The following is a 115,377-nucleotide window of genomic DNA, read 5'->3' as shown; positions in this document are numbered from 1 at the left end:
CCTATTAAATCAGTCCAAAAGCTTCTTGTGACTTCAGCAAACCACTGACTCTTTTTCTTTCTACATATTACAGATAGAGGCCCAAAATAGCAGAGAAGGGACTTCTCTTAACTACCATTTTAGTCCCTTTTGTTTCATCACTTTAGCTGATGCCTGCCTATGCCCCCATATCAGGTCTCTTTATACAACACTGTCAATGCTACATACAGGACCAGGCAAAGATACCTATGAAGCTGCAAGCTCAACCTCAAACTGAGTGTGAACTGTGTTTGAGCTAGTTTGCTGTGTCTACTGCCCTCTACAGTTTCAAAGCACTAATTATTTATCTCAGGCAACATGCATTGCACCTGGCAGTAAAATTAACACTATTCATTTACCAGTGTATTCTGTTCCAATGTTCATTATAACATTAAGGGACTTGGATGGGTGGACGCATGAACAATTATGTTATGTATTCAACAAGGTAAACCATCCCCTCTAACTTTGAACCCAATTATGTGCCATAATCATTTTAACAAGAGCCAACGAACATGGAAAGTAATGCACTTGGGGGATATTACCATGCTTTAGAATAGCATTGTCAGTGTGGAAGTCAATAAGCACTGCTAGCAGTCATGTCTGGGTGTATTATGGGGGAGATAGGGCTCAAACCAGTGAGAAGTACAAGTACATTCATACAGTTTGATGCATTATTGCTTTTATAAAGTAACTTTTCACCTGCATGTAACTGTTGGCTAACACATGCTGACTCGCAATGGCAACCCATGGGAGGGGCAAGGGTCACATGACCTGCCCCAAAATGCTGGGGGGCGGGGGCAAGGCCGGCAGCCGGGGCGATGAAGGAGCAGGGCCATGGCCAGAGCCAGAAGGGAAGAGGCGGGGCCAGAGCCTCTCCTCTTCCAACCTCCTCTTCTGGCCACACTGCCTGGTGCAGCACGCAGCGGCTGCACTCTCACAGGCAGCCTCTGGCCACACTGCTTGCCTGGGACACTCCAGGCAGGCAGTGTGGCCGGAGGCTGCTCAGCAGAGAGCAGTCGCTGAGTACCTGTGATAAATTAAGGGGGAGGGAGGTGACGGTGCACTCCATATGATATTATGAAAATATGCTAATGAGTGTGAATATAATGTAACTGGAATATGCTTCATGCAAAAGTAAGGTATCATTACAAAGCTTATAATCTACTGAGTGTGTTTATCCTATTTGTATAAATGTATTGTTCTTGTATCTGAAACTAGAAATATGAAATATAACTCTGAGGTCCTATTGTAATTATGCAAAGTGTGGGCCATTAATGGTGGCTTGGAATCCTGATGGTTCCCATTAACCAGGACAATTGGTTGTAAATGGCTCTGTTTACTTGTAAGTCTTCCTGTATATGTGGGTGCTGGCAAGTGGGTAATGAAGTCTTACAGTGACATGTGATCATGTCACCTGAACTGGAATCCATCTTTAACCTGGTGATTTTCCATTTAGAAGGAGGGGTGGGAACCCAGAGAGTGACAAAGGCTCCCTTTTATGGACCCAGCTGGCCAGTTGGCTATAAAATCCCTCTTAGTAGTTGTTCTCTGGTTGTTCTACCTGCAAATGGTTAAAAGAATTGAGTGGGCACCTGCCCAAGGGAGAGAATGGGAAGGCTGGAACTTTAAAAAATTGAAACAAGACTCCTTTTGTCTGTCTGTGATTGTTCTCCGGGAGTGAGGGGATAGGGCAGAACTATGCCTTAAGAAGCTTGGGGCCAGGTATGAAAAAATCATCAGGATCATACCTAGAAGCTACTCATTTAAAACCCCAGATATGTAAGTAGATCAGGAAATGTCTAGGAAGATGCAATTAGATTTATTTTATTTCTTTATGGCTTGTGGATTTCTCTGTGCTAACCCCAGGTGTTTTTGTTTTGCTTGTAACCTTTAATCTGGACCTCAAGAAACTATCCTTGATGCTTAATCTTTGTAGTTGCTCTTTTTAAATCTAGCAATAGCCTAAGTTCCCAGATATATTTTCTTCCTTTTGTTTTTTTAATAAAATTTACCTTTTTAAAGAACAAAATTGGATTTTTGTGTCCTAAGAGGTTTGTGCACATGTTGTTTAATTAGCTGATGGCAACAGCTGATTTCCTTTGTTTTCTTTCGCAGCTCTTCCCCGGAGGGGGGGTGAAAGAGCATGAGGGTACCCCACCAGAAGGAATTCCCATGTGTGCCTTCCTGGGTTCCCAAAGGGGCTTTGCACTTGGGTTGTGGCAGCATTTACCACTCCAAGGACAGAGAAAAGCTGTAACCTTGGGAGTTTAATACAAGCCTGGAGTGGCAAGTATTAATTTTTAGAGTCCTTGCAGGCCCCCACTGCACTTGAAGTGCCAGAGTGGGGAATCAGCCTTGACAGTACTGCACCGGACAGTGTCCGAGGCAGGCAGCGTGGCCGGAGGGTGCCTGGGAGAGGGCATTAGAGCATGGCTCCACACATGCCAAGGGGACTGGAGCAGAGCCCCCCCCCACCAGGTAACATGGGATGGGGAGGGGGCGGGGATGAGTCACATGTGGGGGTTGTGTGGGGGGCAGGGACAAGTCACGTGGGGAGGTCATGTGCCCCCTTTAGCTGATGCCCCCTTTGTGTCCCTGACTCATGATAATATATTGATTATCCCCACAGCTGTAAGCTTTGCCAGCTGGTGAGGACATTGGATAGCACCTATTTTAAAGTGTCCTCAGTAATGCATCGTATGGTGTCCCTTTAAGTTTTGATGTCGCTAAGGACAGTGTAAACAAGAGAATGTTGTGTTTAAGGTAGGAGGCTGTGATGTTAGGACATAGCCTGGGAGGAATTGTCACAGAAAGGGAAAGTGGCCAATAGTAGACTGAGGCCTGCAGGCGTGAGACAGGTTATAGAAGAGGGGAGAACACAGGAGACAGAAAAGAGATCTGGAGGAGACACACAGCTTGGAGAGTAGAGCAAGACGGGACTTGACACCTGATGAAGTGGGACACTAATGGTTGTTAAGTCAGAAAGACAGATGACTGGAGCCAAAGCTCCTGTAGTCAATGGAAAAACTCCCATTGTCATCAGTGGGTTTTGAACTATAATGTAAGTCAGTGTTTCTCAAACTGGGGCCACCGCTTGTGTAGGAAAAGTCCCTGGCAGGCCGGGCCAGTTTGTTTACCTGCCCCGTCCACAGGTCCGGCCGATCACGGCTCCCACTGGCCGCGGTTAGCCACTCCAGGCCAATGGGAGCTTCTGGAAGCAGCCCGGGTTGAGGGACGTACTGGCCGCCACTTCCAGCAGCTCCCATTGGTCTGGAGCAGCGAACCGCGGCCAGTGAGAGCCGTGATCGGCCGGACCTGCGGACGCGGCAGGTAAACAAACCGGCCCGGCCCGCCAGGGTCTTTCCCTATACAAGTGGCGGCCCCAGTTTGAGAAACACTGATGTAAGTGAACCATATAATCAGACCATAATAGTTACATCTGGTAAGTGATTCACAGGCATTTAAAAGATCATCTGAAGTTTCATAGTCTTGTAGGTACTTGCAGGACAAAAATGTTTTCTACTTTCTAAAGTAATTAAAAGGTTCAAGTTTCTGTATTTAGTCTGTTTCACAGTAATATTGGGGTTCTGGCTTATTTGCAAAACCATGCAGGACTTACTGTACTTTTCTGCAACCACATTATCTTAGAGCAAGATCCTGTGCTGCAATGGAATCTGATTTGCAACAGGTATGTACTGCAAGAGAGTGATTGGTTTGCACTTAATATTATATCTGATTAACGTAGCCACTTTTTGTGGATTAACCATGAGCAGATGGCAACTCCCTAGAATTTATTCATTACATAAATGGATTCAACAAATTTGTTGGCAAACTGTGCGTGAGCTCTGTGGGTTTATGGTGAACAGTTCTCTGTATTTGATTTTCAGTCACTGAGCTGAGCTAATTAGTTGTGATTGGTTAGGTAAGCAACATGGTTTTGTCTCTGCTCCTTGACTGAACATGCAAACACTTCCTGTGAAAATACTCATGCATATGAACTTAAAATTCAGTTTCTGCAATTTTTGCACATCTGACTGTGAAGTTTGCACTTCATGAACTTTCATGCTAGTAAAACTTGATTGCTTGATCCAGCAAACAGGAAAGTGGCACAAGAATGGCCAAATGAATTCATTTAAATATTTATAGAGATTTGTTTATAGTATTTGTTGATCTCTAATAAGTACCACAAGTTTTGTTCCCTTTGAAACTAGAAAATGGACTCAGCTGTATTCTACTTAACATCTACAAAAATGTAGATATGTGGCAACTGATTTTGCCTTTCCCCTCTCCCTATTCTTCCTACGTAGGTGTAACCCTTCTGCCAGGTGGAGCCAGCAGGAACCAGGACTGGGTTCAATATCTAGGGGGTCCTTTCCATCGATTCAATACAGAACCGGCTTGAGCCCCAACCTGGTAACCTGGGAAAATTACACACCAACGCTGGCTGCCTCTGAGAGGCAATACTTCCCCACTCGCAAGCATATAGTCTGAGTGTGGAAAAGAAACTTTTAATAAAAGGAGGGAAATAATTCGGAGCTAATTTGGGAAAACACTGCAAACAGGGTTCATAAACATAAACCATGAGTAAAAGACCAACTGCCAAGTAGGTTGGGCAGTGCCCTTTTCCTCTCAGGTTCTTAAGTCCAGCAACCCAAAAGACCCTTTCACATGCCCGACCCTTCTCTGCATCCCACTCACAGTTGTTGTCCTTGGTCAGTGGAGACCCAGAATTCACAGGTGCATCTGCAGAGTTCATCTCCCATCCTGGGGGGGGTGGGGGGGTTAAAGAGGTATCTTACTCGCTCCACTGGCCGCTCACTGGCCACCTGCTCACCGCTGTCACCGTGCCCCTCCACCAGCCGCCCTGCTGGTCACTCGTCATGCCTCTCCACCACCGCCCTGCTGGCTGTCAGTCACCTTCTGCCTCTCTGCTGTGACCTCTGCACATCTGTCTCTCACTGATTTTCAGCTCTTTTGCAGGCAGGGCATAAACACAGTCTTACCACAACTGGTTTCAGCTCTGATTAAGCAATTAAAATAACAAAAGAGGCTCCTAATGAAGCCTACTTAGCTCTATTCTTTGAACACTGGGGAAGAACAGGATACGCCAGTTTAGAGAGGACCTGGGAAGGTTGTGCAGCCTCCTGACCAGGGCACCAGGACTTCTGTCCCCACCCTTCTTACTTTCACAGGCCTCTGACATTCAAGCCCCTGCTTAACGATGTTATTTCAACTGAGGGTGCCCCATCTCATTTGGGACAGGTTAAGCACAGTCCTGCTTTCCTGTATTGCTACAATAATTACAACACTGGTAACCATATTTCACTACCCCTGCAATCAATACTAAGGTCATTTGTACCCAACACCAGCCAAAGTTGATCCTTTGACACAGCTGTAAATGATGAATATGTAAACAGAGCAGGAGCAAACTGTATTTACTAGAGTGGTTGATTAATCGCAGTTAACTCACGCGATTAGCACAAAAAAATTAACTTTGATTAAAAAAATTAATCGCGATTAATCGCACTGTTAAACAATAGAATACCAATTGAAATTTATTAAATATTTTTGGATGTTTTTCTACATTTTCAAATATATTGATTTCTATTACAACACAGAATACAAAGTGTTCAGTGCTCATTTTATATTATTATTTTTATTACAAATATTTGCACAGTAAAAATGATAAACAAAATAAATAGTATTTTTCAATTCACCTCATACAAGTACTGTAATGCAATCTCTTTATCACGAAAGTGTAACTTACAAATGTAGATTTTTTTTTGTTTACATAACTGCACTCAAAAACGAAACAATGTAAAACTTTAGAGCAGGCCTGCACAACATGCGGCCCACATGGGCTCACTGTGCGGCCTGCGGGGATTGAGTAGATGGGCTCACTGTGTGGCCCATGGGGGGTGAGTAGGCAAGCAGCGGGTATGGGGGGGGGGCTGAGGAGGCGAGTGGGCGGGCAGTGGCGGGGGAGCAGGTGAGCCAGCAAGCTGGAGGGGTAGGGGGCTGAGGAGGTGAGCGAGCAGGCAGTGGCAGGGGGTGAGTAGGTGAGCCGGGGGGGCGGGCTGAGGAGGCGAGTGGTGAGTCGGTGGCTGGTCTGGCTCCCATCCCCTCTCCCAGGGCCAGCTCCAGGCACCAGCAAAACAAGCAGGTGCTTGGGGCGGCACATTTCTAGGGGCGGCATTCTGGTGCCGGCCATCATAGGTGCTGACTGCGGGGCGTGGGAAAAAAGTGCCCTCACCACCCCAGCTTAACTCCGTCTGCTCCCCTGAGCGTGCCGCCGCCGCTCCGCTTCTCCCCCTCCCACCCAGGCTTGCTGCGCGCGAAACAGCTGTTTCGCACAGCAAGGCTGGGAGGGAGGAAAAGCCAAGCAGCGGGGCGCTCGGGGGGGGCGGCGGAGGTGAGCTGGAGCGGGGAGTGGTTCCTCTACCCCCCCGTTACTTCCTGTGCCCCCCCAGGCTCACCTCCGCTCTGCCTGCTCCCCTGAATGGGTCGCCACTCCGCTTCTCCCCCCTCCCTCCCAGGCTTGCCACATGCAAAACCACTATTTCACGCAGCAAGGCTAGGAGGGAGGAGAAGCCGAGCGGCAGGCGCTTGTGGGAGGCGGTGGTGGTGGTGGAGCGGAGGTGAGCTGGAGGGGGGAGCGGTTCCCCTACCCCCCTACTTCCTGCGCCCTCCCCCACCCTAGCTCACCTCTGCTCCGCCTGCTCCCCTGAACACACCGCTTCTCCGCCCTCCCTCGCTTGAGAGGGAGCGGGGAGAAGCGGAGCGGCGGCACGCCCGGGGGAGCAGGCGAAGCGGAGGCGAGCTAGGGCGGGAGGTCACGGGGGGGGCACGCAGGAAGCAATGGGGATGAGAAATGCGGCGCTGGGGATTTGGGAAAGGGATTCAGAAGTGGTGGAGTTGGGGCGGGGCCGGGGGCACGAAAAAGAAAGGGGAAGTGGCCAAACATTTTTTTGCTTGGGGCGGCAAAAATCCTAGAGCTGGCCCTGCCCTCTCCAAGGGTTGCACCTGTCTGGAAGTGCCTGCCTTCCACGCTTTCCTCATTCACACCTCATTCATTCAACAGGGCAATTGATTACAAAGTGGGGGGAAGATCTTATTCTACTTCTAGCAAAAAGACATTTTTCTTTTACCTTAATTATACTACCTTAGAGGCCCACTATAACATATTACTGAGGTTCAATACTGCCATTTCAGTGGGGCGGCGCTGGGGAAGGAGGGTTTTGTTCCGCAGGGCAGGTGGTGCAGTGAGGGGGGGTGTTTCGGCAGCGCTGGGGGGGGGTGTGTTTCCGTGGGGTGGGCAGCGCAGGGGTGTGTGTGTGTGTTGTGTTTCGGGGGTGGGGGCTGGGTGGCGCTGGGGCGGGGGGTTGTCGGCGCTCGGAGGGTTTCGGCCCTCAGCTGTTTTCTTTGGAGTAATATGGCCCTCGCTGCTTTACGAGTTGTGCAGGCCTGCTTTAGAGCCTACAAGTCCACCCAGTCCTACTTCTTGTTCAGCCAATTGCTAAGACAAACAAGTTTGTTTACTTTTACAGGAGACACTGCTGACTGCTTCTTATTTACAATGTCACCTGAAAGTGAGAACAGGCATTCACATGGCACTTTGTAGCCAGCATTGTAAGGTATTTACGTACCAGATATGCTAAACAGTCATATGTCCCTTCATGCTTTGGCCACCATTCCAGAGGACATGCTTCCATGCTGATGATGCTCGTTAAAAAAATAATGCGTTAATTAAATTTGTGACTGAACTCCTTCGGGGAGACTAGTATGTCTCCTGTTCTGTTTTACACACATTTTGCCATATAATATATTTCATGTTATAGTAGTCTCGGATGATGACCCAGTTAATGTTTGTTTTAACAATGCTTTCACAGCAGATTTGACAAAACGCAAAGAAGGTACCATTGTGAGATTTCAAAGGATAGATACTACACTCGACCCAAGGTTTAAGAATCTGAAGTGCCTTCCAAAATCTGAGAGGGGTGAGGTGTGGAGAATGCTTTCAGGTGTCTTAAAAGAGCAACACTCCGATGTGGAAACTACAGAACCTGAACCACCAAAAAAGAAAATCAACCTTCTGCTGGTGGCATCTGACTCAGATGCTGAAAATGAACATGCGTTGGTCTGCTCTGCTTTGGATCGTTATTGACCAGAACCCATCATCGGCATGGACGCATGTCTTTTGGGATGGTGGTTGAAACATGAAGGGACATATGAATCTTTAGCGCATCTGGCATGTAAATATTTTGCGATGCCGGCTACAACAGTGCCATGCGAACGCCTGTTTTACTTTCAGGAGACATTGTAAACAAGATGTGGGCAGCATTATCTCCTGCAAATTGTAACCAAACTTGTTTGTCTGAGTGATTGGCTGAAGTAGGACTGAGCGGACTTGTAGGTTCTAAAGTTTTACATTGTTTTATTTTTGAATGCAGTTATTTTTTGTACATAATTCTACATTTGTAAGTTCAACTTTCATTATGTCGGGGACTCGAACCCAAACGGCATGGTTCGTTGTCTGACCGCAGAGAGACAGGCAACACCAGCAAGGTCCAAACACAAGCTCTTTATTGAGGAGTGCACACAACAATAGAGAGCGGCCCGTCTCCAAAGAGAACCAGCCCCAATTACAATAACTAGTAAGGTTATATAGACAGTTCCGTCGCGTCATAGTTAAAACAACCCAAGCCCCCTTTATTAGTTAGAAAGCTTCTAATATTCATGCATATCTATCTTCTTTGACACTACAAACAATTCGTGATGCCTCAGCAACTTCTTATGAGCTTTGTTGTCATGCACCAGAAACTAGGAGAAAGGAGGGAGTTAAGAACAGATGAAGAACAGAAACAGGGAGTGGAGACTGCAAGTTTCCATATGTCCAAACAAACTGTTCCTAGCACTTCTGGTACAAGAATGTGGCCCCCACCTCTTATCTCATTCTCTGCAGCTCAAGCAAGCATGACCTCAGGTTTCACAGAGAGACAGGAATTGGCCAGCAACTACTGTTAGCCTCACTTTGGCTAAGCTGGCCAAACAATGTTCTATACTCCATATTTTTGGGCCTAGCAATTATAAAGAGATTGCTCTACAGTACTTATATTAGGTGAATTGAAATATACTATTTGTTTTTTACAGTGCAAATATCTGTAATAAAAAATAAATCTAAAGTGAGCACTGTACACTTTGTATTATGTGTTGTAATTGAAATTAATATATTTGAAAATGTAGAAAACATCCAAAAATATTTGCATAAATGGTATTCTATTGTTTAACAGTGTCATTAATCAATTAATTTTTTTTAATCGCATGATTAATCGCGATCAATTTTTTTAATCGCTTGATAGCCCTAGTATTTACATAAAGACACCCATAGTCTCTTCCCCTCCCAGCCAGCTGTCAGGGAAGCATTCATTTAGACCCTGCTTACATAGGAAAGAACTCGGGGCTTGTTTACACAGGAAAGTTATATCAGGATAAGCTAAGGTGTTTAATTTAAACTAATTTAATTTAAGCTAATTTAAACTGGTGTGTTATACCAATATAACTTCCATGTGGATACTCATATTCCAGTATCAGAATGGCTTTTTTTTTTTAGCTTATGACACTTAGGAAGAGGTTTAAGCTAAAGAAAAAAAAAAAGCTCCCTTATACCTGAATAAACCATAACTATACTGTTATAACCAGTAAAACTTTACCAGAGAAAGAAGATGGCATGAAAAGGAGAAACAGAGGTTTTTGAATCACAATTGCCCAACATCTAGGTCTGGTCTACACTATAGGCTTACATCAGTATAACAGCATTGCTCAGGGGTGTGAAAAATCCATACCCCTGAGCTACATAGTTATACTCACCTAACCCCTGCTGTAGACAGTGCTATGTCAGTGGGAGAGTGTCTCTCAGGGAGATGGATTAACTGCACTGACAGGAGACGATCTCTCCTGTCGACACAGAGTGTCTTCATTAAAGCACTACAGCAGGTGCAGCCGCGCCGATGCAGATAAGTGTAGACCTGAGTGTGTCATTTACACCATTGCAATTGAGTGCAAGGTAGGTGTAAAACTCTCTCATTCTAATCTGTAGCATTTTACGCCCACTCTGCAACTGCTGTGAAAAAGGGCTGGTCTACACGGGGGGGGGGGGGAGGGGTCGATGTAAGATACGCAGCTTCAGCTGGGGAATAGCATAGCTGAAGTCGACGTATCTTATTTCGACTTACCTCAGGTCCTCACAGCGTGGGATCGATGGCCGCGGCTTCCCCGCCGACTCCGCTACCGCCGCTTGCCCTGGTGGAGTTCCAGAGTCAACGGGAGCGCGTTCGGGGATCGATATATCGCGTCTAGACAAGATGCGATATATCAATCCCCGATAGATTGATTACTTGGACGTACCCACAAAAGGGCAATACAATAGTGACTTGGGCCTAGAGAAATAAAGACGATGGTTTGGCGGGCTCAGAAAAAGAGATGTAGAAGGAAACACAGAAAGAGTGAGTGGTCATTCAGAAAGCCAGAGGCACCTCACCCCCTTTGCTACTACTTTAGGGACTACTCTTAGCACCATAACTTTGCCCATGATCAAGCTCTTGCCTGAGGGAAGCTAACCCCATCACAGTAACAATTATATGGCACCTGAAAGGCGGTCATGGCTCTCTCCCCATCCGTCAGGGAGGAGACCACGCCCCCTCGCTACAACGCCTCTGGAGCGACTCAGTTAGTAGGCCCAAGCCTGCAGTCCAGGCCAGGCAGCAATTGGGTCTGTGAGCCCCAGCCCTCGACCAGGGCGGGGCAGCCAACAATTAAGGGCTCTGGCCTGCAGTCAGGCTGAGCAACAATGAGTCTATAGGCCCAGGGCCCTCAATCAGGACAGGGCAGCAAATAGTTAATGGCTCTGGCCCGCAGTCAGGCAGAGCAACACAGCAGTCTAGGGGGATGAGCTTTCTGGTGGGGCAGACAGCAAAACCGTCTGTTGTGGACCACAGACCAATGCAGGCCTCTTGGCCTAAAGGTGGAGAGGCTGCCACCCCCAGGGGTGGGGAGGTAGGCGGATGCAGGCCCACCTGATTCCACTGCGTCCCAGCCCAGGGCCCTAATAGCGGCGGAGTGGTCCGCCACTGGGTCAGCAGGGAATCCGGCCACAACACGCTGCACGGCTTGCAGTCAGTAACACAGCCGAACCGTATTCAGCTTCCCTGGGCTCCTTCCTACACTCCCAGTCAGGGGGTACCTGCGTTCCGGGGTCATTGTTCGTCTCGCTGGGGTAAATGGCTAGTGGCAGCCCAACAGCTCCTTGGTGTCCCCAGTGCCTGGCAGCTCCAGCAGTCCCTCTAGTCTCTGGCACTGTAGTGGCCTCCATCAAGTCTGAGCTCCAGCAACAGAGGGGAGAGATCCTGTTCCTCTGGCAACTCTGCCCCAACTGAGCTGGAGGGCCTGACTTTTATATTTCCAGTTCCTGTCCCACCCCTCTGCTTCCGGCAGGGTGGTCATGGGTGTCCCGGCTCTGCTCACCAGAGGGCGATCACGGCTCTCTCCCCCTCCATCAGGGAGGGAGACCACACACCCTCATTACACACCTTTTACCTGAGGTTTTCAAAGTGCACCTCCAGTACTACTAAGTCTCTCCAAACCACTGAGAGGCAGGTAATTTTAGATCCATTGTATAGGAGGCTATAAACTGAGGTGCAAAGAGGTTAAATAAATAAACTGTCCAGGGTTGTAGAGTGTCATTTGCAAATTTGGCAATGAAAAGCAGAAATGCTAGATTCCAGTCCTCTGCTCTAACCACTAGACAATAATAGCACAGGATATTAGGTAATCATACTGTTGCACAAAATAAAAAAGTTTTCAAAGTGGGATTTCAAGGTTCTTTGCAGAGAAAGTCAAAGATTGCATTAGCCCAGCTTGCATTAGTAGCAGCTTTACATAATGAGTGAACTTCCACATTCCAGAGGAAACACTGGTAAATCCCCTAAAGCAAAACAGGACAAGCAGAAAGAATTGCCATACTTCTGTAACCAGTGTTAGGATCTCACCATCCACCCTCTGAGAACAGTGAACTAACACATCTTCCGAGCACTCACACTCAAACTAGTTTAATTGTTAATAATTTTCCAGGGATCAATACAATAATTTATAAAGCAGATACAATAGATAAAAACAAAGCACCGAATGAATACCGATCAAGGAATTCCAATTGCATACAGCGACTTGAAGCTTACAAAATCTATTCAGAACATGTAACATTATGGAAACAATAGGACATGAAGATCTTTTGGACACAGGCCCTTGTTGGTGTTGGAACCAGAGCAGCCACTATGGGCCTGATTTTTAAGGGTATGTAGGTGCTGAAAGCTGCAGATAGGCACTGCGTGGGATTTCCGAAAGTGCCTTAGCACCTAACATCCTCCACGGTTCAAGTCACAGTGTCCTAGAAGTGTTTCTGGATGGGCTTTGGCATGAGGACTGGACGACAAGTGGAAAAATTCTCTCCTGCATTTCCCATTGGGTTTCAGATTTTCTGGCCTGTGCATAATTGCCAGTCAGGAAATACTATGCTTTCCCCCACTAAAAATATTCTGCTGTGAGGATACACTTCCTAAGCACGGAGGTGAGTTTTCAGTTGAAAATTTGGATTAAATGTAGTTTAATGCATAGTGGGGAAAAAACAGTACAGAAAATGCTTTGCCACATGTCAAAATGCATAGAATCAAAGTGGAACATGTGACGGGTTAGATCACAGAAACCCCCTTGGGAGCTGCCACCTGATGTTCCAAGACTACTTCTGCCCCTGCTTTCCTGCCCTGGCAGCTTAGGACTTCAGTGCCCTGCCTGGTTTGAGCCAGACTCGCTAGCCTGCTGCAAACCCAGACCCCAGGTCTGAACCACATCCCCTAACAGCTATAGGCTTGACTGAAAGCAGCTTACAGACATGTTCTTATCTTTAACACTCAGGTGCCCAACTCCCAGTGGAGTCTAAACCCAAATAAATCCGTTTTACCCTGTATAAAGCTTATACAGTGTAAACTCATAAATTGTTTGCCCTCCATAAAACTGGTAGAGAGATATGCACAGCTGTTTGCCCCTCCTCCCCCAGGTATTAATACATACTCTGAGTTAATTAACAAGTAAAAAGTTATTTTATTAAATACAGAAAGTAGGATTTAAGTGATTCCAAATAGTAACAGACAGACCAAAGAGAATTACCAAGTAAAATAAAATAAAACATGCAAATTTAAGTCTAATACAGTAATACAACTGAGTACAGATAAAAACCTCACCAGTAAGCTTCCTTTTACAGACTAGTCTCCTTCTAGTCTGGGTCCAGCAATCACTCACACCCCCTGTGGTTATTGTCCTTTGTTCCAGTTTCTTTCAGATATCCTTGGGGTGGAGAGGCTCTCTCTTTAGCCAGCTCAAGACCACTTGGAGGGATCTCCCACGGGCTTAAATAGACTTTCTCTTCTGGGTGGAGACCCCCTCCTCTCTTCTATGCAAAGTCCAGCTCCAAGATGGAGTTTTGGAGTCACCTGGGCAAGTCACATGTCCATGCATGACTCACAGTCTTTACAGGCAGAAGCCATTGGCCACATGGTATCTTGTATGTCTCCAGGAAGACTTCTTATCTGGATTGGAGCATTCCAAGATGCATTGTTCTTTAAGTGCTTCTTGATTGGGTACTAAACTTTGCAAATTCCTTTCTAAAGAAGCTGATCAAATGCCTCACAAAGTTTACTTAGAAATCAAGCAAGCATACAGCCAATATTCTTAACTTCAAGTTCAAAAATGATATATGTGTACAAATAGGATGAATAGATATAGTAGACCATAACCTTTACAGAGATATGTTATATGGCACAGGTATCATAAAACATATTCCAGTTATGTCATATTCCCATAAAGCATTATGGGGTACAGCATCACAGAATATACACTCCACAGTCATAAGAAGTAAGAATATGCATTTATACAGCCCCTTGCTTACATTACTAAAATATGCAGTGTGAAAAGAAGCAAAATAGATTAGCAGAAAAAAATATTTTCCTCTTGAGTATAGTAACTCCCAGATTAGCTACTCTTCTTCTACCTGATTCCTTGAATAATTATCAGAGTAGGCAGGCATATGCAGATTTCTGAGTCTGTTACAGCTCAATGCATTTAGTGGATGCTTCTGCTCCCATTAACATCAGTGTTAAAATTCCTATCGATTTCAGTGCGCAGAAGCAGGACCACAGAGCTTTATTTATCCTTTAGGGTGGGTTTCTCCATAGGTTTCTCCCTTTGTATTTCTGAAGGTCAAATTCTAATTTCATTTGTGCTTGAAGTCAATGAGCTTGTTCTGAATTTATAAAGATGTAAAAGATCAGAATCTGGCCCCTAGTCTTCATATTCCCAGTGTCCCTGAGCTAGAACTGTATCCAATTAATTTCTTTTAAGTCCTTGGTTTGAACTATAACTACACAGGTAAAAGGCTAGATCATGGCTGCACAAATGGCACGGGACAGCCCTTCATAAGGTTGACTGCAGACGTGGATGACTTTCCCACTACTCCTATCTCTGCATCTGTTCCTAACAATTTCCCAGAATACATTTGGACTTTGCAAGAATTTAATTATACCTCTCACTCTCACCAGACCCCTGATGTGATTTAACTATTCATGTTGAGAAAGTGATTGTGAGGGTATGTGAATTTAGGGACAATGTACAGGAAGAACAATGTTAGAATGATATGAAAGCAATGTACAGGAAGAGCAATGTCCTCTTCTGTTAGGCGCTAAGAAGCTAGGGGCCTGATCCTACATTCCTTGTGTTCCCTGAACTCCAAATAGAGTCAGTGGGAGTTTTGAGTAGGCAAGGAGTGCTTGACTAGGCCCTTGATGTGTATGAGTCTACTTGTTGATTTTATATATATATATATATATATATATATATATATATATATATATATATATATATTAGATAGATAGATATGATTCCATATATAATATAATTCCAGGAGATATTAATTTGCTAGATTCTATCAGTTGTCTTCGCTGTCAGTTTCTTCATAGAAGATAGAAGGTTTCTTGCTTTTTAGTCACAGCCCACTCACTATCTTTCCTCGGTAAGAACTGAATTCTGTACATACAGTCAGTCACTTACCATACTGCTGTGACTTTACTGCTAAACGTCTACCCTCTTTCAGGGCCCCATAACACCCCCCTGTAATAGGGTCCTTGTGTGTTAAGATGGCCTAGTGGCTAGCACACCTACTACCCTATCCCAGTGGGTCGCTCTTACAGTGCTGGCTCACTTCTACTCAGAAGTACAGTGAGCAGTACAGGTGGTTCAAGTCCCTCCTGTAGTAAGGGCAGTGGTAGGGGAGCCTGAGCCTACCCACTCCACTAGGCTCCGACCCAGGGCCCTAAGAGGGTCAACAGTGCCTGGCCCCCAAAGGTGCCCTCTGAGTTACCTCCCCTGGGTCACTTCTTGCTGCTGCTTTCTTCTCTCAGTGGTCAGGTCCAGATACAGTGAAAAGAAAAGGAAAAGGTAACCAAACCATTACCCCAAACGGACTCAGCATACAGTCATACTCCCTCAGGGAGGCTTCTCCAGCACCCTTCTCAGGAGCCTTCAGGATAGGTCTGACCTGTTCCTCAGCCTCCCCTTTCTGAATGGGGTTGCTCCCTTTTCAACCTCTTCTCCAGTTCGAGCATGATCTGCAGGGATGGAGGGGTGGGGCTACCTGGGCCCAGTACTGTCCTTTAACCTCTTTCAGCCCAGTGTGGGGTTTGGATACCCCATTACACCACATTGATGAGTTCAGCTGAGATTCAGTATTACCAGCAAGACTAATATATATATTGTCACAGTTTCAGACTAACTGCACAAGTCTTCCCTCTACATGGTCACTCAAAGGCACCCACATAAGATTTCTGGTTCCCAGATGTCACCTCTCTTGGGCAGAGACCCAGGTCTGCCTCCTTTCTGAGTAGGTTTTAAGGCTGCACATCTCCCAGCCTTACACTGTGAGATCCCAAGCAAACCAGTCTGCCAAAAGGCCAGGCCTGTGCTGTGCTTTCTCTCTGAGGTTATTGCCAGTAGTCACAAATTACCACACAGCTCTTTCTAAGCAAGCCCATTTATTCTTAAGGCAAAAGTATTATAGAGAAAACATGTAAAAAAACAGAAGTTCCTATATGCTTGCAAGCAGCTTACCATAGGTCACCCATCAATCTTATGGGGCCCTAATAGGCCAAAGTCTTTCCAATCCTTCTGCAAGGGTTGTGACCCCGCTTAGACAGAAGGTCCTGTCTGTTTTCTGGATCAGAAAGAAGGTCCTGAGTCAATTTGAATGAAGCCTTTTTATGCCAAAGCCCTTTCTTTTTCTGTTGGTCTCTGGAAAACCCAGTTTGAACAAATATATGCAATACTTTCTGGGGGTGGTACTTCTCTGGAGGGGTTTAAAACCTAAGTGATTCACCTTGAGCATCCCCTACTGTTTTTGATTCCTGAAGGAGTTGTGATAACCGTCCCCCATGGAACAGAACACAACCATACGTACAATCCCTGGCCCACTGTGATACATAAACTTCATACAATATGTTCCCCAAAAAATACTGCAGGCGGTTTTAATATCTGTCACACACGTCTACCCACATGGCAATCACACCTTTAATTTCAATGTAGACATACCTAAGACAGAAAGTATGGTATTAAGGTGAGGAACATAAACAGCAGGACTGAGGTTTTCAAGACACCTAAAGGAAACAGGTGCCCAACTCTCACTGGAATTCAGTGGAAGTTGAGTATCTAACTGCCTTAGGTTTCTGGCTGGGATATCAAAACCAGGATGTACTTTGAAAGAAGAAATGGCTCAGGATGAGGCAGGGTATAAAAACTAGAATGAAAGAAGGGCATGTAACAGCAGTTCACTTTATCACATATCTAAGTGATATGGAAGATGGAATGCCCACCAAGGGGATAACATTTGTTGAATTAGAAGGATAGCCAATATACAGAAGAGAACTTAAGAATGCCTTGGTTATTCTGGGAGTACAGACAAATCACTAATTGATTTTCATTAAGAAGAGAAGGAATCTTAATGACAGGCAAGGTCCTGTGGAAAAAATAATATTTGATCATGTGCTTAAAGACTGTATTGTAATGTATATGCATAAGCAACCTTAATTCTGCCATTTCCTAACTTTTTAGTGCTTGACTTTGCAACCTTAATATTCTTTAAATGTTATATTTTGTGTGTAATTTTCTAGGTTTAGAAAAGCAAACTGAAAAAAAAAACCTATTATGTAGAACTGTACACATTCTCACACATTTCATCAGCAAGTTTAAAACCTTTGGATCCACCACACAGACCTTTGTCACTTGAGGTAGTGGAGTAACTGACATCAGTAGTAGGTTGCCATCCTGTGTATGGGCCAACCACTAGAGGAAAATGAAGCACCAACTTGCCAGTTGGTTTCACAGCTGTTTGCTGACAACAGATGAATGTTGAGGCCCCAGGAATACTTGGTTTTATTACAGGTTCTGAGGGGAGATGCTCTACTGGTTACAGATCCTTCTACCCCTATACCCTCAATGCCTGACCTCTTCTGCCCCTGGCTTGTCCTGCGTCTCCATGACCAAATCCCAATCTACAACCCCCTCAGCGCCTTGACACAATTTCCCAGCTCCTTGTCTCAGATACCCTACCTCCCAGTTCCTCATCCCAGTCTCCCCCTGTGGCACTCTGTACCTCAAAGCTGTACCCTGGAACCCCCATATTGACTCTTCATATAATTATGATATATTTTATACAAAGCATGCCATGTAAGATATCAAATGAAAAGTCATGATCTGCTGAAACCCATTGTTCTGTCAAAATATGTATATCATTAGTGTGTAGGAAGTTATCAGATTTTGCTGTATGGTTGTTACTGAAATATGTTGTAGTTTGAGAGTCTCCACTGCTAGTTCTCCAGTGACAACAAAGGAAGTAACCCACTCTCAGGAGGGTGTTAAATGATCATTAATCAGCAGGGAAGTTGTAATCAAGGGATTTACAATGCTGTAAAAGAGTTGTGCAAGCATCACACAATGGGGGATTGCTCAACCCTGTGACTCAGCAGAGCACACCTCCAGCGGAGGGCAACAAAAATTATTAAGGGGCTGGAGCACATGACTTATGAGGATTGGCTGAGGGAACTGGGCTTATTTAGTCTGCAGAAGAGAAGAATGAGGGGAGATTTGATAGCTGCTTTCAACTACCTGAAAGGGGGATCCAAAGAGGCTGGATCTAGATTGTTCTCAGTGGTAGCAGATGACAGAACAAGGAGTAATGGTCTCAAGTTGCAGTGGGGAAGGTTTAGGTTGGATATTAGGAAAAACTTTTTCACTAGGAGGGTGGTGAAGCACTGCAATGGGTTACCTAGGGAGGTGGTGGAATCTCCTTCCTTGGAGGTTTTTAAGGTCAGGCTTGACAAAGCCCTGGCTGGGATGATTTAGTTGGGGATTGGTCCTGCTTTGAGCAGGGGATTGGACTAGATGGCCTCCTGAGGTCCCTTCTAACTCTGATATTCTATGATTCTATGTCTGGGCTAGTGTTTTCCAGGCACATGGACTGAGGATATAAAATAAGGTACAGCAGCATCAGGTTTTTACCTTTCTCCTCCTCCCCTACACTGGAAGCAACAAGAATGCTGGAAAACAGAGACTTGAACTGAGGAGACTGGTCCCAGGCTTAAAGGGGAAGCCTGTGTATTAGGAACTGTAACTACCTGAAACATCCAGTGGGGTGAGAAAAACTGCTTGGCCCAAATACTGCCTAGACTAATAAAGTTTAAGATTTAGACTGCACACTTACCTTTTTATTTTCTTTGTTACCTATCTCTGACCTTTTATGCCTACCACTTATAACCACTTAAAATCTATCTTTCTGTAGTTAATAAATCTGTTATATATTTAACCTAAAACAGTGGGTTTTGGTTGAAGTGCTTAGGAAATCTCTGCTCGGTTTACAAGGCTAGCATGTGTCCTCTCCACATCAAGGGAGGGGCAGACTGGGTAATGAACTCACACTGGCCAGGCTTCTGGGGTACAGGGCTGGGGAGATTTACTGGTACCTTTCTCCGTGTGATTCATGAGTGGCTCAGGGAGCATTCATGCAATTTAGCTGGGCGTGGGGCTCCACATGAGTGATAACAGCACCTAGAGGGATTTGCTGTTTGTCACTAGCAAAAGATTGAGAGAGACAGCCCAGGCTGGAGAGTTAAGAGGGCAGAGCAGTACCCCAGTTCCAGGTTGTACCCCGGGATCCTGTCACATCCCCTTTGCAGTCCCCCCGTCCTGGCTGCTCCCCATTCTCTATTCCAGTCAAGCCGTTTCCTCCTTCTCCCCACTGCCTGGGCACCACCAGCAGAAGCAGTGAGAGCACAAGAGAGAGAATCTTCCTGCACTCAGCTCCTGTGCCCAGTGCCACAGCAGGGAAAATCCTGCTCAGCCCCCACAACCTTCAAAGGAGCAGTCTCAGTTCAGACAGAATCTTCAGAGAATTTAGCTGCCAAACTAGAAAGTTTCTTCTGAGCATGTGCAAACTGAGATTTTCAGAAGCTCAGACCTTGACCAAACTTCATCAGATTTTCATGGAGACAGCAGAAGGTCATCCCTAACATCAGAGCAATCCCCCTGCCAAAGGTCACCTTCCTATTCCAATGTCTGGGGCATGCATAGATCTTCTCAATTAAAAGGATATAAGAATTTTTTTAACATTGGCAAAAAGAATGTATTTTTCCCTAGCCTCATTCTGAGAAATGCCTAAATTGTTTTTGCAGAAGTTTTCTAGAAGTCAGCTGGAAACATACACCTAGCATGTCAAATTTAAGCCCCAATGGATAACGTCTGGCAATATTAGAAGTAATTGAAAACCGGGTTTTATAATGGAAGTTGTCGGACATCCTTAACTATAAGTATTGCTATAGGCAAAATCTATAATGGCCCAATGCTGCAAGATATTGAGCACCTTCATAAGGTGCTGACCACCGTGAGATTCAGCTGAAGTTAATGGGAATCAAGGCTGTTTATCACTTGACAGGAGGAACTCAGGCAACCAGGCCAAAACACTTTAAAAATATATATTTTACAAATTCTTGGTGGAATACTTTATCTGCCCCTGCCCACCCCTGTTTTTTCCCCCAAAGAAATTATCTTTCCTGGTGTGTTTTCACATATAGGGAGAGATACTCAGCCGGTGTAAATCATTAAAGCTCTGTTGATGTCAGTGGAGCTGGACTAATATGTCTGTTGCCCTTAGACCTCCCTTGAACAGTGCATTTAGAAATGTGGATTGTACAAGAAATACTATTGTTCTCATTTAGGAATATACACATGATCTCAACATGTAGGAAGCTACATATACATCCTTGTGTATCTAGAGGGAAATAGATCTCTTCATCTTAGACTTGCATTTTACCTTTAAAAATATACCTAATTAATTGTACACTTGCCAAGCTTTTTCTGTACATGTACATTGAATGAGAAAATAACAATAAAATTTAGACGATAGATGGTAAAATAGGCAATATTTATGTACAGAAAGGTTCAATTAATAGACATGCATATCTCCAGTTAGCCATTGTTGTTCTACTATCAGACTGTATTTGTATTTATTTAAGATGACCTAGAGGAGGAGGATGATCTTGTGGTTAAAGCACAGTACTAGAAGCCTGAAGACCAGAATGCTACTCCTGGCTGAAGCTACAGACTTCCTGTATGACCTTGATAGGAGAGAGGTCCTGGAGGCAAAATGTAGGCTGCTAGGTAAGAGATTGAAGTCCAGGACCTCCATGGTAGCATTCTCTGAAATGCTTCCAGTTCCATGCGCAGGGCCAGTTAGACAGGCAGAACTGCAGGGTCTCAATGCATGGATGAGACAATGATGTAGGGAGGAGGGGGTTAGATTTAGTAGGAACTGGGGAAATTTTGGGGAAAGGGGGAGCCTATACAGCAGGGGTGGCCAACCTGTGGCTCCGGAGCCTCATGTGGCTCTTCAGAAGTTAATATGCGGCTCCTTGTATTGGCACCGACTCTGGGGCTGGAGCTACAGGTGCCAACTTTCCAATGTGCCGGGGGATGCTCACTGCTTAACCCCTGGCTCTGCCACAGACCCCACTCCACCCCTTCCCATCCCCTCCCCTGAGTTTGCCATGCCCTCAATTCCCCCCTCCCCCAAGTCTCCTGCACGCCACGAAACAGCTGATCAGGAGGGAGAAGGAGGCTCTGATCGGTGGGGCTGCTGGTGGGTGGGAGGTGCTGGGAGGGGGCGGGGGGAGCTGATAGGGGGCTGCTGACATATTACTGTGGCTCTTTGGCAATGTACATTGGTAAATTCTGGCTCCTTCTCAGGCTCAGGTTGGCCACCCCGGTATACAGGAAGGATGGACTCCACCTAAACCAAAATGGAACCAGATTGCTGGCACTTAAAATAAAAAAGGTCATAGAACAGTTTTTAAACTAAGGGCTGGGGGAAAGCCGATAGGTGCGGAGGAGCACAGTGGTTTGGACAGAGGCATCCCTTAGGGGAGGATTTATTAATAGAGATTCTTTATGTCCTAGTAAATAGGAGAGAATGGAAGATGATAAAATACAGGTAGGATCTGATGAGAAACAGTCAAATGAAAAAGAATCCCATTCAATTAAATCATGTAATGGCAGACTGCTAAAAAGTGACAAGTTTTTAAAGTGCTTGTATACAAATGCTAGAAGTCTAAATAATAAAATGGGTGAACTAGAGTGCCTCGTATTAAATGAGGATATTGATATAATAGGCATCACAGAAACTTGGTGGAATGAGGATAATCAATGGGACAAGTAATACCAGGGTACAAAATATATCGGAAGGACAGAACAGGTCATACTGGTGGGTGAATGGCACTATATGTGAAAGAAAGCTTAGAATCAAATGAAGTAAAAGTTTTAAATGAACCAAACTGTACCATAGACTCTCTATGGATAGTAATTCCATGCTCTAATAATAAGAATGTAGCAGTAGGGATATATTACCAACCACCTAACCAGGATGGTGATAGTGACTGTGAAATGCTCAGGGAGATTATAAAAATAAAAAACTCAATAATAATGGGGAATTTCAACTCTCCCCATATTGACTGGGTACATGTCATCTCAGGACGGGATGCAGAAATAAAGTTTCTTGACACCTTAAATGACTGCTTCTTGGAGCAGCTAGACCTGGAACCCACAAGAGGAGAGGCAATTCTTGATTTAGTCCTAAGTGCAGCACAGGATCTGGTCCAAGAGGTGAATAGAGCTGGACCACTTTGTAATAGTGACCATAATATAATTAAATTTAACATCCCTGTGGTGGGGAAAACACCACAGCAGCCCAACACAGTAGCATTTAATTTCAGACAGGGGGATTACACAAAAATGAGGAAGTTAGTTAAACAGAAATTAAAAGTTACAGTGCCAAAAGTGAAATCCCTGCAAGCTGCATGGAAACAGAGGCTCAATTTAAATGTATACCCCCAAATTAAAAAAAAATAGTAAGAGAACCAAAAAAGTGCCACTGTGGCTAAACAACAAAGTAAAAGAAGCAATGAGAGGCAAAAAGGCATCCTTTAAAAAGGTGGAAATTAAATCATATTGAGGAAAATAGAAAGGAGCATAAACTCTGGCAAATGAAGTGTAAAAATATAATTAGGAAGGCCAAAAAATTTTTTGAAGAACAGTTAGCCAAAGACTCAAAAAGTAACAGCAAAATTTTTTTTAAGTATATCAGAAGCAGGAAGCCTGCTAAACAACCACTGGGGCCACTGGACAATCGAGATGCTAAAGGAGCACTCAAGAATGATAAGGCCATTGCAGAGAAACTAAATGAATTCTTTGCATCGGTCTTCATGGCTGAGGATGTGAGGGAAATTCCCAAACCTAAGCCATTCTTTTTAGGTGACAATCTGAGCAACTCTCATAGATTGAGGTTCGATTTTGGAACAAATTGATAAACTAAACAGTAATAAGTCACCAGGACCAGATGGAATTCACCCGAAAGTTCTGAAGGAACTCAAATGTGAAATTGCAGAACTACTAACTGTAGTTTGTAATAGGGTGACCAGATCACTGACATGAAATATTGGGACGTGGGGGGGTGGAGGGGCGAAGGAGGCGGAGCAAAAAAAAAAAAAACCACCAAAAAACCCCCCACCATTTTGCAGGTGCCTGGGGAATTAGCAGGCCCTGGCCATGCTGCGGCCACGTACACTGCCCCCCCCCCGGGGCCCCGTGCACATGCGGTGCGTCCTGCCGCCCCGTGGGGAAGGAGCCGCTGGAGCGCAGCCGAGCAGGAGAGGGAGGGCAAAATTGCTTGTTTGTCCAGTGTCCCGACTGCACGTCAGTCAGGACGTGGGACAAACAAGCAAATATCGGGACAGTCCCAATAAAATCAGGACATCTGGTCACCCTAGTTTGTAACCTATCATTTAAATCAGCTTCTGTACCAAATGACTGGAGGATAGCTAACGTGATGCCAATTTTTAAAAGGGCTCCAGAGGTGATCCCGGCAATTACAGGCTGGTAAGCCTGACTTCAGTACCAGGCAAACTGATAGAAACTATAGTAAAGAACAAAATTGTCAGGCACATAGATGAACATAATTTTTTGGGGAAGAGTCAACATGGTATTTGCAAAAAGAACAGGAGTACTTGTGGCACCTTAGAGACGAACAAATTTATTTGAGCATAAGCTTTCACAAATAAATTTGTTAGTCTCTAAGGTGCCACAAGTACTCCTGTTCTTTTTGCAGATACAGACTAACATGGCTGCTACTCTGAAACCTGTCAACATGGTATTTGTAAAGGGAAATCATGCCTCACCAATCTACTAGATTCTGTGAGGGGGTCAACAAGCATGTGGACAAGGGGATACAGTGTACTTTGATTTTCAGAAAGCCTTTGACAAGGTTCCTCACCAAAGGCTCTTAAGCAAAGTAAGCTGTCATGGGATAAGAGGGAAGGTCCTTTCATGGACTGGTAACTGGTTAAAAGAAAGGAAACAAAGGGTAGGAATAAATAGTTTTCAGAATGGAGAGCGGTAAATAGTGGTGTCCCCGGGGGGTCTGTATTGGGATCAGTCCTATTCAATATATTCATAAATGATCTGGAAAAAGGGGTAAACAGTGAGGTGACAAAATTTGCAGATGATACAAAACTACTCAAGATAATTACATCCCAGGCAGACTGTGAAGAGTTACAAAAGGATCTCACCAAATGAAATTAATAGGCAGGTTTAAAACAAACAAAAGGAAGTCGTTTTTCACACAATGCACAGTCAACCTGTGGAACTCCTTGCCAGATGATGTTGTGAAGGCCAAGACTATAGCAGGGTTCAAAAAGAACTAGATAAGTTAATGGAGGATAGGTCCATCAATGGCTATTAGCCAGGATGGGCAGGGAGGGTGTCCCTAGCCTCTGTTTGCCAGAAGCTGGGAATGGATGACAATGGATGGATCACTTGATGATCACCTGTTCTGTTCATTCCCTCTGGGGCACCTGGCATTGGCCACTGTTGGAAGACAGGATACTGGGCTAGATGGACCTTTGGTCTGACCCAGTATGGCCATTCTTATATTCTTATTTGGATATCTTCATTTCCCCAAATTGATTTTGCTGTGCAAGAAACTGGTTAACTTCCCTTTCAGGAAATAAGAAGACAGAACCCAGCCACAATTCTGTCAAGATCAGATGCTTATCTTAGTTATAAATAGAAAAGAGGTAGGTGGAACATTTGAAAAAAACAGCACTGGTATACAAGGAATTATTTACTAGGGAAAGCTGCTAGGTTAATATTTTCCTAGCTTAATCATGCAGTTTTTACAGATGTTTTTTTCACCATCATATCAAATTTAATGGGGTATTTCTTAAAAGAGGATTCTGTCATACCATTTAGCAATAAGGCCATTATTTAGTTTTGTAATAAGGCAACAAATTGCTCAATGTGATTGGCTAAGAGATGTCTCAAGCCTTTCATATCATATTTTAAGTGAGTGCTCAGATCTACTTCAACCTATAAAAGTGAGAGCTCAGATCTACTTCAGCCTATAAACATTTGGGTCATATTTTCAAAAACAGCCTCTACAATGGCACCTGCTGTTTTGTGCCTGCAATTTTAAGTGCAATCACTTACAAACACAAATAGTAAAATGCAGACACCTGAATACCTGAATTGATCAGACTATCAGGCATCTAGGTTCTATTACTACTCCAGGAAGTCCACTACGGAATTTAATATTGCTACTAATCACATGTGGAAGGTGCTCAGATACTACAGTGATGGGTGACAGTATAAAAGGGATCAGTAGATTATTTTTTACATTCATAAAATTGTGGGGCAATTCATTAGGCTTGGATGAACTCTTGTGAAAATTTGCCCCTAAGCTGTAGAGCTTCATTTTTAAAAAAATTAAATCAGTATAATTAAGAAATTAAAAAAGAAAACACCAAAATTGAATAAACGGAGTGACAGAAAGATGAGTGGGCCAAATCCTCAGCTGAGGTAAATTAGCATAGCTCCTTTGACTTCAAATCCAATGACTTGGGCGTTATGATCTCACCCACAAATTTTAATATCTTCAGTGAAAAAAAGTGTTCAAAAACATCATCAGATGTAAAATGAAACCAAAAACTACACCTAATGTTAACCTGGCCTTTCTCCTAAGATTCTCAAACACGAGACTTCCAAACTGAGCATGGAGGAAATTGCAACCCTAATTGTTTTGAATAATCTCACCATACACATAGTTAATTTAATAATGTGGCTGTTGTTATATTTTTATATGCCTCTCTCTTTATTGTCACCTGCCCCAGTTTCACCTGGTCAAACAGTAGTTCCTAAACACAAAATTGAGTGAATTGTAGCTTTTCTTTTCTTTTTTTGCTTCACAAACCCTTTATAAATCAATCCCATAACATGGGAATCTATTAAATTAACAAATAATAGCTCTGAAGTTTCTGCACAGTTCCTGATGTAGTCAGTGTTTGAGGTTTGAAATTTGATCTCAAAGTGAGTAGTTTGAATATAAATATTGGATGTCAAATACATGTATTTGCAACTGAATACGAGCATTAAACATCAAATACATGCATTCAGCTGAATCATCCAGACTAGTTTTGATGACTTGAAGAGACTCAGTGAAATGAAATCTTTATAAATACATCAGAGCATAGGCGCCGACTCTTTGGGTGCTCTGGGGCTGGAGCACCCACAGGGAAAAATTAGCTGGTGCTCTGCACCCACTGGCAGCCAAGCTCCCCCACCCCCTCCGCTTCCTGCCGCCCTGCCGCCTAACAGCTGTTTGGCAGCGCTTTGGACTTTCCGGGAGGGAGGGGGAGGAGCAGGGACATGGCACGCTCAGGGGATGAGGCGGAGAAGAGGCAGGGCAGGGGCGGGGACTTGGGGGATGGGGGTGGAATGGGGGCAGGGACTTTGGGGCAGGGGTGGAATGGGGGCGGGACAAGGGTGGTGCAGGGGCGGAAAGAGGCGGTGGAGGGGTGGGGCCGGGGCAGGGAGGTGTCGAGCACCCACCAGGCAAAGGGGAAATCGGCGCCTATGCATCAGAGGGGGTGGGGGAGAGGACTTCTTTAAATTAAGGGCCAATGCTGGCATATGAACAAATTGATATAAAATGGCCATCAATAACTTTAGGCTTGAAGTTAGATGAAGGTTTCTAACCATCAGGGGAGTGAAGTTCTGGAACAGCCTTCCAAGGGGAGTAGTGGAGGTAAAAAACCTCACTTGTTTCAAGAATGAGCTTGATAAAGTTTATGGAATGAATGGTGTGATAAGATTGCCTACAATGACATATGGCCCATCCATAACTGCTATTAGCAAATATGTCTGACAGCCAGAGATGGGGGCCCTGAGTTACTACAGAAAATTCTTTCCCAGGTCTCTGGCTGGTGGATTTTACTCAGAGTCTAACTGATCATTTCCCCACAAGTCAGGCTGGCAGAGACCCTGGGGATTTTCACCAATCTCTGCAGCATGGGACACACGTCACTTGCTGGTTTGAACTAGGGTAAATGGTGGAGTCTCTTTAACTTCAAGTCTTTAAATCAAGATTTGAGGACTTTAGTAACTCGGCCAGAATCACAGAATATCAGGGACCTCTAGTCCAACCCCCTGCTCAAAGCAGGACAAATCCCCAGAAAGATTTTTGCCCCCGATCCCTAAATGGGCCCCCTCAAGGATTGAACTCACAACCCTGAGTTTAGCAGACTAATGCTCAAACCACTCAGCTATCCCTCCTCCAGAAGTTAAGGGGTACTCTAGGAGTGGGTGGGTGGGTGATGTTCTGTGGCCTGTGATGTGCAGGAGGTCAGACTAGATGATCCCTTAAAATCTGGCCTTAAAATCTATGACATATTCATGCTTTCTGTCCCACTATTTGACCAGCTATATAGTTAGCAGATTATTTGAAACCATGTCCTATAAGAGAAAGTTGGTGCAGAATCCTCCAATTGTACCATCTAGAACTGGACAAATACTGACTGAACCAATTTTTTTAAAAATAAAATTGTTTTGGGTTGATTCAAAATGGAATTTTTTTAGGTTTCTCAGCAAAACAAACATTTAGTTTCACTTTGGGGGTTTTAGCCCCTTTTTAAAGTCTTTTAAAAAATTGGCAATTTTCAAAACAAAAACTTATTTTAGAAAGAAAAGTCAAAATGCTTCATTCCAGAAATGCCAAAATGAAATGGTTAGACTTTTTTAAAAAATCGTTTTTTTCAACCAAAGTTATTTGCTGAATACAATATGAACTTGCCCCAAAACCGCACTTTTCAGCCAGCTAATTCCATCTCTAGTACCATCATGCCATGCTGTGCCATGAATCAGTTTTAAAAAGAGATACTTAAGAAGATATGGCTCTCATTCTGCTCCACTGAAACTCAACTACGCTATTTCTGCAAGTTACCTGATTCCTACAGGCCAAGGGATTGACAATCTCAAATTATAGCCCAGTCCTGAAGCCTGAACTAATGTGAATAGTACCAATGAAGATAACTCACTTGAGTAAGTGACTGGACCCTTTATGAATTCAAGTGTCTCTCTTCTGATATTGTTCTTTCAAGCCTGCTGATATTTTCATTGTGACTTGCAACAAAATCACAAATGATTTTTTTTAAATAAATAAAGATGCTAGGTAAGAAACACTTTGCTCTTTGCAAAGTACCAATCAGATGGAAAGGATCTTGATTTATAAACACAAAGATATTAGCATTTAATATATTATTACTTAAATGTCACAAGATCCTTCACATTCCCTTTGAGGATTGACAGATTTAGAATCTGTGTGTTACACTGTTTAGCAAATGTTTCAGAAGAAAAAAATACTTTTACATTGACTACTACATATTAAATTTCACTGAGAAGCACTAATTTATAAAACAGTGTCCCATACCTGGGTGTTGCTTGACATCAGTAACTCTGAATAATATTATTTAACTACCAGTACAGCATGCATTCTGAAAGTTTATCATTAGGCAGAAAGGTTAAATACATTTTTCTGCTAGCATTTACACTGGTAAATCCACTGAGTTCAGGATTGGAGGCACAGAACTGCAGGTGCCTCAAATTACCTCATTGGTTTTGGTGTGAGTCAGAGCAGTAGCTTACCCATTGAGAGAAAACTTGCTTGTACAATTGAGATATCAAACTTCCGTTCATTCATCACAGTATAATATCAACATAGTGATAATTTACAACAAAAGACATTTCCAGCAGGGAGGAAATGATGGCTGCAGGCAAAGTGAACACATTTTCGTAATGAAATCTGCATGTAACATTTAGGGCAGGGGTTCTCAAACTGGGGGTCAGGATCCCTCAAGAGGTCACGAAGTTATTACATGGGGGGTCATGAACTGTCAGCCTCCATTCCAAATCCCACTTTGCCTCCAGTATTTTAATGGTGTTAAATATATAAAAAAATATATAATTTATAAGGCGGAGGGTCGCACTCAGAGGCTTGCTGGGTGAAAGGGGTCATCAGTATAAAACTTTGAGAACTACTGATTTAGGGTAATAGGAACAAAACTTGCAATATCTTTGCCTTTCAGTAACATTGCAACACACTCTTAACTTGCTGAGGTCATAAGGGTGTATTTTTCAGAAAAACACAACAAGGAGTCCTATTTTTAAAATGCAAATGGTAGGCAGAAGTAATCATGTTATATATTTTGGGAATCTGAGTGGATTTTGTTGTCTAATATATGGAAACTTTTATTTAAGTAAATGACATTTTAAATGAATAGAAATGTCACCTTTACAGTAACTGAAATATTTTTAACATTTTATAAACTTGACCTATTTAAATTTTTAGAAGCTAATGTATCTGTAGTTTTCCATTGTAATGTACTCTACCTGTATAATACAAAACATGTTTTAACCTCATATAAATGCACATTTCATCCTTCTATAGAGTATTGTCATTGATTTTCCTCTCCGATAAACATTTTTATATGCATTTGATATATGTAAGATGCTATGCAAAATAAACCAAATTGTTAAACAGGATTTTCAAAACAGAAGGCCATTTTCTCAGACATAATGGGTGAAATCTGCAATAGCAACCTCTAAATTTAAATGCACAAAATTATTGGTTCAAATGTATGGCCTGATCCAAAGACCACTGAAATCAATGTGAGTCATCAATTTCATTGGGTTCTGGATTAATTTCTTAGGGCAAAATCATACCAACATTTATGCACGTGACTAACTTTGACTGCATAAGTACTAGCCCTATGTATAATTAGTCACACACTAGGTGTTGGCAGGGCTGGACTCTTAGAAGCTGGTCTTAGGCCACTTTGAAAATTTAGCTCAATAGGATTTTGTATAAAAATTTCATTTGGATTACATTCAACCACACAAAGACACATGATCTTTATTTTAGTCCGGTAACAAGCAATGGAGTGGCACCACAGACAAAGTGTGGTTTAAATGTCAAAATTTATTTTAAGAAGTCAGTAGTGTCTAATTTGGTACATTTCACAAAGTAATCCTGAAAGAAAAGAGACGGCAGCTGAAAAATAGGCTGTATCCCAGGGGTTCTCAAACTGAGGGTCAGTACCCCACAGGGGGTCCCGAGGTTATTACATGGGGGGTTACGAGCTGTGAGCCTCCACTTCAAACCCTGCTTTCCCTCCAGCATTGATAATGGTGTTAAATATATTAAAAATGTTTTTAATTTATAACGGGATGGCACTCAGAGGCTTGTGTGTGAAAGGGGTCACCAGTACAAAAGTTTGAGAACCACTGCTGTAACCAAACAGTTCAATCATGATGTAAACTGTACCCGGGAGCTCTTTCGCTTGCTTAGTGAGTTTGAGAACTGTAAATTTGGAGTGCTAAATTCAGAGCTGTTTCCACTGGCAGCATTGCGGAAACTAAACAAAGCTAGAGAATGTAAAAGCACTTCTCTAGCTTTACATGTTTCTATAGTCTGTTCTTGGGAGATCTGAAGGTTTATCTGTTTTAGGTTATTCATGATCAAACTGGAAGTCAGGAGGTTTGTTACAGAACCACACCTGGTCAGGTTCTCTTCAAAAAACTGTTTATAGAGCTCTTCCACCTTTGTATCCATGTAGTTATTCAGCACAGAATTCGAAAGAGGCTGCTTGTGGAGTGTCATACTCCTTTCTCCACCTTCATCACCATTCAAGGACTTTGTAGCTGTTTTTTCAAGAGGCTCATTTTGAGGGGAATGACCCAATAGAATATCTCCTGACAATAAAACCGGGCCATCAACAAGTTCATCACTTATGTGGTCCATAATGCAACCTGAATCCCGCATATAACCTCCTACATGGTCTCCTCCAATATGTAAGTCAGGATAGTTTTGATAAATACTGTGGCATGACCAGGATCTATACAAATCCACCTGGTTTTCATGAATTTGTTCTCTTCCTGGTATATGTAAAGCTTCAGATATTGTTCCTTTAATGTGTGCACTATGTTCTTTTGCAGGTAGCTCTTCTTTAGATTTCCATTGAAGCTCTTTATTATTTTCAATTTTGCTACCTTTTGCAATGATCTCATTCTGCTTCTCAGATTCTGAAGCAAAATCTTTAATTGCTGGTGTATCTATAAGGTGATCTTTCCAGGTTTCCCTTTCATCTTTTCTGTGACATTTGTGGGGTTTATCTATGTTCTGTTTTCTTTCTTTGTATATGATTCCAGTTAGGATGCCTTCTGCCAACATGTTGATCAGTGCTAGAGACTCACTAACCAGCAGAGTTCACTATATTCCTGCAAATACAAAGAAGCCATGTAAGGTAATGCAAAATAAGCATAACAGTAAGGGCTATTTTATCCTTAATTGATAAAAAGTTTTTTAAAAAATGTATGCTTCATGCAGACTGCAATGTGTGGGGCATTTTTTATTTTAACAAACAGTAACTTAATTGCTTTTTCACCAATTTCATTTTTATAGCCAGATAAAGTAAAGCCATCATGTCAATAAAAATCATTCTGAAAAAGAAAAAGAAAAGAGTTAGGCCAATAATTTGATCCTTCATTTTCCATATCAGCTCAGTCTTGGACCCTTCTTCTGAATTGTGACAATTGTGCTACATTATGCACATGACTTGTTCTTAGAAAGATTTAATCAATGAAGTCTTTTTCATTTGGTGACTGTGCCAGATCCTCAGCTGGTGTAAAATCGACATAGTGCTACTGAAAGAAACAGCGCAACAACTGATTTCACCAGCTGAAGTTCTGACTGATGATAATCCTCTACACACTTTTTTTTAGTAAACTAAGGGGCTAATCATGCAAGGTGTTGAGCTCGCCAGTGAGATACCGAATGGCCGCAACTTCCACTGCCTTCAGTGTGAGCTGAGGGTGTTCATCACTTCCCAAGAATGCTCAGCACCTTGCAGGACTGAGCCCCCATTGCAGCAATATCTTGCTTATTTACATAAAAATGTTGGGTATATTGCCGAACTATTCGCCAAAATTTAAGCAGATACTGTAATGAGCTCTTGTATTACTAAGAGTCCAGAATTTTACTAAATTCACTGCATTCGTTCACTAATACATTATGAAATATTATCATGAATAATTAAAAACTAAACTACACATCTCAAAATAGTTAGCTACTACATTTTGTGATTCCTTGGCTTTGCCTTTTAATTGTATTTGCTCACACAGGGCTTGATCCTGCACCCTTTGGAGTCAGTGGTAAAACTCCAATTGACTTAGATGGAGCAAGCCTTTAGGATTCAATCCATCTCCTATTGAAATGAATGAGAGTCTTTCCATTGACTTCAGTGGGAGTTGGCTCTGACCCACACTCACTGAGGACCACATTGTGGCTGACCCTTATGTGGGAGAACGAAGCAGGAGAACACCAAAAGTCTCCTCTTCACTTTGAATGCCTTTGCAATGTTGTCCCAGCACAGGGGGACTGCTCCCTTTGGGCATCTCTGGAGCACTCAGGATATGTCTACACACAGAATTGACAGCCCAGAATTGACAGACTTGGGCAAGCAGGGCTCACATCAGCACTTTAAAATCTGTTTAAATAAGGGGATAGTTGTTTAATATAAAGTGACACCTCTGTAGAGCAGGTGTGATACCAGAACCAACCCTTAAAATAACTCTTTCCAAAGCAGAATTGATTTTAAGTACCCCACATATTAATAAGCACACTCTAATTCAAATGTCATAAGAATGACACCTATGCTCAGAAAAAGCACAAAACACAGATCCTTCAGCAGCTAAAATAATTTAACCATTTTACTTTATTTTTAATACCTCTCACACAAGCAAAGATGCAAGATAAAAATTTTAAAAGTGCCCAGGTGCCATATTCAAAAGAGACACAGGCACTTATGAGCCTGAATCTCATTGAAAGTCAATGAGACTTAGGCAACGACGTGCCTGACTCACTTTTGAAAATGGGAGTTAAGCCCAGATGTGCAAAGGTATTTAGGTGCCTAACTCCTATTGAAATCAATTGGAGATATGTGCCGAAATAGTTTTGAGGAGCTGGGCCTTAGTTACTTATGAAAAGTTTGCCTCTAACACTTGGTTCAAAGTATTAGAGCAAGTTGTCAAAAATATGGGAACCTTAGCAAGTATACTTTAAAAATACATATACTTTCAGTTATTTTAAGCAAAATAAGTGGGACTCTAAATTCCGTAACAAAAGATAAGCTGAGACAAACTAAAGTAAACCAGACTTACCCTTTCAGAATCAGTATAAGATGTGGATAGTCACATAACCTAACATTCCATGACTACAGCTGCAGCAACCTTAGAATAAATTCTCTTTATTCACTTCAGACAGTGTGAGCAATAACTGGAGCACACACAATTTTGTTCCTCTTTTTGTGCAATTTTTAAAACAGAAGTGCCGTCACCAGTGGAAAACTGTGTGGTCTGTAAACAAGCAGTGACACCAAATCCAAAAGAGGATGTAAAAAATGAGTCTGGATGGGCCTGATTCTGGTGTAATGTTCACAACTAGTATGACTGCTTTTTAATTTTGCAATATGTCAACTAAAAATAACTAAGATTACTAAAAGATTAATGTGTCTAGTAGATTTCCGTTTGATACCTTTGGCCATGCTCGTAGTACATTTCAAAATGCAAGGACGCAATCAAGCATTCTATTGCTCATTTCCATCTACAAACGACTGAATTTAGTTATTAAATTAGATGTCTCTCTGATTTGCAGAGGCAAATGTTTGTAGGTACAAGTTTCTTCATTTGCAGGTACAGAACATGCATAAGTGAGGGTAAAAGTATAAAGATTGTTTTTTAAAATGTAATGCTCAGAACAGAGCCAGTAGATCACGCTGTTATGTCCCTCCTTGTAGCCAGAGTGCACACAGCTGGCAGTTTGCAGTGTCCTAGTCCTATCAACTGTAACCTGGGCACCACTGACTACCTCAGCTGTGACATGATCTGGGATCATTGCAATAATCAAACAACCCATGGTTACGGCTTCTCCAGACCCTAAAGGACAACCATGGGTGACTGGAAGCCAAGGCACTGTGGATAACATACCATCTTTAGAAAAAAATCAGTGACAACCTTTCAAAACTCATGATTGGTTTGCTTAGGTTTTCTTTACAAGGAAAAAGGTTAGAAACTTATTTTGTTTTAAAATTAAAACTAACTCTCACCTTCTCATTTCTCTTTCCTCCAAATTGGGGGGAGGGGGAGCGGTAATTGTAAGCTTCATTGGTTAGTAACAGCAGCTCAAATTAAAGGTTGAGTTTCAAAACTAGCCTCCAAATTTGCAGACTAATTCTGCATTCCGATGAATTGCCATGAGATATTATAGCATTTAGACATCTAAATATCTGATCTGTACTACAAGCATATAGTTAAATGTTTAAATACTCTCATTTCTGTGGGATGACTTGCGGATTGGGTTGAAGGCTGTTTAAAAATGTGTCTTTGTCTATCAGACTTCAAGAGCCACACACCAATGAACTTACACCAATTTACACTAGCTGAGGATTCTGGTGCCAAAGAAATATCTAACAAAGGATAAGATTGTTCATCTTTTTTTCTTTCACTATTGCTGATGTTTCTCTGAGGTGGACCCTTTCCTTCTTACTCATCACTTTGTACCACTTGGTAGAAGCTTTTTGTCACAGGATGTGTCCCTTTAAGGGAACAGGACCAGTCCCCTGGGACTACGTAGCTGCTTCTCAGTGTGGTGCTGATCTAGCCTATTTGAGTACTCCTGGACTAACTCAATTGGAGCTATTAGTCTCAGCTGGGAAAGGGCTAAGAACACATTATATAAAGAGGAAGCTGCAACAAGAGAGGGTCTGTTTACAGGGCCTGTCTGGGGTTAAAGAGGCAGAGGAAGCTGTGGCTGAAAAGGGTTCCCAGAATCTCCTGGAGGAGACAAAAATTCAGGCAAAGTGGTTTATAATTGTTTGGGACTAGGGTTTAACCTCAGGATGGTAAGGACCGTGTAAGCCCTTCATTAGTCAGGGGACACTGGGAAGGGGGAGAATCTGGTGGTCTAGCACCAAGAATGAGAGTTGCATGAGGCTTAGGAAAAATCTGGACAAACAGACAGTGATGAGAAGTCATGTGAGATCGATTTAAGTTGAATCTGTAGGACTTTACGTTAAGACGTGCAGTGGGGTCAGACTGGAATCTTCTAAACCAATAACAGAGCCCCAACAAGGTTTTCCCATTGAAAAAGGGTTTTCTTTCTAGTGATTTGAGAGACCTTCAAGGGTGAATATCTGTCACATGGGGGCAGCAGGAGGCATTGACCCCTTACATTGTTTCTTTGTTATTTTAATAAATGTACTTTCTTTAAGAAAAATAAAAATTCTATGATAATAGAAGGCCTAATCTGTGCATGTGGATTTACAATGAAGAGCAGTAAAGCTGAGAACGTTCAGAAGTTTGCCTGCACTTGCTGATGGCAAGAGCATATTGCTTCACGGATGGATTTTCAGAGGTGTTGAGATCTTGCAGTTCCTAGTGACTTCAGTTCAAGCAGAGGTTATTCAGCATTACTGAAGGTCAGTCCCTCATGACTCTGTGAATATGCAAAGGATGAAAGGATATGAGGCAGATCAAATGGACAATCAAATAATCATAATGGATTGCACATTAAGTGGATTAAAATATACTAACTAGAATATTCTATGAAGAATTAATGTTTTAAAAAATCAGTGTTTTTTCTTCACTATTGGCTTCTTTAGAATGTAAAGTTCCAAGAGCCTAATTATTAAACTATTTCACCCCATCTCCTAAAGAATAAAATTAAGGCCACAGTTAAATATATATGGATATTCGTCTGATCCTTTGACAGATCCACTAGCACTAAAGATACATTGCATATGTTTTCTCTTTTTCACATAAGGACTTGGTTAACTAATTTCTTAAAATACAGGGTTCTTCTAAGGATACAAGGGCCTAAATAGGTTAGATGCTTTTGAAAATCCCACTAGGCACTTATCTGCATCTTCAGGCACCTAAATATCTTTGACAATCTTTCCGAAGTCCTTACAATCTACTCAGACTACAAATTCTTTTGGTTAAGAAAGTTTCTTTTTGCTCTGCATTTGCACAGGGCCTAGCAAAATGGAGTCTTGCTTCATGACTGGGGCACCAATGTGCTACCATAATACAATTAATATATTCTAATAGTAAGAATGTCAATTTCTGAAACTCTTACCCAATGAATAGTCCCATTGGGACTATTTGTTGAGTATAGTACTAAAATTGAATGCGAGTAAAATTATCAGAATCTTGCCCACAGTAAAAACTCCCAGAAACCTCTGAGATATCTGCCCCTCAGAAGCCTGCAGGATTATGTTGTAATATACTATACACAGACAAGGCAATCAATATTGTTTTCTACCATTTTATATTGCTTGTGCAGTTAATATTTTCAGTAGATAAAATGAAAATATAAAATCAGGGGATTAGTTTACAATTCTCCATTAGGTTTGATTCAGCAGGGGCAGAGACTAATTTGCTGTATGAGAAACTGAATAGCCAAGTGTTAAATTGATAACTTCAAATTTTCTTGGAAATGAAGTTCCTTTTGTGGAAAATCGAAGGCTTCTTCTTCCTGCAGCATTTCCATTTGTAACTGGATTATTGGACATATGAAGCTAATTTACAGCTTCAGACAAGTGCCCTATCACTGAATGGACTGTGTAGTATGTTGTGTATCTTAAAGTACACAAAAGATTCATTTGGCATAATCAGGATAGCAAACTCTCCAAAACTAAAATTTTAATAAATTCATGGGTGCCTCAGCTCCTCACATCTTTTTCCATTGACATACATTACAAGGAGTCTCCAGATATAGAAAAATGAGACCGCAAATTGGGAAATGTCTATCCTTCACTATCTTAGTTACTTCCCTTTTCTTTAAATTAAAGTGCTGTTTTACAAGAACACAGTGGTACTTTCTTTAGTTGCAGAACTAAGATTATATTGTGACATCTGTTTAATCAGGTTTAACGCCAACAGACGCCGGTTGTCGGCAGACGGGATTGAACCAGGGACCTCTAGAGCTTAGTGCATGAGCCTCTACCGCATGAACACTAAGCCAACTGGCTGTTAGCAGTCTCTCTCTCTCTCCTTCTCTCTCTGATGTTGGTGCCACTAGATGGGACAGAACACCATACCCAGAAGGTGTGTGGGTTACACAGGTAAATGGGGAAAAAAACTAACAAAACATAATCCTTTCAATGAGATAGTACAGAACAAAATATAAAGTGCCACTAGTCCCAAGTTGTAGAACAAACAAGAACTCATGAACTGCAGAAGACAAATGTGGTTTTGGTTTTCAGATCAGTCAGTGACCAGCTGATATGACTGACAAGTCATGTGGATTTCCAAGTAGGAAAGCAGTTTGTTAACATTGTACAATCCTCTCAAGCACTAGTTAATAGATAAACAGGCACCGAAAGAATTTTCGGTTAGTTCCCTTATCAAGTTTCCTACTCTTTGGCAGATAATAAGAATTTAATTGTCTTGCAAGTACTAGAATACTACCCATATGCTGATGGAGGGAAAATGTAGAAATGAAACACACAAATGATGTGTAATACATGGGACATCGTGAATGTGGTACCCTCTTTTTACATTTCAATAATAACCACCAATTTATTGATTCCTCAGTAGTAAAGTACTACAGACAATGTATCCTAACTATGAATTAAAATAAACTAGAAGCAAGGTCCTATATAACTTTGGCCCTCCCTCTTTGTCCAATCTAATCTTGTTAGAATGACTGTTGTCCCCTCTTCAGCAAAGACATTATCCTTTATGTAAACTCTTCTAGGAAAAGACCGTGTCTTTTTGTGTATTTGATAAAGCAACTAGCACACTTTGAGGTGATACAAAATAATAATGCGCTTATATGCAAACATTTATTTGAATGAAATTAGAGACAGCTAAACCAAACACATTCCAGCTCTCGTCTTGTGCAAAGTGAAGTTGGTTATGTGAGAAACTGGACTATGATGTGGATTTTTAACACAGATGGGATTATGCATTACAAATATTAAAATCCAAATTAATCCCGTCTCCAAAAATCAGAGCATGTAAACTACATGGCAACTACAATATCTCATAGGCCCTTATCATGAAAAAGTGCTTTGGGAGGAAATGATCTTCAAAATAGCACAGCTAACGTAAAGAATTCTCCAACATATGTTCCAGAATCCTGGCATCCTTGTATCTGTCCACTACCAGCTACTGCTGGATATAGGGGAAGAAACCGACATAGTCCAGTTTTGGCTATGTGAATCTGCATTTGCATGACCCAAATAATCAACCATGTTCCTTTGTCAGTGACTTGTCCATTTCCTCTTTCTAAATTCCTCTGAAGAGTTTCACTACCTGTCATGTGCACTGCTTACATGCGGATTTGAAACCGTTCTGTGTAGATCCTCCACTGCTTTACCCCCAACTAGCAGAAATGCATACTCTCTGCTGTATTATTTATTCTCTTATATACCCATACTGTGTTCTAAGTGAATAGATTCATAGACTCTAGTACTGGAAGGGACCTTGAGAGGTCATCGAGTCCAGTCCCCTGCCCTCATGGCAGGACCAAATATATAAGAAACAGATTTAATATAGAGCTGAGTCCAACTGAACTCATAAAAATAATCTAATATTTAAAGGTTATTTGAAATAACTATTTCCTCCACTACATCATCGTGAGTGAAATTCTCTTTCTACACAACAGATTCAGTGCTGATAATAATTAAGCATTTCTCCATCTTCATTAACATGCCTCAACCCTGACCTGGAGGAATCAACTTTGAGAGCAGATGGGATAGTTCAAATTCCATACAACTCACTCCAGGGCTCCTCTACTGAGACTACTAAATTAGTGTCAATTGCAGTACTGTTGTTTATGAATTAGAGCCATGCAATTCAGGAATAACACACAACCAGATTAAGTAAAATAATAATTTGGAGGATAACAACAATTAAACTTTCTATTAAAGTGTTGCAAGGAGTCAGCAGCACAAAGAGGGAGGAAGAAGATCTTTCCACCGGAATGTGTCAGCCTCCACAAATACCCAATATTTAAACTAACAAAATGTAGTAAAGGAGACACTAAAGGTAGCTGAGAAGGTGAATGCAGATTACAAGTGGAAGTGTAAACAGTGATAAAGTCACATAAATGTGTTAGTGTAGGTCTTTGAATTACAAGTCTAAAATGTTAAACAGAATTTATAAGGAAAGAGGTATCTGAAGATATCGGACTCTAGAAACTCAAGTAAGAAAAATGCAAACACAGAATGAAGCCTTCCTTCTGGTCCCATGCCAAGATGATGAACAGGTAAAAACAGGCATATCTTATGATCTTCCTCTGTTGCGACTCATTCTCCCATATCTCTGTCTTCACCCATTGTTTATTGTCATCACCTGCAGTATTGACTTTTTCAGATTGTAAGAAACTTGAGGCAGAGACCTCTCATTTTTATTTACTTGTAAAGTGCCATGCACACCTATGGTGCTGCCTTAAAAATAAATTATAATTAGTAGCAGCTCAGGGTGAGATTTAACATAATCTTTTCCAAAAAAACAAAATATATCCCATATTTCAGCTAAGACTATATCTTTTATACACACACGAATATGAAATAGAAAATGATTACACTGATTGATTTTTTCAAACTTAGCTGGTGTAGGTCTATCTGTCTCTTTAACCCACTCCAGCAACACTGCATTTTTCGCAGCCCTAATCTCTTTCAACTCCTCAAATACATCTCAGTTCCTGAAGCAACTGCCTGCTCACCTGACCATGTGTTCCAATTTCTCAGTGAGGCCTTTTCTGTTTACCTGTTTATTGTGAAAGTGTATACGTTATTAACAAACACACACATTTCTATAAAAATCACTAAGGGCCCGATCCTTTCCCCCACTGAAACAGGATTGAGCCCTAAATCATACCAGGCTTGTGGCTTGACATGCCCCTGCATAAAAGGCAGAAAGGTGCAAGAAGCCTTCCACCTTTCTTTTGTCAGGTTGGAACAATCAGAATCCTTGTGTTTATTATGGGCCCCCAAAAGGGAGTTCCTCTGCATAGTCTTGGGTCCAGAGGGTGCTAGGGGGAAGGGTGGTGTTTTTCCCCCCCCCCATCTCCCCAGCTGCAATATCTTCTTGATGCTGCTCATGCCTGTGGCTTCAGTTTCTTTGGCCCCTGGGCTGGTTCCTCACTGAAATTTCTTTTTCTTTCTCAAGCCCACCGGACTATGGGGAGGAGGCTACCATATGGGACCTAGTGCCCCAATGTAGTGATCTGTCAACGCCCCGGTGCTCTCCACACAAGCCAGCTGAGCTGGCCACATGCAGAACAGGAGCGTGTCCTACAGCCTGTTGAAGGATTGTGCTTTGGTGAAACTTCTTTTACACTCCTGGAGGCATCACGCCTAGCTGAGGCACAACTGTTCCAGGATTTCCACTGGAGGCTATATGCCTCTGCACTATCCCCCAATATGGAGCTGTGTTTTAAAAGAACAACTGAGTCCATTACTTCTACAAGGATAGTAATATGACTACTACAACTCAGTGGTTTGAGCATTGGCCTACTAAACCCAGGGTTGTGACCTCAATCTTTGAGGGGGCCAGTTAGGGAACTGGGGTAAAAATCTGTCTGGGGATTGGTCCTGCTTTGAGCAGGGGGTTAGACTAGATGACCGCCTGAGGTCCCTTCTAACCCTGATATTCTATGAACTATCACTTTCATAAAATAAATCTATGCAGATGCCCCCTCTTGTTCCAGTAGTGTAAACATAACTATACTTTCCTCATGAGAGTTTTAGTTGTGCTACAGTCATGTCTCTCTTGCACCACCTGCTTGACTGTATTGTTTCAACTCCTACAATTGCTCATCACCTTTGAGGCCTAGTTGCATTTTTCATAGACAAAAATGACAAATTTCTTTAGTGCTTACTCTTATACTTCTTCAAAACCCACTTGTCTCTTCCCTTTTTATAAGTTGTAGCAAATCAGAAAGATATAGTAGGCACAAATTAATCTGGATTTATACAGTAGTACCATTTTGAATTATAATAGCCCTCTTCCATTTGAAATCTCAAATCACATTACCAAATTAAGCTTCACAATACTCCTTGTGAGGCAGGCATTGTTACTCCATTTCAGAGATGGGGGAAACGTCACACAAATTGCCCAAAGTCAGAGATGAAGCAATTACAGCCACTGGCGTTACGTCAGCAGATATTTTGCTCTGAAGTCCACAGTGCACAGCTGGGAAAGAAAACCAGATCTCTTTGGCACCTAACCTCTTTTGCTGGAGTGACATTCCCATATGTCTTAAAAAAAAAAAAAAAACAAAGACACACAAATAGGGCCTCACAAATCACCAGGCTGGCTTTGCTGGGACACTGAGCGTTTGTGGGATGTCACAGATCTTCAGGCTCAATGTTGTATCTGTGAGACATGGGCCCAGACCGGGGCTGCTGAAATCTGAGCCCCAAGAGGAGCCCCACTCTGGCTTAGTAGCCCTGTGAATTGTAGGGTCACATCTGGGGCTGCCCTCTTCTTGCTTGGGAATGGGGACATGAGGGGGGGCTGAAGGGGTTCAGCTCCTCCCTGGGGCCCTGGTGTGCACAGGAGGACTTGGGGGGGCGCCACACTTGCTGGTGTGGTGGGGCCCACAAATGACAGGGCTGGCAATGGGGGCAGCCCTTTTCTTCCTTGAAGCTCGCAATTCTCAGGGGCGGGTGCCCCACAGACATGGAGACGTGGCGGGTCGGGCAGGAAAGGCAGCTGCTGGGAGCCCAGAAGACACCGGGCAGGGCTGGAGGCCGCCTGGCCGGGGTTAGGCGCTCCCCAAACCAGGCCGCTGCGAGGGGAGGTGAGTAGCTGCCGGCTTTGCCATCGCGGGCGGGCGGGCGGGCGGGCAGCAATAGCTGCTCCTCCCCACTTCGGCCCAGCCAGGCTTAGCAAAACAGAGCTCTCTCCTGTACACGCGCCCGCCCGCCCAGAATTCTTCCGCGATCCTACCGCCAGCCCGCAGCTCTGAGCAGCAGGCCAGAAGCTGAGGGGCGGGGCTGACTTTCACTGACAGTCCGGATCGGCCAATCAAAAGCAAGAAACGAACCTGGCCCTTCCGAGTCGGTTGGCAGTTCGTTGCCTTAGCAACGGCGTCTGGCGGACGGCCTGTGAGTGAGGAGGGGCCGGGCGGGGAGGGAGCGGCTCGGCCCGCTCACCATGGGGACCATTAGGGTCTATTACACCAGCGTCACCGGATCCAGGCAGGTGAGCGAGGCAAGCCCCCCCTCCCCCGCCGCATCTTCCTCCAGCTCCCAGGGGCCCAGCGCCCCCCTCCCCTCCCCATCACCCCGGGACCCAGCGCCCCACCATAGGGCTGCACCTTCCAGCGCCCCACCATCACCCCGGGACCCAGCACCCCACCATGGGCCTGCACCCCCCTCCCCCCACCATCAACCTGGGACCCATCACCCCGGGACCCAGCACCCCACCATGGGGCTGCACCCCCTCACAGAACCCTAGGGCTCAGCGCCACCCCCACGGGTTTTCAGCACCCTTCCCCAACACCCTGGGGCCCAGCACCTCCCCCTTGGGCCTGCACCCCCAGTACCAAGAGGGACCTGAGTTCCACCCACATGGGGCTAAACCTCCACCACCAAGAAAGGTCCCAGTTCCACATGAGAGGCTGCACCTCCACCCACCCACCAGCACCAAGAGGTACTTTACCATCCACCCACCACAACCAAGAGGGGTCCTCCTTCCAACTTCATAGTCACTGCTAGCATCAAGCATGGCTCCAGCACCCACATAAGGCAGCACCATCCTAACCTCCCACCCAACTTGAACATGTCTTTCCCCCACCCCCACCTGGTGAGCAGTGAAATAGGATCCTCCCACCTACAAAGGTTGCACCCTCACCACCCACCCACCATGAAGAGATGGGATCTCTGACCCCCATAAGGTTCTTAAATGATTCTTGAAACCTGAAAATATTCAACTAATTTTGTTAAAAATATTTGAATACAAATCTTTCGCTGGCTGAGAGAATGCGTGCCAAGTTCCAGTCTGAATAAAACAACTTAAAAGGGAAAAATCTGAGCAATATATACTGCACATGAGCTTTCCTAATTTATTTTTGATTAGCTATTTAGGTAGAATATTTCAGTGTGAGGGGGTTATTTAAAAAAAAATTAAAATAAATGGGGCCGTTAACAGGAATAATAGCCTGTTTTTAAAATTTGTCTTTTTTATCTAGGTGAAGCAGAAACAGGCAGAAGTTACTCGAATTTTGGACATTAACAAAACAAAGTATGAGTTAATAGATGTATCCATCAGTGAACATCTGCTTCAAGAGATGAGGGCAAAGGCTGGTAATCCTAATGCAGTACCTCCTCAGATATTCAATGGTGATGACTACTGCGGAGTAAGAAAAAAAAAATCTAGATTTTGTTTTTAAACAATAAGGTATACAATAAGTATGTTTGTGGAGAATTTTGCATGCCTTGAATAACTTTTGCATGCTAACTCACTTCAGCTATCAGATAAATACAATAACAGTATTTTAAAAAGACAAACTTTTATGACCATGCATTTTAGGGATTGAATACTGCCTCCTCCAGTGAGCACAGTGAATGGCAGCACAGATACTACTGAGAGCACCTTGTTCACAAGGAGTTCTGCAGGAGTTGCTAGCCATGTCATTTTTCAGCAAACCAAATCCCTTAAGCCATACTGCATGCCTCAGAATATTAATTGGGCTTGTTTCTGGCCAGTTACATCACATACAAGGTTGCTTGTGCTAGCTCTGGGTCTGGTCTACAGTGGGATAGGCACCAGTGTGGCTGCACTGATGCAAAACACCAGTGTAGATGATTTCTGCAAATACTTTTTACCGAGTTTCAGACAGGGTAAGTTTCCGCAGTGTAAATCTCACTAGAGGTTCGTTATCAGTGAATCTATATCAATGACTAAATTCCAATGTAGACAAGGCCTTAGTGGCTCTCTGCATGCTTTTCCTTCTTGTACAATCAGAAACAAGATTAAGCCATAGAAACTAAGTTCTACCCTTATTTAGGTGGGTGAAACTCCAACTCTGTTCATCGGGAGTTACACAGCTGTAACAGAGGAAAGACTTGGCCTGAAGTATTTAGCAATACTGCTGTATGAAAGATGTTATACAAAACAAATTGTAATATGCTTTTTTATGCGGTAGGCTTTTATCATGGACATGGCACTGTTAATTGAAGGTCCATTTCCTTCAAGTTATCTTGTAATTTGTTGGGAATAAGGAGGTGGCTAGTATTTACTGACCATGGATTTGGCATTAGGTATTTGTGTGTGCACTAAATGCAGATGGTCACACTTTTTGAAATCTTCATATCACAGTTATGAATTGGAATATGTTAGAATGTTGTTTGAGCAAGACAAAAACAATCTTGCCAGTGTGTGCAGGTGTTACTACTGGGAAAGTTCACATACATATCAGGTTTTACAAAAACAGAATTGGAATTTAATGCCATTAGCACATATATTTGCATTTCTTTTAGGACTTTGAGATGTTATATGAAGCAACTGAAAATGAAGAAGTTTGGAAGTTTCTGAAGATGGCATCAATAGACAAGCCTGCAAGAGAGGAAATTACTGTCTAACTGGTGTATCCAGATCTGAACTCCAACAATTCTTTAGGAACCAAATCTACTAAATATATTTATTTCTTAATTGTTTTGTTCATTATTCAGGGTAAATAAATCTTATGTATTTTTGTGTTTTAATATTAAAATATAGTAGATTCAGGTCTTCTTTGATAGACTACACATTGTACCATTCAAAAGCAGTTTTTCAACCAAACTAGAAGATAGATGTCCTAAAGGCTTCTAAACCTCTTTTGTTCTGAAAGCCAACTTACATTGTTTTCCATGTTTCTCAGGGGTCTTTTATTAAACAAAGTAGTTCATACATATCTTCTTTAGACCTTTGGCATGAGGCGATCTTTTTTTCTAATACAGCATACGTAGAAAGATTATATTGTTATATTCATTGAGCAGTTTTATTTATGTGGGACATTCAATAAAAGGTAATGAGTATAGTAATAATTGTTTTTGGTTTAACTGCAATTCTTTTCTATTGGTAGTACTACCTCATATCATCTTTCTTCCACCATGGGACAATACTGCATCCTACTATTACGACACCTAGAATTACTTTCATATTCTAGATATTCCCTTTCTTGGAAAACATTAGTCTCACTCGTTGAAGCTGTTCCACTGTGGATAGATGATGAGTGATTGGAGCAGGGGGACTGGAGCTGGGGTCTCCTACCTCCCATGTATGTGCCCTAACCACTAAACCACAAGGTCATTCTCTCCTCCCGCACTTGCTCTCTGGTCCAGTGCCTATTTAAGTACATATCCAGAGTGGAACAGTCATTGAACCAGAGAGAGAGAGAATGACTCTGTAGTGCAGTGAGTTTAAGTGCCAGCTGGGTTTGTCAGGAGCTTTGTGGATCACAGCAGAACCAAACCTGTGACTTTATCTCAAACTTGAAAGGGGTGTGGGCATGAGGCCACAAATGCAGAGCCAGCTGTAGTGGAATTTAACAGGCATGGTGTTGAATCCTTATGAAGAGCCTTTCCATTAAGTATTTTAGGTAAAGAGGCTTTAAATAACCTGAATAAAAATCACTTCTCCTCTCAATTAATCAGATTTAATTTCTTTGGTATTTATGTCAAACCTCATAGTTGTCCATTCATCCACAGAGTGTCAGGGTACTAATGCTGAAACAAACAAACACAAAATAAACTTCTCGCTCTATATTTATCTTAAGCCAAAAAATGGTAAAACCTACTTTCCCCTCTCTTTGGAGGTCTCCCTTAAATTAGGGAACAGCATGATGAATTATAAGGAAAAGCTATCAAACAAATCATGCCAAGCCAACCTAATTTCCTTCTTTGTCAGAGGTATTAGTCCAGTGGATGGGGGTAGGGGAAAAGCAGTAGATATGATATATCTTGATTTTAGTAAGGCTTTTGACGCAATCCCACATGACATTCTCAAACAAACTAGGAAAATGTGGTCTAGATTAAATTACTATAAGGTGGGTGCACAGCTGGTTGAAAGACCGTACTCAAAGAGTAGTTATCAGTGGCTTGCTGTCAAACTGGGAGGACATATCTACAGTGACCCCATGTGGGTCAGTCCTAAGTCCAGTACAGTTCAATATTTTCATTAATGTCTTGGATAGTAGAGTGGAAAGTATGCTTATAAAATTTGTGGATGACACCAAGCAGGGAGGTGTTGCAAGCACTTTGGACGAGAAAACTAATCCAAAATGTCCTTGACAAATTGGAGAATTGATCTGAAATCAAGAAGATGGAAATCAATAAAGATAAGTGCACAGTGTTTCACTTAGGAAGGAAAAAATCAAACGCATAACTACAAAATTAGGAATAATTGACTAGGTGGTAGTACTGTTGAAAAGGATCTGGGAGCTAGAGTGGATCACCAATTGAGTCAATATGATGCAGTTGCAGAGAAGGCTAACATGAGGTGTATCCACAAAAACACCAGGGAGTTCAGTGGCATCTTAAAGACTAAGATTTATTTGGGCATAAGCTTTCGTGGGTAAAAAACCCACTTCCTCAGATGCATGGAGTGAAAATTACAGAAGCAGGCATTATTATACTGTGTAATAATGCCTGCTTCTGTAATTTTCACTCCATACATCTGAAGAAATGGGTTTTTTACCCACGAAAGCTTATACCCAAATAAATCTGTCAGTCTTTAAGGTGCCACCAGACTCCCTGTTGTTTTTGTGGATACAGACTAACATAGCTACCCCCTGTATAAACAAGAGTGTTGTAAGTACGACAGGAGGTAATTTAATTGTAAAATTGGCATGGGTGAGGCTTCAGTGGGGGTACTGTGTCCAATTCAGGAAAGATGTGGACAAATTAGAAACTGGAGCAGAGTAACAAAAATGATAAAAGGTTTAGAAATCTTGTCCTATGAGGAAAGTTAAAAAAAACCCTTGGCATGTTAAATCTTGAGAAAAGAAGAGTGATGGGGGAATCTGATAACTGTCTTCTGTTATAAAGAGGATTGTAGTCTAAAGCTTAAGTTAGTACTGCTCAGCTGCTAACATAGCCACTGTGTAGTGTGGATACAGGCTGCTTCCACTGGAGTGCTACTAGTCCTCCAATGCTTTCCCACTGTACCCCAAGTGTACCCAGAAATGACAGACAAGTTCTTCCACACTTCACTGGGAAAGTATTCATAGACCAGCTCAGTTTACTGAAAGACTCTGGGATATTCCCCCAGAAGTCTTAGTGCAACACCCGAGGGACTGCAGCGCCAGTGTGGACACAGCAGCTCAACTGTTATTTTGCAGACTGACCACTTTCACTCAAAGTAGACTAACTTGAGAGAAGTAACTTGAGTGTAGATAACTCAAGTTAACTCTGCAGTGAAACCATAGCCACAAAATTCATAATCCCTAATAAATTGCTAGCAAGGGCTCCTCTACATCCAAGTTAAACATGGATTAAATTAGCAATAAACACTGCAGAGGCATTCCAGTTCCCAGTATATTTCCAAATAACTGAGTAATGAGTACATGACACTGAAATGCTTCAACAACAAAATATGGAAAAAATAAAAAAAAATGAACAGAACTGTGTATAGTAAAAATTTATTATTACAGTGCACACCACTGTAACCTGAAACAGCAAGTTAAGTAAACATTAAATGCAGACATGCAGTTTTTATTGCAGATTTTTGGAATTCATTTTTTATTGAAGAGCTTTGCATTTCTGAGTAACAATATTCTTTGCTTTTAAGACTAAATTTTTAAAACAGTAAACAAAACATGAAATGAATCTGTGTTATACAAGTGAAACATATAAGGTAAAAGCAAATGGGATTCCTTGTGATGAGAGACCACAAAAGACACTTTTCCTAAATGACATTATGGACCACTTATTAAAATACCAAATAATGGCAAGTGAGAGTGGAAGATACAACAGAACTAAGACACTATTCAAAGACATGACAGTAACTGTGATAACTGCTCCCAATTCTGCTTTATTCTGTTTTAGAAACAAGAAAAAAGTTCATCCTATAAATAGGTAAGTAAATATGCCCTTTCCTCATTCAAAAACATTCTTTAAAAACCTAAACACACACATACAAATAATAGTTCAACTGAAAACACGTGAATAGAGTCTGGAATTCTCGTGACAATGTACAGTACAATTTATGGTTGGGAATTCAGTTTAGTGCTTCTATAGCATCATGTAGAAAGATTGCTAGCTGGTTTAATAACTGAACATGCAAAGCACATAGACCCTCTGAGAGCTATTATTTGGCTACTGAATCAACCAGCCAGATCAGATATTAGAACTGCAGTGAGTTAGGACTCAATCCTGGAAATCCTGACTCCTATTAGCTCTCTTTTATGAATCAGGGTTACTCACATAAGTAAGGATTGCAGGACCAGGCCCTTAATATGTTGTTTCCTGATCTGCTTGAAGGAGGATTCTTTTACCAGGGAACTTCATTCTGAAGCTGCATCTATATAGCCTGATCTTGTCAGATTCAAACTCAAAACTGCCACTGAACTCAACAGGACTTTCACATGTATAAAGATAGGAGGATTGGGCCCCAAGACAAAATTTTTTTATTATCTTACAGAGCTGATATAAATACAGAACCTGTAAATAAAGATGAATGTTAGATTTCTGTCCCACCTACTTAGTATCACCGCAGCAATTGCCACATTACAAAAATGAACTATGTTTTAGTTTAATGTAACATCAAACATGTGACCCACTGTCCCTCCTGCAACAAGTATGAACATGTCCCACCCTTATAGATAGGTTCAACCGAGTTCAATATCCACTGTGGCAAAGCAGGCTAGGTTGTCTAACAAGCTTTACTACAAAAGGTGAAGCTGGTTGACTTAGCCATACACGCTAGATCAGTGGTGCTCAACCTTTCCAGGCTACTGTACCCCTTTCAGGAGTCTCATTTGTCTTGCATAACGTCCCAAGATTCACCTCACTTAAAAACTACTTGCTTACAAAATCAGACATAAAAAGACAAAAGTGTAACAGCACACTATTACTGAAACATTGCTGACACACTCACTTTTACCATATAATTAATAAATCAATTGGAATGTAAATATTGTACTTATATTTCAATATACAGAGCAGTATAAACAAGTCATTGTATGAAATTTTAGTTTGTACTGACTTCGCTAGTGCTTTTTATTTGCCAAGTTTTACAACAGGCTATATATCTACATGAGCTTATGTACCCCCTTGAAAATCTGTGTACCTCGAGGGGTACGCGTACCCCCGGTTGAGAACCAGGGATCTAGATCAATTAGATTCAACATCAGTTTGAGGAGGGAGTGTAGATGTGGGGTAAAAACTATATTTGACACACATTTTCTAACACAGATCATTTAAGTGGTGTGAATACATCGATGAGACTAATAAGCTTAATTCCAGCAACAGGGCACGAAACTATTAACATGAATTAATAGTAATCGGGGGGAGGGAAGGGGAATGTATTCACTGCATTAATTTTGTGGCTGCTACAGATACTGAAATTTTAAAGCAACTCTTTTGGTTGAATGTACTCAGATTTGCTTTGCAAGCTAAACAAAGAGGATCCTTTCCAACACTGAAAATACCAAGCCAAAAACTCCCAACAAAAATCAAACTAATATAATGAAAAAACATTCTAAAACAATTTTATTGGAATGATACATCAATAATTATTAAGAAAGAGTTTGATGCCTCATCACCTTACCTTCTATACAGAAAAAAAGACAGGGGCAAGAAGAAATGAACAAGTTCTTCTTAAGAAGCAACATCCATGTTTGACCTAAAAACATAGTAATGTGAACCACAGAACCAATATGTTGAGAACACCACACAGGTATATTCTCACCTCTGTCACTCCTAAACACATGCATGAAATCTACATTAATACTACTGTGAGTTCTACATACAGGCCAAAACAAGAACAGACCACTTAGATATTTTTCAGTTTATGTTCATGCTTTTTCCCCCAGACAACAGAAAAAATAAGCCAATCCCTGTCTTCATACTGCTTCCTCAGGGGAATGCAGATGCAGTTTGAGTGTTACCATCTGGCAAAGAAGAGGGTCTGGAAGGGGAAATGGACATTGCTTTCTTAAAACTTGGCAACTTTCTCAAAGATCAGAAATAGAGATGACCTTGTTTCAGAATGTTTTGTGTCACTGAGCTGACAAAATTTGGCAATAATTTTCAGTTATAGCTTCTTCAAATAATGGATGCAATTCACAAAAAGTAATGCCACATTTTGTTTACACAGGAAACACAGCGAATCAGCAGGAGTATAGCAACCTGTATGTCAAATTCCATTTTCTTCACAAAACCCCTTTCAATATTCTTATTCATTTCCTCAAACGCATCTAGTAGGTCTAGGGATAGAAGAGATACTGCCAATAATACCAGAGATCTTATATAAAAAGACTAAATCATGCTGAATCATGAAAGGCAGACACTTGATTTAAAACAACAAAAATAAAAAACCCAATAATAGTCTCCTCCCCTCCCCAGCAATTAATAGTAAGCCTTCTAGAGAGAAAGCACAAAATATGCTATGGGTTCATCCTGAAGATTAGGCAACTTTTAACTGTCCTACTTTCATATACACAGGGACAAGGGTCAGGCATCTGTAAGCAGAAACTACAAAATGTCTATTCCCAGGCTCAAAATTAGAAAAACCATGGACTAAATGCTAATGTAACTAGCTAGGTTCCAAACACCATTACAGGCCCAGTCCTGCTCATTCTGAAATCTATGGGGATTTTGCCATTCACTGTGTGGGAGCCAAACTGCTCTCAACTGTGCAAGGAAAAACATTTCTCTGCTACTTATTTTGTTGTTGATGAAGACACTTCTTGCAGCTGGGGAAATGCAGAGCCCAAAAGAAATATGTTGGCAAGAGGAAAATATTTAATTATTCTGTTGTAGAGTATAATTAAGTCTTTACTTCTATCCTGTCACTAATTTTGGATCTTAGAATTATAAATGTCTCAGCAAGCATTTTAAAGCACTACATAACTTTTATTGCATCAGTATAAGTAACTGAATGGCCATGATATGCTACAGTTTGCAAGCGGCATAAAACCTTTGTAAGTCTTTTACTGATCTATACCACCTGTTTCTATGTTATAAAGCAGATGAAAATAAAATTTGTGGGCTGTGCTTGTAGAATGCCCCCACAACTACAGGATTTATGGTGTCAATGCATTCAGGAAGTAAGAGTGGTTTATACTGTGCAAGATATTTAAAAATCACACATGTAAATTTTAAAACTACTCCTTACCACATCAGGTGCACCTATGATTAGGATTTTAAATCAGTCTTCATGATTTTCCAGTGGATGGCCATAATATGCAGGCTAAGTGAATTCCCCTTTGCCAAATAACTGATGTATACCTAAGGCATGGAATGGGTTAATATTGCACTTGGTGAATTCACTGATACAGAATGCTGTTCTTTAATAGGATTCACTAATTCCATGGCAATACAAATCAACTTAAAACTTGAAAGAACCCCCCCCCCTCCACTCAATTACAATACTTGTTACAACTCAAACATTTACTTTTAGATCCCCATATGAAAAACTACTATATGCAACTAGTAACCTCTAGAACATGCAACCAAATGCCTAAAACTATAAACAATGTGACCTTGTAGAATATTACACTAAAGGCTTTAGCTCTTACACATGTAAGGAAATGCCATTTCTGGCCATTTTGGCTTATTTGTGATACTGCCTAGGAATTAGTCCATACTGTATTTCATTGAAGTGCACTAAATCTAGCACACAAACATGTAATCAAGTCATGGTTAGAGAGCTATGTGGTGAACTTGCCAATGGAAATGTTATCCACTGCTCAATCTCTTTTTTGTGGAAAAGGCCCCCCCACATTGGTCGCTTAAATGAGAAATACATAGCAAAAATTTTTTTTAAGATCTGTACAATGTGTTACAATACAATTTTAAATCTTCACTCTACAAAAGAACAAATGTCATAATTTCCATAAGCGATTACAATGATTACTACGCTACACAACATTTAGAATTTCATTTTAAGCCACAATTTAAAAAGACATTGAGAAGTTACTGTATTTTTGTATTGTTCAAGAATATTTGAGGCAATTCAGGCACTAGAGTTATTTGATAAGGTTTTATGTTGTTGCTCGTTTTCTCCTATGTTTAAATAGCTGGATCTTTAGGTGTAAGTTTATCTGCATAATTAGTACTAAAATAGGTTTTCTTTAAGTTTACAAAAATGGATCAATTGCCCAGACATAGTTTAAACCACTTTAAATCAATCATTTCTAATTGATTCAGTTACCTATGCTTCCAACTTTGCAATAGTGTCTTCCATGCTCTCTACCCTAATGTTCCCATATTCACCGTGTTCAAATTTATATTCATGTACCGTGGATGCTGCAAGCACCAATCAAAATGTTAGAAATGAAATCTATTTTTCTTGAAGCAGAGACAATTTTCTATTTTATAAAAAGCTGTGGAAGTTCCGTTTACAGAACATTTAAGGCAGTTGAAATTCATGCTTGCTGCTTCGCCAGTGCTTCAGCTTCCTGAAATAATAAAATAAGGATTAATAAGTACTTTATCAAAGGTAACAATCTGTATATTTTTTGTTACGAGTGGACATCTGTACTACATGATAAAAAAATTCCAGTGATACATAGCCAAAAAAGCAAGTCGCCCTGAGCCTTCAAGTCAAATGAAGATCTCCCATTTACTTCTCTGGGGCAAGGTCCTGCCATACATTGATAAGGGCCCACTCCCCTAAAGTGCTAAGTATCCTCAACTTCCACTGAATTCAAATGGGAGTTGCAGGTGTAACCAAAGAATGCATGTTCTCTCCACTAGCTGCTAGGTTTTCCAGACCATGATAGGTCATGTTTGCTATCCAAACAGTGTGTTAAAAGTAAACGATCAGATTTAATATTTTCTTTCATTATTCATGTTAGGCTACAAAAAAAATGATTAAACCATTGTTAAAGCCTAGAGAATGACAGACTTTTTGAAGCATGACTGCTAGATAAGATGGGGGAGGGGGGAACTTTGTATAAAAAAGCATGAAGCAATTTCACTATGGAAATATAAAACAGGTTCTTGGAGAGATTTAATCTACCATCTAAATTAATACTATAATGCAGTGAAGTGGCTAATTAACTTTGTCATAACAGAAACAATGTAACTGACATGTCAACTAAGCTCTAGAATTGCTTAGTAATGAGAATTTTCAGAAGAAATGGTTAAAAAAAATACCCCACACCTTCTGGTCTTCAGTTTTCAGAAGGAAAGGGAATAGATTGACAAAATGGAGGGAAAGCAAAAGGAGACTTACTTTTCTCAAAATCACTTTTGCTATTGTCCTCATTTCTTAATAAAAATGAAGATTAAATTTAATTCGATTTTAATGCTAACTAGATCCACTGTAAGTGTCTTCACACTAAGGGCCAGATTGCCAAGAGCTCAGCACTCAGGATCTTCCACTGTGGGACTTATGGGCAAAATTTCAAGAAGAGACCATCACACAATGTGCTGAGCTTTTTTGAAAATCTGGCCATTTATTTTGGTGCTTACATGGGAGCAGAGCTCTTTTGAAACTCTGGCACTACATCATGAGCGTGAACAGTTATGTCTGTTTTACAAATATGCAATATAAGTAAATCGATACTCAGAAAAGGGAAATTATGCAAAATTTTTACAAAACTCCTCACGTGAAGGAGAAGAAAAGAGGCACCGTGAATGACCTCAGCCAAAGGGGAGTACGTGCCCTGCATATTTCCGTTATCTTAGAATTGGTGGATGATTCTGGTTGTTGTTGCTTTTTGGCCATTTGCCTGTGTAACATATCTTACTCCCTTTAAATTCAAGAGCGTGGGAACAGCGGGTAGCTCTGCACCACTGATTCAGGTCTCCTATACTCCCTGTAATCTGTACTCTGCTCTGATGGCAGAGCATCAATCACTTGGTGGTATGGGAGGCATCCACACAAAGTTTATTCAATGGGGAGGTGGCAGAGAAGGAGGGTGAGAAAGGAGCAGAGAGGAAAGAGGGGCAATAGGACAGGGAAGGAAAAAGATGCCCCATGTTTTCCAGAGAGTAGCAGTATCTCACACGGCAGCATGGAACCGATGAAAGGTGTTGTGCTTCTTGTCAGCTTCTAGTAGCTCCCTCTGGCCAGATGCCAGCCCGCTATGCCTGAGGGAAAGGCACCACAGTCCAGGCCTTTGGGAGCAGGGAGCTCAGAACACCCTTCCCATCACAAAGTGCACTCCATAGTAAACACATTGCCCTCTTTCTCTCAAAGGTCAATCAACTTCCTCTCCTTTCTCAGACCCAATGCTGCAAGATTTTTACGAAGGGCTCAGATCTTCAGAGGATCGGGCCCCTTGCTACTCTCCCCTTTCAAATCCTTCCTTAAAGCTAATTTCTCCCATGACACCTTTCACTGAGCATACTGTCAGCCCTTAAAAAACAATGAGTCATAAGCTTTAACTCCTCAAGCCATGCATGCATGGAAGAGACCAGCATCCCTTGAAGCCTGGACAATTAATGTATCAAGCTGTCTGTATTTACTTTATTCCAGTGTTATCTATAGGATCATGTATTTCCCCCCAAGTGTGCAGAGCATTGAACAAACAATTGATGCTCAATAAATAGCTATTTGTATCTCTAATAATGTTGTAGAGGCTTGGCTCCTAATGCTATTCACTTGACATAACACCTCTGTACTGCTGTCAAACAAATTCTCTGAACCTCTCATGGAACACAGAGGGCGTGCTGTCAAAACTCCTCTCTCCCAGATGTGTGGTACGCAGCTGCTCTGATACCTCCTTCCATTTTACATAACACTGTTCAAAGGGATTATGTAGATAGCTATTATATAATATAGCCAAGCATGGTCCCTCCAGCTGCAAGGATGTTTTCCTTATCTGCCATACACTGATATCCAAACATTTTAAGGTAAATTTCTCATTTTAACTAACAGCCAATCAGTTTGATCTGCTAGCATTTAGTGGGAGCACACTTGCCAGAAATTAAGCTGATAGCAAAAGTAATAGATCTCTGTGGGTACAAGTCACATAGTATAGGGTTATATCCCATTTACTAAATGGTCCCCTAAAACTTAGAAGGCAATATAGGGATTAAATAAATAATGCTACTGCACCTGTTTCTCTTTTTTACAATGATCTTTTCCTTCCAGTCACCCTTAATCAGGCTGACAAATGGCCGCGCCCACCAGGAGAGTGTGTTTTCCTTCACTGCAGTTATTAAGTGTCGGTCAAAGAATTAATCAAGTTGGTTATGTCAGCTGTGATGTTTCTACATGGGACATCAGTGATAGCCCCTTACAGGATCCAGCCCTCAGTGCCCACCCGTCCCACTGAACCCCATTGACTTCAGTGGGAGGGGAGCATGCTCAGCACCTTCCAGGATCAGACTCCAATTGAGCAATCTGCTTCTATTGATAGATATACAATTCACTGACTTCAGTGGGGCTGCGTGGCTGGAGCAGAACAGAATCTGACCCAGCATGCTTTTGTCTTTCAGTCTGACTGAACTCTTTTGGGGGAACACCGAGTGCGGAGCCCAAGTCGGCCGGCTGTGTGCGGTGAGAATCCTGAGCACACGGTGTGTATGTGGGTGGGTAGGAATTCTCTTGCCACAGCTGTGGGGCTGCTCCACAGCTACTACTGCAGCAGCTCCTGGTCTGGCCTGCTCCCAAAAGCTCTGTGAATGACATCGCTCACAAAGCCGAAGTCTTTGCTCTGTAAATTGGGCCCTCCTACGTAGTAGAAATGCACTGGTTGCACAGCACGCAAGGACCTCAATACCTGGAAGGCTGGGGCTAGGATTTGCCCCCAGAGATTTTTTTGCGTGAGCAAAAAGTGATTGCAGGTATGAGTGATTGGGGCTAGTTTTTGTGCATTTGTCCAATTTGTACAGATTCTGTTCAATATTCTGCAGATGCTCTCAAAACCTGACATGGGTGCATTTAAAATATCCCTATGGAATTAAAATAAGTATTGCATTGTGTGCAATTGGCCTTTTGACCCCATTAAACATTAATATGGGCATGTACCACTGTCTTTTGTTACTCTTGAACTTTGTAGATCTGAGACACAGAAAGAATGGGCCATATTCATCACTAGTGTAACTCCATTGATATCAATGGAGTTACCTCAGAAGATTAATCTGGCCCCCAGAATTTTGAGCCTCAACCCGACCTGCAACTGCACCTGTTAATACTTACGGCTCACAGACTATCTTAGCTCAGGTGTCTGGATGAAATGTATGCAGAATGGAGTGTTTCAAGTCGCCTCCTAATTCTTAAATAAATAAAGTTTATCCATGTGAACAAAAAGGCTGGTACTGAAAACCTTAACAGTGACTCAGGGATCCTAATGACAGCCAGTAAAATGCATAAAGCATTCATGTCCTATCGCATCAAAATCAAGAGAGGAATTCAGTTTGGTGGATCTGTATTACAGCAACCCACTTTATAAATGGTAAAGAAAAGACACAGCTTCAGGTAATGGAGGGTGTGGAAGAAAAGAACATTCTAAGATAGATCTATCTATGGCAAATCGGTTGCAAAAAACCTGAGCAGCATATTCAAGACATGTTCCATTGCAAAATCTTAGTGTCTTGTTTATTTGAATTTCTCTTTTTTTTGGGGCCTCTCTTTCAATTTCTTTTTCCCAGGATTTCTAGTGAAATGTACTAGAATGGAAGTTCCTCTGAGCAGGGATTGTGTTTGCCTATGGATCTGTACAGAAGACACTGTCCAAAGTCAGGAGACATCAAATACTAATGCAGGCTCCTATTTCAGTCAACAGGGGCTTTGCCATTAACTTAAATGGAATCAGGATTGGGGCCACCGTGAAGGTACAAAACCAATGTCAACTATTACAGTAACAAGTCTGCACACTGAATCATCCTGGTCTCATGGTAGAGGGGTGGGGGGGTGGGGGAAACAAGGGGAGGGGTTGGTGAATGCTGCATCCTCCAAATAAATGGAGCAGTGACACCCATGCTCAAAGCAAAACTCTTTAGAAAGTGAATGTCAGATCCACTGGAATACATACACACAGCAACCACAACACATTAACAGACAAAACATGATATTACCTGTTGTGACTGGAGAAGGACAAGAGAGCTATGAACAGGCTTGCTGCTTTGCTAGCACCCCTTTGTGACCTGTAGGTTGCTACACACTACAAGTAGTCTGCCTCAGTTTCCCCTCAATGACTCACAAAAGGATTCTGTCTGTTCAAAAATACCCCTCCTTAGGGTCTGGTTTCATGGGCATGACACTCAAAATAAACAGACACAAAAAAATCTATCCATAGCCTTAAACTAAGTACAGCACCTCCTCTCTTAGGTACTGTCTCAAAACTCCCCGGGTGTCTCTGGAACTTTCCTGCTTTAGCAAGCCACGCCCAATCCTTCATTGCTGGGGCAACTCCCCATACTTCTCTGGCGTCTGCTCTCCCTAGCCCTCTGACTTCCAGGCCCAAACTTTTCCCCACTAGCAAAGGGTTTCCTGCAAGAGCTTCTGGCTCATTGCATTTCCTCCGCCATAGCTTCCTTCAGTTCTGCCTCCTCAAACACTCCCCACTCCCTGCAGTGTCCTGCTGCACTTTACAAGGGAATCATCTCATCCCTTCTGAAGTATGCCTATTTAGTAATTAGTAGGGCTGTCAAGTGATTAAAAAAATTAATCACGATTAATTGTGCAAATAAACGACTAATCATGCTGTTAAACAATAATACCACCATTTAATTAAATATTTTTGGATGTTTTCTACATTTTCAAATATATTGATTTCACTTACAACAGAATACAAAATGTACAGTGCTCACTTTCTATTTATTTTTTATTACAAATATTTGCAATGTAAAAAAACCAAAAAAAATAGTATTTTTCAATTCCCCCATTACAAGTACTGTAGTCAAATCTCTTTATCATGAAAGTCGAACTTAAAAATGTAGAATTAGGTACAAAAAACCTGCATTCAAAAGTAAAAATGTAAAACTTTAGAGCCTACAAGTCCACTCAGTCCTACTACTTGTTCAGTCAATCGCTCAGATAAACAAGTTTGTTTACATTTAAGGAGATAATCCTGCCCCCTTCTTGTTTACGTCACCTGAAAGTGAGAACAGACATTCGCATGGCACGGTCGTAGCCAGCGTCACAAGATATTTACATGCCAGATAGGGTGACCAGATGCCAAAGATGAAATATGGGGATGCCAAGGGGCGGAGCAAAAAAAAAGCTGCCAGAGCGCCCCCCCGGGCAACACTCTGCAGCCGCTGGCTGGGCCCCCAGCTCTGCATCAGAGATGCAGCACTTGGCTGCTCCTCTGCCCTAAAAGCCAGCCTCCCTCCCGGCACGGGCTTGTCCCTCCTCCGCACACAAAGGCTGGTGCAGGAGGCAAAGTCCCGGGGGGTGGGGCCGTGAAGCCCGCAGGAGCATGGGGCAGCGAGAACCCACCTGGAGACGGGAGAGCACTGCAAAGGAGGCACAGACCCACCCTTCCCTCCCCGTAGCTGCCATAAACTCCAGTGAACAAACCGGAGCGCTCCCCCTTGGTGTGTGTGGGACTGCCGAGCCACTTCCTTCTTCCCCCGCCGCCTCCGCTCCACTCACGGGCAGGAGGTTTCAGGTTACAGCGCCCGCACCCCGGACCCCCCAGAGCCGCCCCGCCAAGAGAGAGGCGAGGACTCGGAGCAACTGCCCGACCCTCCTCCCTCCATCCCCCCTCCACACATCCCTCCTCCGCTGGCCTCCATGCGCAGCTGCTGCACCGCACCACCTTCTTAATTAGGGTTACCATCCGTCCGGATTCCCCCGGACATGTCCGGCTTTTTTCAGTTAAAAATAGCATCCGGGGGGAATTTGTCAATGTCCGGACTTCCCCCCCTCATGCAGAGTGTGCGGGGCTTACAGGGCAGCTGGCCGGATGGTGTCACTCGCACGGGGCTCCGGCAGCCAAAGCCCTTCCTCCACTTCCCCCCTCCTCTCTCCTGCAACTTGACACCACTCCCCTCCTCTCCCTCCCTCCCCCCCCCATTCACAGATCACCGGCCCTCGCCTCGGCCTCCGGCAGTCTGGAGCTCCAACCCTGCTCCCCTCCCCCACTGCCGAGCGCGCTTCTCTGCAGCACAGTAAGGGGGCCGGGGGTCAGAGAAGCGGCAGGGAGGTTCTGGGGGGGGTAGTCAAGAGACAGGGAGCAGGGGGAGGGTTGGATGGGTCAGGAGTTTGGGGGGGGGGCTGTCAGGGGGTGGGGAGTGGTTGGATGGGGCGTGGGAGTCCCAGGGGTCTGTCTGGGGGTGGGGGTGTGGATAAGGGTTGGGGCAGTCAGGGGACAGGTAGGGGGTAGAGTCCTAGGGGGCCAGTTAGGATGTGGGGAAGGTCTCAGGAGGGGGCAGTCAGGGGACAAGGCGTGGGGTTCTGAGGGGGCAGGAAGTGGGAGGGAGTGGAAGGGGCAGGGCTAGGGCAGGACAGGGGTGGGGCTCCTCCCGTCCTCTTTTTTGATTGTTTAAATATGGTAACCCTATCTTAATCTTCATGGCGGCCGTGCCACACACGCCGGTGTCTGGCCTCCCTCCAGCGCTTGTGCCGTTGCTATACAGCTGATCGGCGCGCAAGCGGCGTGTGTGGGGAAGAGGCGGGGCCAGGGTGGGGATTTGGGGAGCTATCCAATGGGGGAAGGAGGGAGCGGAGGTGGGGCGGGGGGGGGGGAGAGCCAGAGCGGAGGGCAAAAATTGCTTCTTTGTCCAGTGTCTCGACCAAACATTGGTTGGGACGTGGGACAAACAAGTAAAAATCGGGACGTCTAGTCACCCTAATGCTAGATGCGCTAAAGATTCAGACGTCCCTTCATGCTTCAACCACCTTTCCAGAGGACACGCATCCATGCTATAATGGGTTCTGCTCGATAACGATTCAAAAGAAGGTAGACCAATGCATGTTCATTTTCATCATCTGAGTTAGATGCCACCAGCAAAAGATTGATTTTCTTTTTTGGTGGTTCAGGTTCTGTAGTTTCCGCATCATAATGTTGCTCTTTTAAGACATCTAAAAGCATGTTACACACCTCGCCCCTCTCAGATTTTGGAAGGCACTTCAGATTCTTAAACCTTGGGTCAAATGCTGTATCTATCATTAGAAGTCTCACATTGGTACCTTCTTTTGTCAAATCGGCAGTGGAAGTGTTCTTAAAACAAATATGCTGGGTCATCACCCGAGACTGCTAGAACGTGAAATATATGGCAGAATATGGGTAAAACAGAGCAGGGGTGTAGCGGGGTTGTCACCCTGTTCCGGCCCTGAAGGGGTTAAAGCAGCCCTGGAGAGGGCTGTGGCTAGGGTGACCAGATACCAAAGATGAAATATCGGGACGCCGGGGAGGGGGGGGGGGGGGGGGCAAAAAAAAAAAAAAAAGCTGCCAGAGCCCCGCCCCCGCCCTCTGGAGCCGCTGGCTGCCCCCCGGCTCTGCAATCAGAGATGCAGCGCTCGGCTGCTCCTCTGCCCTAAAAACCAGCCTCCCTCCCGGCACGGGCTTGTCCCGCCTCTGCACTCAAAGGCTGGTGCAGGAGGCAAAGTCCCGGGGGGTGGGGTCAGGAAGGCCGCAGGAGCAGGGGGCAGCGAGAACCCACCCGGGGCCGAGAGAGCCCCGCAAAGGAGGCACAGACCCCCCCTTCCCCACCCTGTAGCTGCCATAAGCTCCAGTGAATAAACGCTTGGGGGGAGCGCTCCCCCCTTGGTGTGTGTGGGACTGCCGAGCTGAGCCGCTTCCTTCTTCCCCCGCCGCCTCCGCTCCACTCACGGGCGGAAGGTTTCGGGTTACAGCGCCCGCACCCCAGACCCCCCACAGCCGCCGCACCAAAAGAGAGGCGCAGACTCGGAGCAACTGCCTGACCCCCCCTCCTTCCATCCCCCCTCCACACATCCCTCCTCCGCTGGCCTCCAGGCGCAGCTGCTGCACCGCACCACTCTCTTAATCTTCATGGCGGCCGCGCCACACACGCTGGTGTCCGGCCTCCCTCCAGCGCTTGCGCTGCCGCCATACAGCTGATCAGCGCGCAAGCGGTGTGCGTGGGGAAGAGGCGGGGCCACGGGAGCTATCCAATCGGGGAAGGAGGGGGCAGAGTCGGGGCGGGGAGGGGGGCGCGAGCCAGAGTGGAGGGCAAACATCGGTCGGGACGCGGGACAAACAAGTAAATATCGGGACAGTCCCGATAAAATCGGGACGTCTGGTCACCCTAGCTGTGGCGGAGAAGCTAGGCTGATTGGGAAAGCAGCCACAGCTATAGCCAGTGCAATCGGGGCCCAGCTGGCCCTTATAAGAGGGCTGTGGGCCAGAAAAAGACTCTCTCTCTAGCTTCAATGAGAGAAGGACGTGGCTGCCTGGGAAGCTGAGGAGGGTACCTAGGATGGAGCAATGCTGGGGAAGGGCAGAGGGAGCGGGGGAGTTCCAGCCTAGCAAAGCCCCAGGCTGCAGGCCGAGTTAAGGGCCCACAAAGGTACTGGGGCTGCAGAGGGGCAGTCCAGATATAGAGAGAGACAGCTGGTCCAACCCCCCTTGGCAATGATGAGTGGTTTATAGACTGCAGTCTGCCCCAGGAAGCGGAGGCTAGATAATGACTGGCAGTAGCCACTGAGGCAAGATGGGGATAGGAAGTTGGGGGTTCCCTGGGGTGGGGAGACCCAAATTGCGGGTTACTGCTGGGGGCAGGACCCTGACAGAGGGGCTGGGAGGGACATGGGGCCAGCGGCAGGTGGGACACCGGCCTGCAGAGGGCACTCCGGGCTGGGAAGAGCTAATTCCCTAGACGACCAGCAGGAAGCACCGTGCCGGTGAGTCGTCACCCCGCCACAAGGTGACACAGAATTCTCCCCCAAGGAGTTCAGTCACAAATGTAATTAACGCATTATTTTTTTAATGAGCGTCATCAGCATGGAAGCATGTCCTCTGGAATGGTGGCCGAAGCATGAATGGGTATATGACTGTTTAGCATATCTGGCATGTAAATACCTTGCAATGCCAACTACAAAAGTCCCATGCAAATGCCTGTTCTCACTTACTGGTGACATTGTAAATAAGAAGAGGAAAGCATTATCTCCCATAAATGTAAACAAACTTGTTTGTCTTGGCTGTTGGCTGAACAAGAAGTAGGACTGAGTGGACTTCTAGGGTCTAAAAGTTTTACATTGTTTTGTTTTTGAATGCAATTATAAATCAAAAAATAATCTACATTTGTAGGTTGCACTTCCACGATAAAAGCAATGGCACTACAGTACTTGTATTAGGTAAATTGAAAAATACTATTTCTTTTGTTTATCATTTTTACAGTGCAAATATTTGTAATAAAAATAATATACAGTGAGCACTGTACATTTTGTATTTTGTGTTGTAACTGAAGTCAATATATTTGAAAACATAAACATCAAACATCCAAAAAAATCCCAAAATATTTAAATATTAAAACTGTGATTCTATTGTTTAACAGCGCGATTAAACTGTGATTAATCATGATTAATTTTTTTAATTGCGATTAATTTCTTTGAGTTAATTGTGTGAGTTAACTGATTAATCAACAGACCTAGTAACTAGGATTTGCTGCCCCCGCCCCTCCCTCCCCCCGGGGCCTCTAACCTATAAACAGGGTCAGCCACCCTGTTACAAGAGTGTAAATACAAGTTGTATATGTTAGTCTGAAACAATACAGAATACCACCTACCTTTGAACCAGGAGGAGCAGTCAAGCCTAAAAAAGCATACACTGCATTATTCTCTCTAGCTTCGAAGAAAGCTTCATAATCCTTCATGGAAGGGGGTAGGGGGGGAGAAAGAGAGAGAGAGATTATGAGCCATCCAAAAATAATAAAGTATTAGTTCGATACACCTCTCCCAAAGCCCACACTGAGCAAACTAAAACTTTTCAGGACTTATGTGGCCTAAAGCACAATTCAGAGGTCAATTCATATTTCTAGCACTAATTCTGGTATCCGTAAATTTAAATTTTAGTACTTGAGAAAGGGGCCAGGATGGCAACAGGTAAACCACAAGCAGTGACAGCTTCACCAGTATGCCTCGACTTTGACTGGGAAGCAGGGCCGGCTCCAGGGTTTTGGCCAGCCCAACCAGCCAAACAAAACAAAACAAAAAAAAGCCGCGATCGCAATCTACGGCGGCAATTCGGCGGGAGGTCCTTCGCTCCGAGCAGGAGTGAGGGACCCTCCGCCGAATTGCCACCAAACAGCTGGATGTGCCGCCCCTCTCCGAAGTGGCGGCCCCAAGCACCTGCTTGGTAAGCTGGTGCCTGGAGCTGGCCCTGCTGGGAAGCACCACATTCATGGCAATTCAGTCCTTGGTCTCTGCTGTTACTGTTGATAATTGCGCCAGATGGAGGCAGCAAATGCTGTGGCATGGACGCCTCTCCACAAGGACAGAGCTGAGCCCCGTAACTTGCTTCATCACGGGAGATGTCAAAGTGTTGCTACTAATCTCAGTCAGATTCAAACCTATTATCTGAAAATGAAAAGCTAAAAACACACTTCTTCATGTTACTAATCCTCAAGTCACAGCCTTGCCATTACACTGGCATTGTTTTCAATGCTTTTGTGTATGTGAATGCACAAAAGCAAGTGGTTCTCCTCACTCCAAAGGCCAACATCTGCCTTTGCACACTGCTTTGAGGTAAGCTCAGTTAATGCACTAGCCCAGTAAACACTAGAGGTCTCTGCCTCATAATGTTTGGTGCTCAATTAAAGTTACAGAACTGCAACACTAACATACACAGCCACTTCTCGGGAGAAAAGGGGAGGTGGAGAATGAGGGAGAAACCACCACCACACACACCCTGCTTTCTGTATATTTTCTAACACAGAGAATGCAAGTCTGCCCTGAGCACAGAGACTCTATGCTCATGGCTCTGATAAGTGTGGAAAGAGCTACACAATGAAACTGGTTTTGACAAACAGTTGCGAAACACTGGCTAATCACGCTTAGGAGACTTGCATAAGCCACCCGTCATTTCGATTACCACACACATCCCTAGCTCCGATTTCCAAAGTCACATTACAGACCTAATGTAGGCTTTTTTCCTACCCTTTCTCCCCCTTTTCACTGAAGCTGTAACACTGGTTTTCTCTGCGTCTGATGGGCATGCTTCTGATGCAAGAATCCTGGCGAACCATCTAGCTGAGGAATGCCAGTAATACGGAGAAGGCTGAGTTGTGGGTTGAAGTTAGTGAGCAAGCTGCCATTGAGGGCAGGCTGTTTCACACGCTCCTCCATCTACAGGCAGAAGCATGAGAAATTAGCTGAATCAGAATGCTGTAGACTGGAATCTGCAGGGGAATGCTGTGGTCAGGAGCAATATCCCGTGAGACTCTGTGGCAGTTGGGAAGAGAGGGCAAAACAAGGAACTGCCAGTTTGTGTGAACTGGAGATCGGAGATGTTCAATTGTTGTTAAATTTGAACGTGTAACTTTCAGGTTTTAGTTTTTTAAACAATGTGTACAGATTTGTTAAATCCTCCCTGAAGCCCTTAGGCTAATGCACACTGGAGTCATTTGATAACAAGTGTTTTGAGTGTCCTGCTTCTGTATGGTCCAGCAACCTGATTCCTAGCACAACTACTAGGAAAGCAACCCTGTCAGCTACAGAAGAGGGTGACCCTTGCATGGCAAGTTATTGATGCATAGAGTTTATAGTCACAGTTTAGAAGTGTGAACAACAAGGGTGATGTCGTGGTGGGAGTCTGCTATAGACCACCAGACCAGGGGGGGATGAGGCAGACGAGGCTTTCTTCTGGCAACTAACAGAAGTGACTAGATCACAAGCCCTGGTTCTCATGGGAGACTTCAGTCACCCTGATATCTGCTGGGAGAGCAATTCAGCGGTGCACAGACAATCCAGGAAGTTTTTGGAAAGTGTAGGGGACAATGTCCTGGTGCAAGTGCTGGAGGAACCAACTAGGGGCAGAGCTCTTCCTGACCTGCTGCTTACAAACCGGGAAGAATTAGTAGGGGAAGCAAAAGTGGATGGGAACCTGGGAGGCAGTGACCATGAGATGGTCGAGTTCAGGATCCTGACACAAGGAAGAAAGGAGAGCAGCAGAATACGGACCCTGGACTTCAGAAAAGCAGACTTGACTCCCTCAGGGAACTGATGAGCAGGATCCCCTGAGAGAACAACATGAGGGGGAAAGGAGTCCAGGAGAGCTGGCTGTATTTTAAAGACTCCTTATTGAGGTTGCAGGAACAAACCATTCCGATGTGTAGTAAGAATAGCCAAGCTGGTCGTCTGCCATATTTACTAAACAGTGAAATCCTTGCTGATCTTAAACACAAAAAAGCAGCTTACAAGAAGTGGAAGATTGGACAAATGGCCAGGGAGGTGTATAAAAATATTGTTCAGGCAGGCAGGAGTGAAATCAGGAAGCCCAAATCACATTTGGAGTTGTAGCTAGCAAGGGATGTTAAGAGTAACAAGAAAGGTTTCTTCAGGTATGTTAGCAACAAGAAGAAAGTCAAGGAAAAAGTGTGGGCCTCTTACTGAACGAGGGAGGCAACCTAGTGACAGAAGATGTGGAAAAAGCTAATGTACTCGATTCTTTTTTTTTGCCTTTGTCTTCACAAACAAGGTCAGCTCCCAGACTACTGCACTGGGCAGCACAGCATGGGGAGGAGGTGACCTCCTGTGGAGAAAGAAGTGGTTCAGGACTATTTAGAAAAGCTGGACGAGCACAAGTCCATGGGGCCGGATGCACTGCATCCGAGGGTGCTAAAGGAGTTGGCAGATATGATTGCAGAGCCATTGGCCATTATCTTTGAAAACTCATGGTGATCCGGGGAGCTCCCGGATGACTAGAAAAAGGCTAACGGAGTGCCCATCTTTAAAAAAGGGAAGGGGGAGAATCCAGGGAACTACAGGCCAGTCAGCCTCATCTCAGTCCCTAGAAAAATCATGGAGCAGGTCCTCAAGGAATCAATTCTGAAGCACTTAGAGGAGAGGAAAGTGATCAGGAACAATTAGCATGGATTCACCAAGGGCAAGTCATGCCTGACTAACCTAATTGCCTTCTATGACAAGATACCGGCTCTGTGGATGAGGGAAAGCAGAGGATGTGTTATTCCTTTACTTTAGCAAAGCTTTTGATACGGTCTCCCACAGTATTCTTGCCAGCAAGTTTAAGTAGTATGGGCTGATGAATAGACCATAAGGTGAATAGAAATCTGGCTAGATCGTCAGGCTCAACGGGGGTAGTGATCAATGGCTCCATGTCTACTTGGCAGCCGGTATCAAGAGGAGTGCCCCAAGGGTCGGTCCTGGGGCCGGTTTTGTTCAATATCTTCATTAATGATCTGGAGGATGGCATGGATTGCACCCTCAGCAAGTTTGCAGATGACACTATACTGGGAGGAGTGGTAGATATCCTGGAGGGTAGGGATAGCATTCAGAGGGACCTAGACAAATTAGAGGATTGGGCCAAAAGAAATCTGATTAGGTTCAACAAGGACAAGTGCAGAGTCCTGCAGTTAGGACGGAAGAAGCCCATGCACTGCTACAGACTAGGGACCGAATGGCTAGGCAGCAGTTCTGCAAAAAAGGACCTAGGGGTTACAGTGGACGAGAAGCTGGATACGAGTTGACAGTGTGCCCTTGAAGGCTAATAGCATTTTGGGCTGTATAAGTAGGAGCATTGCCAGCAGATTGAGGGACATGATCATTCCCCTCTATTCGACATTGGTGAGGCCTCATCTGGAGTACTGTGTCCAGTTTTGGGCCCCACACTACAAGAAGGATGTGGAAAAATTGGAAAGAGTACAGCGGAGGGCAACAAAAATAATTAAGTCAGGTTTGACAAAGTCCTGGCTGGGATGATTTAGTTGGGGATTGGTCCTGCTTTGAGCAGGGGGTTGGACTGGATGACCTCCTGAGGTTCCTTCCAACCCTGATATTCTGTGATTCTCTCTGCTGAGCAGGTTACACGTGTACACACAGAACATGCATCCCCAGGTAAAACAAGCTGGTACCAATTCATGTTTACAGTGGAACTGATAAAAATATAAAGGTGGGGGTCCATGTATAATTTAAGTTCCTGCAAGCTGAATTCCTGTGATTTGGATCCAGCTTTCCAAGCTGATGGCATCTTTCCTAATAACTGCCAAGTAGAATCATCACTCATGAGAATTTTTGCAGCAACAGAGTGCTGCTCTCTTGGCATTCCTCCTCCAGCTGATGATTCTTTACACATAAAAAGAAATGACATCTATCTTAGCCTATTAGGGCCTGAGCAAGTAGCTTCATCTCCCATTAACGTCAATGGAAGTTGGGGATCTCATCACCTGGCAGGATTAGAACCTATGGGAACCATACTCTAAACCAATAGATTAGAGTACCAAAAATCTCCTGTATGATGGTTAGGAAAATCTGCCTCTCTGCCACTTGATCCATTAAATCATTTAGATAAGAGAAATGCAGCAGATCTCATTTATCTGGACTTCAGTAAAGCATTTAATATGGGAAATCATTAGTGAAGCTGGGGATTAGTACAAGAATTGTAAAGTAAGTAATTGGGTAAATGGGAAACAAAAATGGGTTGTTTTGAAGAGAGTTCTATCGGGCTGGAGGTAGTACTACTGGGGTTCCTCAAGGATCAGTCTTGAGACTGATCTTATTTAATATTTTCAGGAATGATCATGGCACAAAAAGTAAACGTGTGCTAATGAAATCTGCAGATGACAAAAAGTTGGGAGGTGTTGTCAACACAGCGGAGGATCGGAATATTATACAGGAAGACCTTTGAACGCTGGAGTAACAGAAATAGGATGAAATTTAATAGTACAAAGTACAAGGCCATGCACTTAGGGACTAATAAGAACTTCTAATATAAGCTGGGTGCTCATCAGTTGGAAATGGTCGAGTAGGAGAAAGACCTGGGTATATTAGTTGACCACAGGATGACTATGAAGAACCAATGTGATGCAATCCTAGGATGTACCAGGCAAGCTATTTTCAGTAGTGATAGGCAAGTATTAATGCCATTGCACAGGTCACTGGTAAGCCCTCATCTGGAAAACTATCTACAAAACTATCTGGTCACCCATGTTCAAGAAAGATGAATTCAAAGTAGAACAGGGTCAAAGAAAGCTACTAGGATGATCAGGGAGCTTGACTTGTTTGACCCAGCAAAATGAAGGCTGAGAGAGAATACAACAGCTCTCTACAAATACATCAAGGGGGTAAACACTAGGGAAGAAGAGGAGCTTATTTAAACTAAAGGACAACATTGGCATGAGAACAAATGAGTATAAACTGACCATGTTGTGATATCCCTGAGGTTTTAGGATCCAGGCCACCAGTTATTCAGGACGACTAGCAATTAAAGAGAGGCTGAGGGCTTTAATTTCATTCTAGCCTGGAGGAGAATCTCCTTCTATTCTCTTGGAGATGCCGTTTTGTTTTTTACTTAATATTTTTCTAGAGCAATCCATGTAGTTGCCAGTAACGCCTTCTCCCTTGTTGTTTCAGGCTCACTCTTGCTCTCTTTAAGCTACCTATATCACACTTTTCTTCAGTCCTTCTCTCCAAGGTTCTGGCAGCTAAAGACCAAACTGGACTCAGCATGGCTGTGCTCCTGTGGCAGATTCAAACCTCAACTATGGGCAACTTACCAGAAGAGAGAGAACAGAACGCTCAGCTGGTCATTTGCAGAGGACACTGACAGACTCAGTGTCCTGAAAAAACCTTTGCTCAGTATCCAACTGTGACATTGCACCCCATAAGACTTTATGGAAATATACTTATGAATGTATATATGACATAACAGGAATATGTTTTATGCTACATATACCATGTAACATATCTATGTAAAGGTTATGATCTACTGAATCTATTCATCCTATTTGTATGCATGTCTCATTTTTGTGTTCGAAGTTATGAATATTGGCTGTGTACTTGCTTGATTTCTAAATAGCCTTAGCAAACCATTTGGTCAGCTTCTTAAGAAAGAAATGTGCAAGTTAAGTACCAAATCGAGAAACACTTAAGGGATCTTGGAAGGCTCCAATCCACATAAGAAGTCTACTTGATGACGTTCAAGGCAGCATGTGAACCATGGCTGCTACCTGTAAGTTCCGAGTCATGCATGGACATGTGACTTACCCATGTGACTCCAAAACTCCATCTTGGAGCTGGACTTTGCATAGGAGAGAGGAGAGGGTATCCACCCACAAGAGAAAGTCTATTTAAACCCTCGGGAGACCCCTCCATTTTGTCTTCAGCTGGCTCAAAAGATATCCTTGGGGAGTGGAGAGGCTACCTTAAGGAAACTAGAACAAAGGATAGTAACTAAAGGGGATATGAGTGATTGCTGGACCCAGACTAGAAGGAGACTAGTCTGTAAAAGGAAGCTTACTAGAACACCACTGAGGGTGAGGTTTTATCTGTATTCAGTTTTCTTAACGTACTAGGCTCAGACTTGTGTGTTTTATTTTATTTTGCTTGGTAATTCACTTTATTCTGTCTGTTACTACTTGGAACCACTTAAGTCCTACTTTCTGTATTTAATAAAATCATTTTTTACTTATTAATTAACCCAGGGTATGTATTAATACCTGGGGGGGGGGGCAAACAGCTGTGCATACCTCTCTATCAGTGTTATAGAGGGTGAACAATTTATGAGTTTACCCTGTAAAAGCTTTATACAGGGTAAAACGGATTTATTTGGGGTTTGGACCCCATTGGGAGTTGGGCATCTGAGTGTTAAAGACAGGAACACTTCTTAAGCGGTTTTCAATTAAGCCTACAGCTGTTCGGGAACGTGGTTCAGACCTGGGTCTGGGTTTGCAGCAGGCTAGTGGGTCTGGCTCAAACCAGGCAGGGCTCTGGAGTCTCAAGCTGACAGGGCAGGAAAGCAGGAGCAGAAGTAGTCTTCGCACATCAGTTGGCAGCCCCAATGGGGTTTCTGTGATCCAACCCGTCACACCAACAAATTACAACAAAATACAATATAAGCAAATGCCACCAAACCAGGGAGAAGCAAAGAACAGTCTATTATCAACTACTCTATAATTCTGTGCTAATCCTTCTTACTGTATATGGAACTCTGATTCTATGGTGATGGATGCCCTAGAAAAACGTATGATAGAGAGGCATGCCCTGTCATTACAGTTGCACAGTTTTCTTCATTCCCTGTGCTAAACCACTGTGTAACACTGTCATGCTTCATTTGACAGCTACAGCTCTGCAATGTAAAGGTGGCTGCATTTAATTGGTAAAGGACATCTGTGAAGTGACACTGCAGGTATACACATGGGCTCTGCACTGCTGTAGGAAAGAAGGTGACACTGTATATAATTGAATGCTATTATGAATGTTATAGGAGAGTTCTACAAAAAAATATTTCAGAGGGGCAACCGTGTTAGTCTGTATCAGCAAAAACAACGAGGAGTCCTTGTGGCACCTTAGAGACTAATGGATTTATTTGGGCATTTACTCTAATCCCTCAGACAGAGACAAACACCTACAGGATCTCTATCAAGCGTTCTTAAAACTACAATACCCATCTGGGGAAGTGAAGAAACAGATTGACAGAGCCAGAAGCGTACCCAGAAGTCACCTACTCCAGGACAGGCCCAACAAAGTAACAGAACGCCACTAGCCATCACCTACAGTCCCCAACTAAAACCTCTCCAGTGCATCACCAAGGATCTACAACCTATCCTGAAGGATGATACCTCACTCTCACAGACCTTAGGAGACAGGCCAGTCCTCACTTATAGACAGCCTCCCAAGCTGAAGCAAATACTCACCAGCAACCACACACCACACAACAAAAAAAACCAACCCAGGAACCAAATCCTGCAACAAACCCCATTGCCGACTCTGTCCGCATATCTATTCAAGGGACACCATCATAGGACCTAACCACATCAGCCACACCATCAGGGGCTCATTCATCTGCACATCTACCAATGTGATATATGCCATCATGTGCCAGCAATACCCCTCTGCCATAAACATTGGCCAAACTGGACAGTCTCTACACAAAAGAATAAATGGACACAAATCAGACATCAAGAATTGTAACATTCAAAAACCAGTAGGAGAGCACTTCAATCTCCTTGGACACTCAGTAACAGACTTAAAAGTGGCCATTCTTCAACAAAAAAACATTTGAAAAACAGACTTTAACGAGAAACTGCAGAACTGGAACTAATTTGCAAACTTGACACTATCAAATTAGGCCTGAATAAAGACTGGGAGTGGCTGGGTCACTACAAAAAGTAATTTTCCCTCTGTTGATACTCACACCTTCTTGTCAACTGTTGGGGAAGGGGCCACATACACCCTGATTGAATTGGCCTCATTAGCACTGACTCCCCACTTGGTAAGGCAACTCCCATCTTTTCATGTGCTGTATATTTATACCTGCCTATTTATTTTTCACTCCATGCATCTGATGAAGTGGGTTATAGCCCACGAAAGCTTATGCCCAAATACATTTGTTAGTCTCTAATGGTATGTCTACACTATGAAATTAGGTCGATTTTATACAGTCAATTGCGTATGTCCACACTAAGCACATTAAGTCGGCGGAGTACATCCTCACTACCGTGGCTAGCATCAACTTACGGAGCGGTGCACTGTGGGTAGCTATCCCACAGTTCCTGCAGTCTCCGCCACCCATTGGAATTCTGGGTTAAGCTCCCAATGCCTGATGGGGCAAAAACATTGTTGCAGGTGGATGAACTCAGAAAACATGTCATCGCAAGTGCAGTTTTTTCGCCTTCTAATCTGTGATAACCTCAGGGACGGAGATGATAGGGGGAGCATAGAAACATTCTACGCTCTACGATTCTGGGAGGACTGCATGGTCACCTGTGCTTCTGAGTTCGCCACGCTGACCAAACAGGAAATGAAATTCAAAAGTTCCCGGGGCTTTTCCTGTGTACTGGCTAGTGCATCGGAGTTCAAAGTGCTGTCCAGAGCGGTCACAATGCAGCACTATGGGATAGCTCCCGGAGGCCAATACTGTAGATTTGCGTCCGCACTACCCCAAATTCGACCCAGCAAGGTCGATTTTAGCGCTACTCCCCTTGCTGGGGAGGCGTACAGAAGTTGGTTTTAAGAGCCTTTTATGTTGACGGAATGGGGTTGCTTGTGTAGACGCATTCATTATAAAATCAACCTAATGCAGCTAAATTCGACCCAACCCTGTAGTGTAGACCAGGGCTTAGGTGCCCCAAGAACTCCTCGTTGTTTCTACAAGAGTTATCCATATATATGTCAATAGTTAGTTACTAGATACGTGCACCTCTTCATTACTAACTCTTTCTCAACCATCAGTCCCTCAGTTATTAATCATTTCATGCAACACAGTGCAGAATGTTTTTTATGTTCTGTTTGAGGGCCACATGGCACATAGTTTAATATGCAAGCTTAGTTAGTATACTGAAGATTTAGGTTCAAATTTTGACTCAGTTACAAGGAAATTCCCTTTCTCTTCATAGAGAAAAAGCCACCTCTCAGTCACCACATAATTGATAACCTATGCCTTTTCTGTTGCATCTGACATATGCCATCATCAGAGCAATATTGTAGTTGGCAGCAGGATAAAGTCTAGGAAAGTCAAAAAGAGAAGGCCAAGGAGAAGCTTCAAATGGTTTCTTACCCCAAGATATCGGCTATCATTGAAGATTCGAGGGGGCAATGGGTTTCCACTCGCTGGTCGGCTCTCTTCCGGGACATTCTCTCTCATCCATTTCCGGTTCTCCTCATTGGCTGCAATATCTTTTTCTTCAAATTCAATCTTGTTGACTTCCAAGAAGCCTAACACATCTTGCTGCTGTTTTTTGATCTACAATAAAAGATGTGCGAAGGGAGAGAGGGAAATAAACCAGTCAGTGATCAAATAGAAGCTCAAAGGCAGAGCAATTTATCTGTGCAAGTCCAAGGGTGCAGGTCACTCAGCGCTGTTACAAATTCTCTCTCTAGGCCTGGTTACTGCCTTTAAGAGAAATAGTCCATTGTACATCTCTCACTCCCCCTTAATATTCTTTTTGGTGTACATTAGTACAAAGTGCCACAATGACAACCCAGGAGACCAGATCCTGCACAGAAAAGGTAAAATGTGGGTAACTGCTACTCAAACATTCCCTAGTGCCCAGCATGGTGCTGCAAGCCCTGTAGTAGAGGGACAACTTCTAGTGGAGGCAGAGCAGTTTAGTCTCTATGTCCACTGAATCTGCAACTCCTCTGATGAGGCTGCCTATTAGTGTTCCAAATGTGATGGTAACTTGTGTATTGTGGACACCTGCCCTCTAGGAAGAACGCTGCGACTTCTCTCCACTCACCAAACCATTTCACATACAGCAGTGAGTGGTCATCCGACCCCCCACTGAGCCCCACTCACCTTCACCTGGATCCCCTGCAGAGTCCTATTGCCCCTGCACCTGGAACCCCACAACGAACTCCTGTGCATCCAAATCTACCACTGAGCCACCCGCACCCAGACTGCCTCACACAGAAACCTCTCACCCCACACTAAGCCCCTCCACACTTGGATCCTGCTGAGCTGAGCCTGCCTGCCCACACCTGATGCAGAGGCAGGGCCCCCCGGGTGTTTCTGGGGTAGGCCCAGCCCTTGCACTGTGTCAGGGTCAGGTGCAGCCTTCCCGCCGAGTTCCTGTACCGGGAGGATGTGGGGGAGTTAGGGTGATCTCCCACCTCAATGCAGCCAGTGGCCTGTGCTCCCACTGCTATGCTGGAGCCACATTTATTGATAAATAAAATTTGAAGAATTTTAAAATATTGTGCGCATAATTTTTTCTTTTTGGCGCAGAATTCCCTCAGGAGTAAATGGTGCATGTGTGCAGCCCACTGCTATATCTGTAGGCATAGGTATGTCACACCCATCCTTCAAAAGCAGGTATCATTTGAATTTCCTCTTAATTCCCTTGAAAATAAATGGAGCCCTATAAAATTGTAACCTATTGTTTCTAACACTTCAGGGATTACAGACAGAAATCAAGACAAAATCAGACAGAAGTCCCTCAGAGAAATCAAATATTGTCCAAAGAAGAGCTGAATCCAAATGCTAGATATTTGTATTGTATTCAACACACGTGTGTTTGAGTCAACATGAAGGATTACTGGAGTGTAAATCAAACAAGGCTTTCAAAGGGCCACAAGCTCAGAAAATTCAAAACCCATTTTTCTTCTGTACTTCAAAAGTTGGAGACTCAAGATATACACCACATCATCACATAATGCAGAGCGATTTAACAATCATCACCTATAGTGAAGAGTTGCTTCCCAGCAAGCCTGACTGTTACACCAAGAGTTGAGTCTCTTTCAAAGAAATTACTCAGTTTGGCTCCCCATATGATTTACAAGACATATTTTAAAAGGCATTGTACATGTACACACGTGAGTATTCTAAACACAAACGGACAACCAAAATATTCCCTCTGGCTCTTGAGCTAGAAGAGATTCTTACTGTAAAAGATGTATGCACCAATATACCAAGGCATATTCTTAAATTAGGAGGAGGTTACACTGAGAATGACTTTTTTATTTCACATTTTAGTCAATTATATCTGTTCAAAGACAAAGGGACGTCAGTGGTCTTGCGGAGACCATACCTATATGTCTAACGATTATCCAGGTAGCTGTAGTTAATAAACTACAGCTAAGTTTGCTGCAGAAAGTAGTTCATGGTGCAAACCTCTGACTTAAAATACGTACACCCCATGGGAATCATAGGTTCAAGTTCCAGAAGGACTGACTCAGTCTTTCATCCTTCTGAAACAGACAAACCGAGGGCCATACAGCTTACTATGTGTGGATCTTTCAGCTAAGACCCTACAACACAGAGTTCCTGTTTGCTCAGCGGTTACACTGAAGACCTCTTGGCAATTTCCATAAGAGATGAGGCTTGCTCAATTGTTTTTGGCCTAAAACCGCTCCTCCCACCACTTCTGTGCAGTGTGATGACTGACTGCTGTCCCTCCACTCCAGAGTTGGCCAAGTTTCAGCAGTGCTATAAAGGTGTCAATTCGGAAAGGCTTTGTGATACACATTAGAATGAGCAGTGCTACACATCAGATACTCAGCGAAATCCTGGCCTTAGGGAAATCAGTGGAAGTTTTCCATGGACTTCAGTGAAGCCAGGATTTTACGCACAATGTTTATCATCATTGTTCAAGTATTCTACAATAATCCTTATTCCCAGAAAATATACTGATATTGCATCCACACAAGCAATGGGAGCATGTCCATGTACGTGATGGGGAAAGAGGGTTACAAACTTCCACTACTTTTCACAATTATTTTTTCCGTCTGTCTGTTGTCATTTAATCAGAGCTGGGCTTTTCATCCCCACCTTCATTTCAAGGGAAAACCTTAAAGGAAGTGTATGGAGTGAACAAGACCCATTCACATTCAATCCAGTGCCTCCTCTATGCTCCCACATGACACCAAGTGGAAACAGTGATCTCTACTGCAAAAGATTTTGATGGCTTCACATGAAAGTTGGCTTTGATTATTGTCATTCATAAAAATATTAGTTTCCTGATCGAGAGACGTCTTCTGTTTACACTCTGGTTTGCTTCTTTATGACTATACCAGGATGAAGGAGATTGTTTGCAAGGGTAGGTATGGTTTATAATGAAAAAGCAGGATTTAACAGTAAATTTACTTTCTTCAGACTGCCTCCTTCCCAGTGAAAGCAGCTGAAGTCCTGACTTTAGCCTAATTAGTGCATCTTGACAAAAGCTGAACTTCATATAGATGTTGAATTACTTCTAATTCAGGTCAGATACCAGATTCCCCAAGCAGCCTTTCCATATATGGACAAGTAAAAACACACAAACCCTCAAACAAGCAGATATGAGGTCAGTGGACAGGCATATGAGCTCCAAATATGGTAGCTGAGCTCCCCGGCTTGCAATAGGACGTTTAAAAAGAAAGCAACAGCCACAAACCCTAGCTGACTGTAAGATCTCAGATCAGAACATAATGCCTATTAGACCATTTACTTTAGAGCAGGGTTTGTACATTTTATAGTTTGCTTTGGGGAGTAAAAGTTTGACCCTTTAAGCGCACAGGGTTGAGTTTCTGAGGTATTTAAAGGGAAAATAGCTACCACCGAAATATATAGAAGTCTAGCCATCAGAATACAGCATCTCAAAAGATGCCATTGAACTCTGTTGTGTAAATTCATATCTAGACAATTCTAAAGCATCTATTTACTCAGATTTCGTGGTTCCTTTGTAGCCATTAACATTCATTGTATGTCAATCCATAATATGGTGCAGTTCTATGTTTAGCTAGATATCACTTAAAAATCCCAACAGTTTATTTATAACATCACTTTAAAATCATCAGAGGGCTTAGTGTTAGGGCGCCCACTGCGGTAGTCTTGAAGAAGGCAATAATTTTACCCTGACTTCATCAGGAGAGCGGCTTGCCTGGAGACTGCAAGATCGAAAGCAATAATTATGGCTTAGAATATTGAGTCAGTGAAGTAGTTCATAGACAGGATTAAAATCCGGATGCAAAGACTAAATATGAGAATGTTGCTGTGCATTAGCTGAAAAATCACTGCTAAAAAATAAATAAAATGGACAGGTTAATACCACCTGGCGGAAGTAGTTCACATTACAGGCTAAGCACAAAAGCATTTTTCAACAGGCTCGCATCTGCCTCTAGAAGATAATGGAAGGGGAAAAAGGGAGGCAGAGAGGAGATTCTTCTCAGTCAAGTTATAAAGGCCTAAAAAAAAGTTTTTAAGTGATGCACTTTCTCCATAAATGTTCTAAAGCAGGGGTGGGCAAGGGCCACATCTGGGTATGGAAATTTTATGGCGGGCCATGAATGCTCACGAAATAGGGGCTGGGGTGTAGGAGTGGGTGAGGGCTTTGGCTGGGGGTGCGGGCTCTGGCGTGGAAGGGTTGGGGGTTCAGGAGGGTGCTCTGGGCTGGGACCGAGGGGGTTTGGAGGGCGGGAGGGGAATCAGGGCTAGGGCAGGGGTTGGGGCGCAGGAGGGGGTCACGGGTGCAGGCTCCAGGCAGCGCCTACCTCAAGCAGCTCCCAGAAGCAGCGGCAATGACCCCTTTCCCCCCCCCCCCCCCCCCCCCACATCGAGGCGTGGCCAGGCAGCTCTGCATGCTGCCCCGTCCACAGGCGCTGCCTCTGCAGCTCCCATTGGCCGCGTTTCCTGGCCAATGGGAGCTGCAGGGGTGGCACTTGGGGAAGGGGCAGCATGCAGAGCCCCCTGGGTGCCCTACCCATAGGAGTCGGAGGGAGGATATGCCGCTGCTTCCAGGAGACGTGCGGAGCGGGGCAAGCCCCCAACCCTGCTCCCGGCTGAAGCACCGGAGCGGGGCTAGCCCCCGACCCCGCTCCCCAGTGGGAGCTCGAGGGCCACATTAAAACATCTGGAGGGCTGGATGTGACACCCGGGCCGTAGTTTGGCCACCTCTGTTCTGAAGGGAATCTCGACAAATGCCAACCACGAACAGGAGTGTGGTCTTTATAACTGTGGGCTGAGAAGAGTACCTAATGCACTGTACTGGCCTAGGTGGAAGATCAGGGCATTTGCTTACTTTAACAAAAACAAAAAACCCTGGATTCTCCATAGGCTTAGCCATTAACAGCTTACAAAAACTGATCTAGATAATTTCCAATAGCCTCAGTTCCTTCATCTTCAACAAGAACGAATATAAACAGACCCTAATTGGAGAACTTTAAAATCTTTCAGTAAAAATTCACAAAAGCACCACCTTACCCTCTTACCAATCTCCTGTTAAAACCTACCTCTGCCATAAATGACAACAAATCTCTACATCTGGAGGCTTTTACGATTGTGACAAACTGCTACCTCTGGTTTATGCCATCATGCCCACCTGTATGGTTACCTCATCACCCCAAAACCCCGCCTTGCCGGTTTACCCCCCAGTAGTATCTTGTCACAATCCTAGATTGTGAGCTCTCTGGCACGGGGACTGTCTTTAACTCTTTTGTACAGTGCCTAGCATAATGGGGTCTTGATCCCTGCCTGGGGCCATCAAGGATATGCAATATAAATAATAAAATGTCCTCCAATTGTCCCTAAGTACCATTCTTTATATTAAGCATCCAACACTCTTCACTAGATCTGTAAATCATATAGACAGCACAATCGTGCAGAGGTGCTAAATGCCTACAGCTCCCACCGACTTCAAAGTTCAGCTATGAATCACCCATTGAAGTCAATGGGAGTTGTAGATGCCCAGCACCCCGCAGTACCTGGCCCATAAAGATGACATGTTTCCAATATTTGAGGGGAAGATTTTATTCATATTATGTGTCTGTGAGATACACCTGTCTGCTTCCCTGTCTATTGTCTCACTGTTTCCTTGTGCTCCCATGTCTGTCTGTATCCACCTGTTGTCTCTCATCCTATACTTAGATTGTAAACTCTTTAGGGCAGGGACGATCTCTTTATTCTGTGTTTGTACAGCACCTAGCACAATAGAGTCTTGGTCCATGGCTGAGGCTCACAGGTGTTACTGCAATACAAAAACAATAATACTCTGATTTCTTTTGCCTTATCTATGAAGGTTAAAAAATTGCAGCTGCTGGGAGGGGGAAAAGTGTCTATTAGGCTAGGTCAGGTGTGGTGGTGAAGGTAGTCAGAGAGTAATAGTCTCAGCACTGCTGTCAGTCACCCCTCTTGAGATGGGAAGCAGTTCTATTTCCAAGACAGCAGACCATAAGAGTTCCCCTTAAACAAAAGCAAGTGACTGGTGCTGGAGTGGTTGGTGGTTTGCCACTGTGGAGTATTAGGGTATAATCTAAGCTGTCAGGACCCAACTCATTTTACTCTGTCTGATCAGAACAGTTAACACCTTCTCAGTTCCTAAAACAAACATTTCAACCACAGTGACAGGATGTTTGCACAACTGTATAAATGCCAGAATTATTCCTGATCGAGATCATCTCAATGGCTGTGTATAGTTTTGCAGAGCTGCCAACTTTCATTATGTTATCACATCATTTTATGTGCTTTAAAAAAAGAAGACGATTCTCTTGAATTCAGGTGCTCAAATAATACAGCAATGTAATTATCTAGCTATACCAATATACCACTGCACCAAGTTTTTACTTATTCTAAAGGGCTACAGTCTCCTGTTGTTTTCAGTAGGCCAAAAGACAGGTTTCCTTCAATAAAGATGACAGTCCTAATATCCACATGTGGACCACGCAGGAGACAAAAGCCTGAGGCACTGGGAAAATACACTCTGAAAATCAGCTCTTTTTCCAGGTGTTTCAAGTTGGACATGCAAAAAATTGAGGCACCCAAAATCACCTGTCACTTTTGAAATTGTTGGGCTTAGTATAGTCAATGGCTGTCATGTTTTAAATCGTGTTAGATGTCATGGTTAAGCACAACCTGCTAATATGATTTTAAACACAACTGTCCTTGTCTAAAATGAGTGTGAAGACATAGTTTACACTTTCCCAACCCAGAGGATGCATGGGAATGGGTGTGGAAAGATAGAGACAGTAGAGACTGAAGAGAGATACTAAAGCGATGGTATCTCTTGAAAAGATGGAGTGGAAGAGGGAGGCTGAGGAGAGATAAATGTGGGGCAGGAGCACAGAGACTGAGGAGGTAAGAGAAATATAAGGTGGGCGGGAGATTGTGGGATAGTCATGGGGGGGGGGAGCGGAATGTGAAGTTGGAGTAAAGGTGGAGGGTGAGTGAATGTTGCATGCAAGTTGGACACAGAAAATTGATGGGGAGGGGAAAAATGACAGTAACTGAAGTCCCCATCTGAAGTAGCCATGAGGAAAGCCTGCATTTGTGTATGCTCCTGAAGGATGAATAATCAATTTAAATTATCACAAAGTGGTCTTTGCCGAAACAGTGGTCTTTGCCGGGCAGTGGTCTTTGCCGAAACAATCAAACAGTCACTGGGCAGAACAGAATGAAAAATGATTTATTATGTTTTTTTAATCTCTATTTTTAAGCCAGACTCACAGTTTATGACTGCTGACAGTACTGCTCTCACAAAAGCCATGTTTTTTCCTTAGTATTTCCTATCTAGGTGATTTTACTTTTCTTCCCCATTAAAACACGTAGTTGCTTGATCTGAAAAACACCACTGCTTCTGCTTTTCCGTGTGCCATTCATTCTGCAAAATATCTAGAATTACAGAATTACAGGAGATCCTACACTTGTTGCTCATGTTCCTAAGACAGTGTTGAAAGGAACAAATTTAACCACATTAATTTATCTTTCATTTTCCATTCTAATGAAGGAAATACCCTTACATTAGGTCTTATTTAAAAATAGTTGGATGCTAAGCAAACTACTGTTATTATGAAATTGGAACCTTTGGAAATCAAAATCTGCATTAAAAACATTACAAGCGAGGGTCCCACCAATTCTTCATTCCTAGTCCATTCAGACCACTCACTCAAGTTAATGAGAGTTTTGGGAGCACAAGGACCCTTTGTTACTGTGCTCCAGGATGATGTTTAAATAGCCTGTTCTCGAATTCACTTTAAAAAAAAAAAACATACTTCTCCAGAGCATTTTTTATGATTTGGTAATCTACTATAATCTCATTTCTGTGATGAACACACACACACACACACACACACACACACACACACAGAGAGAAATTAAAATGATATACATACTAAAAACTGGTTAAGACATCTTAAGCTTTTAACTTAACACATGCATAGACAAACATTACGTTTGAGAGCTATTCACTATGAAAATACCAGCCCCTCATTTGACTACTAGCAAGACCCTAAACCAGGGGTAGGCAACCTCTGGCATGTGGCTCGCTAGGGTAAGCACCCTGGTGGGCCAGGCCACAGGAAAACCATAACTATGAAGGAGCACAGCCCCAGAATAGCAAAGATATGACAGCAGAATATTTCTGTTTAGCAAATGGGAAAGTGATGGATTATAATTCCACAACCAGTTTTGTTCCCTGGAAGGAACAAGGGGCCATTCCTAACAGTATTTTGCTGCAAGAAAAGGTTTATTTTCTATTTGTTAATTATTCATTTATTGAAGTGAGCTTGAGAGAGATTCCTGTTATATCTAGTAGGACTTTGACACATCCAGGGAGTACGAAGAAAAGAACAGCCTGTTTTGCACCTTTGTATAAGGATTCCATTTTTTCCCAAGTCTCCCTATTTCTCTGTTTATAAACCAATTCACAGCGCACACAGTAGATCAATTCATGAAGCAATCATAGAATATTAGGGTTGGAAGGGACCTCAGGAGATCATCTAGTCCAACTCCCTGCTCAAAGCAGAACAAATCCCCAGACTTTTTTTTTTTTTAAACAATTCCCTAAATGGCCCCTTCAAGGACTGAACTCAATCCTGGGTTTAGCAGGCCAATGCTCAAACCACTGAGCTAGCTGAACCTTGAGTAATTTTCTGGATTGAGTGGTGCCACTGAACTCAGGTTTGGATAACTCAATGAGACCGCTTATGTCCATAAAGTTCCTCTCATGCATAAGTATCTGCAGGATTGGAGCTTTGGTTCTATCAGGTGCAGTTAGCATACAGTATTCTGTTCCATTAGTTAAGGGTGATGAATCCCGATCTCTGTGAATTGAAGTGACCCAAGGCCATATTTGTAACTATTGATAAAATTGGCTCACTTGTGTGAGGATTTAAAACAATTTGATTAGAAAAAGATTACATACATATAAAATTAATACTGAAAATTAACCTTCCACTTCTGTGCCACTTTGGCACTTTGTCAATTTACACCAGATGAAGATCTGTAGAGCCCTGCATTGATACAAAATTTGTATCCGCATCCAAACCATGAGCCGCAAAAATGGTCCACAAATATACAGCAGATAGACGTGGATTTGCAGGGCTCTAAGAATCTGGCCTAGAATGTCTCATGATTAACTCCATTTTCTTCTAACCAATACATTTGACAGAGTCCTACATTTTATTACTTTTCTGCAAGCATCATGAAACAGAGGATATAGAACTGGATACACTGCTCTGAATTCACACAATTCCCCAACTGATTTCAGGAGCACAGGGACTTGAATAGGCTTCTAAAATTGCAGATTTCCATGCACTCCAAAACCTTAAAAGGTTCATCCATAACTACATGCAAGACCCTCTAATGTAATGCATTTGATTTTAATTTCATCATCACTGATAACTTGAAACATGTCACTCATTCAGCTTTTTCAGTGTCATATTTTTAATGAATGATGCCTCCTGTAGGATTTGATAATATTTTAGAACTTTTTTTGATAAAGAGGTTTTAAATAGCATGAGATCTGATTTATATAGGAAGGAAAAAAAGTCCTCACATGAAGTTAACATTTATACAAAGTTCAATAGCTCCCAACAACTGTTGATCCTTTATATTTTTATATAAGGGCTGTCAAGCGATTAATTGCACTGTTAAACAATAATGAATACCATTTATTTAAATATTTTGGATGTTTTCTACATTTTCAAATATATTGATTTCAATTACAACAAAATACAAAGTGTACAGTGCTCACTTTATTTTTTATTACAAATATTTGCACTGTAAAAAAACAAAAGAAATAGTATTTCAATTCACCTAATACAAGTACTATAGTGCAATCTCTTTATCATGAAATTGAACTTACAAATGTAGAATTATGTACCAAAAAACTGCAGTCAAAAATAAAACAATGTAAAATTTTAGAGCCTGCAAGTCCACTCAGTCCTACTTCTTGTTCAGCCAATAGCTTAGACAAACAAGTTTGTTTACATTTGCAGGAGATAATGCTGCCTGCTTCTCGTTTACAGTCCCACCTGAAAGTGAGAACAGGTGTTCTCATGGCACTGTTGTAGCTGGCATCGCAAGATATTTATATGCCTGATGTACTAAAGATTCATATGTCCCTTCATGCTTCAACCACCATTCCAGGGTACATGCGTCCATGCTGATGACGAGTTCTGCTCGGTAACAATCCAAAGCAGTGCGGACAACATGAACATGTGCTGGGTCATCATCAGAGACTGCTATAACATGAAATATATGGCAGACTGTGGGCAAAACAGAGCAGGGGACATACAATTCTCCTCCAAGGAGTTCAGTCACAAATATAATTAACGCATTATTTTTTTAACGAGCATCATTAGCATGGAAGCATGTCTTCTGGAATGGTGGTCGAAGCATGAAGGGGCATATGAATGTTTAGCGTATCTAGCATGTAAATACCTCGCAATGCTCGCTACAAAAGTCCCATGCAAATGCCTGTTCTTATTTACGTCACCAGAAAGTGAGAAGAGGGCAGCATTGTCTCCTGTAAATGTAAACAAACCTGTTTGTCTTAGCAATTGACTGAACAAGAAGTAGGACTGAGTGGACTTGTAGGCTCAAAAGTTTTACATTGTTTTGCTTCTGAGTGTAGTTATGTAGTTATGTAACAAAAAAAATGTACATTTGTGAGTTACACTTTCATGACAAAGACTGCACTACAGTATTTGTATGAGGTGAATTGAAAACTACTATTTCTTTTGTCATCATTATTACTGTGCAAATATTTGTAATAAAGATACACTATTTCAATTACAAAACAGAATACAATATCTATGAAAATGTAGAAAAACATCCAAAATATTTAATAAATTTCAATCCGTATTCTATTGTTTAACAGTGCTATTAAAACTGCAATTAATCACGACTAAAAAAATTAGAATTAATTGCGTGAGTTAACTGTGATTAATCGACAGCTCTAAAATACATAAAATAAGTGAACCCATATATTTCAACATATAAGAATGGAAAATTACAGCAAGAAAGATCTTCAAGTAAATCCTGCGTGCTACAGCACTGCCCTTTCAATCGCTGCAATTGAGGTGAAAATATTGAAAAATCCTGTTCCTTGAAAAGGAAAATTATGATACAAAGAATACTGTACCAGTGCCAAGACAAATTAATCTGCCACAGGGAATCCTGCCAGACTGAGGTTTTAACTGTGTGTTGTGCATTAGACTAACATTCCAAAGAACACTACAAATGTACTTACAGATCCAAGTCAATAATACACATTGCAAACTGTCCAGCTGAGAACAACTGCTGTGCTTCAGTCTTACTTCAATGGTTAAACAAGGGCAGCACTACGTAGTCCAAGAAGTTAAGCAGCATGACAATAACCAATAAAGCCAAATATTCTTCAAGAAGTTCATACTGATTTTCTAGTGTCACTGGCGACAATTTGTCAGATTTGGCTGCCCATGTTGCACAGTGAATGCTGCTCTAACTAGTTAGCAACATGACTGTTCAAACCCATATTTTGATAGGGAAAAAAAAATCTGCTTTTTGTGCTTTGCATCCTGTTTCTGATACATTAGTGTCCTCCTGCTCCCATCATGTGGGTTGCTAAAGCAGAAGCTGATACTTGCAAATCAGTTGCTGAAAAGGTAGATGGAAATTTATTATTTTGTCTCCAAGTATAACATAAGTCTGAGAGTTCAGAAGCATGGCAACTAAGTTAAGCAATTAAAGGTCATGGATTCCTAGAGGCCCCTTCAAGTCTGTCCTCCACCAGTGATAACATAACTCCGAGACTCCCTTCTGAGACGGAATATTTGTAAGCAGAATCCATTCCTTGGCTGCATTACAATTTTCTCCACTTTATTGCTATAATAGTCAAGGAAAAGACAGTTACCTGTTTCCGTAACTGGTGTTCTTCGAGATATGTTGCTCATGTCCATTCAACTTTATATGTGTGTGCTAGCCACATGCACCAGTGCCAGAAGTTTTTCCCTCATCAGTATCTGTAAGGGACCAGCTCTGGCGCCCCCTGGAGTGGCGTGCATATGCCGCGGCATATAAGGCGCTGCCAGCCCCCGGCATCCTCAGTTCCTTCTTGTTGGAAACTCTGACAGTGGGAAGGAGGGTGGGTCGTTGAATGGACATGAGCAACAAATCTCGAAGAACACCAGTTATGGAAACAGGTAACTGTCTTTTCTTCTTCCCCTCATGTAGGGGCAAAGCTACCGTGGCTGGGGCTACAGGGCAGAGAACATCACTCCCCTGCGAGCAAGACGGGGCTGAGTGGTGGCTCTGTTCCAATCAGTACCCATTGCTCCTCCTGGAGTTGGATCTGAATGACCTCAACATGCGCCTGGATCAGGGTATCGGCGACCGACAGCGCTCGGCGGATCCGCGATGGCCCCAGGCCAGCGATCTACGCCTCATGCTTGACAGGCGGTACCAGGATGTGGAGCGGGACTGGGAACTAGAGCGGGCTTGGTGTAGTGAAGATGACCCGCACACGGTAATGCCGTCCTGGGAGATCGACAACGGTCCGGAGAACAGTACCATCGGTCCCTCGACTTGTCCCTGGAGCGGTACTAGTGCTACGGAAATTCCAGGCGCTGACTCAGAAACTCCTGCTGGGGGGCGCATGCCTCCAGAGGTCTGCGCCTGGTCACTAGCAAGCCGCGCCTCAGGCCTCTCTGCCCTTGTCCGAGGTCCAGAGACCAGATGGGGCTGTGAATCTTCTGCCTATCCTGGTCAGAAGCAGGTCGGCTGCGAGAGGGTGATCGTTGGTGGGACTTCCCCCGCGACGAGGAGCATTGCCGTAGAGGTGGAGACTGTGATGGTCCAAACACGGGTTTATCCCATGACTGGGACCCCTCAGGGGCCGGAATAGGCAGCACTAGGAGGGACATCATCTCTTGCACCGCTTGCAGGGCCTTCGGCGTGGACGGTTCCCGGAGCTGACGAGGACCTCTGTCACTATCCAGGGCAGCCAGTGGGGAGCGGGCTGGGCTATACTGCTCGAACTGAGCTGGGGCCCGAGGTCCCGAAAGGGGTGAAAAGGTGCCTGAGATAGGGCCATGGTCCACCCCAGACTCGTTCTTTGCCTTGCGAGAAGCTGGAAACCTTCCTCACCCCATCTTCCTGGGCTTCTTGGCTGGAGCCATGGAAGGGGACTGGTGCCAGCACGCAGATGGCACCAGCAGGACACTGCGCACTGAGGTCATGGTCCTCAGCACTAAATCGGAGCACTGCTCAGGCATCAGGGTAAGGTCAGACTCCATAAGGAGCGCTTTCAAGCGAATGTCACACTCCTTCATCCTGGGCTTGAAGGACTTGCAAATTCTGCACTTATCAGTAATGGGACCTTTACCCACGCACGGTAAACAACTGTTATGTGGTTCGCTAATGGGCCTTTTACAGCGATCACAGAGCTTAAAGCCTGGGGAGCGGGGCATGCCCCATCCCGAGGCAAAGTCCAATTTGGGACCTAAATAACAGATGGGGAAACTAAAACTAGAGGGACATTATACACAATAATATACAAGAGGTAAATGACTTTGAACGAACGAGAAACAGCGCTAGCTGAAGCAGCAACAGTTCCATGCACTGTCACTGGCAGCAAGAAGCTACTGATGGGGGGGGGGGGGGGGGGGGGGGCGGCGCCCTATATGCCACGGCATACGTGTGCCAGTCCCGGGGGCACCAGAGCCAGTCCCCTATGGATACTGCTGAGGAAAAAAAACTTCCAGCACCTGTGCATGTGGCGAGCACACACATCTAAGTTGAATGGACATGAGTAATCACTCGAAGAACCAGCTTTCATATACAACATCTATGCCAGATACCATGAAATATTTACAATGTAGTTCTCCAACATAAGGACCACAATTTTGCAGATGCTGTCCACCCACAACTTCCATGAATGAAAGCGGTGCAGCAGGCCCTCGTTAGCCCCCAAGGAGGAGCTCAGAACTTTGCAGGACTGTCCCCAGCAGGTCTAGCCCATTATTCTATAAATCTCAGTATTCTATTTCACTGTCTGATAGAACACACAGCTATTTTTAGAACTGGACAATTATCATTACAGAACTTTAACTACTTCTTTGGAATGGCTATTTTAAGACAACTATTACACATACCAGTGCTACCCTTATCTCCTCTAATGCTTGGTTTCACTGCCATAAGATACAACTTCTGGGCAACAATGAAAGAAAGCATGTGAACTAAACCAAGTGCTGAGGATTTGAAAAGCTCATCTCAGCAGAGCTGCATACATTTGTTCTTATTTCTGCATGATAGTCAGTGTTCAGATGGATACCATATGCACTCATTTTTTCTCTCCATGGCTCTTCTGGAAGTCTAAGGCACATTGACAAGTATCCTATATCCCTGCTACAGTAATGAAATCTTGTTGAAGTTGTCTTCTGCTAGCAAAGAAGCTGCTTTCAAATGCTTCCCCCCCCCCCCCCGGATCATGTATTTTCAATGTTGATCGTGCCACTGTGATCCGAGCAATCGTCACCTCCATGCCGTCACCTTACTGCCATATGCTTTGTCTGGAATTTAAGGTGGAAGCAAAAAAGGTGCTCCAGCCTATGCACTGTGCAGCAAACCAGCTCCTTACTGGGATGCAACACTGAAAACACATCACACCATTGGCTCTCCTAGCACCAATTCAATAATGTGGACATAATCTAAAAGGCTTCCAATGGGTCAAGATCCATCTATGTCTAGTATAGTCTACTTATCCCTGCAAGCTTTCATGTCTCCCTCTGTCCCCCTGCCTGTAGCATTTTCCAGTCCAATTCATTTATGATTATGTTCAGGGGCATTTACTGTTGCTTCCTTTGACAGTCCATTAATTAATACGCAAAATCAAAATCTCACTGCCTAGCCTCTTTTAGCTGCAATTTGTGCCCATTACCTCTTTAAAGTTTAGGAAACAGGCTCTCTTGGAGACACTCACAGATAACGTACATACCACATATTTTAAAAGTTATTGCCGCTGTTACAGTTTCAAACTCAAATTTTAAACATATGTAAGGTTGATCAGTATTTATATTTACAGTGCTCCTAAAGTACAAAAGCAGAACTTTAATAGTGGCAGCACCTGCATAATTAAGGTTGAGTTCATTTTTAATATATTTTAAATCTACCTAATATGAAGGCATCTTCCTTCAGGTTCAGTACACAACTAAAGCTTGGGCCAAATTCTGCCCTTAAACACAAGCACAAAACCCACCCTAAGTCAATGGGAGATGCAGCAGTCCAACTGAGAGAAGAATTTGTCCTTTGATACTAGTCTTTCAAAAGGTTATTGCAGAGGTACGGGGCTTTTAACATACAGAGAGGCATTTTTTCCAATAAACAGAGCTTCAGACAGTTCAACAGAGCTGTTTACTAAATTCCAGGTGTTGCTCTGATACACGACATGACAATAATGCATCATCACAACACAACAGCAAGTTCTTTCTCAACTCAAGCCAGTTTGGGAAGACTTTTGTTTGTTTGTATTTTGTTTACTCCCTCTCTTGCAGCCCTGCTCCCAGCTGCAGAGAAAAAGAGGGGATGCTCCTTTCTCACCTGCTGAAGTTCCTGTTTACTCCTTTTCCCATCCCTTTGCCTGCCCCTCTTATGTGAGCACTGAGGCAACTCCCACACACTCCACTCGCTCAATATTCCCTAGGCTGCCAATTCACAAGAACAGTGTTCTGTCTGCTTTGCGCAACACTCAGATTCACTGAGCAGTGTGCCAGTCAGGTGCACAAAACCCATGAAAACAACACATATGACCATCCAGACTAGATGCAGTCTGCATGCTGTAAGTTGTGCATGACTACTCTGGTGCCTTCTCTTCACTGAGAATTTCTTCATGTTCGCTCCTGTTTCTTTGCTGAAAAAACATGCAGTCTAAAGAATTAACAAGTGCCTGCCAAAAACTGAGAAGGAAACAGAAGCCAAGGGTATAGAACCAGAATTCTACAGCATGCGCTTATAATGTAACATTCTGGATGGATTTGGTTCTCCTCCTATGCCTTACACAGCAAAACGGTAGTAATATTTATTCATTGCATTTTCTAATTACTAAACGCTCCTCTCTGTAGCAGCTCAAAGTGCCATAACATTAATTAAAAGATCACAAACATAAAAATAATATTTATTTTATTTCAGTGTTTTATTACCAAAACAGGCAAAGGCTCACTATCATTACACACACATTTCTCCAAGAGCCCAGGGTACAAGAAATAATGGCTTCCCTGCATTCAGGCTGGGGGTCCATAAGTGATATGGTCAGACTATTTTGTAGGAAAGAGCTGAATTGCTAAACAGCCTGAGTCCCAACAAAAGAGATTAATTTGGGTGGTAGTCTGGATAAACACTCAAGAGGCTCAACTCTCTATTCATTATATTCAACTATTCTTGGCTCCATGCTTTTAAACATCGTGTCCAACATTAAACTAAAAACAATGAGCCCTTCACAATAAGATTGTTAATTATAATGGACAAATTGTTTAACATTCAGATATGATTTATTTCTAGAGCCAAGGGGGCAGAAAAAGTAGCCGCCCCGTTTAGTCCATCGATCACAGACCAAAATACCACATCTTTTCTGATGACCGAATGAAAGGTAAAATAAGAGGTAGTTGGTTTTCTTAAGGGAGGCAAAGATGTTAGCTGAGACTCCCAGCTGACAAGTTTCAAGCTTCATGCACATTCAACACACAGAATGAAGCCCACGAGGTTAGCTGGGAGTCAAGCAGCTTTAGAAGTTGAAACAGACATTGCAGAAAGATTTATATGATAGGTGTATGTGGCGGGAACAAGGGAGTCCTGCCTCAAAAAATGAAATGAAATTGAACTGGAGAGGAATGGCATCAGCAATGAAGATCCCCGTGGGGCTTCTGAGGTATACTTTCAGGATTGTTAATTAAGGGCTCAATCCTGCAAGGAGCTGAGCGCCCTTGCAGACAACGGGACTTGAGGATGCTCCGCATTTCACAAGACTGCTCAAAATCTTGCAGGGTCAAATCCTTATTGACAGAAAGCCTGCATTAGGCCCTATTGCGAAACTGATTTTTAAATGGAATTCAATCTACAGGCTCTAGGTTGGCAAACATCAGATATTAATCACTAAAATGCAACAAATAATCCCAGAACTGCCATATGTTTGAATAAGAACAAATATTCCCAGAGGTGTGGTTTAGACAGTGAATGCATTGACAGTAAATAATCTAGATTTTTAAACACTGATGTTCCTGGTACATCAATATTCCAGTACGCTTTATTGCAGTGGTTGGCGTACAGTGCACATGGGGCCCATAAGTCACAGCTCTAACATATATTCCTTCCATGTATCAAGAAAAACTCTTTGTCATGCAGATAAAGACAGCTGTGCCTGATGGGACTGTTACAGTTTAGGGTCCAGACGTCAAAAAATTATTTTCAGGGATCTAAATGCAGAACTTTAAATAAATATATATTTTGGGTTAATGATACAGAAATTTGGTCTCAGGATGGTAGCTCACCCAGTTGTGCTATGTATTTTACGACACACAATACATCAGATCCGTCAGTGATCTCATACCCATGCAATAGTGAGAAGTTAAAACCCTACCAGAAGCCATAATAAAGACTTAAATCCACAAAAGTAAGGTATGTTAACATTAGAATTACTGCTACAGATAACAGTAAATATCATTAAACACGCACACTTTTTATAGCAAACGTAGCGGTCTAAACCTGTTTGAGGGCAAAAACAAGAAATGCAACGAAACATTTAAAACCAAATATATATTGGGCCTTCCGTCCTGATGACTGTTGAAAACTGCTGGACCTACATTTCCTCTTTCAAGTAAGGATCTGTGCATGTCAGATATTTTATTATACACCTTTCACACTAGCACAGGGGTGGGCAAAGTACAGCCCGGGGGCCGCATCTGGCCCTCCAGACATTTTAATCCAGCCCTCAAGCTCCCACCGGGGAGTGGGGTTGGGGGCTTGCCCCGCTCCGCGTGGCTCCCAGAAGCAGTGGCATGTCCCTCCTCCGGCTCCTACGTGTTCCGCACGCTGCCCCCACCCCAAGCGCCGCTCCCGCGGACAGGGTAGCGAGCAGAGCCGCCTGGCCGCACCTCTGCATAGGAGCCAGAGGGGGGACATGCCGCTGCTTCTGGGAGCCGCTTGAGGTAGGCACCGCCCGGAGCCTGCACCACTGACCCCCTCCTGCACCCCAACCTCCTGACTCAACCCTGATCCCCCTCCCACCCTCCAAACCTCTCTGTCCCAGCCCAGAGCACCCTCCTGCACCCCCAACCCTCATCCCCAGCCCCACCCCAGAGCCCTCACCCTCCCCCCACACACACATACACACACCAACCCCCTACCCCAGCCCAGAGCCCCATCCCACACCCTGAACTCCTCATTTCTGGCCCCACCCCAGAGCCCGTATCCCCAGGCGGAGCCCTCACCCCCTCCCATCTCGTGAGCCCTCACCCCAATCTCGTGAGCCTTCATGGCCCGCTATACCATTTCCATACCCCGCTATACCATTTCCATACCCAGATGTGGCCCTCGGGCCAAAAAGTTTGCTCCCCCCTGCCCTAGCAGCATAATTTAAACATATGCAACTTTTTAAAGGTTGAATTAGCAGTGGGGTAGGAGGGAGGGATACCACGTGGTCATGGATGTTACTAAGACTGTTATAAATTTCAGTTCCCAGTATTCTCCTTAAAAGTCTAATGATATCTTCTTCAGCTCTTATCACGTTACCAAGGATTGAGGTGACTTTACACTTATTTTGTGGGACGGGAGGCTGAAGGTCAGTCAGAAAGGTGTCAGGGCAATGTAAAACAATTCACCAAAGTTTTATAGACATTAACAAGCAAAAATTGGAGTAAAATACAAAAAATAGCTTCCAGACTATCTGTATCTTCCCCTTGGAGTTACATAGCCAACTCTTTCTAAACATGCAACTTCTCCTTTTCCTAGCCAGAGAGAATGATTTAAGAACTAATTCATGTAGAGAAAACAAATGTGTCGCTTGCGCTAATTACGTGGGTTATAACTTCATGGGCTTCAAGTATCACCTTGTGAAATGAGATTGGCAGCATTAGCCCTTCTTTCCACACCTCCCATTTTGTGACTCCTGCAAACAACCTCAGGGGGACCACTGTTCTATTAGTCTGAACTTTATACTTTAATAGAGCCTATTGCCTCTTAGTACCAATCAAAGATGATTATTTGAGAAGCCGGGGTGTTTCCAAACTGCAAATATCAACATAAAGTAATGAAATCTAAGTACTCCTGTGATAAGAGTGCAAGAGGGCTAACGCAAGCTTTAGTTTCCTCTCCCCTTGCACAGGTGATCAAAAGAAAGATTATAAACTAATGGTATGTCTACACGACAAAATTAGGTCGATTTTTTAGAAGTCGATTTTATAATCTATTGCGTATGTCCAAAGCGCATTAAGTCAGCGGAGTGCGTCCTCACTATCGCGGCTAGCATCGACTTACAGAGTGGTGCACTGTGGGTAGCTATCCCACAGTTCCTGCAGTCTCCATTAGAATTCTGGGTTAAGCTCCCAATGCCTGATGGGGCAAAAACTTTATCGCGGGTGGTTTTGGGTACATGTCGTCAGGCCCCCCTGCTTCCCTCCTTCCGTGAAAGCAACGGCAGACAATCATTTCGCACCTTTTTTCCAGGGTCCCATCCGCCGGACCCGCTCAGCCCGCTGCCTGCCTGGATGATCGGAACCCCAGGCAGGCAGTGGACTGAGCGGGGCTGGTGGACGGAGCCCCAGACCGGCAGCGGGCTGAGCGGCTTAGCCCGCTGCCGGTCTGGGGCTCCGTCCGCCGGCTCCCACTCAGCCGGCAGACCTCGGTGAAGACAATCAGGGCTATCCTCCTCTTAGAGCACTGAATGGGAGTGACTCCAGGTCATTCTCTTCTTTAAGTTTCATCTCAAGGAGATTCAGTCCTGCCTGGAATATCATGAAAGCTGGAGGCTTCTGCCTCAGGCTGCTCTCCCAGCCGGCAGCACCGCATGGTCGTACCTACCCCAGCCTACCCCTTGCTCCCATGGCTCATGAAGCCTGGACGGTAGTAAGGAGCAGTTCAACTTGTGGAATGACAAATCCAGAACGAAGGATTGCACTCTATGGGCCACGTTAAGATTATTTCAGAGTCCTAGATAGCAGTTAGTCCCTATAAAAGGCTTCATGAAAATTTTCCCCCGCCCCATAACGAAAATGTTAATTTATCAGAGCAGCTGAAAGGGTAAGGAACCCAGGACTATAACTTAGAGAGAGCTTCCATATTATTTAACTCATAATTGATACAATTCAAAGTAAAATTTCACAGCGTGGTCTGTTCTAAGACTAAAAATGCAGGAGGGGAGTCAGAAAAAGGAACAGTGACCTGTTTCCACCCAGTTTCAAACCGGGGACGTTTTGCATGTTAGGTGAATGTGATAACCACTACACTACAGGGCTTCTCTTTTTTTGCCACAGACTTTGCCGAATGCACAGGAATGTTTTCTCTACCTACAGAAGCTACCTAATGCAATGTCACCTGTGCTGCTGAGTTTGCCACGCTGGCCAAACAGGAAATGAAATTCAAAAGTTCCCGGGGCTTTTCCTATGTACCTGGCTAGTGAATCGGAGTTCAAAGTGCTGTCCAGAGCGGTCACAATGGAGCACTCTGGGATAGCTCCTGGAGGCTAATATCGTCGAATTGCATCCACACTACCCCAAATTTGACCCGGCGATGTCGATTTCGGTGCTAATCCCCTCGTCGGAGAGGAGTACAGAAATAGATTTTAAGAGCCCTTTAACTCGACAAAAATGGCTTCGTCATGTGGACGGGTGCAGGGTTAAATCGATCTAACATTGCTAAATTCAACCTAAACTCGTAGTGTAGACCAGGGCCAAATGTTTGGCAGACAGAGAGGAGAAAGACTGCCTGCGGAATGGTCCACAGGCTTTGAGAGCGTTGTCTGTAACTGGGTTTTTGTTTTGCTTGTGTTCAAGGGATAGTGTTCACCTTAAAAACAATGCACACTCCAGTCTGAATGTAGTTACCTTCTATTACAACTAACCCCTAAAACTGACAGACTAAAGTTACTTTCTCCTTCCACTGTTTATTTTGTGCATTTGACAGCACTTTGTACGGAGTCAGTGTCACTCTTCCTCTGCTACATGCAGTCACCTCTCCCATTTGCGTTCTTTTCCTCACACGGCCTCTGGGTGAGCTCTGTGGGGGGGGGGGGGGGGGGGGAATATTGAAATACAAAACAAAAGAGCCCTTTGTAAGGTTTCTATTCCTATTAGTTTTTATAAAAATATACACACATTTTACTAACCAAACTTCCGGGCCTAAAACTCTGACAATGTCGGTTAAGACTAGAACCCAAACAAATACTGTCAGATTGCCAAACCATGCCTTCCGGCATCTGTGTTCTGCCTTTTGACAGAACAGAGCAACACCCAAACTTATCATGGTCAAACACAAATTACTTCCTTACAGTATGAAAGAGCCTGTCCCCTTTCACAAATCAGCCGAGTGACATTTGACTTTTACAAGCCTCAAAACTGCCTTTGTCTGGTCCAAAACTAACACAGAGGAAACCTCCCCATTGTGGGACTATCAACTCTTATCTTAGTTATCCATTAACAAACGCAGCCAGTAGAAGAATATGAACCCAATCACGTCCACACTTACAGCTGTTCTTGTGTCTCACACAGACCTACTTCCATTTTGGCTAGGTACATTTTATTTTACTTATTTTTAAAGCACTTCTTGTCATAGCATCTAAGTACTATATCACATTAAATTAAGAACAAATTATGCCAGCTTCCCGCAAGTAGCACAAAACTACCTTAATTGCTGTGAGTCAGAATATAAGAAGCCATCAGAATGCCAGGAACAACACATACATTTAACCAAATATATACACACTACATTATGCTTTGAAGACTGCCATGCCAGACCGTGGCAGACTGCCGAGGAGAACAAGCTGGCAAGTCAGGAGCCCACGGCGGAAATAGCTTTACCACAAGCCAGGAGAGCTCAATTCCAGGTACTGACTGCAAACACCCTAGCCAGTCTTAACTGCCAGTACAGGATGTAAGGCAAGCAAGAAAGGTAGGGGTTCCAGGAGTAGCCCCTTAATTGAATTCACGGGAGCCCTTTAGCCAGACATATAGGAAAACTGGTGCAACAACCTCCTCTGAATTTTCACTCTTCATCATTTGGTTCTTAGACTTTGTTGTCTGTTGCTCTAAGCTTAAAAACTGGATCGGGGGGATGGGATAGCTCAGTGGTTTGAGCACTGGCCTGCTAAACTCAGGGTTGTGAGTTCAATCCTTGAGGGGGCCACTTAGGGATCTAGGTCAAAAATCAGTACTTGGTCCTGCTAGTGAAGGCAGGGGGCTGGACTCGATGACCTTTCAAGATCCCTTCCAGTTCTAGGAGATAGGATATCTCCATTAATTTATTTATTTATTTAATTTATCCGTGAATTGCACTACACTTTTCAACTCTAAGGGCTGGTCTACACGGGGGGGAGAATCGATCTAAGATATGCAACTTCAGCTACGAGAATAGCATAGCTGAAGTCGACGTATCTTAGATCGATTTATCTCGCGTCCTCATGGCGCGGGATCGACAGCCGCAGCTCCCCCGTCGACTAGGCTCCCTATACAATGCCTGAGGAGAGTCAGGCGCCGAAGAATGGGGTTCACAAAAGCCAGCACATTAGGCAAGGGGCCGCTTAAGCTAGCCAATAGCAGATGCTGAGCAGATCCTAAGGCTCTCCCCCTCCCTCCGGGACTTAGGCATCTAAATCCATGCTGGAGGGAGGTGAATATCTCTGCTGCCCACTCACAGCTCGCAACCCTCTCTGTAGCCAGATGCCTAAGTTGTTTCTTGCAAGAATGATAGCGGTCCATGCCTAACTAAAAGGTCGAGGGGGAAGGAGTTTGTGTAGAGTTAGGCGTGCTCTGAGAAGAGCAAACTGGATTGGGCCCTGCAGATGAGATAGGTGGGCCCATGCCTAGTTTCACCTGGTGTGAGAATCACTCTGGTTGAGAGATACGTGCCCATGCACCTAGACCAAGGCAGCAATGCTCATGCTCAGGGGCAGACACTTAGGTGCTGTGGGATTTTAGCCACCTCCCAGAGCCAAGATTCTTTTGGGACATGACAAAAATTAAGGTTTAGATATTCAAAAGTGCTCAGCACCCAGCAGCTCCTACTGAGAGCAATGGGAGTGATTTAGGTGCTGTGCACTAGTGAAAACACAGCCACTTTATTTACATGCCTAAGTGGGAATTGAGTTTCTGAAAATCTGGACTAGATTGTGGCTGTCGAGCACTTTTCAAAATCATGATTCCAGTGAGTCTAATTCTAAAAGCCAAGATTATCTCTCTTTCTTTCCATACATTCACATTCTGCAAGGGTCTCCAAGGCAGCTCTTAGATTGAATCCGAGCCTATGAAAAATTGGTAGCAGCTGAAATCTGGGAGAGGGTTAACTGCCATAATGTTGGAGCCGTAGTAAAAACGTAGGAGTAGGTCAAATTCACTCCACTCTGAAATTTCAGTTACCCCAGACGGCACAGCGATGGCTATTGCTTCCTTGAAAAGCAGCTGCAGCAGTCAACCTTAAATCAGGAGTCTCCATAAACAGACTGACAGTAGAAGGCTAAAGTTTAGATTTATTTATTGGAAACAGCTGCAAAGAATGTGGTATTTGTGACTTTGCAGTGGTGATGATGAGCTTTGTGTTCAGGGGAACAGAGCAGAAAGAAAGGGATTGGGATGTTTGTTTTTGGGCGACGTGATGAAAGAATAACTTTGCTATGGTTAACAATGGAGTTAAAAAAAATGTAGCTAAGTTTCTTACAAACCACAAGTGCTAAGTAAGAAAAAGGATATTTTTAGAGCAAGTAAATACAGAGAATGAACTGTTCCAGTAAGACTGAAAGATCTGCAGTTTACAATACTCATTTTTGCTTTACTGAACATATTTGTATTTAACTCATCTTTAAAATTAAATCTCTTTTAAGGAAAAGTGTAATATAACCTATAGGAACCTAATGTAAATCAAACTATTACGATCTGTTACTTTCCATCTTTAACGCATTCATATTTTATAGGACTTAAAATAATGTCTTCAGTATTGAAAAGTCACCAATGTGAGCCTGTATTAGCCATTTTTCTCTATAAATATCCAGAAAATAAAAGTTATATTTATTTTTTTAAATGGAGATACAGGACTAGCTCAATTTAAGGAATAAATGGTTTGAAGAGATAACTAAGAAAGTAATACAAAGAAGTCATTCTAGACAAAATCAATATTGTTGAAACTTCAAGTCCAGTATAGCGAACCCCAGGCTTTCAAAAATCTTTGTTGTTTTGTTTTTTTAATTTTCTTTCGTGTTCTGGATTTTTAAATCTATAGGATATCTTTGGCTCTTTTCTTTATAACCATGAGGGCTAGAAAAACTTATTTTTTTAAAATGAAAAAGAGTCTTATGACATAGCATGAATTGAGGCGCTGGAGCTTTAAGAAAAACACCAACTAGCATTTTGTGAGAGCAGGCAACACTACAAGTTTTAGAATAACTGTTTTCTATAGCCACAGTCATATGGCCAAATCCTGCTTACCCTAGTCACACAGGGACAAAACCTCTTGAGTTTCTTATTCCCTTTGAAGTACTTGGCCCACAAAACAGTTCCTCTGAAGTCACTATTTGCATGAATAAGGCAAGAAGCATTTGGCCTGTACAGGAGAGTCATCCTCACCAATAATGCAAGAGCAGTGGTCTCTCATCCATTTCCATCATTTTCTTTCTGCATCTATTCATGCCTTTAGCATAACAGCTCATTTCTACCCTGTCCCGAATAACACGCCATTATTGGTGTCCCATGATGACTCAAACCTCCGACAAGATCAAGGACAATGCTGCAATCTGAGGGTCACGTCTGAAGCTCCGCTCCCATCTCTTCCATATTTTTAGACCATGCTCTTCACCATTTGAATACTTGATTTTATTTCTTATGTTTTTCTCCCACTCCCCCACAATTTAAAAATGATTATGTACTTCATGTGTATTAGCTAAGCCACGTAAGTGAGTTCTGCATTTTGCTCTTAAAGAACTATGGCCCATAGCCACTCTTATTCACTGCAGAAGTGAGTTCTACAGTCGTGAGCCAGCAGCCAAGAAAGTCCAGTCCCCCATGCTCACAAGTCTCACCCTGCTGGTTTGACTCTATTAGTAACATCAAGTATTGGCTGTTCTAGTTTCCTTGCTGCTAATTATGGTCCCAAAACATCATTTTCTTTGATGCATATTTGGGCATCCTGTGTTCAATACAATCCCTTCTGCATTTACTTGCTAGAAGAAACATACACCACAATGGTTTTATGGAGTTTGTTTGATCTTCACACAGCATGCACACATACAAACCTCAGTCCTCTGTGTGTAATACATGGACATCTGCCTGCTAACTCCTGAGCAAACTACCAAGATGAAAGGAAGCAGAGATAAGAAAAAACGAATCAAGTACAAAGGTTGTATATGAATTTATGCCCCCAGACTACTTGCATATCTGCCATATAGGGCAGAAAGGTGATTCCAGAATATAATCAGGACTTTCAATACACATTAACAAGAAGTGATTCACCAACACTCTCAAGAGTAGCTTGTTCACCATATTTATTTCTAGTCACTTATGTTGCCTCTATTTCCTATCTGGAAAAATCTGTGGTCATTCTTTCTGAAGGAACAAGTTAACATGAGCTTTACTGCCATTCAAGCCAGCTGAGAAAGTCTGGATTTTCCCCTTACATTTACTCTGTTCCTCTAAATACATTTGCAGCTGTGGTCACATTGTCAGATGCTCTGGCCTACAATATGTATGTAGCAATGATAAAGTATAGATCAATGGCATGACGAAGTCCTGCATACCACTATGAAATTTCGGCCTCACTGAGTCAATGGCAAAATTCCCATTGACTTCAGTGGGGCTGGGAGCTCATCCCAGGAATTTAATGCAGCCTGGAAACCATTAAACGCATAAAAATGTGCTATTAGGTGAAAACTATTGTTATTTTTCCCTTGAGGCTGCTTTTTGTGTGTTTCTATGAGGCTTCTGCCAATTTATTTTGACTTAAGTTTAAGTCAATGGATGTTTTCAATAAACCTACTGTAGTGTCTAGGTCTGATGTCTGAATGTGATATACACACTTATCCCTCCACCTCATTGCCATCCAAGATCAAAGCAGACACAAGTTTGAAATTTCAGTTTTGTAGGTAAACAGCTAGATCCCAGTAATCTAGCAGCACTATCACCAATGTTAGACATGGAGGATGCAGTCCTTGGGTCTAGATCAGCTGTACTCTGTGCAGGACACAAGTGCTGGAGCAAAGGCAAAAGTATGCCTCCTTTGCACAGTCCCAATCCTGGAGTCAGCTTGGAACCACTTTGTAACCTAGTTCAACGTGGAGACGCCTGAGGTTTCTACGAGTCTTACCGGTTGGTAACAGCCTCCAAGAGGCCATCACAACAGGGAATGGCAAATTGCAGTAGTGCTCCAGTATTTTCCCTTTTCCCCCAGCAAAACTGTCTATGCTGGATGTTGTGAGAAGGATAGCATAGGGCGGAGGGGGGCAAACTTTTTGGCCCGAGGGCCACATCTGGGTGGGGAAATTGGATACAGGGCCATGAATGTAGGGCTGGGCAGGGGCTTAGGGTGCGGTGTGCAGGAGGGGGCTCAGGGCAGGAGTGCAGGGAGGTGTGCGAAGTGCGGGAGAGGCTCAGGGCAGGAGAGGTGCGGGGTGCAGGAAGGGTTTGGGGTGCGGGCTCCGGCCCGGTGCCACTTCCCTAGAGCAGCTCCATGGTGGCAGCGGCGCTAAGGCGGGCTCCCTGCCTGCTTTGGCCTTGTGCCACTCCCGGAAGTGGCCAGCACAGTGTCTCTGCAGGGGGGTAAGGGAGGGGGAAGAGGGCTCCACGCGCTGCCCTAGTCCGCGGGTACCTCCCACGAAGCACCCGTTGGCCACGGTTCCCTGTTCCCGGCCAATGGGAGCTGTGGGGGGTGGTGCCTGCAGGCAAGGGCAGCACGCAAAGTCCTCTGCCCCCCCTCCCCCAGGGACCGCAGGGACATGGTGCCGGCCGCTTCTGGGAGTGGCCAGGGGCCCGCGGCACCATGGGGTAGCAGTCCCGCGGGCCGGATCCAAAGCATGGGCCGAATCCAACCTGCAGGCCGTAGTTTGCCCACCCCTGGCATTGGGCCTGCTAATTCCATGCCACCTAGGGATCCCACCATATTGCAGAAACCCTCAGCTAGACAGCTAGACCCGCTGTCTTGCCCCTCAGGGCCATAACTGAAGCCAGGATCCTGGCCCCTAAGGGTTAGTACTACACTATAACTGTAGAACAAAAGCTCTAAAGATCAATCTGCTTTTGGATTAGGTAGATCAAATCAATTTCTTCTGAGATTTAAGATCTTATCTGCCACCAAAAGTTCTGAGGGTCTATTTGGGGGGTCTATCAGTTCCAAGGAAACTTTCATGTATTAGTGAAAAAACTGAACCATCACCCCTTAGTTTTGCTCTCAGCTTCAGAACTGAGCTGCTGTTGTTGGGATGGAAACCAGGAGAAGAGATTATTATTAACTGATATTTTCTATTGCTGATTCCTAAAATACACTAAGTACAGTCAATGGCTCCTCCCACTCCCCACCTCCACCCCATTTTCCCTCCCCTGCTGCTTCTCAAAGCAATGGGTGGGGTTTGCAAAAGAAAAGAAGAAAGTAAGATCTGCAACATTACTGCGGTGCTAGTGAATCTGGGGGACAAAAAGCCAAGAGACTCTATGTTTGATTGATTACCAGAAAATTTAGTCATCTGCTGAAAATAGGATAAAAAGCAAAAAAGTATTTTTGACTCCATATGTTCTATAAAATCTAACTTCCAGCTAGAATTCTCCCAGAAAAGTCAGCTCCACACAGCTGATTAAAATTTCAGGCAAGTTTAACAGGTGTCAAGAAAATGTTTAATCTGTTATACAAGTTATAAATATCCTGGGGAACTAATGTCTTTCCTGGTTCTTTTCAGGCCAGTATGTTAGTTATGAACCATTTTAACTTGCATCACCATCACAATTTTATTAGTGCGACTAGCTACTTCACTTCAAGTAAAAGAAGTCCATTAAAATCAAATACTTCTGATGGCCTTTTAAAAGCACCATCACACCCATTTCTTATATAGTAGAGTGTTTCTTGTAGAATGAATTATGATATCAAGAGTAATCAATTCCAGCTCTATTTTCTGCATTCCTAATTTTTCTCACTATGGGATAGCATGCTCAAACAACTTTCCGGAAAACTTAGCTGCTGTGAACATTTCTACTGTGATTCTAAGCACAGCAATGAGCCACATTCAGAGTATCCCTGGTAGAAAACTGCTGTGTTTAAGTTTCATGTTTAAGTATTGCCTAAAAATACTCTTATTGCAATTGTGGGAGTAAAACACTTGACTTTTTCCCCATTAAGTTTTCTGGTGGTTTAAATCATGATTCCTTCTACCTGTAATATATTTATTACATATGAAAATAGAAGCTGTTTAAGTTCTCCAGGTTGTCAAGTGAACTGTATACATTTAAATTGCTTGGCAGCTTTTTAAATATTCCTAAACCAAGAAGTATCTGCCAAGTTTCAGTCTTAGTTAATTTTTACAATCACAAAGCCATGATGAAAAACTGTGTTTCTAATGGTAATGCTGACAGACCTTTAAATGTTCCAGCACTAAAGACAATTCAAAAACACACCCCTATTCAGGATAACATGTAAGCATGCACTGAAATCCCAGCACTTAAGTCCATGAGACCAAGCATGCTCTGAAGTGGCAGTCTTGAACAGGGATGGAGTTAAGACCTTTCCTGAATCAGGGTTGAGGTGCATTCGGTGTATTCAAGACTTCTTAATATAACTACAACTCCTTTGAGTTTTACTCTTCATTGTGGGTATTCTTCTGATACATTCAGCTGGGTCCTACAGCCTTTTTTAAGCCTTCCCTTTTAGCCTTTGCCCAAAATATTGGTGCACACACTGCAAACAGGACTATATCCAGTGTTTCAAACAACATTCTTGAAACATCTTCGTGTTTAAGTATAAACATTTTTTAATAATGTAACAGTTCTATAGGTTCTAGAGATAATTTAATTTCCCAGCTTACTGATTAATACAGTCATCTGGGAAAGTAACACTGGCTGTGAGTTGAAGCTAGACAAATTCAGACTGGAAATAAGGCATAAATGTTTTAACAGTGAGAGCAATTATCATTGGAACAATTTGCCAAGAGTTGTGGTGGATTCTCCATCACTTAAAAATAAAAATCCAATCTTGATTTTAAAATTGTGTTAAATCTGCTCTAGGAATTATTTGGGGCAAGTTCTCTGTCCTGTATTACACAGGAAGTCAAGCTAAATGATCACAATGGTCTCTTCTGGCCTCAGAGTCTATGGAAAACCATCACTAATCTAGATAATGCACCTGGAAAAAGAGCAGTAACCTCATAAGGCTATGGTAAGGATAATAAATATCCTTGCTATAATCAGAGTCAAAGTCTTGAATTTCCCACTTAAAATACAGGGAGACATTTCTGCTAACTCTGTGTTTTCCTTACAGTGCTGGTCTCAATCATGATTCTCTTCCCCCACACACTCTACCCTAAACAAAACAAAAAACAAAAAAAGAAAGAAAAAGAAAAAAGGAGAAACTGGGACAAGCAACATAATAAATTGCTACACTAACCTTACATGCAACCCTGTTTTTGGCACCCTCCACCCTCATTCACATGTGCAGCTCCACTAATTTCTATGGGAGTTTGGCAAGTGTAATCTTAATACTTCAGTCAATGCCTCAGGGAAAATAAATTTATTTGCTTTAACTCTGTAAATATTTATTAATACAATAAATACTTAGCACTTACATGCCAATGTATGGGTCAGAGCATGCAAAGTGGTGAGCATCTACTGTTAATTGACATCAAAGTGAGTGGCATCCACTCATTTCCTTGCAGGATTGGGCCCTACTTCATCAAAGCACTATGAAAACATACACCCTGTAAAGCAGGTATTTCCTATAGTTATACATGCAGTATATAAATACTCTTAACAGAAAGTCCTTTTCAACCTTCTTTCTGCAGTATAATTCTCCATATCTGTGTATATATTACTCTTTAAATAGAAAGGATTTACTAAATAAATAACAGTAGAATGCCTGCCACTGTAGTTTTTATTTGAATTTGTTGTGATTAGCTTTTGCAACAACTGCAATCAGTTTAATCTTTGGATTTCCATTTAAAACATTACATTCAGATTTTCAATCATTCCAGCTTCCCTTCCAGGGTTTGGAATAGTGGTTTGTGGTTTTTTGTTTTGTTTTAAGAAATCAGAAGAGCTATTTAAAAATAAAAAAAAAAAAAGAGTATGCATCCCAGGTTAACCATTCAGACATATTCATGTAACATTTCATTTTCCACCACCTGAAAGCCCTTATTTAGTATAATTAATATTATTCTATCAAGAGAGACAGCGTGGGAGCTACTAAAAATATAAAGGAACACTTCATGCAGATCTTGTTTACAGAAGATGTGCAACTAAACTCAGTATTGTGGCCATTAAAAAGTCACCGTTCAATCGTATTAGGTTGTATATGTTCAATAAAATCTAAATATATTTTCAAAAATTAATGTCTGTTCTTAAACTACACATCCATCTGATTTCCCCCAAATTATGCAGTTCAGTGGAATCCTGCACCAGATTAGTCACAGTATGACTAAAAATAAAATGAGATGTCTACCAGTATTTCCTTCTTCATATATATTTGGCAGGACTGATTTGTACTAAACACAATTAGAAAAGAAGATATACACAGTTCAGATAGGGATGCTTCATCTATTTAAGGCTTTTGGAATTACAAGTGTCAGTGAATACTATTCAGCTTTGTCCACACCAGTGCATTCTGGCTTTGCTTCCACCATTGCATTTCGAAGGATGCCTGTAAAACACTGTACAGCCACAGACAAAAATGTCACTACATTTACTCAGCCAGGCTAAGCACCATGTCACCTTATGCTGTGTCACTCTGCATTGCTTGTGCAGACAGAACCACTCAAACCTCCACCAAAACCTAAAAGGAACACAGCAGGACACACAAATAGAATGAGGAAAAAAAGTTTATTCATGTTTTTCTTTTAAGCTAACACTTTCTAATTTGGGGGGGACGGGGTCAGGCGAAGGAATGTCCTACAGGAATTCACTTGCAAAAATACAAAACGCAAGAATCATGGTTACTTGGTAGAATGGTTACTTGGTAGACACACAAACTCCACCAATCTACTTACTTTATTGGGATTGCTATCACAAGTCTGGCTGATGCCCCATCAGCCTCTCCCACAGCCCTAATATGCGGAAAAGAGAATACAGAAAAGGACCATGAGTTACAGGAATCATAGCAAGTCTACCCACCCCTTAGCTCTCATGCCCCTTTACCAAAGTAAATCCACTTACCATCCCGTGTTGCTCCAGAAGCCACTTGCTGCTGTCCCCTTCCTCCAGCCATCATGAAGACGCAATATATTCCCCTGTGAACTCCACTACATTATGTGGGGGAAGAGAGATGGGGTTACTCACTAGAGATGTCCTCTCTCCAGACCAGGACTAAATCCTATGTCTGGCTCCTAAAGGGGAAAGGAGGAAAGAATTAGTTCCGCTCCGAACCAAAAAGAGCAGCAAAAAACAAAACTCTGTTTTTAATAAAACACTGAATACATAAGTGAAAATAATGAAATCTAGGTCCTCACCTCCTTGAGATCCACCCCTAAAATGGCGACGGGCTCTTCCTAATAGCCAGATATGCCAGCACACAGTGTATCTAGCACTGGCTCAGGCGAAGGCTTGTCATTCTCTACCATGGCATCGGCACTGGTAGCATGAGGGCATAACAGGGCACATCCCTTGCACCTCATGGCACATGTGCACATCATCCTGCAAAAGAACCATTCCAAGCATCCGTCGGAACAAACAAAAAAATGTGAAGAGGTGGGAATGTGTGCTACACAGTGGCAGATCAATGCACGGGCCACCACATGTCCCCGCGGCCATAGCAGCCCAGGGTTCCTGGGCAGCCCTTACCATGATCCGGCTCCAACTTCTAGACCTGGCCGGGGGGGTGGGGCTTTGGGGGGGAAGGGGAGGAGCAGGGAGTGGAGCCCTGTGGCGAGGGGTATGTGGGGAACCCAAATGTTCTTGATGCTAAGGTTGCCTGGTGTCCGGTTTTTGACTGGAACACCTGGTCAAAAAGGGACCCTGGCGGCTCTGGTCAGCACTGCTGACGGGGCCGTTAAACGTCCAGTTGGTGGCGCAGTAGGGCTGGCAGGGTCCCTACTGGGCTCCTAGGAGCCAGAGGGACATGCCGACCGCTTCCCAGGAGCTGCCTGAGGTAAGCACTGCACGGAGACTGCATCCCTCTCCCCCCACACCCCGCCCCAGCCCTAAACCCCCTCCCACACCCAAACTCCCTCCCAGAGTCTCCACCCCATCCCGCACCCTAAACCCCTCATTTCTGGCCTCACTCCGGAGCCGACACCCCCAGCTCAAAGCCTGTACTCCCTCCCTCCCAGACCCCAATCCCCGTTCCAGCCCAGAGCCCCTCCCACACTCCAAACCGCTCAGCCCCAACCCCCAGCCTTCTCCTGCACCCTGAACCCCTCATTTCTGGTCCCATCCTGGAGCCTGCAGCCCAACTCCCTGCCCCAGCCTGGTGAAAATGAGCAAGTGAGAGACGGTGGGGGAGAATGAGTGATGGAGAGAGAGCAGATGGGGCTATGGCCTTGTAGAAGGGGCAGGGTCTCAGGGAAGGACCAGGACTGGGGGCAGGGCAAGGGTGTTCGGTTTTCTGCATTAGAAAGTTGGCAACCCTACTTGTTGCCCAGGGCCCCAATAAATCTTAATCCGCCTCTGGTGCTACATAATGCCTGGCTTGAGAGAACTCTGCTGGGCATTGTAGGATAGAGGCAATGAATCCAAATGCCCTCCAATGCTGGCAGGCAATGTTCTGGGAGGACTTAGTGCACTATCTGCACCCAAAATAAGATAAGAAACACTAACACACTGCACCCTTTCAACTTGCACTGATTCAGATACTCAGGTCCAAGTTGCAACAGTGCAATTCACTAGTGAAGACAAGGCTTTTGTTATCAGGATCCGTTCAATTGTCAGAAACGGTCTGGACTCTCAGAAGTAGGGACACTGGTTTCCTGTGTGGCTAGCTCACACCTACAGAATTTCCTTTCACAAGAGATCAACATTGTCCCAGAAATTGCACCTGTATAACCCCTCCGTTATCCACCGAGAATCACTCGAGTCATGGTTCCTCAGCCATCACCTCTCTTGGGTGGAGACTACGTTTCTCTTGCTCCTGACTGAGGTTTTTCCAGACTGCAAAGTTCCCTGCCTATACTGCGATACTTTCAGCAAGCCAGACTGCTTAGACAAGCCAGTGTCTGCACTTTGCATTCTCTTTGAAGGATATGAACAATTCAACTGCCAGCAATTATAAGGTAATTATATACATGTATTCTTAAGGTGAAAAAAGCATTACAGAGAAAACATGTTAAAAACAATAAAAGAACCTACACACACTAATAAGTTTACCAGAGATACCCACTAATTCCAGCAGTCAGTCCTTCAAACTCCACAAAGAGGTTTTTCTGGGGTTACAAGTTCCTAACAGTCTTGGCCCAAAACAAGCAAACCCATGCACAGTCTAGTCTTTCTTTTATACTGCTTGGGCCTTTGACCTTCAGACTCCTGGAACAGGTAATCAGAAGACAATGGTCCCCTCCTCCTCAGGACAGAGCTTGAAAAGGCTGGATTTTTGCATAACCAGGGGGCGGGGAGAAATTTACATTCACTTTCCTCTAGAGAGCCCCCAAGAAAATCGCTTGACACTGTTTGTTCCAAAAGTCCATTCTTGCATGGCACATTGTTCAGTACAGTCTTTTGAAGTCCATAACACTTCCCATGGTAATAGCCAATTTAGAACTAATCCATGAGAGGACCCTCCCTCTTATACCATAGCTACTTAGTTTCCTTAAGACCCTTTTGTGAGGTACCTAGTCAAAGGCTTTCTGAAAATTCAAGTACACCAGGGGCTCTCAAACTGGGGGTCAGGACCCTTCAGGGGGTCACGAGGTTATTACATGGGGAGTCAAGAGCTGTCAGCCTCCACTCCAAACTCTGCTTTGCCTCCAGCATTTATAATGGTGTTAAATATATTTTAAAATGTTTTTAATTTATAAGGGGGCGGGGGGAGGTCACACTCAGAGGCTTGCTATGTGAAAGGGATCACCAGTACAAAAGTTTGAGAACCACTGAAGTACACTATATCCTCTAGATCACCCTTATCCACATGCTTGCTGACTCCTTCAAAAAATTATAATAGATTGGTGAGGCATGATTTCCCTTTACAAAAGCTGAGCTGACTCTTCCCCTAAAAACTCCTGTTTATCTATGTGTCTGATCATTCTGTTCTTTACTATACACCTCTACCCCGATATAACATGACCGGATATAACACGAATTCGGATATAATGCAGTAAAGCAGCGCTCCGGGGGGGCAGGGCTACGCACTCTGGCGGATCAAAGCAAGTTTGATATAACGCGGTTTCACCTATAACGCAGTAAGATTTTTTTGGCTCCCGAGGACAGCATTATATTAGGGTAGAGGTGTACTTTCTACCAAATTGCCCAGTTCTGAAGTTAGGCTTATTGGCCTGTAATTGCTAGGATCTCTTCTAGTGCTCTTTTTAAGAATTGTCATTACATTAGCTGCCTTCAAGTCATCTGGTACAGAGGCTGATTTCAGTGATAGTACACAGTACAGTTTGTAGTTCTGTAATTTCATATTTGAATTCCTTCAGAACTCTTGGGTGAATACTATCAAGTCCTGATAACTTACTACTGTTTAAGTTATCAATTTGTTCTAAAACCTCTTCTACTGAGGCATCCATTTGGGACAGTACTTCAGGTTTGTCACCCAAAAAGAATAGATCTGATGTGGGTATCTTCCAGCCATCCTCTGCAGTGAAGACCAACAAAAAGAATTCATTTATCTTCTCCGCAATGGTCTTATCTGCCTTGAATGCTCCTTTAATACCTGTGTCATCTAGAGTCTCTCCTGCCTGTCAGGTTTCTTGCTTCTGATGTACTTAAAAATATTTACTGTTAGTTTTTGCATCTTTAAGTTGCTTCTCAAATTCTTTCCTGGCTTGCCTTATTATATTTTACATTTTACTTGACAGAGTTTGTGCATCTTTCTATATTCTTCCACATTAGCATCTACTTCCAAATTTTAAAAAGATGCCTTCGTGCCTCTAATGCCCTATTTACTCTGCTGTTTAGACATGGTTGCATTCATTTGGTCCTTTGACTGTCTTTTTTTATTTGGGTTATACATTAAAGTCTAAGCCTCTATTCTGCTGTTTTTAAGTAGTCTCCATGCTGCTTGCAGGCCTTTCAGCCTTGGGCCTGCTCTTTTTAATTTCAGTCTAACTAGTGTCCTCATTCTTGTGTAGCTCCCCCTTTTCAAGTTAAATGTTACTGTGGTGGGATTTTTTAGTATCTTCCCCCTTGCAAGGATGCTACATTTAATTACATTATGGTCACTATTACTGAGTGGTTCAGCTATAAGTTCCTCTTGGACCAGATCCTGTGCTCCATTTAGGACTAAATCATGAATTGCCTCTCCCCTTACAGGTTCCAAAACTAGCTCCAAGAAACATCTAGAAATGTTATCTCTGTATCATGCCTTGACATTTACCCAGTAAGTATGAGGATAGTTCAAATCACCCATTATTATTGCATTTCTCTAACACCCCTTAGCATTACAGTCACCATCCTGGTCAGGTGTTCAGTAGCATACTCGTACTGTCCTTTATTCAAGCATGGAATTTCTATCCATAGAGATTCTACAGTGCAGTTTTGTTCATTTAAAACTTTCACTTTATTTAATTCTATGCTTTTTTTAACATACAGTGCCAAACCCCCAACAGCACACCCTACTGTGTCATTCCTATATATCAAGGGTAGCCAAACTGACTCGCAGGCCGCAGGTGACTCTTTTACAGTTAAAGTGCAGCCCCCCCACAACCCTTCCCATTCTCCACCTACCACACTGGGGGGGGGGGGGGAAAGGAGGGCTCAGGACCTCTGCCTTGCAGTGGAGTGATGGGGGAGGGGCTTCTGCCCAATTGGGGGGGGGGGTGTCTCAGGGATTCAGCCCCGCAGGGTGCACCTGCTGGGGTTCAGGGCTTCAGCAGAAGACGGGCTGAAGCCCCGAGCCCCAGCAAGTGCCTCCCATGGGGCAGAAGCCCCAAGCCCTGGCAAGTGCCCCTCAACTTTTGAACTTCTGAAGATTGTCATATGCGGCTCAGAGCCGTAAGCTTGGCCACCTCTGCTATATACACCTCTACCTCCATATAACGCTGTCCTCAGGAGCCACAAAATCTTGCCGCGTTATAGGTGAAACCGCGTTATATCGATCTTGCTTTGATCCACCCGAGTGCAGAGCCCCGCTCCCCCGGAGCGCTGCTTTACCGCGTTATATCCAAATTTGTGTTATATCGGGTAGCGTTATATTGAGGTAGCGGTGTATTTTGTACCCTGGTGTTACTATGTCCCATCAAATATCTTCATTCCCAGTTTCCATGATGCCTGTTATATCAATATCCTCATTTAATGCCAGGCTCTCTCATTCAATGGCTCTCAACTTTTCCAGGCTACTGTACCCCTTTCAGGAGTCTGATTTGTCTTGAGTACCCCCAAGTTTCACCTCACTTAAAAACTACTTGCTTTCAAAATCAGACGTAAAAATACACAAGTGTCACTACACACGATTACTAAAAAATTGCTTACTTTCTCATTTGTCCCATATAATTATAAAATAAATCAATTGGAATATAAATACTGTACATATATTTCAGTGTATACTATATAGAGCAATATAAACAAGTGATTGTATGACATTTTAGTTTGTACTGACTTCGCTAATGCTTTTTATGTAGCCTGTTGTAAAACTAGGCAAATGTCTAGATGAGTTGATGTGCCTCCTGGAAGACCTTAGTGTTCCCCCAGGAGTACATGCATCCCTGGTTGAGAAGCACTGCTCTAGTTCACCCATCTTAGTATTTAGATTTCTAGTATTTGTATATAATCCATGGAACTGGAGAGGCAAAATTCAGTGGAACAGGGATGTTGTTTCCCCATATAATGTACATTTTGCATAGTCCTCCTCTGAAAACGATTTTCATCTAGCTTGACAGCACTGCAAACCAAACTACACTGCCCAACAATGACAAGGAAAGATTAGTTTAGTCTCCTTGCCTTTTGGTTTCAATCATCAGACTGCAAAAGTCACCAAGGCCTCTCTAAGGTGCCACAAGTACTCCTGTTCTTTTTTCAAGGCCTCCTTTGTAGATGCAGTTATACCAGCACATCTGTGCTTTAGCTGCGGGGGGGTGGGGGGGAGAGGAGGGGGCTGGAATAAGCCATACCAGCAAAAGCACAGGTTTGCTTGTATAAACTGCATCCACACTAGGAGCGCTTTGCCAGTACAGTATACTGGTATAGCTATACCGGCAAAACTTTCCAAGAGTAGATCAGGCCTAAGTATGTTGATCATTTTTGTGAAGTCCATTATGATCTGATTGAGACAGGCTATCTTTAACAGAGACAATCAAAACAATGTCCACATCTTTTAGTCACTACCCGCTTCAGGAAGATTTGAACCAATAACTACCCATCCCAAAGCACAAAAAGTTTTGTGTATTTGTTTTTAAACTTTGTTTGTTTGCAACTGATCATAGAACAAGTTTCAGTGTGTAGGATTCAAAATTCAATGTTTCCATAGTAGTACAGTAATAAACTCAAACCACTACAGCAGCAGCCAGACATATTTCCAGCATCAGCATTAATCACTTGGCATAGCAGAAATAAAGTAATTGAAACAGAACGCTGACACGATCAACTGTCTCTAGCTTTAGGAATAAACATTGCGGTTTGCCTAAACATTCCAGCAGCAGGAGGCTGCCTGTGAAAATGTGCTATTCCACTGAAATTCTTTATGAAGAGTATTTGGAGTGAGTGGTGGAAAGTCATGTAGCAAACTCCTAAATCGCAAAGGAAATAATGCTTTATTGTCAGTGACCAGGAACAGTAAACACAGGACACCTTCAAGCACAGGGTGCTCCTCCCATTTAGAACAATACCTGGGGTGGTAGTGGTCTGAAAATGTTTAATTATTAATCAAGCATTCCAAACTCCAGAGTGGTGAGTGAGGTGACTCCTGCTTAGAAGGGGACCTGCCTGCAGGCATAGTTTACCCACTTATAAATAACTGGACTTGTCCTGAGGGATAAGCCTGGAATGTGGCAGAAAAGGGGGAAGGAGTATTCCATTTCATGGCCACAATAAAAACACAATCCACTGTCTGATCTTCCTCTCTCTCCTCAAGTCTCATACAGAGTTTATAATGCTTAAAAGGACTTAGAAGCTCCACTATGATTACATTACAGGAATTTCAACAATGCAAAACTGCTGCTGGACTAAGCAGCAGATATTTGGATTTCCTAGGGAGGTTGAAAGAAAAAAAGGGGGAAATATTGCTAAATGTGTATAATTTTCTCTCTTTGATAAAATCCACTAACCTTTTAGATTCTCTCTCCATAAACGGAAAAAAATACATCTCTTTTAAGATGGAAAGGATTTAGTTTTAGGAAGTAACAGCACTTTCAAAAAACAAAGGTATCAACCTCACCCATGATCTTTTTTCAGGTATAAAACAGGAGATGTGCTGCCACTGGCCTGGGGCTTGTGAGGAAAGGTCCAGGGAGATGAATGAGAAAGCAAACACAGATGGATGGCTGGGAGGGTAGAGAGAGAAACCGGGAAGTAGGTATTTACCCTTATAAGACCTCAGCTTTCCCAACTCTGCCTCTCAGGAAAGGTAACATACATTTGCACATTTATCATAGCCACCATTCAGATTTCACCCTCTTTATCATGTTTCCAGATGAGCAGCTTGAAGTAGCTGTTATAGGGTGACCAGATGTCCCAATTTTTATAGGGACAGTCCTGCTTTTGGGGTATTTTTCTTATATAGGCTCCTATTATCCCCCCCACCCCTGTCCCCATTTTTCACACTTGCTGTCTGGTCACCCTAAGCTGTTAGTATGTATTAAAATATCCAGCAACAGCTTCATCTCTCTCTCTCTCCCTCCCTCTCACACATACACAAACAAACACGGAAGCCACTTGTGCAACTGTGTTTCCTCTTTCACTGATGCATTTGGATTGCAAGTCTTCGGATCTCTCTAGAAGAGGAAAAAACCCAGAGCAAGCAACCAGAGAGAAAGGAACTCAGGCATCACAAAGACTCAGGGTCACCTCCACAGCAGAAGTTGGGCACACATAGACCAAACCCTGGTCCCATTGAAGCCAACTGGAGTTTTGCTGTGGGTTTCTCATGATTTTGCCCTCTGTCTCAAAATAGAACCATCTCCTCCTCCCCCCAGCCAGATGTGTAACCCTCTCCTCCCTCCGCAGACCGCAGACACATGTGTAATCCTCCCCTCTCCACTTCCCCCAGCCAGATGTATAACCCTCTCCTCTTCCCCCCAGCCTGCATAGGTGCTGGGGGTGCTGCTGCTGCTGCCGCCTGCCTCTCCCCCCACTTGAAGTTGTTTCCATCATATACGGGCTTTACAGTTTGGTTCAATGGCTCTCGACACACCCCCCCCCCATACAATATTTTCCAACACCCGTGTACAGATGTGTAATAACTCCCCACCCCCAGCCAGCTGTATAACCCTCTCCTCGCCTCCCCCCGCCTGCAGATAGATGTACAATTCGGGCTCAACCCACAGGCACTAACACCACCAGCAGAAAACGTCCCCAAACTGCCCCAACTCGCCGTCCCTGCGGAGGGGAGAGAAGAGGGATTTTGCTGGAGGAACATTTGCAACTTCGCCCGGCTCCTCCGCCGCCCCGCGCGGCCGGGGACAGCGAGGGGCACCGGGCACGGCTCCCCGCGGGCTGCTCCTTACCGCCGTGGAGCCGGAGGAGGAGGCGATGTAGACGCGGATGACCATCCTGAGCGGAGCTGCTGGGACGCGGGCGCCTCGTGCTGGGTGTGCGCTAGCGGAGCAGCCGGAGCAGTGAGCGCAAGCAGCCCGGCCCCCGGGCAGCGCGAGGGGGAGGGGCCGCTCAGCCCCGCCTACCCGGGTAGCGTCAGAAACTGATCCCTGTCCCAATGTGCCGCTTGGGGTGTACTGGGCATGCTCACACCACTGGGCATGCTCAGTAACATCTGCTGAAGCCGCTGCCCTCGCTCTGCCCTTCCTTGGAATCAGCTTCTGCTGCTTTAGCGGGGTTCAAAGGTGGCAAATCGGAGGGTGGGTGGGCAGGATCTGAGCAGGGGGCGGAAATTTACTGTGGGAGGGGGGTCAAGCAGCTGAAGGCAGAGGCAGCTGAGGGGCAAAATCAGGGATGGGGGGTAGGAGCTGGGGTTAAGCCCAGGGGCACAGGGAGGGGGTAACAGTTATCCCGGTGCTGAGATGAGCCACCTTTCGTGTTTGAAAAAAAAAAAAAAAAAAAGGGGGGTGGGGTGGGGTGCAGAGGGGCTTTTTTATTTCCCCTCTCACAGGACAAGTATCAGAGGGGTAGCCGTGTTAGTCTGAATCTGTAAAAAGCAACAGAGGGTCCTGTGGCACCTTTGAGACTAACAGAAGTACTGGGAGCATAAGCTTTCGTGGGTAAGAACCTGTTGCATCTGAAGAAGTGAGGTTCTTACCCACGAAAGCTTATGCTCCCAGTACTTCTGTTAGTCTCAAAGGTGCCACAGGACCCTCTGTTGCTTCTCACAGGACAGTACCTCTCAGCATGGGCTTCCCAGGACTGGGTTCTTAAAGGCATGCCACTACCTAGGCATGGCAGCGCCTCTCTATCTGTTATAACGTGCTGACGGGCTACAGGAGACTTGAGCCAGCAAAATATTTTACATATTCCCCCTCAAGAATTATGTATCACACATTTTGGGTATTTAAAAGAATCCCTTATGAAATTATACGTCTACACAAAGTCTCATAACACTTCACAAATTTGCCTTCTCAGCTGCTGTGAGTCCCTGAGTTGCACTCCCTTCCTTAAATGTAATCCATTTAAACACCATTTTGCTCCTTTTAAAATGTTACTTTTATTACTCTTTCCACTTCATCATTTGCCTTTGTTATCATTGTGCAGATGCATATTATTGTGCCATTTAATTTCTATTTTAATAACAAACACTCACCAAATATTTATAAGTAAATTGCTAAAACTACTAGCAACTATGATGTGTTTCTAGTAGAGCACTTGCTATGTTTTTTACTGTGATTTTTAATTTGGAATTTTTAATTCTAACTTTTTTCTTCTTATTTTTATAGTACACGTTTATTCTGTTGGCTCATGTGATTTCCAGTCTGACGGATTTCCTAGCCTGGTGTCAAAACTTCATTTATATTTGATCTACCAATGGGGATTGTCTTTTGCAACTATTATTTTGCCTCTCAATCCAGCCCTTAGTGATTTTTCACATGTCCTTGATTGTGCGTAGAACTTGATTCTCAAATATTCAATAAGGGCAGTGTACTATCTCATATTACATCCTTCTCAAGGGCAAAAATCTTCTGTAATTTTTGCTGAACATAAGAATAGCCATAGTGGGTCAGATCAATGGTCCATCTAGCCCAGTATCCCAACTTCCGACACTGGCCAGTGCCAGGTGCTTCAGAGGGAATGAACAGAACAGGCAATCTTCAAGTGATCCATCCCCTGTTGTCCACTCCCAGCATCTGGCAGTCAGAGGTTTAGGAACATCCAGACCAAGGATTGCATCCCTGATCATCTTGGCTAATAGCCATTGATGGACCTATCCTCCATGAACTTATCTAATTCTTTTTTGAACTAAATTATTGTTTTGGCCTTCACAACATAATGAACACATATCTACAATCCCAATATTGACAATCACAAGAATTCCAAAATCATGAGTTATACACCCTCAAGTCATGACATTTAAAAAAAATAAATGAATGACATTGGGTTCTTCTTATGTGTTAATTTGTTCCTGAGCCTTTAGAGTGTAGTAGGCCCGGTTCTACAAAAACAGGAGCCTAAACACCTGTATGAATCTTGGCCTATTCTCATACTTTTCCTGTTATCACTCTGACACATTTCATATACCTAAGGCCATATCTACACTTCAAACTTATGTTAATTCAAGTTATGTCATCATAGAAA

At 43.4% G+C, this 115,377-nt stretch overlaps 3 protein-coding genes and 1 long non-coding RNA gene across 6 annotated transcripts; 1 reads left to right on the top strand and 3 right to left on the bottom strand.

Annotated features, from left to right (window-relative positions):
- Positions 1 to 29,809: 29,809 nt before the first annotated feature.
- LOC117883311 (protein CXorf21 homolog) lies at positions 29,810 to 41,536 on the bottom strand. 3 transcript variants are annotated; one of them, XM_034782517.1, is made up of 3 exons: positions 41,143 to 41,536; positions 34,203 to 35,590; positions 29,810 to 31,317 (listed from the first exon to the last, which is right to left on the bottom strand). In XM_034782517.1, the coding sequence occupies exon 3, from the start codon at positions 31,268 to 31,270 to the stop codon at positions 30,347 to 30,349; it is 924 nt and encodes a 307-aa protein (XP_034638408.1). In that variant the 5' UTR covers positions 31,271 to 31,317; positions 34,203 to 35,590; positions 41,143 to 41,536; the 3' UTR covers positions 29,810 to 30,346. The 3 variants fall into 3 exon arrangements, with proteins under 3 accessions (XP_034638408.1, XP_034638409.1, XP_034638407.1); XM_034782518.1 differs by lacking the exon at positions 41,143 to 41,536 and having other exon boundaries at positions 34,203 to 37,018; XM_034782516.1 differs by lacking the exons at positions 34,203 to 35,590; positions 41,143 to 41,536 and adding an exon at positions 33,259 to 34,196 and having other exon boundaries at positions 29,811 to 31,317.
- Positions 41,537 to 42,066: 530 nt separating this feature from the next.
- SH3BGRL3 (SH3 domain binding glutamate rich protein like 3) lies at positions 42,067 to 45,709 on the top strand. Its single transcript, XM_034782658.1, has 3 exons — positions 42,067 to 42,315; positions 43,304 to 43,471; positions 44,595 to 45,709. The coding sequence occupies exons 1-3, from the start codon at positions 42,268 to 42,270 to the stop codon at positions 44,694 to 44,696; spliced, it is 318 nt and encodes a 105-aa protein (XP_034638549.1). The 5' UTR covers positions 42,067 to 42,267; the 3' UTR covers positions 44,697 to 45,709.
- Positions 45,710 to 49,787: 4,078 nt separating this feature from the next.
- Positions 49,788 to 113,295, bottom strand: SH3BGRL (SH3 domain binding glutamate rich protein like). Its single transcript, XM_034781096.1, has 4 exons — positions 113,145 to 113,295; positions 72,854 to 73,039; positions 62,910 to 62,990; positions 49,788 to 52,717 (listed from the first exon to the last, which is right to left on the bottom strand). The coding sequence occupies exons 1-4, from the start codon at positions 113,187 to 113,189 to the stop codon at positions 52,685 to 52,687; spliced, it is 345 nt and encodes a 114-aa protein (XP_034636987.1). The 5' UTR covers positions 113,190 to 113,295; the 3' UTR covers positions 49,788 to 52,684.
- Positions 104,385 to 105,475, bottom strand: LOC117882600. The gene is made up of 3 exons (XR_004647052.1): positions 104,844 to 105,475; positions 104,551 to 104,720; positions 104,385 to 104,441 (listed from the first exon to the last, which is right to left on the bottom strand). It is a non-coding gene; the product is annotated as an uncharacterized LOC117882600 (long non-coding RNA).
- Positions 113,296 to 115,377: the final 2,082 nt, after the last annotated feature.

The sequence above is a fragment of the Trachemys scripta genome, chromosome 9 (assembly GCF_013100865.1).
Source record: "Trachemys scripta elegans isolate TJP31775 chromosome 9, CAS_Tse_1.0, whole genome shotgun sequence".
In the NCBI taxonomy this organism is placed as follows: Eukaryota; Metazoa; Chordata; order Testudines; family Emydidae; genus Trachemys; species Trachemys scripta.
Note: the sequence above shows the minus strand (reverse complement) of the source record. Positions and strands in the feature narration are given on the sequence as shown.

Bases quoted from the DNA above. Each gene is read 5' to 3' on its own strand.
- SH3BGRL3 (XM_034782658.1), top strand. From the start codon at position 42,268: ATGGGGACCATTAGGGTCTATTACACCAGCGTCACCGGATCCAGGCAG. The intron at 42,316-43,303 runs GTGAGCGAGGCA...TTTTTTATCTAG, and splicing joins GCGTCACCGGATCCAGGCAG to GTGAAGCAGAAACAGGCAGA. The intron at 43,472-44,594 runs GTAAGAAAAAAA...CATTTCTTTTAG, and splicing joins ATGGTGATGACTACTGCGGA to GACTTTGAGATGTTATATGA.
- SH3BGRL (XM_034781096.1), bottom strand. From the start codon at position 113,189: ATGGTCATCCGCGTCTACATCGCCTCCTCCTCCGGCTCCACGGCG. The intron at 62,991-72,853 runs GTAAGAAACCAT...CCTTCCATGAAG, and splicing joins ATGATAGCCGATATCTTGGG to GATTATGAAGCTTTCTTCGA. The intron at 52,718-62,909 runs GTAGGTGGTATT...TTATTATTTCAG, and splicing joins CTGCTCCTCCTGGTTCAAAG to GAAGCTGAAGCACTGGCGAA.
- LOC117883311 (XM_034782517.1), bottom strand. From the start codon at position 31,270: ATGTTGGCAGAAGGCATCCTAACTGGAATCATATACAAAGAAAGAAAA.